General features: G+C 25.7%; 2 protein-coding genes across 2 annotated transcripts; one reads left to right on the forward strand and one right to left on the reverse strand.

Moving 5' to 3' along the window:
• The first annotated feature begins 13,439 nt into the window (after positions 1 to 13,439).
• LOC114127528 (arrestin homolog) lies at positions 13,440 to 54,978 on the forward strand. The gene is made up of 8 exons (XM_050208147.1): positions 13,440 to 13,621; positions 17,886 to 18,079; positions 20,944 to 21,122; positions 22,047 to 22,188; positions 27,546 to 27,703; positions 41,763 to 41,909; positions 47,133 to 47,262; positions 54,631 to 54,978. The coding sequence occupies exons 1-8, from the start codon at positions 13,513 to 13,515 to the stop codon at positions 54,661 to 54,663; spliced, it is 1,092 nt and encodes a 363-aa protein (XP_050064104.1). The 5' UTR covers positions 13,440 to 13,512; the 3' UTR covers positions 54,664 to 54,978.
• An 18,097-nt stretch (positions 54,979 to 73,075) lies between these two features.
• On the reverse strand, positions 73,076 to 82,619 carry LOC114127536 (cytoplasmic protein NCK1). The gene is made up of 8 exons (XM_027991800.2): positions 82,019 to 82,619; positions 77,139 to 77,347; positions 76,856 to 77,069; positions 76,522 to 76,767; positions 76,149 to 76,440; positions 75,878 to 76,060; positions 75,581 to 75,801; positions 73,076 to 74,648 (listed from the first exon to the last, which is right to left on the reverse strand). Exons 2-7 carry the CDS (start codon positions 77,263 to 77,265, stop codon positions 75,595 to 75,597), a joined length of 1,269 nt encoding a protein of 422 aa, XP_027847601.1. The 5' UTR covers positions 77,266 to 77,347; positions 82,019 to 82,619; the 3' UTR covers positions 73,076 to 74,648; positions 75,581 to 75,594.
• Between the last annotated feature and the right edge of the window lie 24,130 nt (positions 82,620 to 106,749).

Below are 106,749 nucleotides of genomic sequence, written 5' to 3' on the forward strand. Positions count from 1 at the left end.
AGCAGTATATTATCAGGTAGACAATCTACTTGTGGTGGATTGTGGATCCCTCGAGATGTGTACGTAAGTTTGCAATTTTTAACCCTTAAGTTTCAAAGTTATATCAAATTTTTTTCTACGATGGATAAGATACATTTATGTACCATCTCGTGGTCTTTAAATAGTTGATATAACAACCTGACTTATGAGTTTACACATTCATCAATCTATTATTACAACTAATTTTTATTAAAAACTAATGGCAACAATTTATAAATAATTTATTTATAAATTAACAATAAAAAAAAATTATATATATATAAAGGAAAGCATACTTTAATAATAATCAACGCAGACCGAATCTATTTGAGATATCGAATTTGAATTTTGAGGATAAATTAAAATTATAATTTCACCGAGCACTAAGAAAAGATTTTTCAAAATTTTTATTTTAAAGGGTACAAATCGATAACAATAAGTATTATTTTATTTAAAAATAAATTATTTATAAATTGTTGCTATTAGTTTTTAATAAAAATAAAAAAAAACTATTTTTACGGCAAACTTTATACTTCTTATAACTATTTAAATAATTAACTTTTTGTAAATTTCTCTTTTAATGGCTCATCTGTACACCGAGTACTTGCGTTAAAAAAGAAGTCATGAAAATAGGTACAGTAGAACTTCAGATATACCTAATTGTCATAAGAAATCGCCTCACGTTTTTATAATATATAAAGACAAAGATATTTACACGTTTTCTTATGTAAATAATAATAATATTACATTTTTTTTTTCTGTTTGGAACCGACGACCGGGAGGGGACTGATTTCGCATTACTTCCTCCCAATAATATTACATTTAAAGATACGCTTACCAACTTCTTGAGTCTTCTTTTTTATTATAATATGTTAACGTACACAGAACTAATGTGAAAATGTACAATTAATATACAATAGTATAATAAAAGTAGAATAATAGGTAAAAGTGACTAATTAAAAACATTCAATTTCCAAAATTTAAGTTTGAGATTACTATTGTCAAAATATAAGTCCGTAATTTTATAAGATAAAGGATAAATAACAAACAATTTCAATGACTTAAGTGAAGTAGAAAATTTAAATTCCATACATATTGCAGTACTTCTAACAAAGAGTAGAGTAACAATTTAAAGACTTTAAAAGCAGCTAGCACTCTCAATATCACTCTGGAAACTCAGCCTCTGATCAAAAGTGATACAGATGTCCTCAACTAGTCAATTGCACTATACCGTGTTACTGTTATAAGACGTTTACTTCGTTAATGCAAGTAAAGACGAGTGAATTATTGACCCTCTAAAGTGTCATTGTACATTTAGAAATATTAAACGTTAAACTCAATGCATTAACCCACATGGTCATATCAATCAGATCTTCTTGCAAGTAATGACAGTCCTAAATAGAACTCGTTTAGAGAAATGGTTAGACGCCGCAGTCAGTGAAAATTAGAAAACAGCAGTGCAGTACTGTGAAGTCATAATTTATTATATTATTAGATCACCCAGAGGGCAAAAGCCAAAGACAGCGTTAGTTAAAAGATTGACATTTAACTTTATAATTAATAAACCATAATAATAATACAAATTATAAAGCTCTAAGTGCCTACCTTTTTATAGTATAATATAAAAGTTCTTTGCACAACAGTTAACTAAAATCAAGATGATTATCAGTTTATAGGTAAAGAAAGTCAGGAAAGAACCGTACTATTGATATCTAAGTAGTAAGTACTAATAACTAGGTACTAAAAATCAATTTAATTATATAATTAAATTTTAAAATATTATTAGCTAAATTCTTATATTATATGCATAACATAAAAAATGAAATGATCATTAACATGATAAAATATCAGATGAATGGGTATATTGTTATTAATATAAAGTACAGGCACCACGCATAACGATTGAAACGAGTGCGATTATATTATTACAACCTACTCCACACTATTATACTCAAATAACCATGATCGGTGCAAGATTAGTGTACGAATATACGATAGGTGTAGAAACTATAACATAATATTATGCAACTTTTTACTGTAAGGAATTCACACATCTTATTATTAGGTTATTATTAACGTATTCAAATTTTTACTTGCTACTCTCGTATAGAAACTTCTAATTCCCCTCTGTTGTACATTAGAATTAGAATTAATCAAATAAATAAATATTAATTTAATTATCATAATTGCACGAGAAAAACGATTCTGAGGAAAGACCATCTATCAGTCTATATTCTATAGGTACTCTATAATCTATCTATTACTATATCACGAAGTATATTTTATGATGTTTTTTTACACAGCTATTATTCATTTATTTTACTTTAGTATTATGATGGGTCGTTAATATTATTATTATTGTAATAATATGTATTTATTCCATATTGCAGTATCAACTTATATGGCTCAAAATTGAATAACATATATCTGTGAATAGGTAGGTACCGTAAAACAGTAAAAATAGATTCATAAAATATCATAATATACGTCAAATTTTCACTTATAATACTTTTTAAATATAACAATAAATAATTTCGTCTTATTTTGAATTTAAAATGTCTAAAAAGCAATTTTCTTTTATACTTATTAGCAGGCACGTACACAAGGGGGGGTTCTAGGGGTTCAACCCCCCCCCCCCCCCGAAATTTATAAATAGTACTATAATTGAAATTGTGTAAACTTCATGTTAGGCTATACGTTAGGTTACGTTAGGTTAGATTATAAAAGAATAAAAATTTAAAACCACCCATATTTTTTTGTGTACGCGCCTGCTTATTAGATTTCATGATTTAAATAACGATACTATAATAATGATATAATATATAATAATAATGATAATAATAATGATTTAATAAATAAATAAATAAATACGAACTACTTATAAGAAATTTTTTCGCAATTTTTACGAAGTTCGTCAAGTAGAAACTTCAAATACGTATAAAAAAAATATTGTGACTATGTATTTTTATATTTTTATACACCTCTAAATAGCTCAGAAAGAGTTAAAATATTTTGGAAATTTAAAGGACACCACACCCGCATGTGTTTTATTTATCTTATACACGTGTAACATAGTTAAAAACTGTTTTGCGCGGAATGACTTGACTTTCTCGATAGTCAAATCAGAATTATTTCCAAAATTATAAATCGCATTAAGAAGAATTTTATATGTGTCGTAAAGTTTTAATTTGTAATAATTAAATGAAAAAATCCGTAGGTTCTCAAACTGCAGATAACTTCAATAGTTTTCATGTTATTAAGAAATTTAATGACACAGACCACAGATAAAGTTCTTCAAAATGCAATTTAAAATTTTGGTAATTTTGATATAAATATTGAAAGAGTTAAGTCATTTCAGAACAGTTTATGTTAAGCGTGTATAAGACAAACAATGCATGCGGATTTGGCGTCTTCATAATTTTACAATAAAAATGATAATATAAACAAGTATCTACTATTTAGTATTTACAATTATTTGTTTTTGAATTACTATAATATAAAAAAAACCGTTCAGAAAAATATAATATTATTATTATTATTTTATAATATTATGCATAAATATTTAATATCGTAAGAATTAGAAATTCAAATGTACATAAAAAATTAATTTGGCTTTCCCACAAAATGTTTTCGTTTTTATATAAGTTAATAAACTTATAAAGAACATTATATTTAATTTTCAAATCTTAGTTATAAACAAAACATTTTTTATATGTTTCTAATTACAAAATAACTTTTATCGATAACTTATCGATATGTACTTACACAAGAAAAAACGTTGTCATTATTGTAAACAATAGGTACATCCGTTCAGAATAAAAAATATTAAAAAAATAGAAATTTTTACGCAAAACAAATACCCGCCATTTTCCATAATCAAAATTCCTAAATGGTATTTTTCTCGAAAATCCAAAAACCTGAAGCATTTTTTTCTAAACGCTTTTTTCCAACGGTTATTGTTCCCGAAATAAAAAAATTAAAAGATTTTGTTATTACTAGGAGCTAATAATGTATTTTTTATACATGATGTTTTATATCTATAAGTAAAATACAGCTATTGCTATACATTCTAATTTATTAATAATCATTTATTCCCTACGATAAAGATAGTATTTACAAGAAAGTACGGGTATCTTTTCGTTATCGCACTTTACCATTGTTACAACGACATAATATTATGCCTTTTTAATATTTAATCAGTACACTACATAATTTATTATATTATTATTAATATTTAATTTTATTAATTAATTTTTATTGTTTATAGGTATTATTAATTTATTGACTTTAATTTTAATTCGGGTAAAAGGTGTTCGGGAAAAAAGGTTATAGGTTTACAGGGCCAATGGTATTATAATATTAAGGGACAATGTATGGGAGAGAACACATAAATATGACTCCCTTAATTCAATATAATATGTCAAAGTAATTATCCAAAAAAAATCGCTACACTCCAACAGCAATTTTACACAATATACATATGTTCACTTACACAATACCCATAATATGTTTATAATATCCATGAACTAGGTAAAATGTACACACATTTTTACAAACACTACATGTCTACATACCATTATTCATTTCATTTCCAACTCATATATCATAGTGGTGGATCCAAGGGGGTAGATAATAGGGCGAATACCCCCCTTGAGCTTTATTATATTCACATTTATTACATTGTGGCTTGTGAGAAATACTAGTTATATATTCAGCGTTAAGTATCGTATTACCCCCTCCCCCTTTGATAAATTTCTGGATCCGCCCCTGATATATCATATAGTATCTATAGCAGGGTTGGCCAAACGTTTTTTGGTCATGATCTACTAAAAATATACATCACCTTTGAGGATTGACTTCCATAAAATTTTTTTTTTTATGATGATAACTATAATATTATTAAGAAACATACAGGGCGCGTGGCCCTAAAAATAAATTCTAACATGATCGACTTTGAAATTGTCCGCGATCGACTGTTTGGCCGCCCCTGTTCTATAAATTATTATAATAAATAACGAACTACGATTAACGAATACAGAATAGATATAGGTACTATATAGTATATGTACATATTATATAATATATTATGCTCAGGGGCGTTCTCGTAGGGTATACTACATATAAGCCGTATACTCTCAAGACTTTTTTTCAATAATATATGGGTATACTGAGTATGCTCTTAAGTCTCAATCGATTTGCGATTTTAACTATCAAGATATTTTTACAAAATTTCAAAATTTTAAGTATACTGCATATCTCAAATTATATATACAAAGGAAAAAACAAAATTAATTTAATCAAGTAGTTTTACCATATTTACGTCAATTATTTATGACTGAAAGAGTCATACTCTTTACTTTTTAATATTTGTAAAGATTGACGAGGTTTAATATAAAGAGGATATGTAAAAATATCTGTTTAAAATGTTTACCATATTATTGACACACTCTTTACCGGCTTTACTCTTATATAACCCATAAGAAAAATATTTTTATTGTATTAAATGTTTATATTTTGGTATTTGAAACACCTCTGATTAGGTATGCTAAAAAATTACCTAGATCAAAACTTTTGTTATTTCTGGTATAAATAAATAGTATAGATAAAAATAGAAAAGATATTAAAACACACAAATAAATATAATATCATGTTTTTAAATTAGCTTTATTTAAAGTCTATCTTGAGTATTTTTATTGATAAAAATGTATGAATTGTATCCCACTAGTCCATATTTATAATGCATAATAGCGCCAAGGAAGTTTTGTATTGTCAAAGTGCTGATCTTTGAAATGTTTTTTTTGTATAATTGGACTTTCGGGTAAAATGTTATTCGGAAAAAAGTTCATTCAGGAATTTTGATTTGGGAAAAATATTGGGCGGTGATAAACTCTCCCAAATTTTAAAAATAGTAAACTTTCCTATAGGTCAATATTATGTTTACCTGAAGTAAATGTGTAAATTCTTCACGGTTAACATTGTTCAAAATTCAAAATTGTAATAAACTAAAAAATAAGTAAAAACAGTCATACAAATAATAAAGAAAAAACTATAACTTAAAAAATATTAGATTATAAAGACAAAAAAATAAATAGGTACCATAAGTTTTTTTAAATCTGTGTTCCTACTATAAAAAATTTTTATTTTATCATACGTATATTTTCTATAAAAATTAATAGATTTATTCTATGAATTTTTATTTTTTATTGTATTTTAACTATAATATTATAGCTCATAGTAGTTAAAAGCATTAATTTATATTATTATTATTATTATTATTATATGATTTATTATTTTTAAATGTATATTAAATTTATTTTGTGATTTTTATTAAATTAAATTAGCAATACTGAAGACCCGAGATAGTGTACATGTTTCCGTCAGGTAATACTGGAGTAGACCCCAGAGAATTTACTATCGGGAGAATTTACAATTGCCTAAAATACCGGTAGCCCGCAAAACTAATATTCGACAAAATTGATTTGTTTTTTGGTGTACCTCGCAAACAAATAGTTACACGATTCATCATAATTCTTTTATACGTAGTATAATTTTTATAAATATTTTATTTCCATTAAGCTATTTATATGGTTCACATTAGACCTTTCATATTTTCGAATTTTTCAGTAATACCCTTAATAACCCATAAGAAACAAAATAAATACCCGACACCCATATAATCAAGATGAGTTTTTTTCTTAGGCACGAATTAATCAAACCCCGCCAAATAAAACATTCTGGTACAGCCGAAACTCAAATAATTTTTTTTTATATCTGAATCTTCACATGATGTATAATTTTATTTATATATATTGTGAGATTAGTTCGATTACGTAATAAGTTATATAATAATACTTAATAGAAATAATTTACAATTAATTAATATTTCTTTTAAATATCTTGAAAATAAATTCCATGTATTTGATTCAGATAAAACGAATTGTCTAATATTATATTATTTCTTATAACTGGTGGTTATGATTTATTATTATTATTATTATATGATTTATTATTTTTAAATGTATATTAAATTTATTTTGTGATTTTTATTAAATTAAATTAGCAATACTGAAGACCCGAGATAGTGTACATGTTTCCGTCAGGTAATACTGGAGTAGACCCCAGAGAATTTACTATCGGGAGAATTTACAATTGCCTAAAATACCGGTAGCCCGCAAAACTAATATTCGACAAAATTGATTTGTTTTTTGGTGTACCTCGCAAACAAATAGTTACACGATTCATCATAATTCTTTTATACGTAGTATAATTTTTATAAATATTTTATTTCCATTAAGCTATTTATATGGTTCACATTAGACCTTTCATATTTTCGAATTTTTCAGTAATACCCTTAATAACCCATAAGAAACAAAATAAATACCCGACACCCATATAATCAAGATGAGTTTTTTTCTTAGACACGAATTAACCAAACCCCGCCAAATAAAACATTTTGGTACAGCCGAAACTCAAATAATTTTTTTTTATATCTGAATCTTCACATGATGTATAATTTTATTTATATATATTGTGAGATTAGTTCGATTACGTAATTAGTTATATAATAATACTTAATAGAAATAATTTACAATTAATTAATATTTCTTTTAAATATCTTGAAAATAAATTCCATGTATTTGATTCAGATAAAACGAATTGTCTAATATTATATTATTTCTTATAACTGGTGGTTATGATTTATTATTATTTTATTGGTACAAAATTAATTCAAATATAGCCGATAGCAATATAAAATATAGACGGGTCACGGATATGGTCTAATGTTTCTAATGGTTTTAATACTCTAATGTTAAGTGTTAACAACAAAGCAATGCGTTGACAGTGATAATGTAATACTTAAATACTATGAGCTACTAATTATAAAATAATTATATGAAACTTATAAAATGTATGTTAATAAAGTACATTGGTTTACATATGTGATATACTCCAATGTCTCCGGGTCTCCCTTAAAACAATAATACCTGTATCATTCCCAATCGCCTTATTTCTTGTAATTTCTTAAAAAATATAATTATTTAAAATAATTAGGTTTAAAAACTGTTGTGTGTTCGGGAGTTTGTAATTTGCACCAAAATGAGTATTTATTTGTTCGATTATCAATTATTTAATTTTGAAATATTCGATTATTCCTCGGTATTCTCGTTGATATCGAAACTGTCGAGACTAGATGGACTCGAATGACAATAATAATTTTTTGGGATTTTTTGCCTTTTCTAGTAATATTTTGACGTTTTACGTCAAATTATCGGTTGTAATTTTATTAATTTTTTAAATTGGCTAACTTTTTTAGATTCTGAACGAAGTGATGAATGTATTGATTTTACAGTGATGTGTGTTTTTTTGTGTGTGTACAACATAACTAGTCGAAATAATGCTTCAATTTCAAACTTTGGAGGTGGTGTCCGGTGGAAAAGTGAATATCCTAGGTCAAAAGTAAGAATTTTCCAACAGTTTTCAAAAAAATCGAAAAAACCAAAAAAAAAAAGTGACTGAAAAACGGGAATTTTTACGTAAAACCAGTTCTAAACCAGTTACTAAATCGATTTTTTTATATGGTTAGGTTTTACCTATAATATATTCCAATTATGAAAACTATTATTTATTCTATTATCTTACACAATAAATTTATATTATACTGAACCTTATTATAACGATGCAGGATAAAAAAAAATGTATTGTAATTTGTAAGACTATGATGAGTCATTTCTCCGTCCTTAATTATTGTACCTACTTAAAAAAAAAAACACTGCGATTATTACACTAATTATTATGTCTACTAGTTAAGTGTCTACAAATAACGATGTATGAAAACTACATAAAAAATATTAATCAAAAACATTTAAAAAAAAAGAAAGTATAGTATATATTCAATCTAAACTATTTGTCTGTGTGTATAATTTATAATATCTGCGCACGAATTATGCGAATGATATTTTGAGAATATACAAAACAAGAAACTTGCATTATCAAATTAATCTTGATTACTTTTTCTTATTAGGAAAATTTTCATGGAAATGTATATATAACCAGATACCTACTGTGTAGTATGTTCAGTATTTCAGTGTATTACCAAAATGTTTTTAAATTTTAATGTCTGTGACATTTTTCTAACCCAAAACACAGCGAACGATTAAATGTTAAATGGTTAATGGTTATAGTACCACGCGAAAAGTTCCTAAAATCCATCATCAGTTTGACTCTCTAGGACTCTACAAGTACAAACTATGGAAAATGTAATCTACCGTTTCACTAGAATCTCTCCTTTGTTATTTTCGTTTGTGAAATTGTGACATGGCGGCAGGTATCCATTATTGGCCATAAATATCGTATCTGTCTGAAAATTAATTTAAAAACTTATTATAAAGCCTGAAGTCGTAAAGAATATGTAATAACAATGATAATATAATTATGCTTAATTAATAATGTATATATTATAGAGAGACATCATACTTAAGCGATACCTACGTTATTAACAATTATTAACATTTAATAATATTATACATTAGGTATTATCATCGAGAGCATGAGATTCGCGTGAGAATGATGGCAAATATTTTAACTTTAAAATTTAAAAATAATAAATTATAGGTTGGTACTGCCCATAATGAAGGCGTGGCTATAGTGGCTCTCTTATTTAGTCCGTCCGATTTCCGTATGTGACAGTTGACAAGCTGAGCTAATAGCCGACTTTTATTGATTATCAAATTAATGTACATTTATTATAAGATAAAAAGAATTCATAGGTAAGTACCTCCGTGTTTGAGATAATTATTTAATGTTTAGACAAATAACAATCTTAAGCTTAAAATAAATAATGAAAGTAAGTTAAATTAGTAGGAAAGTATGTAGGTATTTAATATATAATATAATATAATATCCATTGAACCTATTTTTATTTTATAATTTTAAGATAGTAAATCATCGCCGTCCTATAAAGTAAACTGTTGGTAAATCTACTAAATTTTACGAATAAAATATGAGTATTGATAACTGTAAACATTTAAGTTGGGCGACCCCTGCTAAATTCAAACATTATTATCTAATACTGTGCAATAGTTTGCCACTGGGCACTGGCCATATTATATGATAATTATAATTTATATCTATGTTAATATGCTTAAGACCTGAATACCTGACCGTCCTTCCTTCATACACTATATGACTGATGATGGGGGAAACCCCTTATATACTATATAGTATGGATTTAAAATATTATATTTTTATAAACATTGGTTTCACTTTTCAGTGGTCATAAACACATAAACAATAGTCTAAAATATAATAATATGCTTGTATATTATTTAAAAAAATTAGTTTGATGTGTAGACAACACGGTCTACATTCAATTTTTCTATATAATAATACCTATGAGTAGCTCAAAAACAGTAAAAATTTAGAAAATGTTATTATATACTTATCATATAGGTATAACGAAAATGATAATATAAACATTTGGTGAAAATGTTATGCTACTGCCGTTATTTATTTTTAAATTACAACAAAATACAAAACCCCGTTAATATATCCATTATAAGAACTTCAATATCAAAATATTATGTTCATAAAAAATTAATATAGCTTTCAAGTAGAATAAAATTGTTTTGTTTTTATATTTATATAAGTATAATATACTTATAACCTATATATTATATAGGTTGATAAGCTTATTAGGAATAAGTTGAAAAGACCTTGTATTCAATTTTCAAATCTTAGGTAAAAAAACAAACAATTTTATGAATTTCTAACTACAAATAATTTGCTAATTTTCGTGATTTTTATGAATTTTGTCAAAATTCTAACTTTAAACATTTATAAAAAAATATTGTAATCTTTTCAATATTTTTGAATTAATAAATTAACAACTTATAAGGAGCTTGGTAGGTATTCATTTTTCAAGTATTTACAGTTTATACCCGGCAAATAATTTTAAATGAACATTTATAGGAAAACAATTTTAAATATGAAAATTTCTTATGTCTATAAATAGCTCAAAAATATTATCAAAATACTTTGAAAATTTTATCTTAAATAGAAAATGATAATATAAACTTTTGTAAAAATTTAAGTGTCGACCTATACAGTTATTCGATTTTTCGAATTTGTAATTAATTTTTTTATTATTATTATTATTTTTTTTGTTGTTGTTTCAGCTGTAAAAAAAGTACTTACAAGGAAATTTTTACTTGTGACCTTCAAAGTGTAAATTAAACTAAATTAAAATTGTTACCAGTCACCAGAAACTATTCACATTTCAAAATATTTTTACTGTTCCTAAAGATGATTAGTGATAACAGACAGAAAATACATACATGATACATCATTGTATAATTAATACATTCATCATTGATTTGCTCAGAATTTTAAAGAGGAGAAGTTGAGAACCACTCAACTGTTCATTAGATATCAATTGTACCACGTCATCGAGTAAGTCACTGTAACGTGTGTTTTAAATTTGATTTAAAATCATTGCATACAAAACGATTTTGAGCAAAGACAAGCATTTACCTATAAAGTATACCAAGTATATCAGTATATGCATGATATATTGATATTATTGCTTTTATGTAATTTATTTTATTTATTTTACTATTAGTATTACAGTAAAGTGATTTATTTTTATTTTTTTTACTATTATTAATACAAAACTTTTTTGAGACATGATAATCTAAAATATGTGTCATTACGTTTCAATTTGTTTGGCATTATATAAAAATAGATAAAAATCATATTCTATAGATTAATCTATGCTACAAATAATGATTTTCTTCATTTAAAATACAATACTCTATTCAAATAGGTAATTAAAAAAAAGAATATTATATAATATTTGTTATTATTTATGGATTAATATTTCATATTACATCTTTTTATTTTAAGAATCAAAAGTTGAAGTTTATTTAAAAAAATAATTTAATTTAGGTATATTTATTAATTAATTTACTCATTAAATATTTCGAAAATGTAAATTAGATAGATCATGGATGTGATAGTAAATTTATCTGATTTAAACCTATTTTATTTTATCCTCTAAAACAAAGAACATGAATTTGAAAACAATTACATTCAAATGTTTTACAATACTTACATACGTTTCTTGTTGTTCCCAAATAACTATAAAACTCGAGCGTATGACACCATTACCACAAAATAGTAACTAATATTCCTGATTGCAATCTTAAATAAAAGTTGACTACCTACATTAATGAATTCCATTCTCCTATACTCCTATGCTGGGGAAAAAAAGTTGATGTGTTGAACGTTAGTTGAATCATATAATATTATCTAATAAGTCGACAAAATAAAGACTTAATTTTTTGATCGATAAATAGACATAATTGTTAATTTGATTTTATTTTCTGGGTATTAGTAGCATCTTAATTAATATTCTTAATCAAAAAAAGATTTAATGTATTTTTATTTGGCTATTTTTTTAAATAAAAAAATGTTAGTTTTATGATTTAACCACGTAATTGTGTCGATAAGTATATTCATCTTTATTTATATAGTATAGGTATATACAGTGCCGTAAACACGGGGGGGGGGTTAGAGGGTTCAAACCCCTCTCATTCACATTGTATATTGTGGAAAATATAGGTACAAATGTCCGACTATTTTATAATGTTCAAATATTACTTCAATGTAATTATGAACCCTCTTCCATAAAAAAAATCCTGTCTACGGCACTGGGTATATATACCTATTGTACCTACATGGTACAATAATAGCATACTTGTTTACTATGTACGTTTAATTCGTAAGTATATTCAATATTAATTAATTTATTAATTATGATAAAACAGTAAAAGAAATGAGAGATTTAAAATACTTTTGTTCATTTGCCAACATTCAATTCATACAATCAAAGTATTTTCTATAAATTTGTATGGTTTCCGCGATAAATGTTGAATCATAAATCAACTTTGTATGATATCTGAAATTGTGTAACATCTGTGTGATGGTGTGAAATCCTACAGAATCTTTGTTAGCCTCCTCAGAAGTACATGCAATACGTAGGGGTATATGAAATAATGACATACATATATAGTAAAACATTTAATTAAATATTTATTTAATGTCTGCTGTAGTTAGGTACGCAACTTCCGTAATTCATGTGTTAACAAAAACATAGGCGTGCGTCTACATTTAATGTGACATGCTGTATGCTATAAAAACATCATGCTATATATGTATTAGATATATGAATGTATATATATTTTTTTAATGTCCAAAAACAGGGTTTCCTTTGACATTGAAAATTAAAACAGTGACGTACCTAGTTCAGTTTTAAATTTAATTTAATAACAACAATAGTAGTGTATATAGCTTAACAAGCTTAACCCGGCTGTACAGAGAAACCTTAATAGCGTAGTTTTAAGACACACCTGATCATATTTATTATTTAACCCATTAGTCGTATTTTAGAAGTCGTTCTTTTGTCTAGTGCAATTAATTTTTCAAGTATCAGTAATAATGGTGTTGAATTTTAACGTTTTCAAAAAATCTTCGCCTGATGGCAAAATAATCCTCTACTTGAGTAAACGTAACATTGTTGACCATATAACATTCATCGACCCCGTTGGTATGTATAAACGCGTTTCGAGAACACTGATCACAGAATATTTCATTTAGTAATTAATTTGTATTTTTTAAGTAATAAATAAATATCATATGATATTATTAAATATATAAGTAGTAGCTCGGATAATAGATGCTTCGATTCTTTTTACCATTTAAGAAGTATCTTGTAGTGATTATATAGATTTATTTTTGTTTAAACGAAAACCTCTCTCTTTTTTTACTAGAAAATTGAAAATTATTAAACAACTAAATTCAAATTCAAATGAGTACATAGATTAGGACATATTATACTTAAAAACCTACTAAAAATAATAGATATAAATAAAGTATAAGATCGATACTCCTTATTATATTAAAACATTTTCTATAAATCACTGCAGATTATAATATTAATTACAATAATTTTTAAATCATTTATGAACCGAATATCTTTTAAACCAAAAATCTTAAACTATCTATATCATAGTTATATTCAGTACTTAAAGTTGAATTACCTAAAAAGTCAGAAATCACTTGTTCGATTTCTATACATCAAGGTCTCAACATTTTCGAATAAATCATTTCCATAATATTTAATTTACAGTAAAAAAGATTGATTATCATTTGTAAGAAAAGAAAATGGTATACACGTAACACGTGTAACACTTTTTAGTTGGCTAAAAACCGAGAACTCTAAAACTTTAAACTCTAAAAATTAATATTTAAATGTATTCAATATTCAAGGGAAATTAAGGTGATTACGCTTAGTGAATTATTCTATATATTATATTAACGTATAAACCTATAAAACCTATAAAGTTATCAAAATATTAAACTTATTGATAGGCAGTAGCTAGTATTTGAACGGATTTGTAATTGAAAAAAAAAACAACAATTGTAATTAACCAAAAATAGTATTAAATAATTTAGTAAAGCATAATATGATTTGTAATGCTTCAATGCTTCAAATACATATAGTCACTCGATTTTATTCATTTTATACTTGCCAAGTGAACTAAAATATAAAAGCATTCAATTTTAGAAGACTGTATAATTGTTTATCTTATAAATTTAAAATTAATAGTATTATTGTTAAATCTAATAGTATGATATATTTTTAACTAGAACATTTATAAATTATAGAAAATTTAACTTTTAGATTTGAATGGAATAATAAAATAATAAGTTTTAAGAAAAAAATATATTATTTTGCACATTTGAACTTGTACAGGCTTTGTTTAAAAATAATATTGGTAGCTACTTTAAAAATAATACTTATTTATTTCTCAAATATTAATACATAATACACTTTTTAATTGTATGTAAATAATGTAGAATATTTTTTCCACAGTTATATTTTATGATAATCACTCAATAAAACCATACAATTAAGTTTTGAAAGTACAAAATGCAGATTACATCTAGATAAATGATGTTTTGATTTTAACATGTAATTTGCTCATTTTTATATGGTTAAAGTACGAGTAAAAAACGAAAAATTTGCACATTTTTATTTTAAAACCCCTAATATTACATTTTAGTCGAATTATTTGTTATTAGATTTTATTTATGGTATAGTATACTATATAGGTTAAAAACGTGGTTTAACTTAAGAATTTACTCAGGTATGTAGATAATTACTCTGATAAATTAGTAAATAATTAAAACAGTGAAATATTATAAGCATATTTACAAAAACTAGATTTTGTTCGATAATTTAAATTAATATTTTGTTTCTTTTAAATGAACACTAAATAGATTTTAATAATTATATCATAAATTAAATATTATTTTCAATATACATTTGTATAATGTATTTCCATACATTTTTTGATGGATTCATTGATATACATATATACACATTATATGAGGGAATAAAACTGCAAAAATGATTCAAAAATAAAAAAATCATTTCCCCTATTATAATACAACTATCAAGGTAAACCATAGAGAGTTCGAAGAATAAGTTTTTATAATTATTGATAATCTTATAGAGATTTCAATTTCCATTTATTATTTATGATTTAATATTTTAATAATAAACCTGATGTGTTATAATTATTTTCAACGAATGATGACCATTATCCATTTTTAAAATCTAAGTAGTAGGTAACTATTATTGTAAATGTTAACAATTTATTCATGTTATCCGTTATTGTTTTATGATATTTTTAATTTTCGTTTTTAACATCTCAATAAATTATCTTTATAAAATAAAAACACTGAATATAATATGTCTTATTACAAACATTAAAATTTTGGTAAACATTTGATTAATTCAAAATCAAGTATTTTATTTGATTTTTTCAAGTATAATCTTTAGATTTATACTTAGTGCTAATCATAGATAATTAAATAGTTATCTAAATAAGATATAAAAGATATTTTTTATTAAAATCATCTAAATAATATAGTTAGATAATTGATTAAAATTAATAATACATTTAAATAAACTTGAATGACTTATGCATTGATATTTTACTTTTTGTTACATTATTTATACTATATGATACGTATATAAGTATCTATAGTAAATAAATATATTAAAATTACATAGCTACACCGTGCATATTATAAAATACACACATATTTAATAAACAAAATAAAATATATTTAACATTAAATATATTTTTAATATTATAATGTGATTTACTTAATCCTTTTTAACTTGATCGATACTTGGTATAAAAACATTATAATTATGTTAACTTTATTCAAATTTTACTCTAAATAAAATATGCAAATACCAGTTTTTATTGGTAGTGATCAAAAAACACTCAACTGTTAACCCCACCGCGAGTTACTCCATAGTATCAAACAGAATATTATATGTATTATATTATTATATAATTTATATAATATAAAGTAATTATAGGATAAAAAAAAATTAAACAATTCAGTAAATAATAATATTATCTACATAACTTTAAAATATATAAGTACTGTTCTTATTATCTATAAACGAGATAAAAATTGAATCTTTTTAAAATTAACTAGATGAGATAAAATATAAGAAAAACATATTTAGATAATTCCTAACACTGTTAAATGTTTATATTATCTATCAATATTTGAAACTTGACTATAAAATAGTGATTCCAAGCATCCGTCTATATGAAAAAGTGCTATATACAACACTTATTATTTAAAATCTAATCCGATAAATTCTGTTAAATAACACTTAAAATGTAAATCTATCTTATGAACTATGAAATTACTACCGTCTACATCTATTTCTAGTATACCTAGTAACCAAGTACCACATCACAATGAATTATCTTTTTTTTTAAATGTCAAGTATGATAGTCGACCTTGTAGCTTCTGTATACTATCCATGGTTTGTTCTTTTATTTTGTATTTAATACCTATCTATATATCAGAGAGTAAATTATGATAAATGTCAATTATTTAATAATTCATAATAAATATTCATGTATAATAGTTCTTAATAGTTGTACATAATTTATTTATCAGTACTGCTGTGCTACAAATAAAATATATTAAATTTGTACGTATTTACAGCCAATTATATTATTTAAGTATGTTTATTACAAAAAAAGTGATGGATATATAAATTTAAAGAACACAATAAAAATGCATTCCTATCTTCACTCTGCAACAACAGAAATGTAGAATACCTGTAATTTAAATTTATACCTATTTTAGTTTATAGGTAATTGTAAGCAACTAAAAATATGGTACTTAATCAAACAAAGATATTTTTAAATTAAATAAATAATGCTACATTATTATAATATGGTAAAATATAAAGTATAATAACTTCAATGGTTTAAAGTTAATAGTCTAAGTTCAAAGTCAGTATATTACAAAAATTTAAAATTAAATATTTGTTTCTAGTCATAATTTGTATCTCTTTCAACCATAAGATTATTTTAATCATAATTATTTTGTTAAATATATAATATATTATATTTATAGATAGATATAGGTGGGTACACTAAAATAAAAACATTCATTTTTACACATAGTATTATATTTTTTAGAATTTACATGGAAAAGACATTTATTTTAATGGATGATAAAATACTTTTATAGAATTAAAAATTTCAAAATATTTTACTGCATAAACGTTGAATACTTGAATTTAAGTTCATTCGTTTTGTTTTTATTGACTAAATATTTTAATTTAATACCTAATACTATTTAAACGGGATTTATATTCAAATATTCAAATATAAATAAATATTCCTATATCAATATACAAACATGATATATTTTATATTATACATACTATATACAATAATATGCAATGTAATTTTTCTTAGATGGCGTTATCATGTTGGACAATTCTTATTTGAAAAGCGGAAAAATCTTTGGTCAAATAGTATGCAGCTTTCGGTACGGTCGCAAAGAGGACGAAGTGATGGGATTACGTTTTCAAAAAGACATGTATTTGGCATCGTCACAAATATATCCTCCTCTTGATACCGATAACCCCGTCAAGTTGACCAAAGTTCAGGTAAATATATCCCCATTTAAAAAAGTTGTTTTAATGATATAGAATATAATACTTCACTATTTATGTTGAAATAAAATGTATATATTTTCCTGTTTTCATAATATTTTATGTATATACCTATCTACCTATTTTGGTATTAATATAGACGTTTTTCATACTAGATTCGAATCGTATAATCAATGAATTTTAATAACTTTTAACAATATAACAAAATAATAGGAGATAATTAAAAGCAAAAGTTCTTATTTTTATTTACTATTCATAGTCATATAAATTAAATAATTCACTTAAATATATATATATTTTTTTTTTTGTTAATTTTAAATTTATTTATTTTCAGTATTAATATACGAAATTTTAGTTACATAAATGAAGGGCTTCAAATTAAAATAGCTAAATATAATTAAATTAAATGTTAACATGAACACCATATTATACCATATCATAATGTTTAGCATACAAAATCCGAAAATCGTATGCTTTAAATTTTAAACGCTTTTTATTCCTTTCCTAATTTTATGTTTTTAATATTATGAAAACAAATTTTGTTATATGTAATACCTATACCCTATACAGATATAAATTTAGTAAAATATAAACAATAGTATACGTAAATAATATTTAGGAATTACAAAAAATTGTAAAAATATAATTATTTATAGTTTATATTTTATATTATAATTTTAGTTTCTGAGTGAAGCGATGAATATATTGATTTTGTCATGTGTTTAAATGTTTTGTGTACGAGTAGGTACACAATCATTTTTCGCTAAATTGCTAAAGTCATTCGATTTTCAAAAACGGTGATGGTTTTGGATATAAAATTGCAACTAGTTTGTACATTGGAGGAATCAAACTTAAAAGTTAATTCTTTAGTTATTCTTATAGTTGGGAAAAACAAATAAAACATTAAAATGGGGATAATCAAATTTAATTTTCAACCAAATCGATTTTTTTTTTTTTTAATAATTCAAAAATAAATAATCGTAATTATTTAAAAATTTTACCAAATGTTTTTATTATTTTTATTTTTTATTCACGATAACATTTTCTAATTGTTTCAATTACTTTTTAGTTGTTTAAAGGTATAAGAAATTTATAATTATTATTTATAAATATCGGTTAAAAATTATTTACTGGGTAGAAATGCATGGAAGTGTAGATAATAAAAATCTCCTCATAAGTTGTTAATTTACTAATTTAAAAATATCGAAACCTATAGGTAGTCGTAGTATTTTTTTATAAGCGTTTAAAATTAGTATTTTGACAAAATTCATAAAAATCGACAAAATTAGTAATTTATTTTTTAATGAAAAATTCATAAAAATTTTTGTTTTTATACTAAGATTTAAAAATATAAGATAAACTGTAAAATTAAAGATACTTTATTAGTTGTTCAACCTATACGTGAAAAAAATTAGCAGGATGATTTTTTATATTTATTTAAATATTTACGATATCCAATATTCATTCGTAAAATAATTACTTCTTCTCAAATAATTTTTGATGTTTTATTGAATTAAAAAATAATAATAAACTAATAAAAATAGGTAATTGAAATTTTCTTTAAATGTTTGTATTATAAATTTTATTATAATATGATACAATTTTCAATTTTTTAAAAATCTTTTTCAGTTATTTATAAGGCATGAGAAATTTTCTGTTTAATTCTGAAATTTTTTATTATTATTTTTTTTATGAATGTCGATTAAAAATATGAAAATGATTGAAAATTAAAAATACATTGGCATACATATTTTATATTCATTTAAATTTTAAAGTAAGAATTTTAATAAAATAGCAAAAAATTACAAATTATTTTGTGTAGAATTCATAAAAACTTTTTCTTTTTGTATTTAAGTTTTGAAAATTTAGTAAGTATAAGATTCCTCATAAGTTGTTCATATTGAAACTACAAATTAAAAAAAAAAAATGCGAAGACAATTATTTTTAGACAAAATTTCTTATTTAAGCAATAAAATAAAACGATTTTAGATTTATATATTTTGTTTTAATTTAAAAAAAAATATTCTTAAAAACTGAAACGTTTATGTGTTTTATATTATAATTAATTTTGCTATAGGTAGGTAATAACATTTTTAATTTATTTATAGGTATTTATTTTTACTGTTCTATGATATTGTCAGAATGATGTTATTAAAGTTTGAGTTGCATAAGTTCATATAATAGAGTATGAATATACCTATGTCCTATATTAATTATTATTATGTAATAATTAAATACCAATAATAATATATTAAATGCAATTACATCAATAAACTGTAATACTAAAGGTGAAATAAATGACTTTAATAGCTATATCAAAACATTATCAATTGGTGATATAGGCTGATAGACCGTTCCCGATCAGAATTGTATAGAATATCATAGAATTCAAATTTAACAGAACTATAATAATGATCCATTTGACACCTAATTCTCTGTCAACTATATTTCTTTTTAGTTCCATAGAAAATTATCTTTCATCAATTGCTTCGTGAAAGGTATTCTATAGGCTTTCCTTTCTCAGGTTTGCTTCAATTGTTTCGTCTATTAGGTATTGTAGTAATACAAAGACTATATTAAATGTCCCATCTATGCTTTTCTCTTCAATTTCAATATATTTTATATTGATTTTTGAGTATTCATCTTCCAAAAACCTCAACATTTTTACCTGTTCAGTTAATGGTATTTTTAACGTTCTTAGTATTCACTACCTACCTTTTTATGATTATGAAAAAATATATGTAATAAATATCTTAACACAATATTAAATGAATAAATGTATTTATTTATTCAATAAATTGTATTAAGTATTAGATTGTATAAAATGTATATGACTGATTGTTATGGATTTTTCGTAGGATTGTTTAGTATCTAAATTAGGAAGTAACGCCACGCCGTTTCGTTTTAAAATTCCTGAGAATGCACCGGCGTCGGTAACTTTGCAAGACGGGACAACGAATTTAGCTGATGCATGTGGTGTCCAGTACTATGTGAAAATATTCGCTGGTGAATCTGAAACTGATCATAACCGTTCAAAGTAATCTACATTTTTTAGTTTAAATATTATAATTTTTTTTTCATATTTTTTACATGATAATATACAGTATATAGTATAATATAGTATATCGTTTTTTTTTATTATTATTAACGTATATGTACCCAATATAAAATACAAAAATACATTATAAATTAATAGTAAAAGAAGTACGTACCTCAAAAATAATTGTTTGTATTCGTTAAAATTTTAAAATTAAATTTTAACTGTCATTAAAAGCGTATAACTTAATGGTAATGCATTAAAATAGTATACACACCTCAACTTTTTAGTTATATGAGAACTATATGTGGTATCAAACTATTAAATAGTACGATTCGATGGAAATACAATTATATAGTAGCTGTACCTGTACGTACTGCAAGTTTATCAATAGAAAATTATTTTTTTTCTCTTAGTATTTCAAATTAATACTACATACAGTAAACAGTAAACCAATCGTTTTTAGTGTTTTATTTTGTTTAAAGAAAAATAAACACTAATATTAATTTTCTATATGTTAACATTTCTTTTAATTGAACTGTATTTACGTGAGCATGTAACAGGAAATGTATTTGCTATTACAGTCTACAGATAAACTTATTAAAGTAGAAAATTAAAAATTTTTTGACACAAGCTTATATTGTACGCTACTTAGATTGTGGAGATTATATGCATAATTTAAATAATAAAATAGATGAGTAGGGTACAAATAGAACGTAGAGATTTGGTACACAGTCGTAAATAATAATGATGATGAGTGTTAAATAATAATCGTCGACGGAAAACACGTCACTGTTAGATATATTTTGATACGCAACTGTTTATTTCGTTGATGACCTTCGCCGATTTAAATGAGGTCGAAACATGTTGGAGAAACAGAGAAACAGTTGTGATTTAATTTTTTTTTAATTTTTCACTGTATAGGAGTTTTGTGGCGATGCGTATCCGTAAAATCCAGTTTGCTCCGGTCATGCGTCCCTTAAGTAGACATCCTTGCACTATCGTTCGTAAAGACTTCATGTTCAGTCCCGGCCAACTGGAATTGGAAGCTGTACTCGACAAACAGGTATACGTGTGCATTCCGTTAGACTTACTATTACAATAATAACAATGCTTAATTTATTATATGTTGATAATAATAAAATCATTAAAATCACGTGCAAAAATCTAGGATAAAAATATAATGTCTATTTCATAATAAAGATAATATATTATTATAAATTAACTTGAAGAAATTTGAGGTGTAAACTGTAGAGTAGAGGACAAAATACTACAATAGTAGGTACAGATAAAACTAAATGCAAAATTCGAATTTCGAAACGCACAAGTACCTACGCTTTAAACTATACCAGAAATTTGTTACTCGTAATCGGTGACTTTTTCCCCTTAAAATTGGAATCGATGATAAAAAAAGAAATTCGTTATATCAAACCGATCACTTTGATACTAACTGGTCACACTTTTTTGTGATCACTGACCATTTCCAAAAGACGGTTACATTTTATAATCCTCTCCATAACTATTACTTCTCTTAATTATAATTTTGTTATAAGAGGGGGTTGGCTATTATTATCAAACGAATATCAACCATAACACCGGTTAAATTTTGTTTGTAACCGATCACTATTAATTTGTTACCGACCAAATCTAACGAATTTCCGGTATCCGGAAATAGCTTACAGTATACAGTCTACAGTTATATATTTATATTACCTATGGTTCGTCGTTCTGCAATTCGGTAATTCGGTTAGGTTAGGAAACGTGTTATCATAGACAAAATAGGCTATTATTTATGTACAATAAAAAACATGTTAGGTTATTGTCATGTTATTGTTTTATAAATTGTTTACTATAAAATACTTGTAGTTGTAATTTTCACGATTTTGAGAAATTTTGTAGAAATTTAAAGTTTAAATATTGTGACAATACATTTTAAATATTGTTTTATTGGAGAAAGAAACTTATTAGCAACTTTATTTTGATTGTTCAAGCATTGTTACCCGTTCATTACTGTTTTACAGTCATTTGTAAAAAAAACCCTATAAAAATTGAAAATGTCAACAGTACCTATATACTATAGGTAATTAGCATAAAAAGAGTAAAAATATTTTGAAAATTATATACAATACATTACATACATCGTAAGTTATTGTTTAAATACTTGGTGAAAATTCAAAGTTTCTATGGTTATTCGTTTCCAAATTTTAAAAAAATTAACAAATGAATCTGGTTAAAACATGGTTTAATGTAAAAATTTTCGTTTTTTTTCGATTTTTGTTAGACTTTCTTGATTATTTTTAAAAATACTGACATTTTAATTTTGATTCTTCAAAGTACTAACTAGATCTAATTCACTACCAAAAACCACTTCTTAAGTTAAAAACAAAAGCAGTTTTGTTAACCCAAAAGGTGATGATGCAGAAATAAAAAAAAATATTTATCATTAAGTATAAATACAATCATCGTTCCGTTCAAAATCTAAAAACTGTAGATTTCCTACATATATATTCCATATATTTTTAAATTGGTGTTATAAATAATTATGTGAAACTTTTTATTACATTTTTAAACTTTAAGTATAAAATTAAAGTTGCTTGCATTTTAAACTACAAAGTGTTCGTCTCTTTAAGAATTTTTTTTAACTTCAACTTCAGACACTTATAAAAAAAAATAACTATATTTTTGATGTTTTTTATTATTTTAAAACAATTTATCAGGAATTTTCATAAAATTTTTAAGCTTTTTGACCAAGAAACAAAAATTCTAACAACATACATTAAAATAAACTGAAAGAGTAGAAACTTTATATCAATGAAAAGCTTAAAAAACCAATATTTAAAAAAAATGTTTTGTGTCTATAAAATGCTAATATAAATAAAGTTTGTATATAGTTTGAGTGAATTTCATGTCTTTCGATTATTCGCTTTTGAATTCTACAACAAAAGGAACCCATTATCATTTTGTTTTTTTTTTTTTATGAAATCGTACAAAATGAAATAAAAATTATAGCGATTGGCATACCGTTACAGAATAAAATCGACTTATCACAGTTAGTAATGAACATAAAACGATAACTAAAATTGTTTATTTTAATATAATATTATTATACTGGGTTATTAATTTAATGGTAAATACTCTTTATACTTAAATATGTTAACGATTTTTAAAAGTATTTTTTTTACGTAGTAATTCATGAATAAAAGTTGATTTTACTTTTTATATTGTCTTCATTATTCAAGTTCGCTATTTTTTAATTACAACATAACATTTTATTTTCATACATCAAAACAGAATATGTGTTAGAAAATATTAATATATAATTTTGTCAATTTTGAATAAGTAAAAATTAGTTAAGTATCTAACTATCGATAAATTTAAAATAGAAAATGGGTTTTATTTTAATTACAATTTTTTATTAAATATTAATATTTAAACATTTGATATAAATTAATTTTATGAATAATTTTATTAATAAATACTTTTTTCATTTCACATATTTTTAATTATTTGTGTGAAAATATATTTTTTTTAATATTTTGTAATAATTTGGGAAATATTTGGGACATCTTGTATTTTTCCTAAAAATTTTAGAAATAAATTTTATTTTATTTGAAAACTGTGTTTAAACTATGTTATAAACACACGTTTCCTTCGTGTTAACTAAGTGATAACGACGGCCTTATCTAAATGTAATTTAATGATCATTTAACATCGTTGTCACACATTCCGCTTCAATTTACCGTCGTCAACTGATATACCGATCGAAATGATAATATTATTCACGTCATCGTTATTTTTGTTTTTTTTATTTGTCGAATTTGTATTTGTTTTATTTTTCCCAAATTTCCAAGATCATTTAATAACAACTCCGCGTAAGTTAAAACAATTTTAAGACGATCAAAAAGTTTGTAATTTCACATAATATGAAAAAATTTCACAATAATAAGTTGTTTACATTTTCTAATACAAAATTAAAAATTGCCCCTATGACGTTCATTGATATAGAATGTTCATTTAACCAATAAAAATATTCTACGGACCAAACCATCGTTATTTTAATTGTAAAATATTAGAGAATATTTATATCCATTGTTTTAATGTTGAATAATAGAGATAATACATATTTATTTACATATTTAGATTCTTAACGGAATAATGAATAAATTGATTTTACAATGATGATGGCTGATGTTTTGTGCGTGTATGTGTATATCTGTGTGACTGTGTCTATACATATTATAATAAGTAGTTAATAAAATGCTTCGATTTTTAACTTTGAATAGAAAATTGTATCTAGTTTGTATATAAAGAGGTCAAAATTAAAAAAATGTATAGTTGGGAAAATAAACAAAAATTAAGGAAAAATGGGAATTTTCACATTTAACCAATTTAACCAATTTTTGATTAAATATTTTTCTTTATTTTATTGTAATTCAAAAACAAATAACTCCAGAAAGTTGAAATTTTCACCTAATGTATATATTATCATGTTCTATACGTCATGGTATAATTTTCAGACTATTTTGACTTTTTTTTTTAGCTAAGCAACTGAAGTTGAAATTTTTACAAATTTTTTAAAACTACAAGTATTGTCTAGTAAACAATTTATAAAATCTTTAATTTGTACAATTTAAGTTTAAAAAATAATTTAATTAATATTTCTCATAATTATTTCATATTGGAACTAAATAAAATATTACTCAATTATCATTTAATAAGTTCAGATTTGAACAAAATCGGCTGCAAATCGACAAAATCATCTCATTTATAGTAAAAGAGGTTCTCGTAAAAAAAAAAAATTAAATTTATACCACCGAAGAATATAGGTACTTTTTAATCCTTTTTAATCGGTAATAAATAGTAAAATCAAAATATTTTAAAATATAGATTTTAAGTTTATTGTAAAGGATGTTAGGGGTGAATCAGTGGCGAATCACTGTATACATATTTTAATGACATGAATATCTAAATATTTTACATTAAGCACGTTATTGCCCTTCAATATACCCGTTCCGTTCTATAAAATAAGTATATAGCTCGATAGTCGTACAGATCGTGTATTGGTGCTGCAGTAGGTATAATATAATACCGGCCACCGGGAACGACGGCACAAACATAAGTAATAAAATGTGCCATAAGCGTACACAAAATAATACCTAACAATGATAATAATAATAATTAGCGTAATACGTGAGTATACATTATACTACCTCAAGTAGATACGTACCACGTTGCATACTTCATCAGTAAAATATTGCATTAGATGCTCGTCCGCACGGAAAACGTTTTAATATTATTATGTTATGAATTTATGATATTCGTGAGACGTTAGGTACCTCCATGGTATAAGAAAAAACTTGAACAAACAGCTATTAATGTTGGCTAATAATTGGTTCATTGTGCGAGTTCAGGTATTATAACTGTTCCGTTCATCAGCAGCTATATTATAATCATATGATATTATGATGATGACGATCAATAGGCACTGTATATTGTTACTCTCGTCGTCGTTGTTTTCTACGTTACTGTTGTTGCTGTAACAATATCATCGCTGTTGTATAAGTTACATATTTTAGTATCCGAGGTTTAAGATTTTCACATACCATTATACGCTGAGCATATAATATACAGTTTTATAAGAGTAGAAAATGTCGACAATTCATTCAACGCAGAGCTTATAGGAAAAAGTTTTTTTTTGTTTTAATATTTTAGAATATTATTTCAAGGATTAAGGAGTATTTTGTTTCTTAAAAATATCTTTTATCTTATATGTTAATGTATGTTACGAGAAAAATAAAATAATACAATTTTTATTATTATTGTAATAATTTTAATGTTGAAACTAGCAGGTATACTTTCCAGTATGCCCATACGATTATTATCAAGTATTATATTAATAAATAAAAATTATTTTATCTAAGGTAGAAAATATGACAATTTATACTAAAGTTTAAATTTTAAACGTATAAGTAATCAAGTACTAGCTCAGAAACACACCCATCCGGCATCCACGCACAATGCTAGATGATTTACTCAATATCAAATTATTAAGCCACTGACATTTTATTAGGTATATAAATATATTACACATTACAGCTGCAACCGTATGCGTTTTATACTTTTATGTATTAGAATACATTTTGTCGGTGTCAAATAACCGATCCTTGTATTAAAAAAATTCCATCTCTGCATGGTACGAGTACAATTCTATTGGTCATATACACCTAAAAGGCCAAGCATGGAGACTTTTAATTTCTTTTTTTTAACGATATGGGTACTTACTTATTTTTTATCATTTATTAGTATTTATCAATGTAAAATTATAATACAAAAATAATTAGGTCCTTTAAAATGGAAAATATATAAAGTATAACATAACAATTTATTATATTATATAAATAATATTGTATTATTCTAATTCAGGTTTACACGCATGGTGAAAACGTTCAAGTGACGATATGTATACGAAACAATAGCAACAAAATGGTGAAAAAAATCAAAGTGCTAATTCAACAGATCGTGGATATTGTCATTTTTCAAAATGGACAATGTAGAACTACAATAGCCTCAGTCGAAACTCAGTAAGTGAATTGATATTTATTAGTTTATAACTACTATACTATTGAATAATAATATAAGCACTTTAGACTATTGCTGAGTTGTATAAAAAGAATTTCTCAATTTAATGATTCACTAAAATTGAAAAGACTAGTCATGGGCCGCTAAGTTATGTTAAAGGGACTGTTATTGACTCGCTATTGATTCATTAAATATATGATTGCTTAAGCGTCACGACATAATGGTCAATGGTCATATTATTTTATTTTTAAATTTACTTTTGTGAAAAATGTTAAATGCATAATAAGTATATGATATATCTGCAATATCTGTATGTAGGTATATATAATAAAAACTATTATTCTTCTGTGTCTAAAAAAAAAAAGGATATGAATAAGAAAAATACCATTACTTTTATTTACAAAAATATGTAGATTAAAAGCAATTTATATAAAAATATACTATTATTATTAAATCATACATTAAATACTAATATCGTATGTATTTTATTTTAATGACACACTGCTTAAATAGAATTGACATTTTTTTCTGTCCACTGTTGTAGTATAAATCACGAAGAAGAACTACTGTCTTAAGTAAGACATTAATTATATTACACCTTACAAGTTACAAGTTATAATACTATATTAGGTATTTATAATTTTATAACTCTTTTGTTTCTTGCAATGTGGCATTGTGTGACGTTTGTCCACTGACCACAGAACATATAAATTCTTTTTATTTCCACACTGAGTCGTTTATATTTATGTTTCATAACACATAAATAAGCCGTATTTATTTTGTCGGGTTAAACATTGGAGATTTGGAGAGTAAAATTATTTTATTTTTTTATTATTAGCTAATAGCTATTTTATTTGATCTACAATAAAAAAAAAATATTATTTCCATTGCGTGTGTATACAATGCAATTAACGATGTTTATAATGACATATTGACATCCCTTATTAGTTCGATATTATTATAATAAAGACAACCGTAAAAAGTGGACTAAGATTTCATCTCAATGTAGGTAATATTAAAGATAGGTAATAGGTATACGTAATACGTAAATGCATAAAAATCACCGCATAATCAACATTTAAGTAATGACCTGCAGTTTATCACGAACCGAGTCATATTTTTTATTGTTTAGTTAATATTTTTAATAATACTTTTTATGTTGTATTAATTAGCATACTTTTTTCATACGTCCACTTTTTAAAGCGTTGTACAATAATCGTATAATACATTATAGGTTCATGATTCATAAAAATGTTAAACTCAATAATTAAAACTTATTAAGTATATGATTATTAATTATTATGTGGGTAAGTACTAAGTATAGGTAGGTATGTAATTATTAAGATATAATATTGCAAGGTATAGATAATTACGATCAATTTCGTGACAGAAGTAATATGACAATAATCTTTTATGGTATCTTGTTGATTTTCGTTGACATTTCTTAAATAATAAATAATTTTCAATGTGGATTCCAATTTTAAAACTTATCATACTTAGCAATAAGAATATTTTTCTACAAATTATACCTGATCGTTTTGTGTTGTACCCGTAGTATACTAGTTGAATCACAAAAAATTAACAATATAAATGATAAATATTAAATATGAGTAAAATTATTGCTGATAAACATATTGTATGAAAATGAAATCATTCATTTTAATTATCTTCAATTATGATTGATTGAATTCAACTATTACTTACACAATGAAAGTTTTTAAATAATTATTTTTAAAACATGTCGAGTAAAAAATAATGAATCATAACATCATATAATTATTCCATTATAAGATAATTAATACAATTTTATACTTGATAAACGTAATATTAAATATTCTAATAATATTATTTGGTACACAAAAGATTCTCGTAAATAAAATAAAAAAAAAAAAAAAAAGATAAAAATAATTTTCTTATTAATTTTTACAAAAAAAAAAAAAAAACACTATCATCAAACTATTTAAGCCAAAATTTGCAATAATTGTGTGTATTATAAATGCTTAAAATAAACTTTAAATATAGGTATAATATTATATTAGTGGTATAATACGATTTTATTTGATTTTAGATTCTGATCTGAGTGATGAATATATTGATTTTATCATGACGTATTTTTTTTTGTATGAGTACATGAAAAGTTGTCTATAAAATGTTTCGATATTTAAAAATAGGAGTGCTTTTAAATATAAAATAGGATTTAGTTTATACTTTAAAAAGATTAAACTTAAAAAGTGCAGTAATTATTTTTAATTATCAGGAAAACTAACAAAAAAATTAAGGAAAAGCTGAACATTATACGCTAATCCAATTTTTGTCAAAATATTCTTCTTTATTTTGTTGTGATTTAAAAACAAATAACTGCAAAAATTTGAAGTTTTTTTTTTATGTAACTAAAAAAAGTATAACCCTAGTTTGTTAGTTACTTGAAATTTTTACTAAATATTTATACAATTGTTTTTGTTCACAGTAAAATTTTCAAATTATTTAAAGGTGTGAGAAATTTTTTTATAAAAATCAATTAAAATTTTTTTCAAGATACTTGAAAGCTTGATACAAAGATGCTCATAAGCTTTTAATTTATCAATTTAGAAATATCAAAATATTCAAAATCTATACTCACAGTATTTTTTTATAAGAGTTAAAAGTAAGAATTTTGATAAAAATTTCGTTTTTATACCAAAGATTGAAAAATTTAATACAAGGTTCTTTATTAGTTGTTCAACTTAAAAGTAAAAAAAAATTCTATCAGAATGTTTTTTTATGAGTATTTCAAGTTCAAATGTTTACGACATTCGATATTCACCCGTGAAATAATTACTTCTTCTCGAACAATTTATGATGTTTTATTGTATTAAAAAAATAAATAAATAAATAACAATAGATAATTGAAATTTTCTCTAACTTTTTGTATTATCATTTTTTTTATATGATACAATTTTCAAAATGTTTAGTTTTTTATAATATATTTTGTGTCTAATTCATAAACATTATTTTTTTGTATCTAAGCTTTGAAAATTTAATACAAGATTTCTTATAAGTAGTTTATATTGAAATCATTAAATCTAAATAAAATATGAAGGTAATTATTTTTTCTATTCTACGGTATTAACAAATTGGTGTTATTAAATGTTGTGTTATAGTGATTGAAATATATTTATATGGTATAGATCAATATGTATTATTATTAAAATTAAATACTAATAAAATAATAAATGCTATATTTTCGGAAAAGATTATATCAATCTATTATTATACTGAAGGTAAAATAAATAAATTATATAACAATATCAAAAAAACATTATAAATTGGTGATTTAGTCTAATAGACCTAGATCAGAATCATTTCTCGCATACAGTGATATAATTGATATATCATTGAATTAAAATACAACAGATCTATATGATATAATAGTGACTTACTCGAGACCTAATGTACAGCACAAATTAACTTTTTAAACTCCTTTTGGGTTATGTAATATGGTCACATGGATAGTTAATAAAATATGATAATTGATAAGTAATGAATATATTTTTATATTATATAATGATATGTTATATTTTATATTGTAGGCTATAGCTATATAATATACATACACGTGAGTGTATTATATTATATTAAGCGTCAAGTTTATAAGTTCAACTTTTTTTTTTTATATATAGAACCATAATTGATCGATCTACGAATATTCATATATTGAAATTATAAAACCTTCTATATTTTGAATAGAACGAAATCGAATAACGAATTGTGTAGTCACGTCAGCTTTGAAACTAAACCCTTAACTCTAAACTCATAGGGCTTATAAATGCCGAAAAAGGATAGGCATATGTTGGTAATCTGAGCACACTATAGGGAAGGTTATTTGAAAAATAATATACCGTCCGTTCAATAGTCTTTATTATATCCTCATTTGTCGAGTTGTAATAATTTAATAGATTTTTATTGACATTTTTGAAATACCTATAAACTCTTTTTTTACATACTTGCTTTTATTGTTTTTATTTGTCGACAAAGCATTTATTAAACATCGTTGGCTCTAGATGAAAGTGTATATATTTACTATAGGTAGGTATATATGCACCATGTGTAATATTATTTCGATACAATAATATACTTATAGGTTTGAAAAAAACAACTATTAGTATAACAATATACAATTAACAATCATAATGCACATGCATTCTATCAAAGATAAATATTAAAATACCTATTAGAAAACATAAGTACAAACGATTACGAGGGTAGATATATGAAATGAATCCTTCATTAGTGTCGTATACGCCGTGCCAGAGCCTGACGTATATTATAGGTATTTCGGCTTCTAATGTCTCTAATCGTCAAACAAGTAAATATAGATACCTCCAGTAAAAGCTTACGCAACCAATCTCTGGTGACCACGATAACGAGTACTGCACAAAGACTAGTTTTATAAGATTCCACAAGGGTTTATGTACTATTTCACTCTAAGGTTGCTTTACTCTCCATCAACTGACCACGATAACGAGTGCTGGATGTTTGAGAGTGGGTTCTCTTTGGCCTAGACAAAATAGTACTATTTTCCAGCTGACCACGATAACGAGTACTGGCAGAAAAATAGTATTATTATAGTGTCTTACTATTTTTTATAAGTGTTTTTATCGCCACAAAAACGCTTTAGTGTGTAGTTCGAGAATTAATCACTCTCAAGAAGTATAAGCCCTTTTACAAAAGTGAAAAAATTATTTATTAACTTCAAACAAAAATATTAAATAAAACAAGAAAAGAATATTCAAAATTGACTGGTCACTGAGTCGTAACTACATCTACTAACGTCGTAGCTACGACTGTCCGCTTGCTTCGCTCTCCACGTTGCCGTTGCCTCATTAATAATTATATTTTGTTGACTCGGAATTTCACGCCCCCCCTCCCCCCCCCCCGCTCGGTATGGGATATTTTTTGATGATATACTATAATACGATTATATATATACGAGTATACGTAGTATTATATGCCATCATATTTTAATTTTATTACAACAATTAGTTTAAAAATTAATTTCGGTGTAATAAACTTACAAATTTTATGATTTGACAATATTATTTGGAAAAGAATATTTACTTCGTGTAAATAATATTATAAATGTATAAATAAATTATTGATAAACTATATAATAATATAGTATTAAAATAAACCAATTTAAGTATAAATAATAAATATACATAAATATAATATTGTACGGTATGTGTACATTCCCCTTATATCCTCTGTATTTTGTTAAACAACGAAACAAATATTATGAAGAAGATAATTTAAATCTCTATTTAAAATATTGGTAAATAACTTTAAAGGTGATCAATAGAAATCAAAAACAAACTTAAAAAATTAAAATATTAAAATATCACAATCGCTGGCATACACACCTAAATCAACGCTTAATAAATAATATTATTAAATACTTAACCTAACCTAGTGCAATAACTATATTGTTATCCAATTTATCTGCCCTAATGAATTTTCGTACAATCCAGGGGCCAAATTTCTCGATAAATAGCACCAGTGAAGTGTCATTATAAAATACAATATATTGTATAACTATTCAGTGATTCAGTATTGTGTTATCAATAAATCATAATAACAAATGATAATTATCAGTTATACTTTAATGGCAATCAAAATCCGTCCTGTTTGCATAATATAGCCTAGTAATAATACTATGTGTGTGCGTGTGTGTGTGTGTGTGTGATCGTGGCAATCAGTACGCCTTAGAAAACGAATAATAAATAGCAATATACAGGGTGATTCTTCTTAAGACAAAACACATTTTATTAAAAAGTGTTTACAATTTTTGAAATACTTTTATTGTCTAATATTCCAATTCGTCACAAAAAATTATTGAAAAAAAGTTATATTCCCTAATGTTTTTGTTGTTATCATTTTTTTAATTTCGTATATTTTTGAATTAAAACGTATATTTTTATTTCATATTCTGGAATAATAATTTTTTTAAAAACTCAAATAACGTATAAAAAAAGAATTTTAAACGAGTAATAATTAATTAGTTATAACTTATAACTTATAAATAAGACTTGGACTTGTACACGATAAATATATAATGATAAATATGTAATATGTAATATATAATGATATATATAATGATAAATATACGATAGCAAAATATGCATTTCATTTTGTTAAAATATACAATGAAAATATTATAAGGTATACAATGAATTTACCAATAATTCACAAATTATCATTAAGTGAAATAAAAGTATATCTTAATTTAAAAATAGATAGATTAATAGATTAAGTCACTTTATAGTTTTTACATAAGCTAAATCGTTTTGTTAAGTTTTACATTTAAAATACCTTATAGTCTACATGCTTTATAGCATATTTTTTATGTTTTTCTCGTTAAAGACAAAATCACTGGTTTTATGAAATATAAATGAGGAACGTAATGTGATATAGTATAGGTATAATTTTTTCACTATCTTTGTTTAAATAAACCTAAGTACCATTAAACATATATTTTTGAAGTTTATTTTTAAAAGGAATATTATTATACTAAAAATATGTAAATAAAAAAAAATGATCATATTTTGTATTAATATGAGCCATTGGTAATATTTGGATATAATATATAACCTTATGCCATGTTTCTTGGTAAATTTTTAAATAATGATATTTATGGTTTCTTATCAATACAAATTATAGTTTTGTATCCTTTAAAATATATCGATATTTGTGAACGTTTTTTCATGCCTCATTGCTTTAAAAATTGATTTGCATATTCTCCCATTAATGTATTACAATCTGTCACGAGCTAGAGAATACCTTATCTAATGACAATTTTTTTTTTATTAATAACTTATTATGGTTATTATGAATTTAAAGTAAATGTTCTCAATATATTTGTTATCTACGCGTTATTAAATAAATAAATTAACAAAAAATCTTCTTTCTTTATTACTTTGTCGTCTATATCATTTTGGTATATTAAAAAACTTTTCCAGCGGGAAGTCAATTCGATCAAGTTCAACCCACTCCCCATCAATAGACAATATGTACTATTACATATTATATATGTATATTTATATACGCGTCTGATATTTGGATATGTAGGTGCAGAATTGGAGATTTAATAAGTATAGTAGGTAGTAGTTACCTCTCAATCATAATAAAAACACAATAGTGAAGAGGGTCATCGATACAGAATGTACGAAATATAAATATGTAAGAGCGATATTTGATATCCGAAAGCGAATATACCACGCGATTTGTACATCCGCTAACAGGACACATCTGTTGTCTAAAATAAATCCTACCTATCCTTGTATTTTATATATTAAACATTTCGTCGTCAATACATTGCCAATTGAAGCTACTGTCCGAAAAACATGTTATTATAATAATATTATATTATACATATATAGTGAATTTTATTTCTTAGGATATTATTTTATACATTTATATTTTAGATTCTGAACGGAGTGAAGAATGTATTGATTTTACAATGATGTATGTTTTTTTTTTTGTTTTTTTTTTTTTTTTTTTGTTTTTTTTTTTTTTTTTGTGTCTGTGTACAGCATAACTAGTCGAAATAATGCTCCATTTCAAACAATGGGGGTGGTTTCCGATGTAAAAGTGAATATCCTTGGTGCATTATAGAGGTAAAAAGTTAACATTTTCCAACAGTTTTCAAAAAAATCGAGAAAAACAAAAAAAAAATGACGGAAAAACGGCAATTTTTACGCAAAACCAGTTTTCGACCAAATCGATTTTTTTTTATGGTTGTAATTCAAAAACTAATCACTGAAAATACTTGAAATTTTCACCAAATGTTAATGTCAGTGGTATCTGTATATAGTTAAATTTTCAAAAAATTTGACTTTTTTTGAGTTATTTATAGACCACTGAAATTTTCGATTTTTTTGAGAAATTTGTTTTAAAGTGTCGATAAAAAATTTTTGGATGACCAAAAAGTTTTGAAAATTTAATACAAGGTTCCTTATGAGTTGTTTTTATTGTAGCTAAAAAAAATTAAAAATCGTTAGTCACAATTTTTTTTTATATAAGTTAAGTTCAAATTTTTACGAAATCTGTCGAAAACGCGAAAATTTGCAAGTATTTTGAAGTTGAAAAATCATAAAATTTTTTTCTTTTATAACTAAGTTTTGAAATTTGGTACAAGGTTCTCCATACATTTTTCTTCAAATATCTGTAAAAAAAACTCTACCGGATTCAGACAAAAAAATTTTATGAGTTTTGAAAATTTAAATTTTTACAAAACCGCGTTAAATAACGGTTTAGCCTCAAACGATTTTTGATATTTGTTATAATTCAAAAAGTATAAGTCGTAGATACTTGAAAATTTTACCAGTTATTTAGATTGGCATTTTATTTACTTGATTTAATTTTCAAAATATTTTGAGTTTTTTTGAGCTATTTATAGACAACTGAAATTTTCAATTTTTCTGAAAAATTTTTTTTGAAGGGTCGATAAAATTTTTTTGGCCCTATCAAAATACTTGAAAATTTTATACAAAGTTCCTCATATATTATTCTTATAGTGATTAAAAAATTATAAGAATACATAGGCACAATTTTTTTTTTAGCATTTGAAGTTCAAATTTTGACGAAAATTCGTCAAAATTATGAATATTTGCAAATTATTTGAAGTTGAAAAATCATAAAATTTTTTGTGTTTATAACTAAGGATTAAAAATACAACACTAAGTTTTCCATAAGTTTACCTTCAAGTATCTATAGAGAAAACTCGAAGCATCATTATAGGAAAAATTTTAAGTGCGTTTGAATTTTAAATTTTAACGAAATAGCGTAACGATAACGATTTATCCTCAAACGATTTTAAATATTTGTTATTATTCAAAAAGTATAAGTCGTAGATACTTGAAAATTTTACCAGTTATTAAGATTCGCGTTTTCTTTACGTGATTTAATTTTCAAAATATTTTGACTTTTTTTGAGCTACTTATAGACAACTGAAATTTTCAATTTTTCTGAAAATTGTTTTTTTATGTGTCGATAAAATCTTTTTGGCCCTATCAAAATACTTGAAAATTAATACAAAAATCCTCATAAGTTATTATTATAGTGATTAAAAAATTATAAGAATACATAGGCACAATTTTTTTTTATTAGCATTTGAAGTTCAAATTTTGACGAAAATTCGTCAAAATCATGAATATTTGCAAATTATTTTGTAGTTCAAAATTCATAAAATTGTTTGTATAGGTAGCTAAGAGTAGAAAATTTAATACAAGATTTTCCATAAGTTTTGCTTCAAAAAGCTATAGAGAAATTTTAAGAGTCATTATAGGAAAAATGTTTTGAGCGTTTGAGTTTTAAATTTTATGAAATCGGAATATTTGTTTCAAAATAGAATATATGACAATATTTAATTATAATATATTATAGACTGACAAATCATCTCCGTTCAGAATCGTTTTTCGTATACAATGATACTTATCATTGCATTCAAATTTAATCTACCCTAGTCCGAGGTCTACCCCACCCCCTAATGTACAGCAGAGCGGTACCCACTTGCCGACTTTTTTAAGTTATTTCTATTTTTATTGGTAAAACATAGGCTTCAAGTATTGAACTAATATTTTGTCAAAAACCAATCTTTTAAAGTATTATAGTAAATGGTGTTTAAATACTTTGGATAATATTAATTAAAATAGGTACCTATTTGGAAAATATTTTAAGTAGATTCTTGGATGTACGAATATTTAATAGAAAATCAAATACTTTTCAAAAATTAAAAGAATTGTTCATCTCACCTTTTATAGTTGACAATCAGTATAATCACATTATATTAATTAATTTATAATTAAAATCGAATGATTAAATATTTATTTATTTTATATTTTATTAACAACCGTTTATTGTTTAATAAATATTAAAGAAGGCATTTCAAGATTGAAGTATGAAAAATTTGTATTTATTTTCATTTTTCAGTAAAAATTAAGTATTACGTAGTATAAAATGTTCAAAAGATACTACTATGTGTGATTAAAATTTTAAATTCATGGTTGTTTATGTTTGTAATTAATTTTCTTATCTAAAGTAAAATTAAAAAAAATATTAAAAAAGTATTAGGATAGTATTTTAATATTTTCTAAATTGATTTAAAAGACTATTTTAAAAGACCGTCAAAGTGTTAACACAAAATCACATGATTTTATTACAATGATACATTATAATATTATCTATTTCATTTAATATTACTACCTACCTATAATTAACATAGAAGTCTACCACACATTAGTATAAATAGCTCAAAATAATATAAATATTTAGAAATTTTTATCACGTATAGTTAATAATAATACATGAAGTAATAAAATGCTTCAAGTCTGTACTAACAATACTTTTTTTTTAATTATAACAAAATTACTAAAATCGTTATTTTTCATTTACTTTTTTTCAAAATTGAACTTTAAATGTTCATAAAAAAATAACTAATCATTCACAATTTCTGAAATTGTTATGTTTTTTTTCTAATTGAGAACTTTGCGTTTATTATATTTTCATTATTTAGTTATTATAATTGAAAATTGTATATATTTTTAACTATAAAATAGATAATTTAATTACCGATGATAAGTATAACAGCAAAATTAACTTAAGAAAAATTTTGTATTAAATATAAAAGCTTTTTAACTGAGCATTTCTTATCAATGTTTAATTCTTAAAAAAAATTTAAATATTTTGAAAATGTTAATGTATAAAACGTATACAATATACATTGTATAATTAAAGTAAAAGTAGAATGTTTAAGTTTCTACAAATCATAATTAATGAATATTGAATAATAAAAGTCTTTGAGAGTATATTTTTATTATGTTATTTCGTTTAAATATCCAATGTTGTTATCATTTTAGTTTCGGCCATTCATTTAAATTAATTGAGGCTTTTTCCCATGGCTTCACTCAATATCTAAAATTTAATTTCGAATAATTACCTAGTTATTAGTATTTATTTAATGTTTAAAATTCGATGGGTAAAGTGGCAAATTAATGGAGTGACTTAGAGGCACTTCTTAATATGTTTATTTTCGACTCCTTCGAATATTAATTTATCTTTCAAAATCTGAATTTTATACATCAAAATTTAAAAAAATATTTTTTAAAAATATGTTATCGTTCAAAAAAGGTTTAAAGTTAAAAAATGAATGTTATATAAACATAGTGAAAAATATATTTTTAAAAATGTAATATTTTTGGAATAATGATAGAGATAATTGTTAAAAGAATCACGTTGTATAACTATTGAGTACTCATCTGGATCTAGTGTCTATTCATGTACATATTTTATTTGCTGATGGAAAAACGTTTTCGAATCCAAACCGTATTATTCTGACAATGCATGCGCGCATTGGAGCTTATAGGCGTGTGCTGCAAGTTGACATAGATGGTGATGATAGGCGGGTAGGGTGGACATTGGACGGCATAAACTCTTCCGGCGATAATATTGTATTGTGTTCACAGTAGCTATAGTAAATAAAAAAACACATATTTTCAGGCACACAAATATGCTGTGAAACATTATAAAAATAAAAATATGGTAGTAAATACCTAAGTATATAATACTTATTAGAAATGAAACTACTGTTGGTATTTATTTTATATTATATGAGTTATTATTGTTTTTAACTTTCGAACGTTTTTCAATGTTCAAATTTGTTTTTCTCTTTTGGCGAGTGTGTGACACTGTAAACAATAGCGTACAAATAATTATTTAAAAAAAATGATAGATGCGATAATAACATATATATATATATATATATATATATATATATATATACCTATCTACGTGACTACCATTAGGTACGTGAGTTAGTATTATTGTTATTAATTTATGGATAGTCTTAAAATGAATAATATATAACAATGACTATAGGATTGACTAGGCACTTAAATCTTAAGTACTTTTACTAACATTTTGTTTATATTATGGTATATTAAGTAAAATATATGAGTTTATACGAGTAAACTTCAGCTTCAATATTATAATTAACTTTGCAGAACACGACAGCTGATTAAACTTTAAAATTCATAAAATAGATTAATATTTCATATACTTGTGCTACAGTCGAGCTCTGCACGAATTATATGACGTAATGATCTTAAGAGTGATAAGAGAGTTTACGATGGTTTTTACGTAATTTTTTATAACATTACAATACACTAACGTGTGAGTATAATAAGGTACATAGGCAAAAAACCTTTAAAGCTATATATGAATCTACGAATATGATACAATTGACTTTTGAACTCTTGACATGTAATAAATAGATTTTTATTACATATACTGTCGAAATATTTAATAAAGAACTTATAAACATTGTACAGTACATTATATACAATCATAAATCCTCTGAACCAATTAATGAAACAATACAACGAGTAATCCTATAGTATAGTGTATATGAATTGTAAATGATTGTTGTTGATTTAATGACATATTAATTTACTCAAATATTATATCAAATGGTATAACAAAATCATTTGTGGTCATTATTTAAATTGCCGAAAAATTAAATGAATTTCATAAAATATATTACGTACAGTATTCGAGTATGTTGAGGATTTAAAACATTATTACCCACATATAATAATAATGTATTCATATTATAATAATTTATATTTATGATTATATATTTTTTTAACTTCTCGGCGTATTAATTAAATCGTATAATGTATTTAAGATTTCTTAATCAAAATGTCGTTATGTACATAACGTTTATAATATTATCTGTATAATATAATTAATATCTAATACATAAAATTATATAACTTAAGTAAGTTATATTATGAAATAAATAATTAAAACAATACTGTTGCATTTTCAATACAATATACAATAAATATAAATGAACACACAATAGTATGTCGGTATACTCATAAGTGACACTTAAAAAACACACTAAGGGATTGTAAAAATAAAATAGGTATTTTAAAAATAGTAATGTTAATTGAAATAACTGGCATCGATCGAAATATTATTGGATTATACATAGATACACATAGATAACCTATAAGTAGGGACACCCAAAAAAACTATTTCAGATTAAGCATCTCACTACCCCGAAAACTAAAGAACTTTTTAAACAACAATGAGAGATATGTAAAGGAACATTATAGGGAGAAAAGAGGAAATACATGATCAAAGTATCAAATACAGAAATATTAAATGATAAAGCGAAAACAGTAGGCCTAGTAGTAAATGTAGTAAATTAAGAAAACTCCAGAGTAATGGAGTTATTGGAAAATGACTTTGAAACACTTGAAGTGAAAAACTAGTAAGAGTTTGAAAAAGGAGACCATTTATTTTTAAGTACCTTATAGTAACTATAAAAGAAAATAATGACTGGAGCATCAAAATAATAAACCACATATTATAAGAACGGAAAAGGTTACTATATGCATTACCTACTGACATTTTATAAATACAAATTATTCTCAGTTAGAAAGAAGTTAAGTATATACAGCAGTAGTGAGACTATCGTTAAAGATAGGTATGAATGATAACAACACAAATAAAGAAAAGTTTACTTTATCTTTTACGGTAAGAATGAAAAAAAGTTGACATACAGTCTACAACGGCGAATTGGAGTACTGTCATAAAAGAACAAATGTAGAAATTTGAGAAATTATAAGCAGTTAGATAGGTATAGTAATCACATTAATCAGTATTAATGTATTATGTATTATATAAAGGCATAAAAATTACATTAACGGTTAAAATAGTTTTGACGACTCTTATTGAGCTACACGAAAATATGAAGCAACGGCTGTGAGGCAGCTGTAAAAATATAGAACATAAATCAATTGGAAAAATACTGAGAGGTAAACCATGAAAGTGCAGATAATTTGACGGTATACGTTATAACTTGAGCGCGCTGGGTGTAAAAATTGTAGGAAAAAATATTTAGAATAAGGAAAAATGTATGGAAAACTGTTACGATTGTAGCGAAGACTCTTGGAGAGTTAAGAATAAAAATAAAACGATTGTATTATATTTCTTATATTAACTGTATGCCATTTTCAGGGAAGGATGTCCTATATTACCGGGTTCGTCTATGCAAAAGACTATAGCTATGTTGCCAACCCTAGAAAACGTCAAGGGGAGGTACGGCGTTGCGCTGGAGGATCAGATCAACGAGAATCAAGAACATTCGTTGGCTTCGTCCGTCTTGTAAGTAAACATTATGATATTATACCTGTTAGCACACGCCATGTTCATCGAACATAATATTATTATGTATGTTTCATAATAGAGGTGATCTCAGTATAGGTATTGTCTACTATAGTATTATACTATAGTAAAGTTTGAAATGCGAAATCAGAACGATAGGTAAATGATGATGGCCATCGTGTCTATTGTATAATATTATATTATGACTATAAATTATTAATGTTTACTTTTTATATTATATACTCGTCATTTACTGCGTCCTACGTATAAACATTAATATGTTATAATTAATACGACTTACCTGCATATACTTATCGATGTTGACCGATGAACTGCCTTGTTATTTTACTGACACAATGCCGACAACGGTGTAAATTAATATTCATCCTTTAATTTCCCAAGACAAATAAAACCACACGGGAATAGGTAATTTGAATGGCTTCATATAATATGCGTATATTAACCGCTGCAGCTCACATCCAGACGATTCGGTTATAATTATACACAAACACGGAATAGGTATAATAATATATACGTACCGACGTCCGACACATTATTATTAGTATATACAGCTGGTACACTCGATCTATAAAACTACATTCGTTTTAGTTCTCAGACTCTCGGTATAAATACGAATTATATAAACATTCAAAAATCTGCGCTCGGCCTTTGTTGAAGCTTTGAGTAGTAGCGTTATTGAATAAACGTTTTATTTTTGTGGAAAAGAATAATTTATTTTTTTTAATTTTTGTATTTAAATTGATATCATTAAAAGCGCATTTAATCATCGTATATAGGTCCCGTTTAAAACACAATATGTTGCAATGTTACATCACGTTCAATTTATTTCTTAATAATATTATAACTTTTAAAAAAATGTATAAAAAACTCTCGAGAAGTTGGGATAAAATGATCCTGTTTCCTTCTTACATTATTATTTATTATTTAATAATTATCATAAATTTTAATATATTATGCTAAATGTTGTTATTATAACTTATGAGTGCAAATTTCACATTATAACGTAGAAACCTAGTGCATAGTACATTGCGAGACTTGTAAATATGTTTGAGATATTAATGACTTAAAATTAGTGAAAATATTTTGAACATTTTACTGTATATAAAGTAAAAGTAAAATCTCAAGTTTCGTCAATTTATAATTTTTCAATTATAATTTATAAAAAATAAAAATAAATGTTGAGGAGAAATAATTATTTTAGTTACTATATATGTTTGAGTATCAAATTTGAAACTTATTATATCAAGCTTAGAAAAATACAAGTTTTAACTATAATTCTGTAAAAATTCTTGATTTTGACAAATTTTTATCTTCAAACGCTAATAAAAATATTATGACATTATATTTTCGATATATGTTAAATTAATAACAACATACTATGAGAAACCTCGTATTTACATAATGTTCAAACTTTTCGACGTAAAAATGGATAAAAAAATATTTGTATAAATGTTTGGTAAACATGTCAATACTTATTCTTACAACTATTTCTTTAAAAAATAATGAATTATAACAAAAATCAAAACAAAATCAATAAATCAATTTGTGTAGATGTTGTTGCGAAAAAATTTCTGTTCTTCTCAAATTTTTTTTTAATATTTTAAAAATTAAGTAGGTACCTACTTGATATTATATACTTTAGTCATTCCCAAAGTTATAATATCTCATTTTCAACCAAAAATCATCACCAAAGTTTAAGACTAAATTACTTTTTTTCTATTTATAAGATTATAACCGACACATAAAATATTGAATTAAAAAAAAAAACTCATTACTGTGAAACCAATACATTCATTACTCCACTCGAAATCTAAAATGACAAAATTAATAGACGTGTTGTTTAAATTATGGTTACAGATAATCAAGTTAGGTACATAGCTAATTTTATGATTAATATTTATGTATTAATTATATTTATCAATATCCTAAATGTTTACTAATAAAGTTTCATATATTATCTACTGTTATTGTTATACAACTTAAATACGTCCCAATTTTCAAGGTTGAGATCTGCAGATTACTGTTCGAAGATATATTTAAAAGTTGTTTTTGATTTCAAGTGGAATGATAAATGTATTGGATTTACAACAATATGTAGTTTTCTTTTTTTTTATTTAAGTTGTATATGAGATGTGACCTGCACTTTTTTTAGTAAAGTTTTTCTAAAAGTTTTATCAAACTACTTTTTAAATTGAAACTGTCATCTATAGTACCTATAGTTACTTTAGAAAGGTCATTTTTTTTTAACTTTTACAACATTTTCTAAGTATTACAAGTCTACAAAAAACTACAGAAGAATTGCAACACAGAAAAAAACATTTATAACACACCTGTTAACATAATCAATTTTGTTTCTAAGAAAATTATAACCCCAAAAAGCTTGAAATATTCATTGGTTTTATGGTTGTAATTTGCATTATGTAGATATAAAATAATATTTAAATAAGTCTTATTATCATCTGGATTAAACACAATATTTTAAAGAAAAATAGTAAATTAAATTTTTACTCTGAATAACTAAAAATCTAGTACAGATACTCAATATATAGAATATTCTATTATTTTGTCCAAATTAAACATATTTACAAATTAATTGTTATATTAAATAAACAATAAATATTTCTAAAATAGGTATGTAAAATTGTTTTATTTAATTTTAAAACTTTAAATTAAATACTAGGTTTTATTTATTAAAAAACAACCGTTTTTTAAAAATATTAAATAAACATAGAAATCTCATGAAAATTGAGAACTATGTATAGAAATTAAAAAGCATATGAAAATTGAGAAATATGCAATTTTTTTCTAAAATTGACAAAATATGCAAAAAAAATTCATTTTTCTATTTTTTATTTAAACTCGTTATTGTATAGAACGGATTTCTAGCTTGATCTATTATAAATTAAGAGCATATAGAATATGCAAGTCCTACAACTGCTGAGACCTATTTATTATGAATAAAATTGAATATCTAAAATATCTCGAAAATCTACTGAATCTAGATAACTATGGTTTTTTTTTTTATAAATGCTTAAAACTTAAATTAGTGAATTACAATGATTTTTTTTAATTTTTAGACGATATTTGACTAATTACTTTTTATTACTTGCACTGACGTAAACGAAACAAATATTATCATATCGTTCATATCGTAGAGACGTAGACGTAAAATATATTATACAATATGGGTTTTATAAATACAATAGGTTAAGTACTAATATTATCTGGGTTATAGTATAACTATAATATAAAGAATAGGAAGTTGGTCCAAAATGTCAAACACAAATATAATTATTATCCTAATAATTTTTTAAAAAAGGGATACGTAAAGTAAACGATGCGAATTTAGTTTTTTTTCATTTATTAAATTCAAAATTAAAATTTGTCAACATATTACACGTTACAACAATTTGAATTTAGAGTAAAAAGTGAAGGACGTCTACAATTTTTATTAGCAGAAAATTATTTTCCAACCGTAAATATTTTAAGAAAAATAAAATGTTTATGGGTTTTAACTTTTTAAGAATCACTTGTAAATAAATAATTTGTTATTAGTCCCTACATTGGTTTGAGAAAATCGTATTACTCATTATTCATCAACATTCGATTTTCATTAAGAAATAATGACCTATATTCACATGATAGAATCAAATTATTCAATAGTCTCATTCGTCCTGAATGTTACAACCACACTACGCGGTATACCTGCTATGTCCTATTTATACCTTTAAAATAATAAAAAATTACAGTGAGTAGCATGAATTGTCTGAAATTTGAAGTAAACTTTTTAACATAGCAATAAATAAATTTAGATCGATAACAATAAGTATTATATTGAGTGCAAAAATTAACTATAGATAGATATAGATACTAAGGTACAGGTACAGCGCGGCGGTATCTATTATTTCTAAAAAGGAAAACAACATTTTAAAAAACAAAGAAAATCGTAGAAATTGCTTTACTATATATTAGATACGCTGAGTGTAACTAGTCATTGAAAAGATCACTATAATATAATATAATCGTTATATTTTAATGAATGTGCTAAATTTAAATTCATTATAATAAATCATTATGTGTAATGAAAAACTATTCTAAGCAGAGATGATCTATCGGTTTATATTTTTAAGGATATTTTATTACATTTTTATAACCTTTAAGTTATTTAATTCGTCGCTACGTTAGATTGAACTAATTTTTCCTAACAACATATTATATAAATTATTAAATAATATTTTTTTAAATTTTATTATTAATATGTAAATCAATATAGGCGTATCATAGGTGAGGTACTTAGGTGTAATTAGGTTTGTCATAGAAATAGGTTAAATCTAAATATTCTTAAATTATGTATAGTAATACTAATAATAATACTACTATACTTATATAATATAAAATAAAAATAATACTTTATTAAAATTAAATGGTAGAGAATAGCTTCTAGTTACTACTAAAAACATTTTTGGCTTAAATCACCATTTAATTTAATTGGCATTTGAACTTGAAATGTCTTGAAAAACAATAATTGTACGTTTGAATTTTTGAGATGTTTAGATTCTTTTAGAACAATTTATGAGAAACCTTGTATTAAATGTTCAATCCTTATAAATTGTTGGATTTAAAACAAAATCGATATTGTCAAAAATACTCCAATCAATAGAAATCCAATCAGACTTATTTGTCCTGCAACTACCACATCACGTCTGTATTTTGTATGCCAAGATAAACATACCCCACCCTTACTAAAATTATACTTATAATGCTATACGTCTATACATAACTACAAGCCATTATACCCAATAATTTTATTTATTTCAAAAGCAATTCTACTTCGTATATTTTTTTAATGACTTTGAAGTTTGAACCCTATAACAAGTTTAATAATTAATGATATTGGAAGTATGTATATTAAAAATTATATAACACAAAAATAAAACAATTAACATAGGGGCTTAAAATTGTGTGCAAAGTACCTACCTGAAATCCGTTTAATTCATTCATGTGCAGAATCATACACACAATAAATTATTCTTCGTATGTACGCATACCGACTAGCTATATTTATTGTGTCGTAATAGATTACTTGTGTGTTACTTACTATCTATAATTTCATCATTTAAGTAGGTACCTACCTAAACTAAATATGTATGTATAATATGTATGTAAATAAGAATGTACCACGTAATGTTATAATGATTGCAGAATATCGAGTTCTGACATCAAAGACGTGTTCGGTATTATCGTATCATATTCGGTCAAGGTCAAGCTGTACTTGGGCGCACTGGGCGGCGAGCTAACCGCCGAATTGCCGTTCCTCATCATGCACTCAAAAGTAAGTGGTTTTTTTTCAATAGTTTTTATTAGTCTATTATATATTACATTTCAACTTTTTTTTTTCTGTACTACGCACAATATCAATACCTACTACACCGACGTAATATATATGTATTACTGTAGTGTAACACGGAATTGATATTATTGTATTAGTCTCAAATTTTGGATACCAAATCACATCACTTATACCCAACGTATATTATAATATATTATATAGGTGATTAATGGTTAATAATTATAACTAAACTTTTTCGCGTATGTTCTTGAAAATTGAACAACTTGTGATTGTCAACTGGAAATCAATTTTTTATTCTCCAATAATAATTAATAGTATTTTAATTGCCTATTTATTATTGGCACAATGTCATGTTTCCGTAGGATTGTCTTATGTTTTAATCTTTAACGATAGAGTACGTTTAAGATTAAGTATGTGTATTTAATATTTATCGCATAAAACATATAATAGGTATATATAATATAATGGACCCGTTATGTAATCTATACAGACGTCGGTCACTACTCACTACATATACGTATATAAATGAAAATCGTAATACCATTCATAATTATATTATATGCATACTTACGTCTTATTTAATTATATTTTTTTATTACATAATGTTGAAAAGCTGTATCTAGGCGTATAGTTAAATGGTGTGGATACATATAGGTATTCCACACACTCGAGGTTATAACCATAAAACAACTGTAATAACATCAATAGTTGAGCGCACTAATAGGTAGATACAGATATCAACTTTTAAAATGCATATGTAAATACAATAATGGCTTTATTTATTCCTTGTGACATCATAATAATAATCATTGTTACCTAACTCAAATTTCAAATAAAAAATTGTGTGTTATTTTGTTTTATTATTATCATTGTTATTAATAATTTAAGCATATTGGCCTTTGAATAATAATCTAATAAACTCACAGGCAATTAGTCTTCTCGTAAGTTCTTATTTTTGCGCAGATCACTAGATTGTACATACTCCGTGTATATTCTGTGTATAGCAATAGACGCTCGAAGTTAACCAAAAGTTGTTTTGTATGTGTTAAGAAAGCGAATATTTACAATCAGTACACAATATAATTATACAATAATATACAATAATATATAGGGACAGCCGAGACAGGACAGCTTTAGTGAAGGGGAGAAAATGGTGCCACCATCCAATCAAATAAAAATCTTTTGAAATTTGTTCGTACCGATTATTTTATGCATCTTCGTTTGCCTATTAAAGTATTATGCTTGAGGGAGTGGAACATTGAAAATTATAGCGTAGATACTCGACTTGTGGGGGATACAAAAAGACTCGTCAAATTAATGTATTTCAATGAGAAGGGTGAGTTTAATACAACTTCTTACTAATTAAATAAATAAATACCTACCAATAACACCAAATGTAGTTTCCGTGTATGGTAGCTAATATTGTAATTTCTCAAGTCTCGGCGTTTTCCTAATTGCTATCATTAAAAAAATATATAAAAATAGTTTGGTTTAAATTTCAATTAATTGTTATGGAAGGGATAATAATGAGTATTATTGAGGTGTATAATTAGATGAAATACAATACAATTTTAAAATACGCCTTCGAAATTTCTGAATATTTCTTATGCGAGCAATGAACTAATTTTTATATTGCAATGTTACACACTCACACTTGTCACTTAATAGAAAAATATATTTCAAATAATATAACTTATAAATTATAACTGAAATCATATTTTTATTCAAGATATTCGTATATCATAATTTTATAAAAATTGTATATGCATATACAATATCGACATTTTAAAAATCAATTATACGTGAATTAATATTTTCCATATATTGTATAAAAAATAACCGATTTTTCAATAAATATAAAATATGATTGGTGTTATCGATAATGTTAGTATAATGTTGAATGTTGACATATAGCATTGTTTTAAGCTAATACTTTGTTTTTAATTAATATTTTTTGAAAATGAACACTTTAATCATCATGAGCTTATAATTTAATTTGACTATAAGTATTTTTTAGTTCACTATCAACAATATATAAAAAAAAAATCTAAAAATTTGTTATATCATCACTTAAACACCCGAGATAACATAGATAATAAAGGTATGGATAGGACATATCGGTCTTATCAGCGGTATTTAAGGGGTCCAGTTGAGACCAAACAAGTATAGGTAGGTACCTATATCGAGTATCGACTATCATTATAAAAACGCCTCAATTGCCTTCCCCTCCAGGCACGCGGCCTCAAATATATTTAACATAGGCGTGGCCTATCCATATCTTTATTATTTATGCGAGATAACCAATTTACCATAAAGCTCTTATTTATATAAATATTTGAAAGTAAAATTAGTAATTAATAATTTCCATTTGGTCTTAATGTTGGTATAGCCGTATATACATATGGACACAAGTATAAATGAATAACAAAAGTGCGTATACTATAGTATTAATATGGCAGTCGAGTACGTGATATTATAATACCTAAGTGATATCTATTGCCTTGTATTATACCATATTAGAATATCAGATGAGACTCGATTTAATTCATAACGAAATTAATAGTATGCATATTTTATGTATAATATGTGTATTTATTTATAAATCTGATAATCAAATAACAATAAATGCATGGCGAGTACCTACTTGATTTTTGGTCAAGTACTCAGCCAGATTTATTAGGTAGCTATGTCCTACGGCAACATCTTACATATTTACAAGTATAGACTTCAACAACATATCTTAGTATGTAACATAAACTACACTATATACATATACATAAACGTATTACGCAGTAATACGTCATTATTCCTACTCTACCGCTCATCGCGTGCTCATCCAAAAATCTTCAATTTTTATCATAAAGATTTCATTGGGTACAATATTTATATAGCCGGCTTTTATTAATTTTAGATAATAAAATGTCGTATTTTTACTTAATTTTGGTGTAAAACACACGTTTAAAATAGCAGTTTTCAGGGTATGCCCCAGAATTCCAAAGAAAAGCAAAAAATGACTTATGACATGAACATTATTAAAGTTACATGACATTTTCTTGTTTTTACATTAAAATTAAAATTAATAGATACATTTTAGATAGAAATACGTTCATTAGTAGTCTAGTACAAAATATAGTTTGTAATTTTTTAACGATAGGATTTCAATCAATGTCGGCTATATAATGTTTAAGAAATATAACATATATTATTCTGTAGGTAACTTTTCTCATATTAGTGTATGTGATTTAATTGTTTACCTCATTAATTTTATCATAGAATATTCTATGACAATACGATATTTTTTCTCTGATTTTAATATGAAATGTATTTATTACTTTTTCTTACCACCTTAAATTTAGTTCATGACAAAATCGTGAGTACTTTATTAATAAGATTTTAAGATCCAAATGATGTATGACATTATAGTATGGTTTTTTCAATATCGTGGTATTTTTACTTTGCAAAGTATTATTACTTTATGAGAATAGAAAACTTTTATGGTTTTAATATAGAGTGAATGCTCTAATAATGTACAAACTACAATGGATGAAACTTGTTTTGTTTTCTATAATTTTTATTATCATTACGAAGATTTCGAGTTTTTGAAATATTTGGTGATATTCAATGTATACAATTAATAATTAATTATAATTGGAATTACTTCATAATTTCAAACACATTTCTTGAGCGCAGTTTCTCATTGATATTATATAAATAGGTACGCTATAACAAAATAACAGTTTAAGTACTAATGTTCAGGCAGCGTTCCAACGTTAAAAAAAATACTACATTGTTGCTCGCCTGTTATTACGACACACATTTTGATGGAGTGCGTGCGTAGGTAGATAAATATTGTATATTATCATTATTATGATACGCTGTAAGCATTGGAAGGTAATAATTGCGACATCGCAAACTTTGAGTAATAAGAATAAGCATCTATTGACCTATCTATAATCTATAATACACTAGTTAAATACATAGGTACTCAAAATGCGACACCGAGTACCAACGCATAATAAGGTCAACACAGTTCAACATTTTTGTAGGGAACGGGTGGTATAACGCCAAAAAATTATAAACATTTAAAAAATTAATCATACTAAAATAAGGATATCTAATTAAATGCAATAAGGTGGTAAAAACAATATAACCTGACATTGCACAGATATACAGATGTACCAAACGTAGACAAATGCTTATATTTTTTTTTATAACACAAAATTATTATTGTTATGAAAATATTATTACTACAAAATATACCTTTAATTTTAATATCATCAAATCTTACTAACATTTATTAATATTTTGTACAAACATACTAAATTAGGGAGAGAAGAATAATTGAAAAACTAGGAGGCCTTAGTCGCATCTACCTTTTTGCCATATGGCGTCACCTATCCGGTACCGATTTGATCGGTCAGGCATGATTCCTATATGAAAACACAATTTGCTTTGCATCCTCGGCGTTAATTTTACGTTTAACGGTCGACTTGTTTGTGCGTACGTGACATTATTAAAAGGTATAATACACTATATGACTGCCTACAACCCTACATTTTCTTCGGATAATAGCGCAAACCATCATCAATAATAAATAATAATAATAATAATATAATGTTTAATAAAAAGATTGAAATCAATACTTTTTCTTCATCCAAAACAAATAAATTACTAAATTCTGGTTTTCACAACGCATGTGAAAATATTTTTTTATTTAAAATAATAAAAATTACCTTAAAATTTAATTGTTTATGTGAGAAGTACACAAACTTGTAGTATGATATTTTTTTTTGGTGTGAGGACTGAGTGGTCGGTCTTTAATAGTCAAGTATATTTTAGGACAAACAAAATGTTGAAATTTCCAACTTCAAGGAATAGTTCTGGTATAGTAAATTGGATCTAGCCAATCTAGGTGGCACTATTAAAAAATTTAAAAAAAAATTCTCTTTCCACTTTTTAGTAGTTATTTTTTTTAATTAGTTACAGTATAAACTAACAAATACACATCACCTGTTTTGAAAGTAAATATTTTGTTATAATCAAAAGAACATACAATTATCTATTGTTATAATCCAAAAACAAGTTAACAGTGAAAAATGCATAGAAAAAAGTCCAAGAGGGGAGGAACTCACCTACATGCATATAAACATTATAAACCTAAAACCATATATTATAAAATGCAAGACAAATAATCTGCTAACGAAAGCTAAAAAATTGCGAAACCGGTTTCTATCTGTTTTCTATCCTTAAACATATTTATATTATACAGGGTGATTCTTTTATCTAACAACGCTCATTATTTCAAAAGAGATTGACTTTTTACAAAATTTAAGATCCATACTGTTCTAGAGTTGTAGAACTCTTCCATATTTTTACCCTTATATTTATTAGGTAAACCAATATCAACTTTTGATTTTCAAACGACAACCTATATTTCAAATTGTATAAATTAATATGGCTATTTTTTTTTATGAATTATCACATTCAAATCTTTATTTTTTGTTAATCCGTTAGATATAGAGATATAGCTTCTCAAAGTTGGATAATTTTGGAAAGTGTTTATTGAGTGTAAATGTGTTTCAACTCGTCAGTAGATAATTAGTAATAACTAATAAGTAGTAATATTAGTCCAATTAGTTATAATTATACGACAAATTATAATATAAACTATATGGAAGGTAGTAACAGATACTAATATTATCAACACTTTCCGCTACATAGGTCGACGATATTGAATTCATTATTATTATAGCTACTGGATTTTACAAATGAAAATCCCAGATCTGACAGTGTTAATTAGTACTGATGTATAACACCTAAAAACCATCTAAAACCAACTAGCTTTGAGCAGCTATAACTCGCCGACGGATCAACGAAAATTAACAATTTTAACGTAAAAATTCATGAAAAAAATGGCTTTATTAATTTATGCAATTATTAATATAGGTTGCCATTTGAAAATCAAAAGTTGATAGTTTTTTTTACTAAATATAAGTGAAAAAAAAATGTTAATTTTATACAGTCGTAGAAAGATATGTACCAAGAAAATTTAAAAAAAAATCTATACTTTTTGAAATAATGAGTGTTGTTGGATAAAAGAATCACTCTGTATGTATATATAGGTAATACTAATATATTGGGGTGACCAACATGAACGTGTTGGTGAGCCGTATGAACAAATACAATTATTCCAAGAGCCAAAATGTGTATAAATACATTTAATAAATTTTAATAAACTCTTACCAAAAAATTAAAGTTTATAACAATAATAAGTAAATTTTGATTTTATAAAAAAAAACGCGAACCACATCTGACTCGTATGACGAGAGCCACATGCTACTCGCAAGTCACAATTTGGCTACTCCTGTAATATATACCTAGTACCTACCCATTATACAATATACATGCTTTATTATTTACTTATAAATCATACATAAATTAATTATTTATCAACAAATGTAAAATGATATGATGTTTCATAGATCATAGGTACCGTCACAGAAATATACATTATTATTATTATATTAATATTATTGTACTTATGCCATTGACTTATAAATTGTAATGTTATGATATGAACTTAATACCTATGTTTTATTTTAGTAAACTGTGAACACTTTGACGTAGTTGTATAATATTATAACGTGTTTATCATTGTCCATTTGTCTTATTCGCGTTCGACGTGTCATTACTTAACTCGCGTTACCGGGATATCTGCCAATATAATATTATACAGACCCGCAGGCTCAATCCGTCGTCCACACCGGCTTTTTTAACATCGCTTTCTGTTAGGTTTATTCCGTCGTTTTCTGTACTTACTCCCCTCTAAATACGTTTTATTCTCGGACGGATTTCCGAAAAGTGTCATTGTAAAATAAAAAAATGTCACGCAACTATACTGATAGACTTTATAATCCCGATTGCCATCAAAGTTTGTCTTGTGCCCTTGTCAAAATATTATATAACTATAATAATACGTATAATATTATACAAATTGTGTACTGAGTATATGAGTATATCGTTGTTGACTAAAAGCGTTAATCAATAATAATAATATCAGGCCAATTCTAATAATTTAAAAAAAATTATGTATACCTAATATTACCTATACTCTGTTTAATTAATTAATAATGACTAGTCAAATAAGTAATTACCCCAAGCTGCAAGTGTATACCATTGATTATGAATATTACCACATATTAATATTACATTGCTTATACGTTAATAATGAGTGACAATGTCGGATTTCCACTGTGTCCGTTTTACTTTTAAATTGTACCATTCATAATAAATAAATAATTATTAATGTTTTTCATTTCAATTTTAATTTTGTTTATTGTTTGTTTTTAGCCGGAAAAGAAAACATCAAATACATCGTCATGATTTAATTACAATTATGTTCACACATGATGATTATGCATAGCTGACTTATAGGTATTCTCGTAGTTGTTTGCATTTTAGGGGCGTCATTCACAGGGTGAGTCGAAGGCGTCACACATTTGAAAAAGTTCATCGTCTGACCTATCAACCCGTACCCAATACCTATGTCCTATACATAATACGCTGACATATTAAAACAATTAATATTGTATACAATGTTCATTAAAAAAAATGTGAAATTATTAAACATCATCTGCTATTGTCATATCTATTGTATTAGGTATTATATTGAACATACAAAATAATTTAAAAAAAATATATATATTTTATTTTTTTATCAAACACTAGAAAGTAGAAATAAATAAATGTTTCTATTGTTTACGAAGAAAAATAATAATATAATGGTTTTTCTATAGTCATCACTAGGGCTTGGATTTTGTAGGTAAATAAATCCTTAAAAAAGCATTTTGAGTAGTCAAAAAAAGCAAAAACAGCAGTTATTAAATTTAGTTTTAAAAATATAATTTCAATTATACATTGAATTATATATTAAAAAACGAATTTACGACCATTTATTTGGTCAAGTTATTTTTGCTAAAGCTCATCCTATCAGGTCCTAACATATTTTTATATATAGAAAATGACCTTTACACATCAACTGAAGTAATTGATGCATATTTCATAAAAACTAAATCATTTAAATCATACTGTTCTTATTGTAATTACAGTCATTTTGAAATAACTACAATTCCAACACAATAACGATAGATATTTATTACTGGTTTTATAATTTCAGGCAATAATAATATATAGTCAAAATAAATATAATTTATATATATATATATATATTATATGTTAAATTTTTACGAAAATCATGTAAAACATAAGAAAATAGGACCAAATGGAAAAAAATACAATAAAGTTAACTTAATTGAAATAAGTGCAATTCACAATATATTTATATAATAAAAGAATTATCTTTCTATCACACTCCCTTAAAAAGTAGCATTTGCTACATAATCCGAGCCCTAGACATCACTCACCATACTTTTACCAAATCGAAGATCAATTAGCAATTAATAAGCATGGCTAATGATTATATTATTATTAGAGAAAGAGATGTAATTTATATTTTTAAAAATGTCCCGATTAAATATGAAAATCGATCTATTTTAATTTTGGACCCTAACTGAAATGACGCCTTTTTTATAATATTCACTATTTATATAGATGATTATTCAATATTCATATACTGCTATGTTTTGTTATTATTACATATTTTATTCTTATATACACTTCAAATACTTTATTCATAATAATAAATAATATATTATCTTTATTGACCTAATAATATCGTCCTAATCTAATTTACATATATATGCTATCCATGCAAACATCTGATTATAAATCACATATAAAAATAGACATTTTCTAATACAATATAAGATATTAAAGTGTAGAAAACTCTTTTCTTTAATAACAAATTGACCAAGATATGATGACCGTAAAATATTAGTAATTGTATTACTCTTTAGTTTTATTTTTCGTACACAACTTAATTAAAATTCTACATATTTTTGCAATTATTAAATCCAATATTTAAGATATCAACGATTTATAAATATTATTCGTTAGATTAATCAAAACTAACATAGACATAATCTAGATTGCCTTTTGAAAATCGAAAGTCGATTCTGTTTTAAGAAATTGTGTGAACTATATTAATATAGTTATTTTATTTACATCAATATATGTAATGTGTATTACCATATTCATAATAAATAAATATTATTTATAACGTTGTGAAAAAATTTATTCGTGGTTTTTTTTGGAAAACTAATAAAAATGTTAATAAATCATTATAAATTATTCTTGACAGGCTATTTCCTGTCATAGTGTCATCAGCCTATTATTCAAATATTTTACGTATTGTAGTTTTCAAACCAACTAAAGTTAAGATTCTGAAAACAAACTAAGACATTTAGTTTAAAATAAAAATGCTTTGTGATGGAATATCAAAAAATTATCGATTGTGAAATGATGACGTAATTCTATTTAAACTAGAGATCAACTTTCTTCCAGAAATGTCAAGTGTAAGTATATAATAAGATAATGAGATATTACTTTGTATATCTACGCGTGAGTATGTGCCATGAAATTAATTTTTTGATGGTAATAGTCTAATGATTATATTTTAGTATACACCAAAATGGCAAAACGACACCATTTTCTATTTGTATTACTTTGCTTAAAGGTGTTAAGTCGATATTATTATCACGAGTATCAAGTATCAACCATATTATATTGACAACTAATTAATTATTATTACTTAGGATATATTTAGTGCTTAATATTAATACCTTGCTTAATAGATATTTATTTAATGATAAATAGTTAACAGTAGATAATTATTAATTTTACATTCATAATCAATACGAATAGTATATTTATCCTACTACCTATATATTATTATAATAGTCATCTATTTTTGTTAAACTCTATTAAACTGCACTAGTAATCTAGTTAAATATTATTATTTGGTTATATTATATTGATAAAATTAACATTAGTTATGAATACATAAAAAGAACCTTTTAAAGATATACTTTGTAATAATTATGGTTTTGATATTTTACATAGAATTGTGTTACTACATATGAGAAGATTGATTAATTTTTAAAGATTTAATGCCTATGCATATTTTATATACGTGTTATTAAATTGCAGTTCTATATCGAATCTAAAAATTATAAAATTTGATTGAAATATTAGCAATTGTTAATTTACTAGTCATTTATTTTACAAATGTTTTAAAAAAAACATATATAAGACTATATGAAATTATTATTAATTTATGCGTCTATAAATAGGTAAATAATAATTATTTATTTCATTATTTGTAAACTTATTGAATAAAAATTGATTTATTAAGTTATCATATTATATATTGATGTAAATATAGATAAATATTTACATCAATAAATGATAGGTAACAATTTTAATAAACATTCTGTTTTTCTTATTCTCCTATTGGTAAATGGTAATGTTTAAAATGTTGTACCTATATTATATTATGTATAAATACGATTTAATTTTTTAAGTAAGACATTATTCGTAGTTTAATCATTTAGTTCAAATTACTCCGTGTTAAATAACATTCCGTAAATTAAGATACATTATACAAGTGTATTATATATGACATATATGTTTATACATATATATTAAGTTATATTATAGCATTATATATAGGAGTCAGGTAGATCACTGCTGTGTTTTTAAGTTTGAAAACAATGATATTGCATTTCATCTGTTAGGGATCTAAACTTAGAGTTATGTAGTGTGTACTGTTACATTTTCATAAAAAAATAAAACAAATATTATGAATATTCTCCAAGGTATAATCTGTAGGATTGTTAAAAAAAAAAAAATAATAATAATTCGTAATTCGGTATAATATTATATATATTTGCGTATAAAATTTAGTTTCATTTTGCGAAATAATTTTATTTAAAATTATAATACCTATTTCACTCGATTAGATAAATAACAACAATTAGCGTGGATATATTATAACTACCTACCTAAACCATTATTCATCTTTTGTATAAATTCTATACAAAAAACTATTTTTACGATATTAAATAAATAATAACTATTATAAATTATACTAATAAAAAACATCTTAAAACCTTTTTATTATTTTGGTAAAATTTTAAAAACAAATAAAAGGCAATTAATGATTACATTTTAACGAATGAAATAGGTATGTATTTATAAAATTTCAAGTCTGCATTTAAAGTATAATTTTAGAATTATATAGTGAGAATTAAGTGTGTAGTCATTTTTGTAATTTAGTGTACAAACGTGATTTCTAATTGTACATTAATACAATCATTATTTATCATTATACCTATAGTGGATATAATTTATTTAAGTAAGTACATCTTTCGTCAAGTAATTATTTATTTTTATATTTGCAATCGAATGAATTAAACTGAGTACTTCACAGGGTATGTGCATAGGTATGCGTTTAACGTTAATTAACATAATACATAATTAAGTAAGTATATTGTACATTGTATATATTATTATAAATATAATTTTCTATCACCTGCCAATTAATAAATGGTTGTGTGGTACTTAATATACTTTTAGTGCATACGTTTTTTTACATTCTGCAATAATTCAAATATTCTTAAATCTTTGAATAAAATATTTAATATTTTATTAAATAGTACCATTCGACTATTACTACATATATGTACTACCTACATACTATATTTGACACTAATAAAACAGTATTATATTATATTGCTACTAATTTTATATTGATTTTTTCCTTAGTCAAGTCCGACAAAGGACGCAAAATAACTTAATCAAAAAGGTGGGTTTCAGGTTAAAAAAAACATTGAAAACCTTTTGAAGTCCCTTTTTGATATTAAATTGCAGCTTGTGGATTGTTGATTATGAAACTATACTTTGACTATTGTGTTTTATTAGGTAGCTCGTATAATATAAAATATGAATTACTATACTTATGAGTTGTTATAATCTACATATGATTTTCACGATTACAATGTAAGTATATAAGGCGTAGTTACCAGCTTTTATTTTTTTAGCGTTATAACTCGTGTATGTTTATAGTTTATAGTATGTGTATCTATTGTATAATATGTATACATGTAATACTGTATGTATGTGAATATGTCTAATTGATCAGTAAACTATCTTATTTATTTTTATTTTTATTTACCTAGATACAGACATTAATCACAAAGATAATTTTTCCTCATGAGCTGAAAGGTATAAATCATTGAAAATTATAATCGCATTTTGTACGAATTTAATTTAATGCAATAACATTTATTAAATTAGCGTTTATATACTACTTAGAGTTACTTAGCTATAACTCGATAATTAATTTATTATATCGAAGCATATATTATCACAGTATTTAATGCATACTCTAAACTATATTGACGATCTCGAGTACACTACGTCGTAGAACACTTACATAAAATGTATGCTCACTATTTTATTACCGAAATGACAAATTGTATTATCTTCGTGTGTCTAGTATATATTATATGTAACGAAGCCTTACTCGTAGCATTGAAGAAGTATCGTTCACAACACTTCAGCAGCTGTTAAATACACACACACACACACACACACACACACTATTGTGACCCTTCAGAAGACCTATCAAGTAAACCTACTCATCGATGAATGATGATAATACTGGAACCCAAGAAGAAGTAAAAAATACATATTTACCCATAAAAATATACCTATGGTCTCCCAAATAAAATTAGCATTTCGCACTCCGTATAAATAATAATTGACAGTTTTTGGTTATAACTAGACGATTTAACGGATTCATATTTATCATTTAAATGTGACAAGTTGATAAAAAAGTCTACTTGAAATTGATACTCACACATAATAGTATTTTAAGTGTTTTTAAATTTTTTAGTTGAATGTTACAAGTTTTAAACTTTTTCAATTAATTTTTTTTTGAATTCAGAGGAATAAAATCAAAAAAGTGGGAAAAATCAATCATAGATAGAAATTTAAAATCTATTTTTAAAATTACTTTTGCTCTTCTGCGTCTAAATAATATTGTACCTCTTGAAAGGAGTTTTTAAGATGTTATGTTTAATACGCATTTACAACAAACACTAATAATTTACTATTGTATATAATATACTGACCTATATATTTTTCACACATTTACAATAACACGCTGCGTATTAACCGAAATGCATTGGTAATGCGCCATCAAAATTACTGAAAATACACAGCGAATTACAAACTTCTACGTATTTCGTATAAACAACATTATAGCTAACTTACCTTAGTAAGTTTCTTATAATTCTTTAGAATAATAATTTAAGTAAAATATTAAGTTCTCATAATTTCAAATCTTAGCACTTAGAATAAATATAAACCCATGTGGTTAGAAAATCCTACCTCTAAAATTATATAATATATTGCATTATTTTATCAAATTTGAGACTACCGATACCAAATTCTATGGTGGTAGTAATTCTTACTTATCATAAAATAAAAGTAGGTATGAATAAAGCCTAGTATATATTGTCTTATTAGACTATCATTGCAAGTTCCAATAAACTGAATCTTAGAATAACAGGGTATCAGGTTATTAACTGTGAATACAGAGTCAGAGTGACGCATACGCAGAGTGATATAAATTAAATACCTATAACAAATATTAATGATACCATCGAATTAAAATTTAAGTTTATGTTAGATGCGATAACCAATGATATATTAAAGTCGCTTAAAAAATAAAGTCTAATAATAGAAAATCGTAATGTACCTATATTATTTACAACATTAAAATTTGCTTCAAATAAATCTAGAGGTAAGTAAATTTTGTATATGCTATATAAACATAATAATTAAATATCATAATATTATTTCGACCAGTTTTTATCTAAATAAAAACAATTGTTTTTTTACTAATAAGTATTTAAAAATTTTGATGGGAAATTATTATTTAAGTCACTCCGTCACGGTATGAGGGGCCACCTTTGGACAAATTACAACTAGTATAAATATTTATGTGATACAGAAAAATATTACAATTTTCAAAGCAAAGTTCTGAAGAATTTACATAAGTTAAGTGCCTATTGTTTCAGTGCGAAAACACCTAAAGATTACAATAGAATACATGCATTTAATTTGTTTCATTTTGATGTACTTCGAATTGTATTATATAATAGTATGTACTTATAAATATATAATTAATAGGTACGTTTTTTGAATTTCCAATAATTACAAATTATTAAGTTACATATTTAATTATAATATTATTTTCACGATTGTTTTGTCAAATTACTATGTTTTATCGCAATACTAATATTTGTTCGTGTTGTTTCACAGTACGGATCTGAAGAGAACTGTGACCAACTAATTAAATTGATTTTATGATTGGGTAAAATTTCAAGTACGTTTTTCGTACAAGCGAATTTTAATGGGCTAGCTCAAAAATAGAAGAGTTAACTATTATACGAAAACAATTTGTTTGGTACAATACTTAATTCCATCTGATGAAAAATTAATTTTAATCGGCTTACTTTTATAGAAAAGTTGATTGAATGAAATAATATTAGATATTGGTTCTAGACTGTCTTTTTGCAATTTCATTAATTAGATCAAAATGTTTTGTTTTAGAGATGGACTATTATAAATCGAGACTGTGCATAGCATAATATATAATATTGCCAAGTTTATATATATTAACCGCCCAGAGGGGGCATCAGAGAGAGCAATACCACGATGAACCTAACGACTCGGAAATTGACGATAAAGACATACAATATAATATAATAATATATCACATACATGTACATCAGTGCAGTACATCCGTCGCCGGATTAAAGTGGTTGGTCGGCGCGAGCGTGATCCTACATCGATTCAATTCCGGTCAAGCCATATAATAATGTTTTTAAGTCGTTGTTTTTCCGGAGAAGTTAACAATTCATCTATAATATAATATAATATAATATGAACATCACATGAACATATTAGTGGGAGCAGTAGGGATTATTTTTTAAGAATAAATTTATGAAATAAGCATACGCTCAAACTCGTTTATACATAATAATATAATATATATAGCTCATCGCACTATACTTACTGAAAAACAAGAGTGTCTATCGATACAAAATTCGAAAATCACATACCAAAAAAGTAAAAAGTACTTACCTCATCTTCAGCTCCATAATTTAATTAAATCGAATACAAAAAAAACCATTCGTATCGTCCAGAATATTATGGTTTAATACTGTAATTATTGTTCATTTTGTATTTACACAATATGCAATTTCTTATGCTATGTAGGAGTAAATATTTGACACTCCACTTGTGCATTTTCTACAGTATATTTATTATTTTTTAATATACTAATTTAGCTTATCTAAATGACAAACTGTATAAGATTTGGATATAGAATACTTGTGTTATGAACAAGATTTGGGACTTTAAATAAGTATCAACGTAGAATCATTCAATCAAGTGCTTAAAAATCATCTAAAATTTTCATTAAAAAATCTGATATCCTCACAAAATCCTCTTTTCTCTAATAAAAGAATTTAAACGTATAACTTTTTAAAACTGCGCACTAGCAAAAATTTATCTGTTCCCATTATAAATGTATAAACTAGATTAATACACAAGTACAAACGACACAACGAATAGCTCGACCAAGGTATTAACTAATCATACATACATCGTTTATTTGAAATCTTATAGTAACATGACATACATTTTCAAAGCATACTCATGACATTTTATGTCAAGTAAAATAAAAAAACAAATTCTTAAAGTTCCGAATCAAGCAGTTTATGTAAAATTTAATATTGTACAAAATCTTTTAAGTTTAAAATCAATTACTTTAATCAATTTTTACTCGTTTGATACTACACCTATTATGTTCTGGTGGTACCTACGATATTACTGTGTAAACATAATTTAATATACTGCGGTTATCTCAGCTCGCGGTGTTGTAGTACAATTACTGACGTGTTGATTGTTCTACCTATATATTGATCTGATACTATAAATGTAATTTAATTGTTCTATGTCAAAATATCTTAAGACCAAATTATATTATGTAAATAATTTCTATTTAACTAATATTATTATATTTCTTGTGTGGCTGATTATTTTAAAATTTTCCGAAAATAACATAGTAACGATTCAAAAATTCATATTACATAATATAGTAAATTAAATAAAGTAAAAACTTTACGGTACGTGTTACCGTGTTGGGTATGTTGTCAAAATAACAATTGATACGCTTCACTTTAAGTTAAGTGCGATACTGCGATTAGTGTCCATATTATCAAAACTTTTATAATACAACTTAAAGTTTTAAATTAATAGTCACGCGGAATATTTTGTCATGAAATATTTTTCTGGTAATACTTTGACATGTCACCATAATTAATAGCTACTTACTATCATAATAAATTAGTGGATGGGCTGACACGGTCAAAAGTTAAACTGACATAATATATTGTTGTTATTGAACTTCGTCTCATTGTAAATTGGTTTAACGCCGCCCGGATCGTTCTATAGTTTTCTAAACGATTAAACGGACTCCGCGTTCCAACCCCAAGTCAAAAGTAAATAATACATATAATTTAAATTATATAAGGTCAGCTGAGTTTTTAATTTGTCGAAATAAATTATCCTCCAGCACTATCATACAAACAATATATTATACGTATATAATACCACATAAGAGATCCATAATACACATTTTAATTTGTTCCTAATCTTCAATTTCGTTTCATGTCATATAATTTCCCATGTTTCGTCGTTAAATTACTATTGTAAAGTATACTTTATGTATAAATGGCCTTGTACAAGGGGTCATTTTATACATATATATATATATATAAATAGCTGTATAGGTATACGTAAAGCTATCAAAAATGCTTGTCAGTAATCTCAGTAAGCATCTTTAATAGACAATATACGTACTATAACTTTAATCGTGTAAGTACCTAATAGTGAATTTAACGATTAATAATAGTGCAGTGATAGCAACTACTAACCACTACCACCTAACCATATCATGAATAATATACATATCTATGTGAATAACTCTATGACAATACTATATTACTATATAATACTTTAATATTAGCGGTACTATATCGACAAGCTATATACAACCATAATGGTGACATATGGTGTAGACTATGAATGATATATATTATATTATACAGGCTCTCTAGTGTAGACTGTAGACGAATGTATACTATGTGCACAAATACACCGATCAAGCGAACACGACTTTAGATAAACGTAAGTAAGACGTAAGCATAACTCACCAGTAATTTTAATTTTTAGAATAAGTCCTATAACTCGTATATTCGAATCTTAAATTATTTATAAGCAAACTAAAAACGGATTTTTTGTACACAAGCAATGGGTTAGGTTTTTTCCACGGTTCTGTAGATAAATGTGCTTATTGATTACAATAATTTTCGACAGTAAATATATATGAAATTAATAATTATAGATATAATACTATACTTAGTGCTGATGCTGTATCAGATTTAATCAAATTTTAACGTTTGACTAATAACTAAACCTACATACTTGAAAATTAGGCTTCAAAAAATCGCATACATTTCAAAAAAAAATACTATTTCTTTACGAAATACCTATCTATTATAATTATTTGTAATGAACATGATGCTATCCCGTGTTTTGGTAACAAACACTAGTATATTACAACAATGATCCAGCAGATTTATACCAACGCAATGCGTTGAAAAGCCGTGTAATAAATATGCCGAGAAAGAACGCAATCGACATATTTTTTGTCTAATTCGTCTTATACTCTCGATGTTAATATACTGATGTCCTACAGGATCAAATGTAGGTACTAAATATTTATCATCGTGGACCCAGTTTTTATTATTTTTTAATTAATATTTATAATGTTAATGTGCGTATGACTTATTTATATAGGTATAATATTTATGTTCCACTTGGCCCCAAAAATTGGAAATTAATAAAAATAATGAATGCTTTCAAAAATCAAACAGATATTTTAGAATTTAGTAGGTACTTAAGAAAAAGAGAGTATAGTGTATCAAGCATTAATATAATGTATAATTAATTACAGTTTTCTATAAGGGGAGGTACGTAGAATACAATTATAAACATAGCACATTACACACATTAAAAAATATACAAATAAAATATTAAAAATAATTCTATAAAAAGACTCAAGATATCACACAAAATATTTATACACAAATATGAATGTATTACTAGTAAAAACATTATTTACAAAAACTCCATGTACTTGATACAACTAAAAATAATAATCTTACATTTAAAACTAAACAGTAAAATAGTAAATACGGATGTAATACGGATAAATAGCTTATATCAAAGCACCCACCATGCATCACGTTAACATTTTTTAATATATCTATTTAATTTCATTGTAGTTTTATATAATATATATATATATGTAGCTGTATTCACGGTGTCTAGCTAAAATCTAAGTCATAGAGCAAATAGTAAGTATAAAAATATCTAAAATTAAAAACTATTTTAACTATATTTGAACCAAAAAACAGCTATATTTCTACCCATGCTTAGGATTGTATGAATAAAACAGCTATCTCAAGAATATGTAATTAAATTATCATATTGTGTATACCTATACGCAATACGCATATAACATATTTCAATGACTGTAACAATTAATATATTGCAGGTATTTATTTTTTATGATATATAGCTAGGTAATTATCATAAAATATGATGAGAGGGAAAAAATGAAAATTATTTTTTTACGTATCTTGAGGGTGAAAGGGGGCAAAGCACTCGTCGATCATTTTTTTTATATACGCATCCCTTCCCATATCCCGCGAAAAAGCCCACAGTTGCCCTTGCCAACTATATAGGTACCTATAATACCAGATGCGCATATATTAAAATCTATCTCGCACATAAAACGTGTGTAAAATATTATAATAAATACAATACACGAGCACTAAGAATAAACATATTTTATAAATCTATTTACGTATGTTATGATCTTCGTGGTAGGTACCTATTGCGGCGAGCCAACGAATATATATCTATAGAAAGTTTAGAGATCACTGCAACATTGCACGATATATGATGGTTACGCAACGATACAAAAGATAATTTTAAAATGAATAATATTATAGACATATGAACTGCAGTCTGTAATACACTGGCAATACGCACATAATATATACCTAATTTATTCTTAAGTGGCGACCGTTATCCGCTATCGGTTGTATATTGTTAGGCATATTAGCCGTGATCGCAACACGTCGTAAATACTGCGATTTACATAAATACAATATCGTAAGCTGTCGTGTCAACGTCTCTGGGTATATTCTCCTTATTCTCTGAAGAATATTCTATATTCAAACCGAATTTGCTCACGACGCTGCACAAGGACGTGTAGTTTATTTCGCTATATAGTACCTATAGCGTTCTTTTGCGGTCTTATATTAAAACTTAAAAATGCAATTTTAAAAATTACGACTCAACCCTCAGATAATATTGATGTAGGTTTTTTAATATTTTTAGCACCTATTATTAATTTACAGAAATCTAATAACATAATATTAAGTATACCTAAAATCTTATTATACTATATTATATAGATAGATCAGTGATTATTATCGAATCAACCTCTAAAAATATCCAAAATGCATGTTATATAATTTTCTGTAGGTCTCATCGGGTTAAAAAATCTCGGTTTCCCGTTTCCATGGAAAATAAAAAATGTATATTATCGACATAACGTACACCAATACGTGTATAATATAAATGAAGATATTATATTTCAGCGTAGGATACTAGTCCGTTAGTGTAAACATAAGTACCTACCCTGAATGCATCAATAATAATATTAATATACTTAATTGCGGGATACCTACCTATAAATTATAATATATAATTATTTTATGCTACAATCAATGTAGTAATTAAATCCGACGCAGCTTACAAAATCAATCCAGACAAGGTCTAAAGTCAAACGCATAGTCCGTATAATATTGCAGTACTTGTCTTATATCTATTAGTTTGTTACTGTCCGTGTAATATTTTCATTTGTGTTTTTCCCGTAATGGGCTGAATTAATATAATTAATAAAAAATATTAATATAGACATTTTATACTGACAACTGCTAGCGGAAATTTATAAAATAATTTTAATGATGTTATTGTACCTTGTATTAGATTTTTAAGTCGTGTACAACTTTAAATTGAAAATCGAATCGAAAATACACAAATAAAGTAACAAAATAAATTTGAAAATTATTATTAGTTATTACTTATTAGATGAGTATGTTGTATGTACAATATATTCTAAATCGGTAAATATAGGTAAAAGTTTATAAGTAGTTTATCTTTCCTTTCAATAGAATTAATCACATTCCTTCTAAGTAAATTATTGAAGGAGCTGTAACTATAGGTTAGGTTAGTATACCCCTGAACCGTGATATGCTTAATATGTTTTATCAAGATAAAGATGCATCATAAGCACGATTTATCTTAAATCGATATATATGATATATGATTTATGTGAACATTTTAAATATACGTAAAGTAATCAATTGTGTGTGTATAATTTTGTCAATTAATTTTGAATAACCCCCCCCCCCACCCTTAGAAATTTCAAGCTACGCACTTGTATCCAAGCAACACTCGGTCTGGACTTGTTCGGACTATCGAAACTCTACTATATAGGTAATGTATATTATATAAGTTTAGCGAAAAGGAAAGTCTAACCTTTTCTAGTTTTGTTGGAAACAATACATGTCTTTAACAATTGTCACAAATTGTATTGTCTCAAAACTGTGTTAATGACATGCGCAATAGGTCAGATGTTTTATTTTTATTTTTATGAACTGTCTACAACACCTAAGACCATTGGACATAAAATCGATTTTCAATTAAAATTAGATTAAATGAATAATAACATTTCAATAAATATTATATTATATCATAAAGTATATTAACATGCAAGACAAGTGATATGCAACATAGACAGTGCAGATACCAGATACTAAGCAACTAATCTAAAATACTACAGATATTTCATTTAATTAATTAAAAAGAAATCACAAAAACAATAAAAGGCTTAGAAAATGATCCTAAATGAGATGGAATTACAGTAAAAGTGCTCAAATTAAATATATTATATACATTTATCGATTAAACCGTTTATAATAATTTAGCAATCACAACTTCTACTATAACAGAAAGCTTTAAAATTTCAATAATAAGACTAATACATAAAATAGATGACAAATAAAACATTATTGTCCAACTTTACAAACATCAAATAAATACAGCTAAGATAAAACTATTAAAAGTGAGGCTAGTCAATTACCTTGAGTATTAGGAATTGAAAGCACTGACTGAGTATATATTTAATTATAATACTCTTTACATGTAGAGGAACATAATATGAAACAATGATTGGCTAAAATCTAAAAAATAAAAATAAAATCATAGTAAAAAATGACTCGAGGTACGAGTACGACAAATATCTAACATCAAAATACCGCACAAAAAAATACAATCTACTTACTTATAATTCGATCCAAAAATGTACAGTACATTACCATAAAAAATAAACATAGTACCTAATCCTTACAACATTTTTAAAAAAAAATTACACTTAAGCTACTCAAGCAAAAAAATATAGATATTATAAGTGTATTATAATTTGTAACAAATATATCGGACCATATAAAACCATTCCATTATTTATATTATAACTTTCTAGTAGTTTTCTATCGTATTCGTATAATTTAACTGCGTGGTGGTATGATATAAATTATGTAATATTAGACTATAATGTATAAATTTAATTTAATCGAATACAACACTATTTTATGACTTGATATATATTGTTTAATTTTTAAGTTTAGTTCTTGATATGAATAGTTTGAGGATGTAGCTGCTTTTAGTTTCGAGCTTAGTCGTTTATTAGATCTTTTGAAAGATGATTAGCAATATTCAGTACACCTCATATCTTCTTTTCACACGTTCTGCATTTTGGTACAGATATTTAATCAATACAGTTGATTGTCTTTTTCGTTCTTGACACTTATTGCGACTTCCGCGTACCACATATTATTATTATTACATCGCTCGTTCTCATTTTATTCTATAAATTCTATTATCTACTTTAAATTATGATTTCATTTGATTCGGTTAATGCCATTTGCCGACAAAGACCATTTCAACCAACATTATTTTAAATAAACTATATCTCACTTCCAGTGGCGTTTTTCATTTATTATATTATTTACCTAATAATTAATAATATTATATCGTGTACTTCAGTGGCGTAAATTGGCCTTAATTTTTGGCAGTGCAAAGAAATATTTTTATTTTTAACCCACCGACACTGACTTTGTTTGAAAATCCACACCTAATCCACATTGTTTTAATTTTTTGTTTTATGTTAAATTAATAAATAAGTATTGGATTATTTAAGTAGTATAAACTTTATCATTATATAACATTATATATACATAAAAAACACATACACAAATAATTTTTTTTTATTTTTAATCGAGTCGACGTCCTCTTTTAAAACATATTACTTCGAATTCATCAATTACTAATAGATAATTTATATTATCGCTGTAAAAATGTTTACCAAATTGTTTCGTTGAAATAGGATTTAAGATTTTAAGATATAGATACAAAACGACGTACCTGAAAGAAAATTAAATTTTACACATACTTGTAATTTGTAAAAGAAATGTATATTTTTAAAAATAGAAACTATAGGTAACTAATTTCTATGATCTTCTGGTGGTGCAATGATATAAACTTGCCCTACCAGATTTCAAATTTGGTGGTATTCAATTGCTACATTTGGACCGCCCGATTTACACCACTGGTGTACGATATGTTTTTTTTTCGAAGACTGGTCCTAGTATTAAAAATAATACGAATAAAATTTAAACAACGTTATCGTTAATAACGTTCTCTTCGGAAGACAATATTATTATCGTACCTAGAACGCTATTTAAGCTATTAAAGTGCGTACAACATTGAATACGTTGACACTTTATACAATAAGGTAATAATAATTATCTTCACTGAGTATATATTATTAGTGTATTATTGACTATTGTGCATAATATTTAATATGTAACCATGTGCGATGTGCCTATATAGGTACGTAATATAATTAACTCTGTGAAAGCTTTGGCCACTTGTGCAATTACTCACACCTTTTCTTTATTAGTATAAAACAATTAAGTCGCGGTTATGATACAGGCAACTGATATCTGATTATAATGCACCTTTACACGATAAAAATAAAATAAAAAACTTTACCTTGACAATAAAATGATTGTTCGGTACACCAGCACGCGAGAATAAGCGTCAACGATTCCGAATTTAATACATGTACCTACCTATCTACTGGCTACTACTAACCTATAATTTTAAACATTCTCAGAATACCTATGGTAAGTTTTTGTTGAATCGTTAAAACCTAAATTATTGATTTAGTAATAATTATAAATTATATTATAATATGTTAATAAAATAATGTAAAAAATTATTATTTTATCATTTTTTTTTTTTTTTTTGGTAAAATACCTACATAGAATAGACACTAGAGATATTTCTGGGGCAATTGAAAGTTTTTACCGTCGTCCACTTCTGTGACGCCAAGGACATATTATAATAATACATTTTTCCGATATCCTCTATATAATATGTCGATATTGTGCAACGTATTATAATTTACCCAAAGTGATTTTAAATTCTGAATGGAATGATGAATGTATTGATTTTACAATGACATTTTTTATACACATAATAAGTACTAAATAGTTGAAAAAAATTATTCAATCTTCGATTTTGAAGGTATGGTAGCTGCAGATAAGTAGTAAATTTCATCTAGTTTAAACTTTAGAGAGGTTAAAATTTAAATTCCAATATTTAATATTTTTAATAATCGAGAAAAATAAAGAAAAAATTAAGGGAAACGGAAATTTTTAAGCAAACCCGATTTTTGATTAAATCAATTGTTATACCGACATCAGAAAACATAATATCATGAAAAGTATAGTTATAAATTATAAAGATTTAAGATACTAACTTGGTCAGTATTCGCTTTCAAACATCAGAAAAAGAATTACACACATAATATTATACGAACATTTTTCGAATTCTCAACTGCAAGCAATAATGGTAAATGTTAAACTGGTAAATTTATTATCTCTCATAAACATAAAATATCAATATTAGCGCATAAACTTTATTTTAAAAAAATAATTTTTTTTTATGCATTTCAATTATAAAATTATGATCATGTATAGGTAATTTACAATGAGTATAACTCTGTAATTATTCGTCAGTCTGTTTTCCTTAATAATTATCATACTATTAAGTATTAGTATTACGATTATTTTTGCGGCGTTGCAGATATGTAACTAAATGTACACTACTATCAAGCAACTAGATAGGTTTCTAAAATGTTGCTTGCTATAAAACTAATGAAACTGGGCGCCATGTATCAACAGAACAATGTTTACTCATAAAGTGTAGTGATGATACATTTTAATATTTTATACATTAAAAAATTATTAGGTTTGCATAAACTAATTTAATAACTTGTTGAAAACATAAATACATATTAAAATATTTAACCTTTAAAATATTATAACCTGCAATATTTATTTAATAAGATACATAAAATCTTGGCTTAGATACAGACATACATTTAATATTTTATGCACAGTCAAGTTCAGGATCAATTAGTTACTGAAATACTATATAGAATATAGATACTACAATTCAGTAATATAGGTAACTGTGTACAACTGTTATGAACTATGAGTTTTAGTTTTATTTTTATTTTTATTATTATTTTTGAAGTTAACTTAGAAAAACTTTGGTATAGATTTGTTAAATCTTTAATATATATATTATTGTATAATAGGTAGGAACCAGTAAAATTTAAAAAAATTAAATGTATCAACCACTATTTAAGCAATTTGTAAATAGCACTTTTATGCTCAGCAATCGAGTTTAGCTTCATTGCCTTAAAAATTTAAAGTTTATCACTAATTCATATTTTTTTTTACAGAGATTATGTTCTTATAAAAAATAATTAAAAAAATTATACAATTATATCATAAATACAACAATATAATTGTCCATGATTCTTACTATTAAATTTAATAACAGGTTAGGTTAGGTTTTTAACTTAACAAAGCTAAACATAAACTGCTGGAAGTAAATTTGCATTATTATGCACCTATAGTAAGACAAAGACAAGAAATTCAAGTTTAACATCCTTATTATATAAAAAATTGCTAAAGCTTTGTATAGTGACAACTAAAGAATAATTCCACAAAATTTAACTCCTAGTACGGTTACAAACTGAAACAATATGCTACTATAAAATCTGTTTAAGTTGAGCCATGATTCAGCAAAAAATATTTAGGTTATTTGGATCAGCCAAATAAAAAGCAGAATAAAATCTGTGTGGTCAAATCAAAGCTATTATTCTTCCACTAAAATCAGCTTTTTATGATAAGTTGTTATTAAATAATACTAAATTAAAATTAAAATGCTGTGAAAGTATGTCACTTTTACAATGCCTACTAATAATTAATTTTTTTACATAAAGGAAAGTGAAAAACATAATTGTTATAAAGCACGTATTTTACAATTTATCTTCCTTTCCAACTACCATAATTATAATAAAAGCTATATTAAATAAAAAAGAATGATAATATTTTTGAACTGCCTATTAAAATAAATACAAGACTACTATTAAATATGAAGACCTGTAATATATAGTTTGACAGAAAAGTAAATGCAAGTCTCATTTATACACTCGAATATGACATTTTACTTTTATTTACATATTGTGAGAAAAAAATTATACAAATTACGTGTAAAATAAAATAAGAAAAAAAATTTATATTATACACTTCAAAACATCTTTTTGAAAATCAATAAAAACATACAAAATTCTAAATCTAGTCAAATTCAGATTATCATTTTACAACATATTTTAAAAATATTCGATAACCACAAAATTTGTATCGATGCTTCAAGATGCCTAACCATAATACACATATTATTTTATTATTATATTATAGGAATAACTAGACCATAACATACATGATCTGAATAGTTGACACATCTGATTAAATAAAAAAAGAACAAAAACAAAAACAAAAAAAAAAAATTAAATTAAATTAAATATATAATAATTAAATAGTAAGTTTGCTGTTAATTTGATTAAAAATAATGATAGAAAAACTACATACAATGTAATGAATTTCACTAAACACAATTAAGCTGCCTACGAGTCATGAAAAAAAGAGAAAACAAAAATGTCAACACCCTTTCAAGAGAGCATTGTTTTACATAACTATAGATTCATATATTATTAATAAACTTATTAAAGATGATAGTTATTTTTATATTTGGTGTAGCAGATTAATAAACAAATTCATCAAGTCTGAATGTTCATATACATATTTTATACATATAAACGAGATCTGAATAAAAGCACTATTCTGTTTACAAAATTATTATATAACAGTGATGTACATTAAATAGGCGTTTTTTCAAACATTAATTGTTTGTAACCATATATTATACATTATTAATACACAGTTATGACTAGTAGTGATAGTTTTTATAAGGTACTTAGAAATATTGGATAATAGTAGGGTGTTATTATATTAAACTTACTTTAATAGTAAAAAAAAAAACAAAAAAAAAATTATACAAATATAAAAAATGATGATCTAAATTTCTTTGTTTAATTATTTGATTTTTTTCTTTACTTTCATAAGAAACTTATTCATCAATATTTAGAGGATAAATTTCTTAATGTTTTAACTACTGTATGATAATGATAATTATTATTATTAATTACACTATTTACATTTACACAATGACAATACATACCGTATAATATTATTAAAACTATTATAATTTTATATAAAAGTCGAAATACAAAATAGCAATACAAATCATTATCACATTTTCACAGCAGATTATGAATAGAACAAGAGCAAGTCATATCACTATTTTATTTAGCACTGAAGTGATTGGTTATGGAACGACACCAATTATGAATAAATAATAATTATTTTATAACAAAATAAAGGGAGATAGGTATTAGAAATAAAGTTCATGTTACCAAAAAAAAACAAAAGTTCAAGAAAAAATGAAAAAGATAACAGATTTATAAAATAATTTGGAAAAACTTATTAAATGACTAGTCTATTGAATGGTTCTAATAATTGTTATTCAACACATTTAGAACATCTTGATTCCTTATCATAATTATTTAACTTATGGAGAGTTCACTTCTATGTAATATCATAAAATTATAACTTTTCTTGATATTCACACCAATTTATTTTACGGTTTTCATTGTTCTAAAAATATAAAAAATACATGTATTAATTAATGAACAAACAATATAATTTAAACAATGATTTTGAAATATATATGGCACAAAATAATGAACAAATTAACAAAATAAATAAAGATACAATAGTTGAGTATAGTTAGTGAAAAATGTTTAGACTGCAATTTAAAATTGTATTTAATTCAAAAAAATGTTTTAATTTAAAGCTCTTGAATATTTATAATTTAATTATTATTTATGTAATTATTTATAATATTAAATAATAATCAATGAAATATACTAATATCAGTATTATTTGATATAAATCCATGAGATTTGTTAAAAATATTGTTTTTTATAGGTTATTAATTTTATATTGGAGTGTTAAGTATTAAGTATCATTAAAACATGATTCACCATATCAACTTATTAACCACCATTTTAAATTAATATGATTTGTATAAACCCTAGGTGACAGGTTAATATTCAAATATATTTTAATGAATCATTGAAAATTAGTGTACTATAAGTAAATATAAATTCAATCACAAATAACAAAGTGTTATTTTTAGATTTATATTACTCAATTAATTGGTATTTACTAATGGTACTTATAGAGCAAGTTTAAACTACATTATAACTATGTCAGTTAATGCAAGAATAAAAGTATTATTAAACACATGTATTGGTATACATATTATAATAAATGTATGCACAAAAAAAATAGTTAACAATTTAATATTACCAGTATTGTTAAAAAAATACACATACAATCATTATAGTTTACCACAATTGTTAATAATAAGAATGAATGATTTAAATTAATACAATAAAATAATTTTTTTTTAATAATAATAAATTATATAATATTATAGATTGTGCACCATTAATAATTATCCTAACATAGTAATTATTGTTGTTGTATGGTAACAATTACGTTACCATAGGAACAATACTTACCAATGTTTAAATCATTAAGGATTTGCTCGAGGCAACGCTCTGACCAAAAACAATTTTTCTCCTTGCTTATTAGTATATATCGGAGCTCTTTGATAGTGATCTACAAGTTGATCAAGTGTATGAAATTTGCGTTGACCAATACAATATAATGCTCCTTCAACATGGACTCGGAAATGTTTATTACGTCCTGGTGCTTTTAAAGACACTGAATAATCTCCTACCTGTATATAAATAACAATGATGTAAATAAACTTTTATTTAAGGTATTTAGGTATTTAATATAAATTGTAAATATACATTAGTCTCGCTGTCTCTAACTAAGAAATCGCCATCTTGTCCATTGTTATTCAATACAGTATCACATTGAGCACGAGTAATTGTTCCATAGTACCATGGTTTTCCAACCAAATGTGGTTTATCAATAACTTGTACACTACTAGCTGCTTGAATTAGTGGTTGTGCTAAGTATTCACTGAGTTCCTTTAAATTTATATATTTACATGATAAAATATATTATAAAATTTATGACAAGATATTTTAATGTATAAAACATTGGAAAACAATTTACCTGCAAATAATTCTTTGGTACTAAGCCAATTTGACCTTGTCCATTTCTAGCTCTATACCATTCTGGATCAGCAGCAGGTCTTTCCAAAATTTCTAGGCGATCACCTTTTTCAAAACTCAGTTCCTGATCAGATGTACCTGTGAATGGATATAAGGCAACAACAATGTCCAACACGTTCTCAGCCATTGCATATGTGTGGAGGCCCATGTCATCTCCATTATTGTCATCTTCTTGAGTGGTATAATTACTAGGAAACCAACCTGCCATACAACCACTTTGACCTCTCCACCAACTGTAAGCAAGTTTCACATTTTAACTATATGTATTTCATTATAAATAAATCTAGTCATCAATAATGGTATAAAAGCTTTACCCATCATTGCTCTTTTCAAGAATTAATATTCTTGTTCCTTTGATTAAAGATAATTCATCAGGTTGTTGAGCTTGGTAGTTGTACTTTACTAGAGCTGTACCTATTGCCTCAGATGGATCAGCTGGTAAACGTCTGGCCATTGAAGGAGATTCACTCACAGTACGACCATTGCCATGACTACTGCATGGTAATGTCTTGCTACCAGTACTTGAGTTACCTGCACCTTTTTTCACTTTTTTCTTTATACTATAATATAAATTACAAAACCAAATTAATCAAAATAATTTTTATTTAGGTAGTTGTTCACTAAAATGTTAAGTAAATATTTTTTAACCTATCAAAGAGAGAAGGTTTTTCTTTCTTCACATAGTTGCTTGGCACATAACCTGAGAATCCACGAGCATTTTGAACTCTCCACCAATGTTTTGAATCATCCAATAATAAATAGCGATCATTTTTTCGTAAATCTAATTCTTGGGCACTTTGTGCAACATAGTCGTATTTAGCCACAACATAACAATTTTCTTCATTGTTGGATTTAGGATTTACTAAAAAACAAAGTATTTATTAAAAAAAAGCAAACAAAAAATACAAGCCAAAAAAGTGAACAATTTTACCTGGTCTCATGGCTGACATGTGATGATGATGAGGTGTGTGTGGAGGGGGTCGTATGTTATTTCCTAATGACTTGCCTTGCCAAGTAGCTGATTCCCGATCGGCAGCTAACAATCTAGCTTCCAACATAACTGTATGGACTTATTATAACTGTAGTAATACTTAAATTGTCCAAGAAAATTTAAATGCATTGAAATTGACAAATCATATTCTGAAAAAATAAAAAAATTATTAGTAATTACTCTTAATTCAAATTAACATAATAATGCAATATATTATACATTTTATTTATTTATATTATCAAAACATTTATTAAAATTAATTATTATTTTAAATAAAATACTAACAACTTTCTAAGAAAAATAAGCTTATAATAAATTATAAAATTTTATTAGTTATTACTTTATTAGTTTCATTACTATAAAATTAAGACATTTATATTATCATTATCTAATGTTTATTATTTACTTTATGTTTTTCATTTGGTCCCTCTTGTGATTTTATTTTATTTTTCAACCATACACCATCAATTTTATTTTTTGTTTAACTTATTTGTAATATACTAATATATGTAATACACTAAGAAAAAAACATTAAGTTTTAAAATTATATTAAGCAGTCTAAAACTATTATATTATACACATTACATAATTTCAAAAACATTATTTTAATAGAAATTTAAGTATTCAACTAGTCTTATACACTTAAGGGGCCCAGATTACTAATAATATGGAGTTTTAGGATGATCTAGAACACTAGATACTGTTTTTACTTAGTATTCGCGCAGTTTGATGTGGTCAATTGTATACTTTATGAATTGTTAATCAGCACTTGTCCTTCCAGGAAACAGAGTTAGACACTTCATTTTCCAGTACATTGTTAATTTCAATTGTATATTTTAATATTTTTTTTCCTTAAAGGAAAATTTAGTTGCCCTACTTCTTTTATTTGTAGACCTAATGACGAATAAAATATAATTTTGGAATGAAGCTATGACAGTTTAGTATTTATAATAACAATCTAAAAAGATTTTTCAGTGACAACACTGTCATTATCACTGATGAGACATTTCAACTAATTACTATGAAGCAGAACTCTTCAACTTGTTCAGCAATGCACAGATACTAAATAATAAAATTATGGGAATCAATGTTGCTCACCTATCGATAGATAATATAAACTTAAAATACAACTAATTTTATACACTATAAGTCTATAAACATAATAAACAACTATTATAATATAACGAAAATGAGAATGATGAGTATTAGTAAACAGAAAGTTAATACAATTATAAAATTATGTAATGCTAGTACTGATATATATATTAATGATAAATATTTAATTCCAGGTAACCAACACAAATTTTAAATGACAAAATAATTCCAGAACACCTTACACATGTCTGTACACCCTATATACACTTGAATAATACTTATGATTTACATAATAGTTAAAATACAATTAAAATATTTCTTATCATTTGAAATTATTTAAGTGTAACATCTAAACACCCACATAACGAGTAAAAATAATACAAAATAATATTAAATGCAGTGTAATCAAGCGTGAGATTATATTTAGTAATACTGTTTTAATAACCAATAATTTTACATTGTTTGGAGATAAACATTGAATTAATTACTTGCAGCAAAAAATAAAAATATATTTTTAAGTATATGCAAGAAGCATACCATTATGCAAATGACTCAAAACTGGATTTCAAAATGTTATTCATTAAGAGGACATCGCACCCGCACGAGTTGTCTCCATATTACAGCTATTTTAAATATTTAATATTTTGAATTTTCCTACTCATAATTCACTTAAAAATTAAAATATTGTAAAAACCAACGAAAGAACACAGATAATGTTCTTACCTAAGAGTTTGATAATAAATCAATTCACTCTAATATCAAAACTAAAAGTAGACTATTGAAACTGGTGAATGAAAATTTACTGTTGTATGTGTGTAAGACTGAGTCAACACATGCAGGTGCGATGTCCTCTTAATATAATTATAATTTCAAAGTTACATAAAAAAATTAAATAATTAAATTATGCATTTTTAAAACCATCAAGAATTGCAAATTTTAGTTTAACCTCACAGCCTACACAGCATATTTTATATTCATTGAACAAGTCTCAATGCAAAATGTATTATAAGTAGTAAAAGCATTATTTAGATTACTATGGAATACTACACTTAAGACTTAACATACTATACTTAAAGAGTATTCTAGATAATTAAATTCCTAATTTGACAGTTTTGTTGATAAACATAATAAACTTCAAATGTGATTTGTCTGGTATCTATTAAGTGGACAAATCTAATTCAATCAGTCATGGACAATAAATGAAGCATTCAATATTAATTACAATAAATAACATAATAAGATTAGGTTAAGTTTTTAATAAATTAAGAATTTATAAACATGACTTCAACATTTAAGTACTAGGAATTTTGAAAACTACAAAATAATATAACATCAACTTTAATTGAATTACCTATGTTTATGACTGATGAGTGATGACTATCAACCACACAAATATTATTTTTATTTAGCTTATAATAAATTTACTTTTATTACTTAAATATAAATGAATAGATAAAAATCTAAAAATATATTTAAAATTATATAGAAATCTAGGAATACAATTGGTAAGTATATATTTTAAGAATTAATTTATAAAAAAACATGTCCCGAATAATTAAAGTATTCTATTATCTACTACTAATAACTTCCTACATGATAAAAATTCAAATTTATAACTTACTCAGACCATAACATACCAATTAATATTATTTTTTAAAAAAAAAAAGTACTACATATTAAATGTAATGAATTAACATGTATCAAAAACAAATATTAATTATACCAAACAGTCAACTAAATTTAAGTACCTATTTATTTTAATAAATTATTAAAAAAATATCTTGATATTATGTTATTTATGTCTAAAACTTAAATTAATTAGGTTTTTAATATTAATCAACCCATGTTGTAAGAAAGAAATATTTATCTATAAGTACTTAATTTAGATGACGTATAGGTTTGTGTTTTTCTATTTATGAAAATTAAGGGAGTGTTTATTATAACTTATCATCTAAACTAATTTTTTTTTTTTGTTAATAATAGTCATTGTCTATATTTAAAATGTAAATTAATTTAAATAAAACTTTTAATAGTTAGTTTATATGTAATTGGTTATTTATTAAATTAACAATTAATAAGTCTATGTAGAAAAGATAAAATAAATTATATTATTAAATATTATAACCCAGTTAATTACTCAACAAAAACATGCTTAAAACAATAAAATAAGTACCTATGTATGATTAAATATTATTTCATTTTGTACCAACACTACATTTACATAATTTCATTATACTAAGAATTATAGACATAATTTAATCTTTAACTATATTTAACAAAAATAGAAATAATAAACAATGATAAATGATATGAATAAACATATTAAGACCTATACACAAATAACATAGGTGAAAGATAAATATATTAATTTCTCTGATGTATTAGATTTATAAAATATTATTTACTATTTTGTAGTAATGCGAGTTGTAAATTTAATAAAACAATTGTATACAGAAAATTCTATTAAATGTACTAAAAATCAGGTAACCACTTAAATTTTGTATTTTTATCAATATAATATTAAGATTAAAATAAATATAGAGATTTCTATGAGACGATTATGACTAATAAGTGATTAAAGATTATTATTTTAGTTTAATTAAATGGTAACAAAGACATCAAAGTCTATCGTTTAAATTTATACATTTTTACTTTCTTTATAATAATATTGGAACAATAACTATTTCAAGATTGAAGTACCATAAACTATAAAACAGTATTTCATAGAAATTTATCATTTTTACTGGTAAAATTATCAGGTAAATTACCAAAAAATTGTATTAAGTAAAATGTACATTATTTAATGTACCTTCCCTATTTCATTCAAATATTGTAATTGGTCACATCATGTATTCACTATCTACCTTTAATGTAAACAGTTGTTTATAATTATCTCAAGTAGTTTCAACTTCTATTTATATATTATCTAAATGATAGTTTGAAATAAAATTATAAAAATAAATGTTAAATTTTGGATTAATAACAACAACCCATTGAGATCAAGTCATTATCCATAATTTGACTGTTTGTGTTATCTTTAAATCCAATTATTTATTGATTTATTTATATTAGTCATGTAAAAATTAATTTCGACTACGATATTATAAGGTCAAAACACTGGGTATGAAAATGTTATATACAATTTACTTAACGTATAGGTGACGGATTGAAAGAGTGGCTCATAGACCAATCGTTTCAGAGCACGTTCATTGACCATATTTTGAGAGACGGACAGAAACAGAAGTCAATAACACGGAATATCCTGATACATAGGTACGTCTGAACAACTCATACTATAGACCGCTCAGTTTATATTTTATGAAGATCAGACAGTAGGAATTGATACCAAAAGCGCGATCGGATACAAACCGTTTGCTATCTAAAACTATCGCGTAGGAATAGTGAATAATGTGTTTTACAATCCAAAATATTTCTGTAAGTCGCCGTAGAACAGCAGTGAGGTGTAGTACCTCGCCTACCTCACTGCTACCACAACGATATAAATCGTATGGAAACCTATCTGTTGATATTCAAAAAAAGGTCGCCCCTGTGCTTCCCACCAACTTCCGCGACGATCGTGTGACTTGTGGTCCATAAGGTACACACTCACACGTCAGGCACACCGTCTCAGACGACGAGTCGCCGGCAACCACCCTCGCCGCGGGTGGGTGGTGGGTCGGGTGACGACTACTGCTGGACAAAGCCGAACGTTTTGCGTGACTCACCTTTGTGTTTGGAGCAGACGACGAGGTGGCGGCGGTGGCGTCGTTTGCTGGACGGCTTACCGCCGTGACGGAGTCTTGTCGACGACCGAAAGCAGCAGACTGGACAGCGAGGAGAACAGCCTGTCGCGATTCTCTAATCTGATCGTCGTCGTCGGCGTCGGCGGCGGCGGTGGCGGATGTCGTGTGCGTTAGGCGGTGGCGTCGTCGAGTGTGGTCTCGGCCGTCTTCCGTACTTCGCGTCGCGAGTCGTCGTCGTCGTCGTCGTCGTCGACGGGCGAGCAATCACACACACACACACACAAACACCGTCGCGGTGAAATGATATTGCCGTGTGTGTGTGCGTGCGTATTATCGGCAGCGACGACCAAAACACGCCCAGCCGAGTCCCGCCGTACTGCCGCTCGCGACTCTGTCGGCCAACGATCGAGTCGATAGTGTTGTGACGTGTGCGCGCGCGTGCGTGCGGACGCCGCGAGACTGTGCGTGCGAGAGCGCGCGCGGCGGTCCCGGGAGGCGAGTGACGGACGGCCCGCGCGCGCGATGCCAAAACTTTACCACGGTACCGATCCGTGCGTAGAGCGTCCGAGTTTTTTCGTGGTCGTCACCGTGTTTATTCGGTTAGGTAGCTGCTGGTATAGGTACTTCTTCGGCGGCGCGTACGGTCCGTGGCCCCGCGGCCAAGACGTGCGCCGTGATCGACGCGCTCTGGTGTCGCCGTTCGGCGAAAAACGTCGTGTTCGCTACGCGGCAACGCGACGGTGCGGTGTTTCGACGTTTTTTATTTCATTTCTCGTTTTGTTATTGTTATTGTTATTGTTATTCGGTTCCTTGTTATTATTTCTTCGTCACCGTGTTTTGTGTTGTAGGTACACAATAATATTATTATCAAATCGTATTCAACAGCAATAACACCAGAGCCTGCAACACTATATCACTGCCGGTGGCATTGAGGAGTTCTTTTAAGAGAGATCGCGCGGACTCGAGTCCAAGAATGTGCGTGATGAAAAAAATGTATAACAATTTTCCTTTTTTTTTTGTTTTGCCTCGAGTTTAAAAAAGTGTACAGCGAACCATTGACTGTACGACGTCGGTACTTCTACAATACCTACCCGAGTGGGTACTCGACGATTACAACTGCTACAGCTGCTGTTTGTTCGTCGTACTCGTTATAATTAACACGTTTTGCAGGTTCTGGAAACGAAATATTAATTTTTTACGAAAAAAATATCAAATGTTGCACCGGTCACCGCATTCTATGATCGATATCACAACAATATTATATTATACCTTATTACCGATGTTTTATGTAATAAACTCTGGTACTCTACGGTCGTCGTGTATTCACGTATAAATGTATAATATTATAAGCCGTATACTCGTATGCGATTGTAAGAACTCGTATACCTAACCGAGTTAACCGAAATTTTTTTTTGGATATGAAAGTTCTCTCACATAATACGCCGGCTCAAAAAACTAGGCATATTATTTTATTAAATCAACTGATTTACGACAGTATTTTTCAGCAAATAATATTATTATTGTATTTTATTTAATTACTTCTAAATATTACAGACAACAATAATTAAAATATAGGTAGTGTTTTCTAATTACTATTGATAAGGGAAGTCGTATACATCGTACAAGGTCCTTTTCACACACACACGGTTCCCGTGTACACGGATGTAGAAGTTTCTCACATACACGGCTTTCTTACGGTTTCCGCACGACATAGTCGTGGTACTTATGCCCGTTGTCAGTTTTGTTTTTGCTGTCGACGTCTATTCGTTGTAGTTATAAACACTTGTGGTAATGGATATAAAATATAGCCATACATAAGTGAACCGTCAAAAAACCGTGTGTGTGTGTGTGTGTGTGTGAAAAGGGCCTAATGGTACTAGGTTCTTATCTTTTCATAGAACAAAAACTTTTCCACGCACGCTTGCGATTTTGCAAGTGTAAAATTCAAGGAGAAAATTTACAATTTCACTAAAAACTTCTATACGTATCGTAATATGGATAGTGCTTGTCCAGGTTTAACACAAAATAGTAAATACACACTCATTATGAACTATAACATAATATCTCTAAAATTTTTTATGTAAGTGTGTTCACGTTTAATGGCTATCGCGTGTGTGAAAAGCCGAAGACTTGTTGAACATAATCGTTCTACCATAAATGCCTACGCTAAAAAATCTACAATCATGTTTTTAAATATTATCCTATTGTCAATTATATGTAGGTGGGACATTATGGGTGAAACAATGATAATCAAAATATAGTCTTATTGTAACTTGTAAGACCGGAAGTTTAATCATGTTGACAGTTAATATTATACAGACGTCACACGATATTTTATACCATGTGTCTACGCTGTCTATGCGTAGGATTCATCGTATGCCATGCATGTAGATCTATAGTCTATAGATACTATTTACTACTATTGGTCATCGAATAGAATTCTATAATCTATGCAAATGCTTCTACAAAGTGTCCAAATACCAAATATAGATAAAATACATTTTAATTATTATAGGTACCTATTAATTATTATTATACTCATCAGTTAATAATAGTTGTGGCGTATTTACTGTGGAGAGGGGAGATAAGGGAGATTTATATCCCCCTTGACTGCCCTTTTTTTTGTTTTATATTTATTTTTTTCTATTTATCACTTTATCAGTAGGTAATAAATTGCCGAGACGTTTTCATTGACAATTTTAATCATATCTCCCTCCTCGAAGAAATCCTAAATACACCACTGGTAAATAGAAATTACTAATTAGTATTATACTATTTACTAAATTAGCTTATTACTATTTACTGTATTATATTATACTATACAGTTACAGTGCCTTCCCTGTGGGGGGCCAACTTCACGGACGTCAATTTCTAACCACCGACGCTAAGATCGACGTGTCGGGTGTCTTTTAAAACCCCTCATTGTGAGCAATGGGTAACAAATAGCAATAATTAACTTACTTATACAGCTGCAGACCTGCCGCAGTCAACCGTCAACATCCGGTACAACATATACAACAAACCTGCAATGACGTGCGTACATCAGCTTATCACAATATTATATTAAGATTAGGTATGTATATGTTATTATACGCTATAGCGGTACCACCTGGCATCTATATTATTATTTATGTTTATAGAATATAATGTATAAATATATTATACAATAAACTAAATCGTTATATTACACAATATAATATATGGCAATGGCATTTATATAGCAGTTTTAGTGCCGAATCAAACTGTACGTTTTGACGGTCGCCTAAAATATAAATTATGTGTTGTTGACGTTGTTGTGTATACTCGACACTCGTATTGATTACATTTCACGATCGTATTGTCGATGTCGAATAATAGGTAGTATAAAATACGCTATAATAATAAAGTCACTTGACCGTAAAGGTACACCGCCAGTTATGAAGGACCTCATGAAGTCGTAAATGCGAAGTATTTATAAGAGGACGTCATCGCCACACCCACGAGTATTTTATTATATATATACGACATACGTATACCTACTTGTCTCCGTTTTACAAAATATATACAACAGAACTAATTTTGTATTGTCGGCTTATTAATATTAGAGTAAATGTACCATTGTCAGACTCAAAGTTAAAATTTATAGGGTTTCTTTTATATTTTATATTTTAATTTTAGAACGAGTTGTAACAATGTGTAAAACACTACTCCAAAAATAAAACATTAACAAAATAAATCTACGAATTGCTTAAGATAATAATTTCCATTCCCAATGTGCAAAACCATATGTCGTAATTCGAAATACTTTGAACTTAACACGACAATGCGTAAAATCGTAGTGTAGTATATTGTACGCTTTTTCGAACTTTCGAAGTATCAGAAACGTATCGTTGATCAGTCTTCGTTGATTTTACTAATACAATCTGCTTAACGAGTAATTTAATACGGATTATGCGGTTACTGGCAAGTAAAGTCATAATGATACGTTTATATAACTTGTAATTTATTATACAATCAGACACCCGTGGCTGTATAAAATAGTAAACAAATGCTGTTTGAACTACAGAAAAGGCATTGTTGTCAATCTAGATAGTACACTTACTCGTTGAAGTTTATATAATTTATCAAAAGCAAATTGCGCGTGAATAATGAGGTACATGGTACATAAATCTAATCTAAGGTTATGGATTATGGTCAGACTTAATTACATGTAAAATATCTGATTTTGAACGAAAACAATAATAACTTGTAAATTACAATGTACTTAATTGTTATTTGTATTTTGTTGTTATTAGAATACGTCCTAATATGACTAATACAAATTTGGTCAATGTCGAATGAAATCAAAATATTTTGTTTTTTCGGCTGAATCCATTGATGACCGTTCGGGTATGAATTTTTTTTTTAATCGATAAGATAAAAATACATTTAAGTTTTCTACAACTGCATAACTTATGTTACAAAATATAATTAGAATTTTTTTATGTAGTTCTTCTTGTATGTTGTTTTATGTCCTTAAAGATATTTGTTCATTTTGACCAATTATGTGGAATATATAGACCGCGTTCTGTAGTTCTGTTTCTATTTTATTGAATGTAAGTATATTATTATTATTATTTCCGTATTTTTTACCATAGACAAACCTAGACATTTTGTGTAAAAATATTTTTAAATTTCCCCTTCGTCAAATAAATATTAGCTATTCATATTTTTTAATGTTATAGGAGATATTGCCTATATATTTACACAATATTAATACTCTGGGCTTTGTTTTTTGTATTATTATTGAATATGCTTAGATATTAATACATTATTTTTGTAGTTATTTTATTGCTACAATATATTATTCAAGCTTTACATTAAATTCCAAGAAAATATACCGATAATTAATAAATTAGCCACGGCCCGTTTCTGGTGCGTGGATACCGTGTCACCGCAACAAAAATACGGTCTGTAGATATCGGCCACCGCCGCTCTCCTTATAAGTGTTATTATTAGGTATTTCTATAAATATGCGTCTATTCGACGAAAAAATATTGCACAAATCCCTGTACAATCGAACACGGTATGTTTAAATATAAGAATTTTACCGTGTCCTATGTGAATCCGGCGAGTGTGGCGAAAAACAAAACAGCTATTGTATTTCACCGCATCGGAATGCGGCGGAACAGCATGGTCAAAACTCAGAATACTACAATAATTCGCGTGCACGATATACTCGCCGAATTCACAGAGGACACGCGAAATTGTAGATCTATAATTATTATAGAGAAATAAATTAAACAGAAATAAAAATACCTAAAAATAATTTTGATTTTTAATTTTAATAAGATATTTTAAAAACTTATTCTTTTTGATATTTCTTATAATTTGTAAATAAAATACATTAAGTGGAAAAAGCTAAAACTTACTATCATTATTGTAAAGAGTGATACAAATATATACGTATTTATCGTCCTAAGTTTTTTGAAAATAACAACTAAAACGGTATTTTATTATATATATATATATTTTAATTACAATTGTCAATTTTTAATATAATAATTATTATGTACCCAGTGTGTATCATTTTCGAGGCCGATAACCTGTAGCCTGTAGGCAATAGGTCAGGCTAAGGCCTGACTCGTAGTTTCATCTATGGTTTTCACTATTATATTAATTTTTAACAATGCAGGACGCCAGGACTATACACATACAGTATTAAAATAATAAACATGTTGGTTCAATAAAAGAAAGAATTATAACCGAAAAATAAATCAGATTTCTATTACACGAGGAAAATAATACGTTTAAATATTATATTATATTATATTCGTATAAAATAATATGTAGATATTTTGTAGGTAGGTATGTTTATAAATTTGTAGAAATATTATTTATTTCACTCTCGATCCAATTTGGAACGTGTGCGTGCGTTACGAATAATAAATTATGAACTATCCGTGTTCGCATCGTTTTTGATTGAAACATTCAGTATATAGGTACCAGTATTATAGACAATAATAAGATGATTACTGACAGCCACAGTAGTTGCAGTACGCATACTCGCCTTAAATCTCGGTAGTTTTTCTCCTTCGATATCCAATTTAAACAACTACATGCTATACAATAATATTATAATAATATAAAACAAATATGTAATGGTGTATAACATGTTCAATGGAATACAAAATCAATATCCAATTTTAAATGTATATGTATAATGTATATATATAGACATTTATTATAATGAATAATGCGCATATGATTACTACGATGACTGTATGTACCTTCTTACTGCTCAGTGACCAGCGTATATTATAGGTGGTATACCTAATACACAACTACACGAGTATAAAGTAGCTATGCGTTTCGTGTTTTATAAGAAAAGAATAGATTGATTTATTTACGCTTTCTATTTTATTGTTAGGCTCAATATGTTTGGTTTGTATTCAGGTGTAACTGCTCCCGCAGGTAGGTAAACGTGCATGGCAGCTGATAACGACACTACACTTCGTGACTTCACGTTTGTTAGAAATTTCAACACCACCCGAAATTTTCGATAATTATATTAAATAGGCCTTCACGCGAGACGCAGTGCTCCATCTGGACATGTTATGTTTTATTGTATCTACATTCTACACATACGATTTAAAAACTGTAACTTTGTGACCACCATCGTTTATAGTGACGAAAAACAATTAAGTAAATAATAGGATTTTATTGAAATTATTGTATTAATGATATCAATTTATAGATGACAGAAAACAAATCATCGAGTGCAATCAACAATCAATTAGCAGCAGCAATGAAGTCTCTAACAACGAAATACTGTTGAGTCTTTAGAGTACTAATTTTATATACATTCCAATAATTTTCTAGTTAAAATGTTATGAATCCAATTTGCGTAGAAACAAATAAAAAAAAATGTATTTTAATTAAATAAATAAATACAATATCTGTATAAGATATAAAATACCTCAAAAACATTTACTTTAAATTGTAGATATTTTAGATTCTGAGTTGAGTGATGTATGTATTGATTTTACAATCAATCACGTGTTTTTTTGTCATATACACACGAATACACGATAAATAATCGAAAAATGCTTCGATTGTCAACTATACATGGAAATGATTTCGAACAGAGAATTGGGTATTGTTTGTATAATAATTGTACTTACAGAGGTCAAAATTAAAAATTCTCAGTATTTATACTGAATCCAATAATGCTACAGTTATAAGTAATTCATCGAATTTGGATCGTAATAACAAGACTTAATAAATTATCAAAATGTCATTTATTTTTTAATAAATACTTAGATACTGTGTACAGTTTGTAGTAATATGATAGTAGGTACTTCAGTACTTGGTAGGATTGTAGTTATAGTGTACCCATACAAATTAACGTTGAAAATGTATAGGTAATAATCTGATATCTAAAACTAATAAGGATATTGTAGATATTTACTGTTTTTTTTTCATTTTTAAATTCTTTAATTTTTTTAGTTTTTAATAATTAAGACACAAAAAAGTTATTTCTATACCTAATGTAAGACTAATTAATTACACCATATTAGATCTACATCGACAGGTGCCTGAACATTCTATATCCAATCTATCCAATATTTTCATACATCATTATTTTGTGTATCTTGTATAATATAGTACATTGTAGACTAAAGTATACTGCGTACAGTGTATACTACTAAAAGTACTAAATACTTTTAAGTTAAAACATAAATATATGAAGTAAAATATAATAATATTATACATAGACACCGTAATACCGTATTAACTACTTTAGCAAAATGTATATATCTATGAAACAACGTTAAAAAAATACGACTACGCGAGTGAGGTTTGACGTAAAAACACAAAAGGTTTCATCGATGTATTGATGTATGCGCCGAATGAAACATTATAGGATATTATGTTTATAAATATAAGCATAACACCTAATAATATATACGGAGAATTGAACAGTAATAATTGTAATAAGTATTCATATTAATAACGAAGAAATTATTCGGTTAGGAAAACATATGAATTATAAACGCGTACGTATTTGTCACATATATTATAAACTTTCGTCCGTTTATAATATTTTTGTCTCAAGAAAACGTTTTGGAGTCATAATAGTTTTAAAATTTTAATTAAAATTTTTTTGTGTTTATGTAATTATGTTCGTTAATTTTGCTTGGTCTCAATTACTACAAGTCAGTATTTATAATAATACAATATCATTACATGTCTTACACATAACATGGAATGTATGAATGTGCAATAAATAATAATTAATAAATAGGTTAATGTTTAGTCACGCTGTGATTCCTTACCAAGTTTTATTTTCAATTCAAGTTGTTTGACGTTTTTTATTATATAGACTAGGAAAAAAGGTGGCCTTTATAATACGTATACAATATAGTATATACATACATAATGAGTATATACAAGTACAACTATTGAAGTACATAATATGTGCCAGATAGATAGATAGAAAATATAAGTTAACCTTTAATTAATTTTTTTGTTTGTCTTCAATGTATCGTAATAAATAACAGATTACATTATATTTATATCTATCTACAATTTATTATGATTTAACATTTTAACCTATTTGTAGTTCTATGTATACCTACACCGGTTACACTTTAGTCACTTTATGCAAGTCATACATCTATTTAATTAGATGATTTTTTTTGATTTTTTGGATTATTAATTTTGATAGACTAGAGTACAGAGAACATTTATGACGTTTTTTTGATTTAGCCTCCAAATCTAGAGCGGGGAAAAATATTATTAACTATAGCAAAAATGTTACTTTTCATTAGCTCATAATATGTAACAATACATAGTCGTATTTAGTTAAGGTGTGCACCAGACACCAGTGAACATTCTTAATCATTATATTTATTTTTAAACAATAATATTAACTGTGTCAATACTCAACAATAACTATGTAAATTCTGTCGTACAGGTTAGATAAATATATACAAATCGATTATAAATTGTTGTATTGTTTCACCTTCGCGGGAATAAATATATGTAATAGTATTACATTATATGGTACGTATTGTAGTTTTTAAGTGACAATTAAAATCTCGTGTCCTATTAATTCATTAATATATACGATACACCTAGGTGGCTAGGTATAATTAAACCTTGTACATTTATCTACTAAACATAGGTAATTTAGTAATTAGGTGTGTAATGTGTATACATTACGATTTACGATGTATAATTACCCAAAACTTGTACCAATACTACCATGTAACACATGGGTCAAATTCGTAAAATTAATAATTTAAAAACAATTTTTTCCGTTCTATACTATAGATAATAATTTTGATTTTCAAATAATAATACAATATACGGTATACTTGGATATTTTCTCCAGTTTTTAATGTTTAACAAATTATTTTTTATTTGTAGTTTAAATATATACGCACCATTAAAATATATACCTACATTATATTTCGGTGAGGTATATAAAAAATGGTCTTCTGAAGTTAATACCATGTATTAAAACCTATAATATTTCAATAATGACATGATATTAATTTAGTTTAATGACATTGCGTGTATAAATTATTATTTTAATCGTGCAATACGTTGTAGGTGTATGATTAATGCGATAAATTATAATCATTAATCGTCACGTCTATGGATGTGACCGAGACACCGAGTGTGAACTCCCACTTTTGCACATTGGGAAATATCTTATTATTAGTTTTTACTTTGGAAAAGGTTTGTGCGTAATGTTACATGTCGTTTGGGCGTCATAGTCTCATAGACAATAATAGGATTCGTGGTTGGAAGCCAACATATTTACATAATTTTTATAGTTACATATTGACTACTGGCTACAGCTTGTAAGTACCTGTGTATTTGAGTAAAACTACAGTTGTTATAATTATAATCTTAATCTAGTTAACCTATATTGTGAATACAATTTTTAATTTGATTTTAACTAAAGTTCGCGAAAAAATAACCAATGGTGTGTAGAAGAAAAAAATAAAACTAAATACCATATTAATATAATAATATACAATAATTTATAATCACTCAAAATATACTTTGCTGAATGAAAAATAATTTCAAAACAAACTGTAATGTATGATAATTGCAATATAATACACTAATAAAATATATATTAGAAATATGCATAAATAATAAATATACTATTAGTAAGAAATAGTACTACGTAAATATTAAATAATATTATGACATTATGTATGTATTTAAAAAAAGTTAATATTACCGCGCATAAATTGTAATGTACCTATGTACTACCTACCTATCATATTTTTAGATAAAATGAAAACGTTTTATTGCTTACAAAATTTAATAAAATCATTATTTTTCTATTTAAAAAAAAAAAATAACTATAAACATTTAACTAAATAAAAGTAAAAAAAAAAACTTACTTGTTCAGCCAGCTTGATATTAATATTATATTACATTAATTGGACTATAAATGGAGTTGAAAACCTATAAATGACTGTACAATGTACACGTATAACGTATAATATGTGTAACATTTGTATGTATTTTACGCATATAAATATATACATATAGGTTTATCGTATATGTAATAATTATCGGCGTTCTTGTATGAATTACACCGTATATCAATACGTATTGACCGTGGACTTTTATTTGTTCTATTATATATACCTATATATATATTTTAAGTAGTTACACCACCTCTGAAAGTATATATAGGCAGCTGATTTAGATATAGATTATAATATATATAGTTCTATATAGAAGCCAGTAAACCTTACAGACCACAAAAGCACATAAATACAAATTGTTGAATTGTACTTATTATAGGATATACCTAGATACACGTGGTAAATATATTAATATTTTAAAAAATTAACACTATATAGCGCGTGTGCCCGTGCCCTATCATATAGTATTCTGTACGTTTATATACATTATGTATGTATATTATGCACATTATAGATATATTATATACAATGGCAATACATAAATTGTCGAATTTGTTACTTATAGTACAACACTATACCTACTCTAAAGTTTACACAGTACAGTATAATAAATATACATTACACCTATGTATAGAAAAGATTTAGAAAATAGATCTCACCATAACTTGTTTTACCGGGTCCGCACGATGATGATAGTAAAACGTGATAGTTGCAATGGTCGTAACAACTATTATGATGATAGTTTATTACATGTATAAGTATATTAGTATAAAAGTATAACTATAAAGAGACTGTCACCGTACAATACCTACCTAATGATATTTGTTGTCGCCTGTCACATAAATACATAATGTATTGATATCATGCACAACGCACTATAGACTATATAGTCTATAATAATGCACTATCAAACGTGTATTCATATATTATGATACCTTTATAGACGATAGTGAATTTGGATGATTTGAATTGTTGAGTAACACTTAAATTATTTGTTGATAGACTATTTATGTATTGTTAGTATATTCATTATTGTTATTATTATTATTTTTTTTTAAGAAAAAACAAGGATGCAGCTCTAGCAGGTGCTCTAAAACAATGCTTTTAAAAAACATAATTGATCGCTTCGTATAATCGTATAACAAATACTTTAAAAGAAAAACTTTTTACCATTTTTTTTTTTTTTTTGTTTAATTTAACCATTTTTAGAGAATTTATACATTTCTTGAGATTTTAATACAAAATTAGATAGTTAAAAATATTATATTAAGAAATTTGGTTATAGATTTGATGGAATGCTCAAACATTGACTACGCAGGTATGTATAGTTTAACATTATTTTAGATTTATATTTTTGTATGATTAAAGAATAAAAAGTATAGATGTTGTTCATAACCAACAAAAACCATTGATAGGTATTAGTGACTCAGCATTTCAGTAATTTCCTACTTTCTCGTCACATTTCTTTGATCATGGAATTATTTAACTTCCTTAAATATTAAAATATATATTTAATTGTTTTTTATATAAGAATAAAAAAGGTTATTCTTTAATAATATTTTTGCAGTCATAATGTATTTTTTTTGCCGGGGTAGAGGGAATTTCATTATGAACAACGCATTTAAATTTAGGGCCTCATAAATTGCTTAAAAAGGCTTATTTATTGTACATGTATATCTATGTTAAATAATGGTTTTTCTATTGATCTTTAAGTTAGGTAATCAGCATACTATACCAAAATCGTAGAGAAAATCCGACTAAATGCGCTGAATCTGCGATTATATTTATTAACTACTATATGTACCATCATGTTTAAGTGTTTAACATTTTGAAAATTTATTGACGTTCAGTGGGAAATCAAACGCTATAATATTATGTTTTATGCGTCAATAGTAATGCGATGCCATTAACTTTCATTTCGCCGAATTTGTACCCTACATAATTTTACCATAGTTATAGTGTGATGCTGTTAAACATCTAATATTTTTACTTGACTATTTAGGATTGGGGCCTAGAATGAAAGAAACAAATTAATATCATTTAAAAAAAAAGACTATTAAAAGTTTTTACTTATCCACTCCTTCTAATCTCTATGAAAAACAGACTAAACTTTGATATTTTTATTTTTAAAAATGGTACAATTTAAATTAAAGTAGGTATTGTTAATTTATTAATTACTTTTAGGTATTATTATATTATAGTTATTTATTTATTTAAAAGCTAATGTTTATGTATAAAATTATCTAAAACAGAGAATAACAATAAACATAAATCTTATAAAATATTTTCATTTTTATCAAAGTATATACTATTTACTTTTACTAAATCCTATATTACGGAATATATAATTTATATAATATACATCATACTATGTTCAAACCGTTAAGGAAATTAATAAAATTGATACATTTTTAAGACTTCAAGAGTAAAAGTAAAACGTATTAAAGTTTCCTTGAAATGGCGTATCTTCCTAAATTATATTTTATTTATTATTGCTATAATAAGCAAAACAAAAAAATTGTACTGTTTATTTGCTGTTTCTCTTTAATAAGTGTATAATTATTTATTTTTTTATGGAAAATTATAATTAATATAGCATAATATTTCGGTAGTTTTTAGCTGATAAATTTCTAATATACCTAATTATAATTCTATACTTGTACTCCGCTGTGACGCAGTATTTAGTGGGTAATTAGGTATCTGTGTAAATACAGTAACAATGAATACTACGTTATATAATATATATTTTTTTGTTTTTATATTTTTTATATTTTTTATTATTTTTAAAGAAAAAAGTTTTTTCTATAAAATTCAAAAATATAATTTACACATCGATATCCTGTTTACATGCTAAGAAATTATAAACATGTATCGTATTATTATGTATGAATACAATTTTGGCGTGAAACGACTTTCGTATCTAGATGCTCATTTAACATAATATTTAGAATTCGTTAACAGCACGTAGTATAGGTAATACTACTATTATACTGTATAAATAATGCTCAGTGCATTCCCAACCAAAAGTTAAAACTAGTTTGTAAATTCACCTGTCTCCACCATCATCACGCGGTATCAATTCCTCGGATGCATATTTTATATTTACTTAATTAGGAGCATAAATAATCAGCATGATTGCGTCAGTGTTACACGAAAATAATATAATATGAACGATAAAAAATAAATTATAACGCATATACCTAAGGTTAAAATAGTTTTGTGACGATACGGTATGATTCATCAATGGTAATATGGTGATTGTACGATAAGAATATACGATTTTACATTATAATATTATTATATATTTAAACGGATTTTATAGCACTATGGAAAAAAAACTCCAGTATAAAATTAATCAATATAATATAAACAATTTATATCTATTACTCAATTATAATAAATTGTTATTATTATAATTATTGATTATCCTTTCAATTTTCAACATTTAAGTGACTATGCGACTATACGAGCCCTAAGTTAGGTTATTACCTATTTTTTAGTGTAATTTACTCCGACTATGAGTTATGAATTATTTTATTTTTATAACCACTTTCTGAACGATCAGAAAAAATAATATTATATTATTAATATATATTTATATTATATATTGATCAACAAAGAATATACATATCGTTGTACGACTTTATTCTATAACGTATCAAAAATAATTTTTATAATTTAAATATAATATATATAACTGTATATCTACTAATGAATAATGATCGTAGGTATATAATACCAATAATAATAATAATATATATATATACAATATAATAATTGAAATCCCAACAAGGTTTACTTTATACGTAATATGTATATTTATTTTAAAAACAAACAAATAAATGTACACATATATTACTAATGAAAATTTCAATAGGTACATGAAATATTATATGAGGCAAATATCACTATCCACTGATTACTGATTAGTAGAATTCGGAATTATATACATTAAAAAGGTGATAAATATAATGCAAATATGTAAAGAAAATGGGTCAAATATATTTATGCACAAATAATTGTTAAATAATATGCTTCAACATGTATCATAAATTTACACTATAAGAAAAATATATAAGTTTTTGTATTAGTCATGTTTTTATTTAGACAAAATAAATTACTAAATGTTGAACTTTTCAATATCAAAAAATGTTAGCTAACAAAATACTTCAATATGAAACATGAAAGGAATCATTAGTTTGGTTTTTGGGAAAAAAATTTAAATACATTAAATAAATCAAAAAAACAACAGAATAATGAATAATTAAAACAATTCCAACAAAAATACAAGATAATGAAATAACAGTTCAAATATGCTATGTACTAGGTAGGTAACGAAGAGAACAAATTTCTAATTTTTATACAACTTTGAGAAAATAATTTTTAGTAATTTCGCTTATATCAAATAAGTTAATCAATTTTTTCGAATCAATTATTTACAATATAACACATTTTAGTGAGAGGTAATAATTACAAATTTCAATTTCTAAAATAAAGAGGTGAAATGATTTGATTAATATTACTAAAATTGTACAAAATATACACATTTTATGCAACAATATGACAAAATATGCTTTAATTCTCTAAATATGCAATTATAAGCAAAATCCGATTTGGTCTATGGACTATTGAGTCAGTTCGATTTGAAATGCAGACATGATTAATCCTCAATATAGTGCATAAATTCAGTATATAAATTTGCAAATGCATATACTTCCGATCTCTACTGGCTTAGTGTTATCCATTTAATATTTGCAGACAAAATCTTTTAATTTAATAGGTATATGTATAATAGCATGTGCAACTGTTCTTAAAAATATAAGTTTTTATATGGTTAAATATTAAATCAAACTTAGCCGTATTTTAAGTTATATAAAATGAAATCACTTAAAAAAATATTTATAACAAATTCTTTATTTATCATTTTTTGATAATAAACCCCCCCCCATTTGTAATTTCTAGATCCACGCCTGTACTCCCACATTAAATTTAATTTTCATGAAAATTTTTAACACATATTTTCTTCACTAAATTTTAATTTATCACCGTAAAGACTTTTTTTAAATATATACATATGTATTTATGAATTTTTTAGCTTTAGATATTTTTAGTTACACTCTGTGTTTATTTAAAATAAATACGTACAAAACGATAAATTTGTCTTCACATAACGCGCTATAGGCAAAATATACGTAATGGCTATGCGTTACGTACGTAACATTTTAATATATTTATTTGACAAGTCATTATACATTTGTAAGATTTGATGTTCAGAGTTTTATCATTAATTATTTTATCCTTTTAAAATTTTCCAAGCTTGGCTTGTTAATATAATTCAATATTTACTGCGAAATTGATTGATTATTATTTTTTAGACACCATAAATTATAATTATTTCAATGAAATTTGGAAACTTAAGATTTTTAAAATGTAGATAGTGACATCAGACATGTGTTATCACTTGTATATTTTTCATATTTTTATCTCATTATCTGTATTAAAAGTGTGTTGAAATAAGTATTTAAAACATACTTAGAAATAACACTGTAATAAAATGATCTGATGATAAAAATTTAATGTAATAAATAACTACCTTCGCACCAAAGTTGTACTAGACATACGTATTTAATATAAAAATTCTTCAGCAAAGAATGTCAGCTCTCTCAAATTTATTTTAAAATTTTTAATAATGAAAGTAATTTAACTTTTTGTTTTGACATTGCTTACTAATTATTAAATGTCTAACATTTTTAAATAATATTACTAATCAAAATATTCTCCCTATCATTTTTTTTAACATATTATACACAGTAGTAGCATTGATTAAAATAAACTAATATAAAATATATAGAATATTTAAACGATGGTAGTAGCGCATTTGCGTATAATACGTATTAATCGTATTATATAGTATATGGTCAAATGTTGAAACTAATAATAATATTGAATTATTATTTATATATTATTATAAATTATATATAGGTACTATGTAGGTATTACATTATACACATACATACTCGTACATCTAAACGGTATTAATTACTAGAATAAAATAATTTTCTTGGTAATTTAATGATTGTTTTTAAAAATATTTTTTTGATAATCATCACCGGTTATCTACTATAAGTATCTTCTGTGAATTAGAAATTGGAAAATGTTATATAGTATATTTTGGTTATATCATTGTTCAAATTCTAGTAACTACACTGGGCCATACAAGTACACAACCGAGTACGGTTCTAGCCTTCTAAGTTCTAAGTAAGTCATTTCGGTGAAAAACAATTTGGCGAATCAATAAAAAAAAAAATCATTAATTTTTGTACAAATATCTTTAAACTTTACACTATATATCACATGAGAAATTACATTTTATCTAGAAATTAATTCATGGCGCATTCACAATTTTACTATAACATATTAATATTGATAACTCAGTAATATGATCGTCGTAGGAGGTTAACAATGGTTTTTAGAATGGTTTTTAGTGTTTTTACTATTTTGGTAAATCGTTTATAAGCTTATTCATTCATCCATATCGCACAGTCATTGACTCGTTATACATAATATAAAACATAATATCTATTCGAATTATTTGAAAATATTAAACAGATAAATAATATATAAGACAAGTAATAAGCATATTAATATACTAAAATAGAAAGAATTTGACCAAAGCTAAAATAATTAGTCAACAAAAATCAAAGGTATGTTGAAATCATATTAGAACCACAGTAATGAATGGCATATTCTAAACAATACCTTTGATTTTTAAACAATTATATACAGCTATAAATATACATGCAAAAATGTAAAACCATTCAAATGTTTTGTGCGTGTTTAATATTTATTTTGATGCTAGAAATTACTGAGAAAGCATACCATTATACCAATTAATTATTTATAAATAGGTAATAATTTTTTTTTTACTTGTTAGCCACTGAAATTGGGAATATTACATGATTTAATATAATTTAATAATTAGGGCTGTAAATTTAATGTTCCATTTATACTTTATACTCTATAGTATCAACTATACGTTTTAAATCCTAAAAACGAAATTTAAAGAAAGTGTTATACCCAAGTAATAAGTTATTCTAACTATTAAAAAATAATAGTTTTTTGTTAGGTAGTACTCGTATTTAAAAATCAAATTCCAACAAACTTTGTTGTTCAGACAATTTTATAGACACAATAAAACTAAGTATTATTTTGATTAATTATTCATTATTATTATTCTAAATGTTTGATTTTTTTTTTTTTTTATCGATTCGTGTTTGATTTAATTTTTTATTCCGGATTCATTAAATTATTGAAAATTAATCATATAGTATTTTTATGGTTTTAATGTAATTATCCCTGCAGTGTCGTTTACCCGTGTATTAAAGTAAATGTACTATTTAGCAAGTAAAAAAACATTATAGAGAAGCAAAAATATACTCGTCGTATTATATCCTCCGCGGTCATCCACAATAAACCACTAACACCATAATATTAGCTTACAGCTATAAGGTGTTTATTTATTTTTTTCAAAATAATATGTCAAGTCTACTTTTGTGTATTTGAGTTTGTCAAAAGTAAAAACGAACCATTACGGATTTATCGTAGCACACATTACATATTGGTATCAAGCGATACCTACATAATATTTAACACGCACGCGTGAACGATTTTTTTCGTCGTTATAACCGTAATTTATTGTATAAATATGCAAACGATATCATTGTACGTAAAGTGTGTGCATTTATAAATCATCGCATAAAACGCAGTCGAGTTCATGACCCTGTATACATAAATTCTACACATCGCGATGACCACCAGAAAAGCAGTAAAACTACGTAAGACGTATGTTAACACAGTTTTACTTTGAAAAACTGCGAGTGGGATCTTACGTGATCTCCTTTAATTATTTCATATTTGCTTAACATGAAACTTTGATGGCTCTCATTATTGGGTACCTACGCATATGTGTACATAATACGCAAATACTATATAAATAATGTACAAAATAGCAATATTATATCCCATATAGGTATATATAGTATGTTTACATATCTATATTTACAGTCTTGTAACTTGTTGTAGACTAGATAAATAATCTATACTCATTTCATCCACTATCGTACCCAATGACTTAATGACTTAGTGAAAGTTTTAATTAAAAATAAACATAATATATTATATTTAGTGAATAAAATAATAGTATAATATAGATTATAGGTCATAGGTTTTTCTAGATGTATTTGGCGAGAAATTGAGACTAGGTACTATTGTGACCAATACCGTTGACCGTTTTCAGTAATTTGCATGGCATCAGTACAATTATGATTAGGTAAACTTTTTCCATTAAGTGAAGTTATAACGGTTTATGTATTGCTAAATTAAAAAATATATGTATATAGATAGCATTGAGTAAAATTGAGCTTTTTCTTTAAACTTAACTTTTTAGATATTGTTTATTCTGCTCAATTTTTTAAAGCATAATAAGTTGGTTCTGAGTTTATAGTTGGATAATATTGAACTTTAACGAAACAAAGAAAAAACTTATTCGATGTAACGTAATATCCTATATTTACTCATAATGAATATTAATTATTATTTATCTAAGTACAAATATTTATATCCACAACATATTATAATGTTTTTGAGTCAAATTACAGTAATTCCACTCTCACAGTCACATGATAATAATATGTACATGAGTACATATTATATTCCTTAAGAGTGCGTACAGCAACATGTTTTTTTATATTATATTACTTAGAAAATGTAATACTATGATAAGAAATGTATTTTATATTATTGTGTTAATGTGTCTAATACTTTATACTCTTTATAGTATTCATATATTTATGATAATAATTTACGTTATATTATAACATAACATATTATTATACCTATGTATGTCTAATGTCTATATTTAAGTTCTTATTGGATTTTTGACCGTGTTCGATTATTATGATTTAAAAATAATATATTATTATTATTATAAATAAAGACTTCGATATCTATAGGGCTATTAACCTACATTCAATATTATTATTTATGTTTTTTTTTTTGTACTTATTTATAAATAGATAACTGATTATTTTTACATTTGTGAGTAAATTACCTACAAGTAACTATTGAAAATACGTCCTTCGCTGTTATTTTATCTGTTGGTACATATTTCAAATATAGGACCAACGACGAAATAATTTAATAAGCGATCCTGGGCTATCCCATTCCTGGGTACCCTAATTTTGCAAAAACATGTTTATACATATTTGTTGAAATCTTGAGGAGGCCCTTTTTTGAGGGACTCTGTGCTATAACGCCTATAACTTTCTAAGCCTCCCTCCCTCAATCCGGCTTTGTATATAGGACGTTTTGTTGTCTCAGACTCTCAGACTACTTACACTCTTACTCTGCAAACGAACAATATAGCAAATTTGTGCTCAACAGCTTCAATGTTTTTAATAATATTATAATTTCCTTTTACATTAAGATTCTAATGTTGTGTTTCTAATAGTTTGACACTAAAGACAATTAGGCGAATCTGCTTTATTATTAAAGATTACTACATACAATTGGAATTGTTAAACACAAATTTTCAAATAGAATAGAATATGAAGTATTGAATACATTAGAAGGCGTATACTACAGAATTATAAATTACAATTCGCAAATGGTTATATTATTATTATTGTTATATACTTACATTTACTTATACCTACATATTGTACAAGGTTTAGACAGCGGTCGAATTAAGTTGACGCCCTACAGTAATTCAGTACCTACCTATTTGGTAAAGGCGACACTCACGACTTAACAATATAATATTATATACTATATTATCTTCACCATATTTATAATATAAAGTATTAATATACTATAGTCCAGTGGTCTCAATCTCAAATTACCAATGGGCCATATATATTTACGTCAAAGGTTAGCGGGCAAAACACTTTTTTTACTCATTTGTATTAAAATAAACAAAATAAAAATCAAAATTTTTGAAGAAATAAATATTCATTGCGGGTCACATTGAAAGGGCTCGCGGGCCAGATGTAGCCTGCGGGCCGCGTGTTTGAGACCACTGTATAGTATTGTCGATGTCGAACACGGACGCCGGTCGATATTGCAATATAATTAAGTTTCTGTATTAATTAATAACTCGATTGGTGTAGGTACATCATAATAATTTGGAGTAGGTACTTATCACATCGCGGCGCAGTTTCGTGTCATGAAAACGTATATTTTATGTATGTATTAATATTAATATTATATTTAATAGTAGTATAATATATAGGTACCAACCATGAAACGTCAAAACACCTCTCTCCGAGATTCGACAAGCCACGACGATATTACGTATACCGTAAATACATACTAGTGTGTATACGTTTCTAGACGATGACTATACACGAGTCACAAAGCATATCATACTGAATCATAGTATCATACTTTAGTCATATACAATATGCATACCTATCGATTATAATGTATAACCATGCAGGAAACTGGTAATCAAAAAAAAAGCAGCTCGTATACAATATCCTCATCTTCATATTATGGAATATCACAATAATATATGTATTTACATTACCTATATATGCAATAGGTTAGTATATTATTAACAATAATGTATATTATAGGGCTAGGGACTTCATGCCCTCAAAAACCTTAAAATATGCATGCATTTCTGCCCTAAAGAATCAATAAATATGCTATTAAAATGTGCATTAAAAAAAAATCATAGGTATTTGTAATAAATAATAATCAATTAAATAAAAAAATTAAATTACATAGTAATACTATTTTTAGATATTATGATGATCTGAGATAATTATTTTCTTTTTTTTCAGATTTGTTTTCATCTTATATTGAGTTTTCGTCTGAAACAAAAAATTTAAAATATTTTAAAAACAAATTAAATTGAATACATTTTTCCTATTTTTAACATAACACCAACTGTTAACTTTTACTATTCACGGCTCACGGGACCGTCTCGCCTCTAATCTCTATCTCAACTGGCCATAGTCTATAAAATGTTATTTTGATATCATTAGATATACATATAGTATGATATAATAATTTATCACATACTATATGTAATACATATTATGTATCTACTGTACTCATTTCAAATAAAATATTATAATATATATTCATTGCTTAATAAATCCTTTTTGTAGGTAGGTACCGTATAGGTGGTGATATTAAATGAATAATAATTATCATATAGCTAACCTAACTTTTTTAAAATTTTCTAACTAGTTATTTAATTATCAAATTTCAGTAGTAAATAACATAATTAGTTAAATAATCCATTGTAACGACTTAGCTTTTTCAAGTTAACTTGAAGAAAAACAATCATGTGTATCTATATTATTTATAACTGCAGCGGTTCAAACTACGTAATTAATTGTCTTGTTGAGTTACTCTGTATCTAAAATATGTTTTAAAAATTAAAATAAAGAAACAAATGATAATTTGGTAAACATAAAAGTATAATATTGCCTAAGCCAATGGTTTCAGCAATTGACCGATGACAAAAAATGTATATTAAAGAAAATAAGTAAAATATTTTTGGTGATCTATTTACTTACTTATTGCCTATTGACGAATTTTGTCTACATTCTTACTTCAAACGCTCACAAATAATTATTGTAGATTTACATTAGGTTTTTTTTAAATTACAGTTTACATGACATATAAAAAACATTCTGTAACATTTTTAAGCTTTTTGATAAGAGTGAAAAATATTTCATCGTTATTTACAGGAAAACGACTAAAATAAATCTAAAAATATTTATAATTAGCTTAAAAAGAGTCAAAATAATCCAATCCGTGTATTACGTTGTATTTTACTTTTAACCTCCCAAAGTATAAATTAAGTCCAATTTCCTACTAGAAAGTTCCCAGGAAGCTGATGATTGAAACGTTGTTTCTACAAGATAAAGTGTCTTCGTGCACAGGTAAAACAGAAATAAATAATACATCATTGTAATATCAGTACATTTTTTTCTCCGTTTGGAATTTAAAAATAACTTTTGAAAATAATTAGATAGATATGATTATTATTTTTAAGCACCTATACAATATAAATATTTATGTCTTATATATACTTGTATACCTATATCTTTACGTTATATTAGTATATTGCTTACAATATTATAATAATGTGTACGGTTTCTGACTACAGTAGTTAAATTCTGTTAGCTGACAGCCCTAACTCCTATATTTGGAAAAGTGGGAAGGGAAATTTTACAATTTAAAATCAGGCATGTAATTCAGTTGCACACTTGCATCCAATAAAAAACTCTCACGAAATTCGAATGCAGCGAATAATCAATTTAGTGACGTAAATTCGGACGCTATAGTAATAGTCACTTGTCAATCTGCAAATGACGAACAGGATTAAACAATGTACAGTAAGTTATGGACATACCCGTCATACCCGTATAATGTTTAAACGACTAGGAAGTAACTATGGTAAGTATTTTCAATTTTTTTCATACCTACCGAGTTTCTAATTCATGCGTATGAATACGAACGTTCATTACACCTAAATTATACGATTTCTTAGTGTGAAACAAAGTATTAACACACCAATGAGGGGCGACGTTCGAGATATGCCCGAGAGCTCGACTGGTATAATATTAATGTACGGTTGAAAATTCTATTTTTGGCGGACGCGCTGCCCGCTTATTATGCGGACAGGATGGAATAAATATTCCCGTGATATAATTACGGCAATGCATAACTCCGCGATGACAGCTCAGCACCGTCGACAGATATACGTATAATAATGCGATCGTATGCGACACGGGCAATGGGCGTATTCTCGAACATGATTTTTGGATTATATCGAGAGGATGTTATGGAAACTTCAAACGAGAAAAGACCAAAAAAAAAAAACAGAATAAACAATCTCCATTTTCTACACTCGCAGCTGCATTAAAATTTTGTTTCTAATCCTGTGTCAAATCTCCTCGCGCGACTGCATCATATAACTTAATAAAAACGTATATCATGTTCTTATCCAGTTATCAAAAACAGATGTACATATCATATTTTATTCACCCGTAAAATATTCTTCGATGTCGTGTATTATATAATGTATTATGAATTCTATAGGTATATGGGTACGAAAGCGACACGAATTATGTCGACTACGAGCAAAAATTTCATTTATTTCGTGGTTCACTAAAATTTAATGGACTAACCGACATCCACGAGCCACTAAATCTGAGTAAATCGTGTTTAAACGATTTAGCTCATTATTGATTCATTACAGGTTTATACTCGTAGTAATAAATTGGTCATGCAACCAGGAAAATTTAGAAGATAAAATAATAATTTTTATAATACTTGTTAACTTACAGCTAACTGAGCTAACGAAATGTACTATAGTCTTTATTACTAGTACGAGCGAGTACTATTACCGTTCCATGTCTACACTTATTATTTATTAACAATAATTTATACATAGTGCTAATACATAATACATTAATCAACTATAAAATATTAAATAACTATTGAAATAAATAAAACAAAACTGGAGAAGTAAATGTTCTATCGACTACAATATTATAGCTACGATTATAATACGATATTATATATATTTTGAAAATTGCATTGTGTATAGTAGAAAATGATGATTTAATGTAGAGTGTAGTACTCGAATTTTAAGGGGTTTAATGTAGGCAAATTAAATTACACTTGTGAAAACTGACATTCAAAACTGACTGTTTTTAAGGAGTTCAGACATTTTCTAAATGTGTGCTACAAATCACGTAAGTATTGCGTTACTACGTCTATCGGTATAAATGTATGATTGACGAGAGATCGTTAAATTGTTATTGATTGTTTAAAATCCACTATAATATAATTTAAACGTATATTTTAATGCTAATTCAAAATAATCTCAAGTTGTTTCATGACCGTATACCATTGTTGGTTGATCAATTATAAGAATACAATATAGTTTTGTAAAATGAAAGACCACAACTAAAGATCAAGATTAATAAATTACATAGATTATTTATTATTATTATTGATAATGCATCAGCTATTAAAGTTATATTACTTTAAAAAAATATATACAGAATTAAAATAAAATTATTCTGTTACACAATTGAATAAACTATGAAAATGATTAACTCTTAAATTAATATTTAAAAAATAATATCACATTATGTCAAATACTCAATATATGTGTGCTGTGTGGTATTTATACTTATATATGGGCGTAATTTGAAAATTTTTTATGCAGGTCAAACTTTATTTTGTATAGGTATACTTGTTTTTTAT

This window comes from Aphis gossypii, chromosome X, assembly GCF_020184175.1.
Source record: "Aphis gossypii isolate Hap1 chromosome X, ASM2018417v2, whole genome shotgun sequence".
NCBI classification, from domain to species: domain Eukaryota; kingdom Metazoa; phylum Arthropoda; class Insecta; order Hemiptera; family Aphididae; genus Aphis; species Aphis gossypii.

Bases quoted from the DNA above. Each gene is read 5' to 3' on its own strand.
- LOC114127528 (XM_050208147.1), top strand. From the start codon at position 13,513: ATGGTGTTGAATTTTAACGTTTTCAAAAAATCTTCGCCTGATGGCAAA. The intron at 13,622-17,885 runs GTATGTATAAAC...AATTTTTCTTAG, and splicing joins AACATTCATCGACCCCGTTG to ATGGCGTTATCATGTTGGAC. The intron at 22,189-27,545 runs GTATACGTGTGC...ATTCTAATTCAG, and splicing joins AAGCTGTACTCGACAAACAG to GTTTACACGCATGGTGAAAA.
- LOC114127536 (XM_027991800.2), bottom strand. From the start codon at position 77,265: ATGTTGGAAGCTAGATTGTTAGCTGCCGATCGGGAATCAGCTACTTGG. The intron at 77,070-77,138 runs GTAAAATTGTTC...TTTGTTTTTTAG, and splicing joins CATGTCAGCCATGAGACCAG to TAAATCCTAAATCCAACAAT. The intron at 75,802-75,877 runs GTATATTTACAA...ATTTATATACAG, and splicing joins TTAGAGACAGCGAGACTAAT to GTAGGAGATTATTCAGTGTC.